This window comes from Strix aluco, chromosome 12 (assembly GCF_031877795.1).
Source record: "Strix aluco isolate bStrAlu1 chromosome 12, bStrAlu1.hap1, whole genome shotgun sequence".
Lineage (NCBI taxonomy): Eukaryota > Metazoa > Chordata > Aves > Strigiformes > Strigidae > Strix > Strix aluco.
Genome location: NC_133942.1, coordinates 20,122,810 through 20,262,902, shown reverse-complemented (window position 1 = coordinate 20,262,902; position 140,093 = coordinate 20,122,810). Strand labels below are relative to the sequence as shown.

Here is a 140,093-nt window from a genome sequence, read left to right as displayed (position 1 = left end):
GTACCCCTTTTCTCTTTATCAACAGTGTGTGCTCAGAGGTACAGTCTTTTTAACAGCCTGCCTTTGTATTTCTCTGACATGTCATCATTAGACAATGAAGCTCCCAAGCTAGGTCCAAACCATTCTACCTGCCACCAAAGCCACCAAGCACTCCCCGGGTAAACTTCACATGTGGGGCTCGCAGACTTTCCCACCTGCTGGGGGACTGGCATTGCAACTCAATTTTCTGCATGTTATAAATCTGTCATCTGGGGCAAGAGTGGAAATCTGTCTGTTTGTCACCTCCGAGCTGAATACCAGCGAAAGCAACTACCTCCTCCCATTTGTAACTTCACAGCTTCTTGCAAAACGCTCACCTGGATATGTGTTTTCACAACTTGATAGACACTTTACGCTGCCTGCACCAGCCTGCCAGCGCCCTGCTTCCTCCCTACTCACACTCTTGCTAACATACACAAGTAGCCAGTTTGCAATTATGTATTTCTTAAAACTGTCAAGCCATTTGGTTCTCTACCTTTCTGTCTTTACTCTCTCATCCCAGTGAGGATATCCTAGGTACAGTTTCTTCAAATTTTTTGGTTTCTGCCAAGCCATTCCTAGTGTACCTCTCCCATCAGAAGAGGTTTTAACTTCAATTCAGGTTTCTAAACACTGTGAATCTAGTAAAACCTTGGTGCAGCCTGATTTTCAAAGGTGCTAAGTGCTGACAAGTTCAGAAAGTTCAGTGGAAGCACTGCACACCCCCAAATCTCACATTACTTTTATTTAGCACTGACAAGGAGCCTTGGTTTGGGGACTCCAATCCATACCCAAGCAGTAAGGCAGTGACACTAAAGCATCCCAACCAGAGGATCCAACCACAGGAGCTCTCCTAGACCTGGTTTAGTTCAGTCTGGGACCCTGTGCTCCCACACCCAGGCCTGGGAGGTGGTGGTCAACTGTAAAGCAGTGAGAGGACAGGGAGGTAACAGAGGCTTTAAGACAAGGGTGACCAGGAGAGAGCTGAGCCTGCTGAGGTGGGAATTTGGCCAATTTGCTCAACTGATGCTCAGCTATAAGAGTGGGAATTGAAAAGGCAGGTTGCAAAATCAGATGTAGACCTTGATGAAAGGTAGACTGACTAGGAGTTGGAATAATTTCCTCTTCACCCCTTGGCTGTTCACAAACAGCTTTCTGGTGTGAGCACACTTTAGGTGTGAAAGGTACCTTTGGGCTTCAGCCTGAGCATGGAAATAGGTGCTCCCTTGTGCCAGAGCATCAGAAATGTTGCTAGTGGAGCATGAAACAAATTCAAGCTGTGAAGAATAGGATGTATTACCCCATAAGGATAATATATTAAGGGCCTTGAAATCTTGTTTCCTGGGTCAGGGATGTAAAAACCTGGTGCCAAGGCTTTTAGTGTCACATTAAGCTCCTCTGTCTCTTGTCAAGCCTCGTAACAGCCTGTGATGGAGACAGGTGCCCTTTGGCAAGTCACCCAGGGAGCTGCCACATCCCAGGTGCCAAGCACTTGGCCATGTACCGTCTCAGCTGCTATGTCCATGTTCATTCATTATCTCTCAAACCAGGACCAGAATAGACCTGGACATGGCACATAAACGCAAAGCTCCAAAATAAGCACAGGAAAGCCTTTTAAACAGGGTACAGGGTCATGAATCAGTCAAAAGCAGCAAAACGAATGAAAGCACCCACAGCAAGAGCAGCAGCACAGGGCCTCCTTGGATGGCCTCAATTCCACCAACGTCCTCATGCCTTACCTTCACTACCACCAGCTACACGCCCCCTCCAAACCACCCCCAAACTGACTTTGGTCTCCAGAGACATGGAGCTAACCAGACACAGGGACAGGATCTAACTTATCTTCAGCAAGAGCGTCTCTGACCGAAGGAGCCACTTAACATTTCATCTTTAATGATTTTGTTATATTAACACTGGGAGGGTCGCTTTGACTCAGCTTCCTAAGATTTGACATTTGCTGCTCTAATAGCACAACTATATCCCAGCATGGACTTGTACAGCATCATATTGCACGGCCGGTCGATGGGGTCCGACTCTCCTTGCACACAGATGAGCTCCAGGCTTACCACAAATCAATGTCTTCTTGCCCTGCACCAAGAACAATGAACTGAGCTCTCATCTTACCATTAACCCGCTATCTCAGACTCTGGAGGGGAAGACCAGGAATATTATGATTGCAACCTCCATCCCAAGTAGTGCTTTCTGCTGCACAAAGGGAATATACTGTTCTATTTTCTGGTGTCTGTAGGAATCAAGCCTCCATAAGACCTCTCCCCTGTGCTCCTCCAGACCAGGGGAACCTGCATACTCTTTCATGCAGCTTGCTTCCCCACAGAAAAGCCAGAATGCACTTTCCCTCCTCAGCACCTCCCAAATCAGCACTGGGGCAGGGGGGGGTCCCCTCATCTCCTGACTACCCTATAAATTCACCATCCACAGGAATTCATGAAATTAGTACTGCTCCCCCATTGCACTGGCTGCTTTCCCCCATGGCACCTTCAGCCCAAACCCTGCCCCACTGCGCGGGCTAAGAGCAGCACACATCGGGGCAGATAGATCCCGGCACAGGATTCAAGAGAAAGTCCCACCGCTCGACTTCCCTGAGCAGCTGGCAAGGTGTCTTGCACAAGCCTGAATCGTGACCACTGGCAGACAGACCATGTTATCTTCCTCTGTTATTTCCTCCTTCATTTCCTTCCCTGTTCTTTGTGCCTCTGACATTTGCTCTCCCCATTTCCCAATATCCACAGCAGGTGCAGCTAATACACAGATGCGGTTCCTGGAGTCATCATTTCCCCTCTCCCTTTGATTTGCCAGCCGAGAGGGAAACAGCATCCTTGTTTTGCTTCCCCCCACGGTGACTAACGGGCCACCCTATAATACCATTACGGCGACGACAGACAGAGCGAGTGATCCTCGCATAAATTCCCCCAGAAAGAGCCAGCTACTTCAGCGCAGGAGAACATTAATATAGAGCCTGTGATATGCTGTTTTACTATTAACTTGAGCTCATAAATCTTTCAGCCTGTCTTCACAACGCCAGATACTATAAAACAAGGCAGGCAACGCATGCCTCGCATGAAACATGTAACGCATCGAGATGGAATTCAGTTTTTGTTTCCTCCCATACTCACAAATCCATTTCTCTGTCAAAACATTAAGAAATTTCTGACAAATGAATGGGCACCTCGAGCCCCGTCTGGCTTCCATCGCGCACACACACGAGAGCCGGCACTCAGGGAAATAATGCCCGTTTCCACACACCTTATTCCTCCTCCCCCTGCTTTTGGCTGCCCGTTAGAAAGAGAACTAAAAAGCGCACTTTGGAGCCCTGCCCGAGCAATGGCAATCGCTTCTCTCCACCCTTCATTGAAGAGAAAAGTCTTCCCGAACAGCCCGACACAGGCAGCCTCCTCTGGACAGTTCCCTCGGCTGTGTGGGACCGGGGTGGGCTCCAGTCCCCGAGGCAGGTAGGAGATGTGTGTTGGCTCCCTGACTGGCTGGGGTGATTTTTATTCACTCCTCCAGAGCCGAGGGGGACGAAAGCCTGCAGCCTGGGAGCTCTCTGGGCTTGTGCACCGGCTCTCGCCAGCGGCTCACTGCTGAGCGACTGGGAGCCTCCCGGGCATCCCACCGCTAACCTCACCCCGGGGGTTTGGTGGGGACTAGCACTGGAAGAAGTTGCTATTTTCTGGCTCTATCTTGTGTGAACAAGCCTTGGAAACCCATGCTTTACAAACCCGGCTCCTTAACAGAAGCAGGCTCTGCTGTAAAACGACTCTGCACAACACTTCAGCTCCCCCCCATCTCCCGAATTCAGCAGTTTTTAAAGGCTCCTAGTGCACGGGGAACTCGTGGATAAAGGCAGCGTACCCTCACGGCTGTGTCAGGGCTCGAGTCGAACAAGGTTTGTCATTGATTTTTCTTGCACAATAACATTAGGCTGATTATTTGCATTGTTCAGTTATGCAATTGAGGTTAAGGTATCTATACGATCTGGAAAAGTGCAAAAAATCATTCTAAAACCGTGCAATAAATTACTTGAATTATTACTGCATCATATCCTCTTGGTTATTCTTTGCCAACTATTGGCCCATACGAACACACACAAATACCGTCCTCTCAAAACGTTATTAGAGCACATCCAAGTCACATTTTTCCTGAAAATTTTTGCACAAGGAGACACCACTGCAAGCACTGACAGATAGACACAAAAAGGTCTAATCGAGGTAAATGTAAGCAATTTATTCCATCTGTGGGAAACCTGGATTTTTGCATGGCAAACCTATAACCACCCCACTGCCACCCCGGACCTGACTCTGCACAGACCGGCTTCCTCGCCCTGGTGGGTCCTGCTTCCCTGGTCCCCATCCCTGGCACCCCCCATCCCTCCAGGCTCCCCACTTGGGGTTTGGGGGTCCCGGGGCCCACCTGGGGGTCACCCGCTTGCTCCCCTCCAGCTGCCCACGGGCAGATCCAGCTGTGTGGGACTAAAGTGGAGCTGCCAAAGTCACAGATGGAGTTTCAAGGTTTTTAAGTCCCCCCTTTCCCGGGGAGCCTGACAAAGAGGTGGGAACCCGGGGCGTCCGGCGAGGACCGCAGGGGCTGGGGGGGTCTCTTACCGGCACTTACCCCACCTGCCCCCAAGCCGGCGGGGGAGGGGGGAGCCGGTGCTGTGGTCCCCAGAGCATCCCTGGGGACTGGGGAGCGGAGGGCGCTTGTCCTCGGCGCCCCTTTCTGCCAGCCCCCCCCTTTACACCTCCGTGCCCCCCTCCCCGCACCTGAGGCTCACCTGGGGGCTCCACCTGGCTCTTGCCCGGGGAGTGCGGCCGTCACGGCTGGCTCTGCCGCTGCAGCAGCCGCTTCCCAGCGAGGAGGAGGAGGAGGAAGAGCCCGAGCCTGAAGCCCCAGCAGGATGCCATAGCGCCGGGCTGCGCTGACAAAGGCGGCAGCAGGTTGGCATGGGAGGGGAGGGGAGGGGAGGAGGGAGGGGGCTGCACAGGCCGAGCCTCCCTGCGCCGCCCCCCCGGCCGCGGCTGCGGGAGGGGGCTGCCCCGGCCGGCCCAGGCGCTGCGGCAGCGGGCGGCCGCCGGCACTCGCCAGCCCGCAGGGCCGGTGCGCGGCGGGGAGCGGGGAAGCCGCGCTTCGCCTGTTTCACATTGTTATTGCCGTTATTTATATTATTAGCTCGCGAGCTGCGGGGGTCGGGGGGAGCCGGCCCGAGGCGGGGTCCCGGCGGCCCCCAGCCCCGGAGCCCCCCCGGCTCCAGGCGGTGCTTGGGGCGGGGAGCAGCGCCCGGCTCCCGCCGCACTGTCAGCCCCGCTCTTTCCCCCCTCCCGCACCCCAAATCCGGGCAGAGGGTGGGTGACAGCGCGACCACAGCCCGCTGCGAAGGCGTGCAGGGGAGGGGGATGCTCAGCGTGAAAGGGAACCTCTTCCCCCTTGGGGACACGGCACCCCACCCCTGCATCCCACTGCCCTCGGGGTGCAAAGGCCACTGAGGCACAGGCCTTGTGCCGCACGGCTGCCTGCAGCACTTGACCTTCTGTTAGGCCAGCGGTCCCCTGCCCCGCCTTAGGCAGGTCGTGGTCCCTGTGGGAATGGGGTCTGGTGGCATGGGACACCACCGCAAGGTGCTGGGACCCCCACCTCGGGCGTGCTGCAATGCGCGTGCAGCCCCCGGGCACGCTCGCTGCCAGTCCCGGCAGGCAAAGAGCATCCCTCATGTCAGCATTGCTTCTCTCCTTGCTGATGGCCGGCTTGCCACGTCACCCAGAAAAGATTGCAGAGAGTTTTTAATAGAGGTGTTGCTGGGTGAATAAAGCAGTAAGATGTCAAAGGCTTGACTTTTCATCTCATTAGTACTGTTTGGGAAGTGGACTATCAGCTTTTCTTTCCTAGATGAATCAATTCAACGAGCTATAGGCACAAACATGTCCTGGCCACCAGACCACTATGGACAAACTGGCATAAAACTGTTTTACTTCCTCTGACAACCTTGGGAACAGACCTCTCTGCTTTCCTGGGAGAAACAAGGGATCAGGACAGGGATTTTGTCTGAAAACCACTGATGTACAAGTCCTTCCACTGACTTTGAAGAATATTGTATATGATTTAGTGTATATATCATACCTGTAAAGACACTTAACGCACATAGCAGCTAATACAAGAAAAGATAAACATACATCTTTGCAAATGGAAGAAAAACATGTTTATACTACACTTATTCTTACCACTACTTCACAGCACTGAAAGAGGCAGTGTCCTTGGGCCCCATTTTCCATGCTTTTGTCAGATTGTTTTACACTATAAGTAGTCATTTACTTGCAAATTACATGGCTGGATGATTTCAGCCCTATACCACTTCCTATAGAGCATGCTTTCAGGCCATCAGAACGGGCAGAAAACCTCTCTGTACCCTTCAGATTTGCAAACACCAGAGAATAAGTAGGAAACATTTCTTACCGCTAGTCCAGGTCTAGCTGATCTTATTCGGGTTTGTCCAGGTTCTGATAGGTTTCCAAAGTTGGCTCCCATAGTGAGAGCTGGTTCAGCTAGAAATTAAGGAGCATAATAAAAATAATAATGAGATCGATAATGCATTCCCTGATTATGAGAGGGGATGTCTGATCAACGATCCCCTGATTGACGGGAAGTCTCCAACCACATAATCCTGAACTCCTCCTGGGAGAAAAAGGGACCATGCATCTGAACTGTCAGCCAGTGTGTCAGCCAGTGCTCCCTTGGCATGCAGTCCTAGTGTGTGCTTGCTGGCCTGAGTTGTAACTGTGATAGGAAACTGCCTCCTGCAAAAGCCTGGTGAGAATTTGCAGTGACTTAAAAGCTCAAGGCTTTGGTGGAAGGGATGCTTTTCAACGTGCATCCTTTGCTCCCCCGTTGCATGCAGCATATTTCGTGCAGAGCGTTGTTCCCTCAGACCCAAAACTCTCAAATCAAGGGCAACTGGGAGAAGCCATGCCCCAAAGCCAGGCTGCAGTCAGAGGAAAGTTTGGTGAATTTGTCTTTTGCCTTCCTTGCTTCGCCCTCAGCATGCAGAAATCACATTTAACTGATGGCAAGGGTTTCATTAGCTTTTTGTGGGCTGTGACTAGTAGCATATAATTAGGAATCACCTGCAAAAATTGGTTTGAAACAGTTAAACACAGTGCAGATTCATAAACACAAGACGATTTTACAAAAAGACACTGGGTGGTGTGTCCCAGGCTGAAGGCAATGCTCAAGAAGGGGGATGGTGAAATACTGCCGTGGGCAGCAGGGATGGCCCCCCTTGGGCCAGGGAAAACCCCTGTGAGGAGCTTGGCGTGCTGCAGGTCTGCAGTGACCTCCCCTCTTCCCTTGTTTTCCCATCTGGGCTCCAGTTCTCCCCAGCTCCCCAGGCCAGGTTTGATAGCAGCTTCAGTGGGAATTTGTTAGAAGGGAGAGCACCAGATCAGCTCTCCCTGTCCCCATTCTCCATCTAATTTTAGCACCATCATCTCCTGTTTTCCCTCTCTACTTTTCCTTGACATCTCTGCTTTGTTCTCCACTCTTCTTTTCCCTTTCATCTCTTTCCTTCAGTGGCTGGCACATTTACCTTGTCTGACTCCCCCAGAGCCTCCACCTTTCCCCTAGGCCTCCCCTTCCAAATTAAGCAGGTGACCCATTGGATGTAGAAGTCCCCTCAAGCCAGGGGTGTCCAGGACTGTGCACACCCACCTTTTCCAGCTTGTCTGGCATCACAGTGCTGCAGAAACAGTGCCCAGCTCCCCACAGAGGCCACAGTCTCTTCCCTTTGTAGCATAGCCCTAATATAAAGATATTCCAGCTCAATTTGCTTGCCAGGGCCAGAGCATGTTCATCATTCATACTTGATTCTAATCCCAGCTACACAAAAATGAACACGTTGCTACTGTCTTGTCCTCTCTCACAGCAGCAACAGTGCTTTTTGTTTGTGCACAGGATTAACTCTACAGGGCTGGAAACACGGAAGCTGATGGATGCTGAAGGAGAAGATCATGTTGAGGGTAAGGTCTGGGAAAGAAAAACTGACTTTCATCACTGCAACACTGACTAGCTATTTCTCTGAAACTTTCTGTCTCCCTCTCCCACAGGGAGGCAGGTTTTTTCCACTCGTGCCTTGTCACCACACTCTCTTGCAAAATTTTCTTACAGTTGCAACCCCTCTAGAGCAATGTGCATCCAATGAACTGATATAAACTGCAGCAAGCCTGGGCTCAGGGCTCTCGCTTTGCCTTATCTCATGCACTGTGGCTGTAGCACCACACAGCTGATACGTGCTCTACCTTGCGAAGACTCATACGAGTGATTAACTTAAACCAATCTGCTTATCCTGTTGACAGCAAAGGGTCTGGCCAAGGGCTTATTTTAAAGCACTAAAAAGTCTTTATGCAGCAAGCCTTTTCTTCACCTTCCTTATTGCAACCTCTGGGCAACTTTGTGCCATGAGAAAAACAAGACCTCAACATACCAAAAGCCCTTCAACAAACTTGGTGTTATAGCTGCTCTCAGGAGCCCCCGAATCATTTCCTGATGAATCTCTTACTGGGAGGTAAAAGAAAACAAATTTCATTTTAACTGGGTCATGACCATACCTAGAATCTTCTTCAGCACAGACATTTCTTAAGCAGCTAGCAGCAGTCAAATGGTATTGAAATGTAGAAAAAACAGTCCTTCACAAATATAGCTTATAGTACAGAGACTGGTTTACATTTGCCAGTGTGCCAATAGCAAATCCTTAGTCTCTCCTGGGTTTGCTTTTAAGAGAAGGAGAAAGCATATCCCTATGCTGGGGGCACAAGTAGTTACACTCCAGTTAGACAAGACTCTCTGAGGCTGTTGTGATCCCTGGAGTGTTTAACCCGTATTTGGGAGAGCAAGGTAACTTCGGGTGGAATGGCCAGACAACCCAGGGTACTGCTTTCTCCCCCTCTCTGTCACAGTCTGGGTGAAACATTGGATTCTCTTCTAGGTTAAAGACAAATACCAAAACTTTCTTCATTGTTAAATAGCACTTAGCAATATGTAGCCTGCAGCTTACTATTTTTATCAAGTACTCCATATTTGCACTTCCTCTGAAATCTCAGTAGGGTATCAATATTGCTGAAGTTGGCTTCTGCGGCCAGCATGCATGCAGGCTATGCCTGGAAAGATGTATTTTTGAGTTGGCAGTGGTTATCAGCAAGTGATTGATAATGGGCAAACTTCTTGTTCAGCTAAACAGGTTTTGGCACAGGATCACTTGAAATATAACAACAACCAAAAAAATCAGTCTGTTGAATAGCATCCACCCATACCAGATGTGCTGACTGGAGAATATGCCAAATTCTTCAAAGCAGTACACTTGACAGCAGTCCTAGGCAGAAGTGATTTTTTTCCCCCAATATATTTGCAAACAAAGAGAAAAGTAACCATGGAGTGGGATGGATAAGATAAAATATTTTTGTGAGTATTGATCTAATTTTTTTAATGAGTTTCCCATCTTTCCAGTGGGTGTGGGAACAACTGGCTTTTGCTGGCACAAATGCCTATAAGAAATAAACCCCCATATCGCATGTTCAAGCATTTGTAGAATGGACTTTTAAGACCAAGTACAGAAACACCAGTGATTGAAGTGGTCACAGGCTAATCCGTCTGAGAGAAGAGACTTGATATTTAAGCTTGTTTAACCATCTGAAGTAGACCCAGAACAATTCAATTATTTATATTCTCAACCAATATTTTTATAAATGAACCTTCACTTGAGCTTTCCAGTTTGGGTTTTTCTGAATGCATTGTTAACCACGAGCAAAAGGGGCAAGATTCAGACACTTCTCAGGTAGCAGCACAGACAAGCTCCCTTTTTGGAGTGAACATGCACAAAAGCACAGGTGCGACTGATTTTAGGTCAAAAGCAGGGAAGAAAAAGAAAAAAATCAAGGGCTGCTTTTCAACTGCAGCCCCTAGGAGGGAGCAAGCATCTTGCAGAGTGCTGGAAGGCTGCGCAGATGGAGTCAGTGCGGCTCACGTTTATCTGCGCTCAGCCGTTGCTCCGGCTGTTTAGGCACCAGTTCCTCTTGATCTGACAGGTGAAGGCAGCAGCAAGCGTGACAGGTAACCACCTGTCTACTTTGCAAGATTTCCTTGACCACAGCTCAACAACAGGCTGTGTAGGATCTTGGGTCAGGGCTGGAGACATATTTTGTTCCATGTGAGCTCTTGGGAAGGTGTTACCTTCCATACCGAGTTCCAGAGAGGAGAAGGTATTTCCAAGCTGTGCAAAGTACGTGCTGATTTCTTGCATGTTCAGGTGAATTTTCTATGCAATCTGTCTCTCTGTTGGTTACTGGCTCATCCCCAAGGCTTGCCCACCAAGGTTTTCCAAAGGAAAATCAAAATAACCTTCCCATGAGAGTTAAAACCTGAAGGAAGATATCTCACCTCCAGTGATGCTCTGAGATGGAGGGAGGCACAGCCCTGCCTCCCTGCTGTCTTTAGCCCTTGCATCAATTCCACAACCGTGACCTGACCAAACGCCCACTGAAGCCAGAAGAGACCTTCCAGTCGTATCGATTGCACTCACTGGCACTTAGGTAATACGTTAAACAGTCTTCAAATTTCTTGTGGTCACCAAGGAATTCACAAATGCCTTAGCTTTTACCGCCCTGAGTAATTATTTATTGGGATGGCCTTTTTATAGAATCCCCTTAAAATGTCCATACAGATTTTAAGGCCAGCAGAGACTATTAGCTCATCAGTCTGCAGAATAACGTAGCCCATAGCATTTCACTCAATAATCACTGTGTTTAGCTCAGCAGTTAGCATTTGATTAAAAAAGTATCTTCCAGAAAAGCCTGCAGTCTCCACTGAAGACATCAAGGAATGAAGAATCCTTCAGTGGTTTGTTTGGTGCTTGATCCCTTCTTGGGTTTAAAAGTGAAACATATTTACTGCAAAATATCCCCAATGCCTTTGAACACCTCTAGACACAGCTGGGGAGCACCAACATCTAATGCCCCTGTTCACGCTCAGCATCTTCTCAGGTTTGCATCCCCTACAGTATTGACACCATGTGCCTTACAGAGCAATACCTGGCACTGTTCTACAGGATGGAGCTATTCATCCTAATTTCAGCCTTGCAGTCTGGAAAATGAAGGAAGAGCCTTTGCAAATCATTGTTGAGTGACAGGGCAAGTTCTCATTTCTGCCAGGTGGGCCCAAGGAAAGCAACCATCACTGTAATGGAGAGGTTTAATTCTGACTTTTTTCCCAGCCAATCAGAAGTTGCACGTTTTTGCCTTTTGCTCTCTCAATATTGCTTTCTTGCTCGTTCTAAGCTCTAGTTTCCCTTCTCTTCTGTCAGTTTTGCTCCAGAAAACAGTATCTCATTGTGGCAGCAGTCCTAGGTCCAGCTTGTTCATGTCTGATGGTGGGCAGGAATGCACCTCCGCTTAACCTTGGGCTTCATTGGCCCTGCTTTTATTTACATCCATTTCCTGGATCTTCACCATGGGAATAAGGATCACATATCAACCAGATGCTCCAAGGCTTTCACAGATTAAGCAACGTGTTCTGGCTGAGCCCATGCAAAGTGGAGAGTCAAAAGGGAAGTCAACTGCTGTGCAGGGGCCAAGGTCAGCTTCCCTGGGAGGGGACCTTCTCCTGACCTCCCACATACCAGGCCTGTGCGGGGGGATTTATGGAAGAACTAAAGGAGCTCTTTCACATGTTTTGTTCCAAATCTCTAAGTTGTTTGCTGCTCCTAGTATCCTTTCCTCTGAGCTGCATTTGTCTGCCTTAAAATCCTTTGAAGGGATGTATGGTTTTGTGCTCCAAGAGTGGAGAGTAGGTCAGAACACCTCTTTGGATAAGTCATTTCTTGCTGGCTTCTTTAGGCCACATTGTACCTCGATCTGGTACAAAATTTGCTGGCTACGATTCAAAGATCTAGACAACAGCACACATCAGGTTTTGTCTTTAGGCTTGGCTGGGGTTAAATCACTCACTTCATTTGAAATAGCCAGCAAAAAGCCTATTGATCTCAGCACCCAGAGATTTCTCCAGTAGCTGGTAAGGCTGGAGCAGGCAGTGTGACACCACCTGACTGCCATTAGAGAATAAGGGAACAGTGTCCAGATATTTCCATTCTCTTGTATTCCTTCCCTCTGTGTCACAGCCCTGTTATGGGTCACTGGATCATTCACGAGGTACTGCATGATATAATAAGATGCATCATAACAAGATGTCTTTATTAGCCAGAAAGTCATGCTTCCCCATGCTGGGAAAAATAGCAGATGAAAGACAGATGACCCATGTGGATCACAATAATTTAAATTACATTATGAAGACAGTGAACTGCTTGTGACACATCCTGTACGAGGCTCTTTAACCACAACAAATAGATTGAAACCTTTCTAGCATTTAATCTTTTCTCCCTTTGACCATGGGCAGGTCGTAGAGAAAAATAATCTCTCTTCCTTCTATATCTCTATTGAATTTAATTAGGTTTGCAAGGTTCACTCCCTGAATGAGTTATTCTAAGTCCTTACACTTTCCCTGTGATATCTGGGGGATTATACACATGTTGCAGCCTAGCTCTTCCATAATTGCTTTATCAATGGGGACCATGTAGAACTACATTTTACATGGCAGTTTTGACACAATTTGTTTAGCACATGGGAAAGATATAATATTTAAAGGGATTGCTTTTCTGTTCTGTACCAGGAAAGACCCACAAGGTGTGTTGTATCTGACCTGCTTGTGCACATAAAATCCAGGAGGACTCAGGAAAGTCTCATAAGGAGATACAGAGAGAACTCCAAGGACCAGCATCCCAGGAAAGACACAGCACCGCAGCACATGTCTCGTGCCAAGAAGCTGCATCTATTTGCAGCTGGGCTGGAGCGGAGCAGGATTGTTCAGAGCAAGAAGATATTAAGAACCAGTCAAGCACAACTCACGATGCCAACTTCTGGGCAATAAGTTTCAAGGTCAGGGCTGTACATGCTATGTGGAGCAAAAGGCTACACCTCTCAGGCAGTGCTGCCACACACTCTGTTTTCAGCTCCCAGCTGAAGCTGGGAAGGACGGAGATGCAACTACTGTCTCCCACCTCTCTGCGTAGGAAGGGAACAGGGTCACGCTGCTCTCCCCTCTCACCCCATCTAAGCTGCCCTTGAGTTGTTTTTTGAGATGGCTTCTCCCATTGTCACCATTGAACGTTTGCATATAGCCCAGCCAGAACTTGCCCCTGAATTTGCAAGACAAGATTCTAAAATATCTTCACTGCATTTAATACTTATGCAGAGCCAGAAAAGATGGTGTGGGAGACCTTATTCTTTCAGCATCAATACTGTAAACTTCATCGCCACCAAGTATCACCAAAGGTCAAGAGCTAAAAAGGATTTTTAAAGTCTCTTATAGACAATGATACTATCTAGACTTGGACTGATAAGCATCAGAAAGATAGATGAATTTTGGGAAGTACCCAAAGACAGACAGGGAGGCAGAAATGTACAAAAGAAGTGATGAATTTAATTTCTGCCAGTAACTGGTTGGTCTGGTTTTGCTCTTCCATGGCTTACTCTGACTTCACTTTGGAGACACTACTATGGGTTTTTTTCTTAGATGAAAATTAGCCATGACAATGCATTTCTGCAGGGCTCCCTAAAATGTCTGCTGCTGGCCCTCCTGCTGACAAGGTCTTGCATTGGAGGGCTCCTTTTGATCCAAACTGTTACGGCAGGGCCCCTGCTTCTGTGCTCCAGCACTGCATGCCTGACTCTGCATTGAAGGATAAGAAGGTAATTGATCCCACAGAGGAAAAGAAAGAGCCTGAGGCGAGAGAGGCACACACAAACTGGAAGAATGCAACATTTATGCTTTTACCTAAATCAATAGTAACTACGAGAAGCTGCTGTAGCTGCAGGCTCTTAGTTAGACTGTGGGTGAGTCTCAGATCTGGAGAGGGGTTTGGCAATTCTTGTGTGCAAGAAAGTACTGATACAAGGAAATGATCACCTGCTTTGCAACTTAGTTACTTATAGCAACTTATAATGATTTCTGAATATTGCTTAATAATCCTGCTTGCCCTGACTGTTCTGGGGAAGTTTACCAAGGACTATTGTGTTCATCAAAACAAAGCAGTTTTCTGTAGAAACTTACCAAGAATTACTATGTTCGGCAAAAATAAGAGACATGTCCTTGGAAAGCAGATGTGTTCTATCAAGTTTATGGATAGATAGCCATATATGGGCGGTAGAAATTAATAGACTGGTGCTTTTAGATAAGATAGAGGTGGTAAACCAGTGGGAACCACTCTTGTTATTCAAGAAATTGGCTAAGAGAATCTGCACATGCTCCGAGGAAAAGTACAAGGTGAGAAAGACTGTGAGCCTTCCTCCAAAAGACCCTGAAGACGACCACCAGGAGGCAACGCGCAGGTGCAAAGATATAAACTGCTGACACCAGCCTTTCGAACTAACCCAGCCTTACTTATGCATATGGATATTTGTATTATGTAATCCAATTAATATGTATATCCACACTCTATAAGTTTTTGGTAAAATGTGCGGTGGGTGTGCAAGCTTTGTGGAGAAATCGCCTTGCACCCCGGCGCCGGAGTAAACATACCTGCTGTATAACTCTCCCCGAGTTGTAGAGTCTGTTTCCGTGAATCAGTACTGGCAAACTGTGCAGGAAAGGAGTGAGGTGGAGAAAACCAAAGCCACCAGGAATTAGCTGCACTTGCAAATAGGAACAAGGGGTAGTGGGCAGTCTTCTTGCTCCAAGGACATGCCATTTTGGAGGTGTCAATACATAGGCTGAGACCCTGAGCTCATTTCACATAAGACAGTAAAGAGGTGTTTTTCAGGACAAGCTTTCCTCATCTAGGCTGCATTTGAAGAGGCAGATCAGACACCCATCAGTTCCCCGAGCACCCTGTCCACCTAGAGATCATTTCTTTTGGCTCCAGTGGCAAGTAGCAATATGTGAATTTATCATGGTCAGATAAACACTAATAAAATGTCCCAGATTAGAGCAGTAGTGATTTTTCTGTCAAACCCAAACTGAATAAAACATAAACAGCAAAATTTCATTTTCTGCTCTGGAGCTGGAAGGACCAAGGTGTAGAAACACAACAAGAACAAACAACAAGAATTCTTTGCAAATAGCTGCCTCACTTTTAATTGCATTTCCATCTAACTTCACTTTCAGTGTGGCTTGTGGAGGTAACAGCTATTGATCTACAAGTATTTTGACCAGGACAGGTGCTGCAGAAACAGCAGAAATCTCATCAGGTCGTTGTCAACTAATCTGGCCACTCAGTAAGGGAGCAAACAATTAACACCAAGCACTAGCTGCTGGGCTCATCATTATCCAGCAAGTATAAGGTCCTCTGAGGACTTGAATTCACATTTGGGTCCAGCTCATAATATAAAAGCCACACCTGAGTAATGTGTGCCTGCAGAGCTGATTTCACAGAGTACAGAAATACAGGCACCGGAGCTGCAAACATGTTTTCCATTGACTGGAGCGCACAACGTCTTATTTATCACGAGTCAATTGATGGCTAAACTCACCCAGCAAACTCATAAAAGCATTAGTTTGTATTTGTTGATCACATTCAGAGACGTTATACATCAAAAAGGTCAATGCTTCCCAACTAATTCAATTATAACACAGCCATCTATCATACTAGTTCAGTTAATACCATGTTAACTTGCAGTTTTTGGAGAATGATAAAAGTTGGAGTGTCCATACAGGATATTCCACTTTAATGACAAACATCTTTGTGATAACACAGCTCATTGCAAACCTTTCTGCAGCTGTTCTTTGCCAAATGCTTTGTATAATATCTGAACTACTAGGTTTTGCAGATGACAGGGTGGTTAAATGCATTGAGAGACAGTGCTGCAGTCTGAAGCCATGTTACCTATACAGAACTTGAAAAATGAGAGTCTCCAAGGATGTTTTATTTGCCTGCATTTGTTATTAAAGGCATTGTGACTCAGATTCATTTGTTGATCTTTTTTCAATAGATTTCATCAAAGAAAGAACCAGCGCCCTCCCTGCACTGGTTTGGAAATCTGGATGTAAGATAGCTACAAGGCAAGGATTTATTTAATAAATCTGTGCAATCAGATAGAATAAGAAAATATTATATTCCAATTTTTTTTGGAAGTGTAGACAAGCAATCTGGACAACTACAGGCTCTTTAGTCTGATTTCACAAGCAAGCGAGGCTTTTTAATACACATTGAAGGAAAGGGCTCTAGAAGCAAATGGTGGCAAGAGAAAATGCACCAAGATAAATCACACCCAGCTATGCCATTATCTTTCTCTGATAAAAATCCTCATTTTTTAAAGCAGCACATATAACCTATCTGGTCTTCAACAGAACAGCTGACATGGAAAATGAACTTCATTGGAAATTATTTGGATTAATTCACAACTGCTAGCCAGTTCCCCATCCACCCTGTAGGAGAGATGCTGACATACTTTTTCAAAAGGAGGATGAGCAGGCTGGGTGGCGGTTACTAGAGGAATTCCTCCAGGATTGGGACCCAGTTGGATTACTGTTCTCATTAATTACCCCTGAACAGAGCAGAAAGGCACTAATGCCTTCAGTGGCATTACACAGAAAGCGGGGAAGCATTCACAGAGAAAACCTGAATATTGCACAGAAAGAGAGGCAGAGGAATGGGTCTAACACAAACACAAAGAAATTTATGATTCTGTACTTAAGGACCAGCAACAATATCTGTGAGCACCTGGAAGATTATTGGTTGGGAGCAAGGGGAAAAGAGAAGTGTTAGTCTAGCACGGGATGTTTATGGCTGTTTGACATGCTGTGGTCGTGGAAAAGCAAAGGTAACGTGATGAGTAGCTCTGCACACAGGTACTGCAGAGGGGTGTTGACACGTTTACAGGGCACAGACCAGGATGAGCAGCACTGGAAAGGACGAGGCACAACCTCGGTGGGAATATGCTGCCCCGTGTGGTCTCCTATGCTCAGCAATGTCCGATTCAGGGCAAGAAGACACTGGGATGAGCTGGTGTTGTAAGAGGAGACTGTACAAGCTGCATCATTTAGCCTTGCAAAACGAGGCTTGAGAGGGGCTGTGATTATTTTCTATAAATACATCAAGGGGGTAAACACAAGGGAGAGAGAAGAGCTATTTAATCTGAGGAAGAATATTGGCACAAGAACAAATAGATGTAAATTGATGAAGAATAAATTTAGACTAAAAAAAAATTCTTCAGATAAATTAATTTTTGAAATAGCCACATAGACAGGGAGAATAAACTTCCCCTCTCTCCCCCCCACCTTGCTCAGCTACTTGAGCAGGTTTGTATGGCACACTGGAGTGGGATGACAGCATGCTGCTCTCAAGCCATCCTCCCAGGTCTAGGCTCTCATGCCAAGCAGACACAAGACCTGCTAATTGGCATCTCTGATATCTCCAAGCCTCCATTCAACTCATACCACCTGCAAAGTTTCCAAGAGTTTCATACTTTCTTTTTTTAAATGGGGAGGTTTTCCCCAGGGCTGTGGTTTCCTGGTGATGGGCCAGTGGTCAGGAGGACCGTGGAACATCCTGCCCCCTATGCTGGCACCTGTGTGGCCGTGCAGAGAAGTAGCACAGATGCAACCAGAACCACACGTGCTGCAGACAAGAAGACACGCCTGATTCCATCAGATCAGCCACCAGGTGCCTGTTTGTTCTTCAGGCTGATGGAAAAGCGAGGCTGATGGCAGGGAAAATGGAGCACCTCCCTGGCAGAGCCTGCAGCTGGGCTGCTTTAAAGCAATCAAAGCTTCAGCCTTGGTAAGTGGGCAATGCATTTCTCCCTTGTTTCAGTTCTGAGAAAGACTGGAAGTCTAGATGCTGTGTGAAAGGAGTGCCAGGAGGAGGTGAGAAGGACAAGAATCACAGTAACAAGGTTGACACCACGAGGTAAAGGCCCCAGTGCTCCCAGAGCTTGGTGGGGCTTGGCAGATCCTGTGCTAGGGCAGAGGATGCTCAGGCCAGCTCAGTCATGCTGCCCACAGCCTTGCTATGGGACCACAGAGGGGACATGTGGCCCCGTGTTGACTCTTGCTGGGACCCCAGAGAAAACCAATGGACCAACAGAGCCACCTCCTCTGCCTGCATCCTGCTCTAGCGAGGTTACCAAGAGACCTGTTGACATCCATACAGATACCCAGGTCCCCTCCATCACTGCAGGACCAACCTGCTCATTACTGCCCTGTGCCTCGGCTGACAGAGGTGGGTACCCAAAGGCAGCAAGGCTTAGCAAAAGGGTTCATGCAAAGAAGAGCTCAGAATTATGGGATGTTTAATATGAATGGGGATCAGAGACTGTAATGCTGGACTCAGTCCTTATGCTAGTGATAGAGCAGGCTTTTAAATCATGAAAAAATCATTATCCATACTTGTACAGTAACGTTATTAAGAGACTCACAAAATACCATGCCTAATCATAGCTAATGTACCATAATACTAACAGAAACTGAGGCACAGAAAGTCAATCTCACAACTCGTCAGTACTTCGATCATCCTTTCTCAGTTGAATTATGCTTTAGTCTTGCAAGAGGCCTAAAAATCACTGCTGTCAAGGTCAGAGAGGAGATCAGCACCAACACCAGGAATGTTTTTTCCCAGCTCTTTAATGCCTTGCTCAAGCCGTGGGTGTGACCTCCCTCCCCACCGAGAGGCACAGCAGCCCAGGAAGTAATTTTGTCACACTGAAGCTTTCAGTGCAGCGCATTCATGCTCACTGGTTGGATAGTCTTTCTCCATCAGGCAACATATTTTAACATCTTCTCCGAGCAGTTTTTTCTCAGGGCAAATACATCATTTCCTCGAGTATTTTTACATTATCACAGCAGAGCTGATCTGATGACACACAACTAATGTGGGACTTTGCTTTTACATTTTGTTGCAGTCTGCAATGAAATTAGATGGAGAGCTCCTGAGACACATTTTAAGTCCTTTCATATCACACTGGAAGGTGCCAACTGATCTAGCAACGAACGAGTCAAATTCAGAAGTAGAGACTTAAGTGTATACTGGTATTTCAATGAGTGAGGCAATAGCACCATAATTCTCATTACTCTTGCTTTGAGTCATGCATGAGAACTCTCCCGCAGACCCAAATGAGCTCGTATATCCCTCAAGAGCAAATAGGAAACGCAGTCCTCTCCTCTGGACATCAACTACCAAATTGAGTGTTGCTTCTTACTGTTCAGATCATAGTGTGGGCTGATATTATCACTTTAGCCATTAAGTTTATTGTTTTTATTTATACCAGCTGGAGTCACTCTTTTTAACAGAGATTATCACTGTTCTTTATAAATCTTATCACAAGGATAAATCAAGAGTAACATATATTTTTTGCTAGTCTATGAATCCATAATTGGCATTTACTCTCTGACAGTTTATGCAGATGAGGATCTTTCTCAATACATTTCTACACACGCAAAAAAACCTCCATACGCTTCTCTAGAAAACCCAATGAATTTTAAATTGAAATCTTCCAGATTTTCTGTGCATGAGGGCTGATTTTATTTGCACATTGAACAAACTCCTGGAAGAGAAACACATTCATTTTAATACCTACTGCTGGATCTTAAAATGTGTTTTCTTCTATATAAAGAAAACCTTCAGAAAAAAAAATTAATAGAGTATTTGCTCAAAAGCTCTTCTGGCTCTGGGAACTTTCTCTCTGAAACGTGACATACCTAGTGCAGCTGGGCACCTCTTACAGTCTTTGGGGGCTTGCAGCTGCAGCCGTTGAAGGACATGGGGTACAGGGAGTCCCAGGACCTCAGGGCCCACATACCCCGCCCATTTCCAAGCACTAACTCAGAAACCCCAACTGGTGCACGGCTCAGTGATGGCTCCAGCTGCTGCAGTGGTCACCAAGACTCAGGCAAAATGGCAGCAAAAGCAGCCTCACACACCCAAGACCTTGCTTTTATTCTGGCGGACTGTAAATCTTTCTAATGTGCTAGCACTTTAGGAGAAGAAAAACATAAAGGACCTTATTTTAATCTGAATCCATAGCAGAGAAAACAAGGTTTCATGAGTGCAATACTGTTTGGGGGAATATTGCAGCTTCTTCCTCTGCCCCTAGTGTGATATAAAGGTTCTATTAAAAGGGAAAATATGAGTTTCTTAGGGAAAAAAAAATATGCCCTTTTAAAATGAATACATGTCAGTCCAAACTGATGGCTTAAATTAAATATTAAAGATTTTTCAAAAAAACCCAAACAAAACCCTGAACTAGAGTTTGATTTATATAGTACTGTCCCTTCAGAGAGGATTTGTGGAAGCAAGAACTCATTCTGTGTTGTCCTTTGTAAAAGAAAAAGAATTAAATCAATTTTTATAAAGCAAGATTATTTTAAGAGTCAAGTTATCAGGAACACTGGCTGTATCTGGGACACATGTTTTTCTCTCCCTCATCCTTCACTCATAAGGCAGTGACTCCAGAAAAGACTGAAAAGGAGCCCAGAGCCCGTCCAAAACTAGGTTATTACCGCTTTTCTTAATGTGATTAAGTTTGTCCTTACTGCAGTCTCACCCATTTTCAGCTAGCCTGAGCAGCAGAAGCACAGCTCTGTTCCCCAGACCCATGTTCACTGCAGTCAGCAGCACCCCTGGACCCATCGGGTGGTCTTTCATCCCCTCATTCAACTGCTCTCCTCGTGCCGGTAGGACACACCATTGGGCCCATGGGCACCCAGCATCCCAAAATCACCATTTTGCCCAGGGGGACCCTGTTGTGTACGGAAATGGCAGTGGCAGCACTTTTTAACAAAGCCAAAACAATTATTTCTCCAGCAAACCCTGGACTTCTGAACATGTAATTACAGGGTGATGTTTAATAAAGGTTATGATCTTTGCGCCCCATTTCCAAAAACACCACAGTCATGGACAATTCTTACTGGACTTTGGGTTCCTTAATCTCCCAGGCTCTTCTGGAAGGGATATTCACACCATCTAGCACTGTTACACAGGCTTTTGCAAAACATCCCCATCTTTCAGGAGCATGTACTAGGTCACATCCCCAGAGACAGTGAATGTTATGCACAGCCAGTGTTTTACATCTTACAGGTGGCCTGGCACCAAGTCTTCAGCTGCCCAAAGCAACCCAGAGCCACTGGATCTGATGGACCAACTACAGACCTAAACTAGGTGAGGAGGTGACCCAGGTGTCTGGAAGAAGAGTGAGGGGAGCTGGTGTAGGGCTGCAAAAGGCAGCATAGGGTGTGGGAGAGGTTAAAAAATGTGGCTTGCTCCTCATGGTGGACACAAGCTGCCCACAGTGGTGAAGGAGTTAATCAAACAGCAGCTCCCATGTGGGCCTGTCTCACAAAGGCTGTCTTTCACAGCTAGAAAAAATGAGAAAACAGCTGCAAAAGAGAGAGAAAGATGCTGTATGGAAGCAGCATTAAAGAACTCCTCTGGGTTTGCAATAAGTCACTGGAGCAAGTTTGTTCTTAAATGTGTCTGAAATGCCTCCAAAGAGAAACATGTTAGTTTGGAGAAGAATGTTTTTATACAGAGCATAAAAGAGATTAGTTGCCAATAGAAGAGCACAGCAGAAGAAAATACTGGAAAACAACCGGAGACTGTATTAGTGGTTATCACGCAAGTCAGCAATCAATGTTAGAGTCTTGTTAATGATGCCATGCATTAATTTAAACATATTAAAAACTCAAATGGACTAAGGAAACTACGTAAGCATAATGAAAACAGTTCATTCACCTGTCCCCTGCCAATTTAGAGAATGAGTTTTCTCTCCTCCCGTCCTGCATCTGCAGCCACTTGTACAAGTGACATGTGAGTTTGCGTTAGGATTTCAAACATCTGGAGAACCCAGAAAAATGTTCAGATCAAGTTGGATTTGGCTCCTGCAAACAACAAATGCAAAACATGTTACATGTGGCACACTTACAGCAGGACAGAGACAGAGCAAGGGAACTGCTGGGACCTTTGGTAAAGCAACCAGTACAAAACTTGTTCTGGCTTTCCACCAGAAAGCACCCAATGCCCGTGCTTTCTCTGAGCTCAGAGAGAGGCTGAAAGGCTGTCCTTGATTGTTACTGTCTTCTCCATGTTTACTTTCTCCCAGAAAATGCTAAAATACTTATCCAACTGCTGTTTTTCAACGCTGTCTATGCCAAAGGGACTGGAACTATTTTACATCTCTCTTTTGGAAGACTGTTTTTTCTGGAAAAAAAAAAAAAAAGAAAACTGAGGACGTGGATAACTAGGTAAACTTCAACTTGAAGTTATCTGAAGTGCTGTTAGGCAAAAGAAAGGGATTTTATTAAAGCAGACATGTTCCTCTTGCCATAGATTACTATATGCCTTCCTGAATGCTCACAGATGCGGATGCTAAGGCTATGGGAAGTTTATTAAGGATCCAGCCTGATCCATGCTACTCAGTGTTGGGCAAAATAGCCCTTAAAAACAAACAAAAACCCCCATCAAAACAAAACTACACTCAAAAACCTTAAGTCTTCTTGGGCAAACCAGCACAAAGCTTCATCCAGCTCTACGTCAGCTAATGAACAAAAGCGTTTAAATCTTAGAGAAAACCCATCAGCCTCAAGTCACAGACTTTGAGAGACAAAACCCACTGGTTTTTAAAGGTTAATTTCTAGGCACACTGGAAGATGCTTTATGTGCATGGCTCGGTTGGCTCCATTATTAATTTAGCAAGTTACAAGACTGTTGGTACATTCTCACCATGCTCTGCAACTGGGACATTAAGCTGTGGGAATTTTCCTCTCGCCACTGGCATTTCATTATCTACTTCTGTTGATTATTCAAACTGCATTAGATGTCAAGACCTGCTAGATTCAAAGACCTCACTAAAATGAAGGCAGTTATATCCATCACAGACAATGCCAAGGAAATGAGTACAAAAGCTACACCATCGCTCAGGACAACAAGTGAGTAGTATGATGTAAAATATATTCATGCCATGCTTTATTTAAAAGTCTCTTGAAGTGTTATAATAACTTAGATTTAATAGGGGGAGGTGGGGAGGAGGGGGAAATCCATCCAGTTTCAAGATCATAGTCTACAGACAGAGTTCAGTGAATTGCCCTCTTTTTTGGCCCTCACATATATAATTCATAACTAGCTCACCTCTGCAGTACACACTCCTACCCTGTAAAGTGGGAGGCATTTATGCAGCAGAGGAACAAGCTAAGAAATTACAGTTCCACCTCCTCCTCTAAAGAGACAACTTGGTGCAAGAGTAGGTCCAGTCCACAACCACTGTAGCAGCTTCAAATATCCTCTACAGACAAATAATGGCTGAACCTAAAGATAAAGCAGCCCCGTGGCTGCTCCAGCCTGTGCCCACCCAGCCTCTCCCCAGCCCAGTCTGCAGCTCCAAGGGAGCCTCGTCCTCTCCTGCACCCAGAGACCCCACGAGCAGCACCTCAGGGCCCCATGCCCTGCTGAGGCTCCCTCCTGGTGGACGCATGCACAGGGAGACTCTCCAAGGCAGAGATATTTGATCCCATGCTCTTGCTCAGGCACAAACAATGGAAAAGAGCACGCACAGCCAGAAAATTGAATTTGCTTTTGTTTAACAAAAAAAAAAAAAAAAGTGGATATTGCCTAATTATTCTCTCAGCTAACCATTTTAACCTCATTTTCTCCTACTAAGTGAATATCTTATGTGATTTCTGTGCTAAAAGCAGCTGAATGTCAGAGACATTGATCTTGGCTCCAGCCTTTGTTTTTATAGGGTTTGGATCTACTCTGTTTTGGCACCACATTATTGGTTTCTATTAGTGTCAAAGTGCCACTTTCTGTTTTGTTTTTGCTTGCTCACAGAGCTCAGTCCTTTGGAGGGCAAGTGCCAGCCTAAGCACACTGGGCAGCTAAACTGCAACGGGAGGAGACACTCCTCGTGTCCCCAGAGCATCCTCCTGGTGCTTCCAGGGGACATGGAGGTACCAACAGGATGGGAAAATTATTTCCACATTAATTCACTGCCTCACTTCTGTACTGAAATGACTATGGACATCACTGCCATCCGGTGCCCATCCACCAGCACGGTGGGACCAAACAATGCTGGTGGTGAAGCAGCAGGAATTACAGCCCAACCCTCCTGGCTTGTAACCACAATTTCCGTTTGAAAGATGACAGCTCTGTCAAATGAGAGAGGGAAAAGCCTTTGCTCTGAACAAGCCCCAGGCTCATTAAATTATTTTTTTTGTAATAACCTCCTTCTGCATTCAGAGGATTCTCATCCTTTTTTTTCCTGTTACCTTCTCCCAAAATACTGGACACTGTCTCCAGCTCACTGCACATTCTCTAGAAAACAAGTAGAAACCATTTTTCCCCCCTTCTATGATGACACACTGTATAAAGGTGCATTAATCACAGAGCTCATGTTCATTTATTCATGCCATTATAGACAAGAAATATTCTTTGGTTTTGAAGGTTTCTTTCTTTAACAAATGAAGGTTGAGGTGCCAAAAGAGAAAAAGAAAGAAGAAAACAGAAGTAAAAAAGGTACATCAAAATATTAAACATGGGAGAATATCGAGCCAATACACTCATGGATTTCTTGCCAAATAACTTGAAAGACTTTCACAACTGAAACCAGGACAGAATAAAAGGACTGAAAATACTAAATGAACATGCTGAACAATTAAAAACAAAACAAAAGGTGAACAGAAATGCTGACTGAAGAAACGTAGTTGTGATCCCAAGGCATTCCCACTATCCATGAGAGCCCAAGCACTTCTCAAGGCTGGAGTTACCCTTCCCTTGTCCAGCAGCACGAGGACAGGGGTCCTCTTTGGGTCACAGGCACTGACTGACATGGCCAGATCCTCTTCTCTGTCCCCAGCACTGTGACAGAGTGGGCAGACAGAGAAGGAGGCAGGAGTGAACTCAAATAACTTTTTCCCTACCCCCAAGACCATAGGACACTACGGGAAGGAAAAAAGTCACCTACTCCCAGCTTCCGAGAGGAGGGCCTTGATGGGCTCTATATCTGGGCAGTGCATCCCTGACAGGGAAACCATAGACCTCCCATCTGTCCCTTGCTGCTCTGACACCAGACGGGAACGTGTGCCACTTCCTTCTAAGAAAGGTCAGCCAGGGAAGGCCAACCCAAAATGTGCGATGCCTCAGAGAGAAGATAGCGCCCCAAGAACACAGAGCTCATCTGAAGTTGAGCAGAAGTAAAGAGGATTGCTGGTACCTGCCCATATGAAGGACAAGCAGGGATTTTAACAGCTCACAGACAAAACCTGGTACCAGCATTTCTTGTAGCCTCCTGGCAGAGCAACTCCCCTTGGCCCAGGCCAGCTGACGCAGAGGGAGATGGATTTAATCAAGATCTGGGTCTGGGAGAGCAAAACACCCTCACCCACAAGTCGCCAAGCAACAGTTAATTCACAGCCTTTCCAACCACAGAGCCAGGTGCAAAGCACTGTCCTTCTGGGAAATATTTTGGGGAATTCCTGTTCCCCAGCCATCAGCTCTCCTCACTACCAAGAAGGATGTTTTTACAGTTATTTATCCTTCTCACTGTGGAAGACAACACAGACTGACCCTCTTTTGCCATCTTTTGGACAAGGCTGTCTACACAGCTGTGTCAGCCCAGGAGCAGAGGTGTCCTATCAGCCAGGTGTCCTGGCACTGTTTGAACAAGGAGAAGAACCTGATTTTCCATTGCATGTTGGTATTAAATTTCACCATTAACAAAACCAGAGGACACTACTCTATCAGCATTTCACATCCAGATGCAAACTATAACCCCCAGGAGCCAGGCTCTGGAGGAACAGCATCTTCTGCAGATGTCTTAAAGCAGGGAAAGGGACAAGCATGGTGCTAGCTGGGAATTAAAACAAGCAAATGTAGATCAGTTCAGTTTCAGGGCTCAGGGGACAGTCAGCAACCCCTTCCCAAGGAGCAAACGAGGATGAGAAGTATGAAAGCAGAGAGGTGTGAATGGAGTCAGCACTAGGTCCAGACCATCTCCCAGAGAAGCCTACCCTTTTGCCAGCTCAGCCAGCTTTGAAGATGAGTCAACACCAAGTTTCAACTCAAGAGCACCAAAGACAAGTAACAGATGTGGGTTTGGGAGCAAACAGCCAAGAAGGTGCAATGAAACACAAGAGCTTCTTGTTGTCCATACTAAGAGCCTAACACGGCAGAGCGGTCTGTGAACATCTCCTGCAGGAAGAAGTTATCCACAGGAACGGTGATCGCTCTCAAAACCTAATTAAGCCTTGCCAACATCAAAATGTCAGTGCGAAATAAAGGTGTCTGATCCAAATTTGTCAAGTGCCTCCCAGCATTTCCATAACAGTGTGATTTTTGACAGAACCGCAATGCATGAAGTCAAGATTCATCTACAAACTGCAGATGATAAAGACGTGATTAAGGGAATAAGAATCATTCTTAGAGATGGTGATCTTAATCAATTAGTTTCCATTCCTTGAATGCTTGCCAATGTAAAGACTGTTCTACAGGCCATTTGCAAGTGACCAAGGAAGCCTAAGTTGCCAGTAATTTCCTGTAACAGCCAGAAAACACAGTAACCGATAAAGCAGAAGGTGAATGCAAGTTATTAAGTCTTCCAAAACTCCTTGTTCAAATTCCAAGTTGGCCATTATTTTGTAGTTAATCTTTTGTCCATTTGTGGTGATGAGGGAGGCAGATGTTTAATTAGTTTTAACAAAAAATTCCATTAAAAATTGTCTTGCTTCTGCTGAACTAGATTTATAACCTGTGTAGACAGAGACAATTGAAAAGCCAGAGAAAAATATTCTGTGGGGAATCCAAGAAAATCTGATCTCAGAACATTTTCTCCTGCACTCAGGGACCTTCAAGGTCTGTAGACTCAGATAGAAAAAACACGTGCATTTCTCAGCTGTCACCATCACTTATTCACTTAACAAAAGAAAAAGAAAAGCCTAATTACTCATGGGTCCCTTTTTAATTTGCAGTGTTAGTGATGTTGAAGAAAAAAAAAAAAAAGGAAAGAAAGAAAAATACACTGATGAATTACCACTGCACTTACAGCAGTAAAAAGATAGTGGTGTTTCCAGGCAGGTAGGTCCAGAGGGGAGTGCTCAGGAAGCATTACAACCCACAGAGTTATTCCAGTCTAGCGCTAACATCCCTTCAGTTTGCGACGCTCTGCAGTTTTGGTTTGCATGTTTTTAAGTAGTATTTTGCTCATGGACTTTTTTCAATGTTATTTGGCCGAAACAATCTCACCAAGGCAATTTGTACACCCACCCTCCTCATGTACAACTTCCCCAGCATCCTCAATTCAGCAGATCCAGCAAGCAGAGATTTTTTTTTTTTTGCTGTACAAAAAAATTCTGAACTAGACTAGGTTCACCTTCTTTTTTTAAACAAAAATGTGTCCCTTCATCATAATCCCTCCAGCTGTAATAGGAAAACCCTCCACGTGCAGACAAACTGTTATTAACAGAGAGCTACAAGCAATTTCAAGCTACTGTTTTGCAATCATATATTTTACTATTATTCTGTTAAGCACAGAAAGACCTACAGTCCTGGTTATTTTGGCTCTTCAACGCTCCGGGTGCCCCACACGTACTGCTGTGACTGAGAACAAACCCATCCCCAGAAGGCTGCTAACATGATTTTCCACTTGTAATTTTCTTTCCTCTTCTCCTAATTAACACTGCTATGAAAATCAATGCTCTCCCTTAGCCTAAAAAATTTTAACATATGCAATAACATCAACAAACCCCACAATTAATTATTTGCAAATATAAATAAAAACGTTTGGGGGGGCACTGTACAGTCACATCAATGTAAATTTAGCTTAGATATAAAGCAGATAGAGAGCTGAAAAGACTTGCTCTTGACCACAGAAAAAAAAGCCTGTAAGCACAATGATTCTTTGGTCCCTTTCAGGCTGCATTCTCATGTTTTCCCATAAGAAGGGAAAAAAAAGAGAAAAAAAAAATTGCAAACACATTTCTTTCAGAGCAGATTTCAACCTTATACAAAATTGAAGTTTTTGTCTTTAAATAACACTACCCTCTTGGCCACAGCGAGCAGCAAACTACATTAGCCAAGACCATTTTTTAAACTGCTGTTAAGAAAAACAGGTTTTTCTAGTAAACACAATCCTGTGTCTAGACTGGGCCTGAGAAGCATCCACTAAAACCATCCAAAGAGAAAGATATAGCAACAGCAGAGCTTTCCCTCATGCAGGAGAAGGTCTTACCTAGAGCTAAATTCTCTCCCCAGGCTCAGCCCCAGTCCTTTCCCAGCTGGTTCAGATGCATCTGACAGGAGATTTTTGCCCCTTGCTCAGTTGGAGTCAGGCCTCTGAAGAGTTATTGCAATGCCTGGCACCTTGGTCAATAATTGCATTGTTAGAGGTTGCATCCTATGTGTCCACAGCCAGGCCCCAGTGCCCCCCTGGTCCTCACTAACAAACCTCACCCTAGCACCGAGAGGCAGCCTGCAAAGATCCATGCCTGATGAGGAATAAGAGCTGTGAGTTAATATACCCAGGAGCAAACCCCAGCAGAGAGGGTCACTGCGAGAAGACATCACGAAGCTCTTTGCGCTTCCATCAGGGCCAGGTTTCCCCTGTCCCTCAGAAAAGGGTGAGCACAGAGGTGGGCTGTAGCCCCAGGGCTCAGCTCCTGCCTCTGGATCCACCCTGCTGTGGCTGGGCTGACCATTCCCTGCTCAGAAACATCCAGATGGTTTAGATTATCCTCCTCCCTTTCTAAAATGTGTCTTGTACGTGTGCCCAGGGCAGGAGCAATTTAGATAGCATAAATAGAAATAAATGATAACTATAAAGCAAAGAGCAGCAGTGTGGAAGGAACGGCATCTCCCAGAGTGTGTTAAGAAACACGGAACAAGCTGCGCTGAATATCCGATCAGGAAGGATGGCTTTTTTCTTCCTCTTCTTCTCCCTGGTGAAACCCCAAGGCGTTTCTTGCTCAGCTCTGAGGCACAGTGCCAGTGCCTCTTTTAACAGAAACTTGTTTTCTGGCCAAGCGTGGGGACTGGGAAACTCTGGTTAATCCTGCTCTCAATATTCCAGTGGGTGCTGGGTTTTTCTAAACTTCTTTACCTCCCATGACAGCAACCTACAGAAAGCCCTGGCAGGAGGACTCTGTTTTCCCCTCCCTTTCCCCAATTACAGTCATCCCTCCCTCCTTCCCAGCTCAGACACAGGTGCCCTTCCCCAAGCACATCCCATTTACCAGCCTTCCTCAGGGACAGTTCCATTCTCTTACTCTTCTGAACTTATCACTCCCACATGGCATCTCCTGCTTCATCATTCAAGTAACCGTTTGTAGGAAGGAGTATGAAACACTGCGTGTCTGGTATGGGGGCCTAAGGAACCTGCTGAGAACTATTCATCAGAAGAAAGAATGTATTTTACTACACTGTGTCACTTATCCATTTGATCTAATCAGTGGAAATGGGTGGAGAGTGCTGCTTGCAGAGGTTTGAAATGCCCTGCATGGGCTAATAAGGCAGGACATCAGCATACGAGGGAGAAACTCAGTGCAAGATGTAGTGATACTACTGTCACAGTCGACCTGGGAATTTCCTGCGTCTCAAGCATGACTTTTCAAGGGGCAGGTGGATTCCCAGAGCGGTGCTTTTCCCCGCTTGAAGCAGGGCTAAAGTCCCTGAGCACAGAGAGGGGAAGCGAAGAAAAACCCCAGGGATGTTGAAAGCAGCATGTTCAAGGCAGAGATAGAGTTAATGAAAAGTTCAGCTGGTTGAGGGAAGGTGAGAAACAACCAAGGAATATGTATGATAATACAAAGATGCTGAGCAAGCACCTTCAGGATCTAGACAACTCTGGCAAGATCCAGACGACTTTGGCAGGATCTGAAGTCAGCCCTAGGGTAGTAGAAACACTGCTGCCCAAACAAACCAGAGCAAGCATCGAGGTGCTGTTGGGTGTATATAACAGATGGCAAAAAAGGCACAGGGCTCATTGTGGCAGCAGGCAGGTTCAAAGCAAATCCCTAAATACTGGAAAATTATACCAGGGAAGAGTTGCTATATGCCCTGCTTCTCTTGTACTCCTCTCTGCACAACCTCCACAGGCCACCATCTCGGACTGAGGTCTCTTCAGTACGGCATCCAGCATGCACTGCTTCTGCACAGTAGTAATGGGATAAAAAATAAATATAACTGGGTATGGTCCCAAAACTAAATGAACATTTAACTTCAATTTGCACTCAAAAAGGTGGATTTTGAGCTCTGGGACACAAATAGGATGACTAATATGAATGAGTTAATAGAAATGGAAATCACCCCCATCTGAAGCAGAAGTAAAACCCAGAGCTTAACACACTCAAGTTAGGGGCACTGGGTAACTCCTGAGGATAATGATAATTAAAAAAAATAAATCTATCAAGGCATAAATGGCAGTGTGTGTTGGGGAACAGCAAATGTAAAACTGTGTTTAAGAGAAGCCCATTAATCTGACTGCAATAGTGTGCAAGATTTCCTGAACAAGTTATGAAGGGAACAATAATTAAAAGATACTGTGGTTAATGGAAAACAGTATAAAACGTAGCACAGGTTTACAAAGGAAAGCTCATGCCAGACTGAATCTTTCTATAAAAAGATAACTGGTTTTCAATGGGGGAGATGTGGTAGGTCTAAGCAATTTGGACATCTGTAAGGAACTTGGTAATAAATCTCAATGGGAAACTGCTAGTTGGAACTAGAAAAAAGAGGGTGCTACAAGATTTAGCAGCAGGTGAGGAACTCACCAAGGAGGTTACCAGGATACACACAGAGGGGATACTGGTACTGGAGGAGGCTTGGCTCTCCTGGGCTGAGCTCGAGGTCAGCCTCGTCTGGCACTTCCAGTGCCAGTGCTGGCTCAGGCAGGACAACTGCAAACTCTGATGGCAACCTGGGCAGGAGAGACCAGCTCCAACAAGGCTGGGCTTCACTGCACAGGGGGTCCAGAGTGACCTCCACGACCGGATTAATAAAACAGGATTTAAAAAAAAAATCTCTAAATTCACAGTCATGCATATAGTCATTAATAAGCATCTGTGATCGGACATGAGAACTCAATAGTTGGAAAGGGAAGATATCTCAGAGTAGACATGAGACATCACATGACAGGTAGGCATTAAAAGGATAAATTCAGTCCTAAAATATACCAAGTTAGGAATTTCTGCTAGAAGTTACCCAAAGCCTTTGTGTAATGTCACAGAAGAGAGCAGCAAGGTGTCCATTAAGGATGTGTGTACAGTTTCATCACCCGCATTTTGCAAAGTTTGAATGCCCCCCATCACTTGGACATGCAAGATGTCCTTTCCAGCCATGGCTATAAAACTACCACCTTGAGGTCAGTAATACTGTTCAAAAAAACAGTACCAAAAACCACCAATCAAAAATACCCTCAGCTTGTGTTTAGCTGAAAGCAAGCAGCCAACAGATCCTTCCTGGTGACATGCGCAAGTCCCAGCCCAGCATTCACCAGCCGATAGCTGCATCCCACCTGGCACAGACTGATTGCCAACAAAACATTTTCTCCATGTTATGTTCTTGCCCTCCCATCTTTTATCTTAAACTAACCTTAAAAATTAAAGCCACTGCTGGGATTCTATGGTTGATGAAACTCAATTCTCACATCTCGGGTACTTAATAAACCTGCATGCAGAATGAGCTTATTTCAGGGAATGTAAAAATTTATTGTCCTTTGAAGTAGACAAGGACAAGGGTGTAAATGTCCTTAGTTTTAGAAAAGTTCTGTGGAAATTTTGACATAAGACATCCAGTTCCTGATGCTCCCCAAGCCTGCAGTTCCCTCCACAGCAGCAGAACAGCTTTGTTTCTTCACATGGTTTCAGTCCATCCTCCATCTCTTCTCTGCAAGTTCAGTCACATCACTGCAAAGGACAAGATGTGAAGTTTGCTTCATGCTGACAAAGAGGAGATCCAAATACTCCGTCCCCAGGTTTGACCTATGGATACTGCTGGGGCACCCAAGATGGACATCAAGCATGTGGCAAACCATCTGCCCCATGAGGACCAACAGCACCAGCCCCCACCACAGCTGGACCCACTTCAGTGATGTTTTGCAGCATTTAAGGCTGTTCTCCATAACTGGGAGGGAATGCCTTGAAATATGCTATGAGTGTAGTTTAGAAAAAGACACTCATTGGCAAAGAAAGGACGTGGACCATTCTCCTGCCATCAGACAGGGAAACTTAGTGTTTATTTATGACTATTGATCAATACCATGCTGGCACCAGTCAAACCCAACAGCAATCTACTGTGGAAAAGCCCAACACACTTCACTGGGCCATGGCGGGCAATTCCATTACCAAACAGGAACGACACTGGTCTGGACCATATCTGGCTATGTTGCTGCTTGGGACACATTTCTACAAAGGCACCTTCTCCTTGCCTTGCAGAAGCACGCTCTCACCCTGAGTTTTCCCCAGGCACAGTGGCTCAGTGGCTCTTCAGCTCCACAGTCACAAGCCTGTGCCTAGAAAGGACAATTTTCCCTATATTAGCAAAGTGGCAGATACTTGCAGCAGCATGAAAGTGACCGTATGGCTATTAAAGAAATAAGATCAGGAAAGGCTGCACACACTGAGTAGTATTAAACTGCTATAAAATTCAAATCGGGCTGCATTACGTTGCACAAACTTTCCTCCAAACCTACCCCAAGTAAGGTTATTAAATAGAAGTGACTCAAGTGCTGTAGAGGAAAAACAATATGAAAATTCCCGAGAAAGCCAATGCATAATTTTCCAATCTCAAGGCTGTAATGTGGCAGTGCTAGGAAGGTTTCCTATTTTGGAAACATCAGGAAAGCACATTCTGTCTCCATCCCAGCATGCTCTAATCAAAAGCATCCCAGTCTCAGGTTCAGCAGCAATTTGCAGGAACAGCCAGCAGCATCCAAGCGATCAGAGAGATTGCAGAAGAGACGAGTCCCGCACCAAGCAGCCTTAGCTGGGTCTCCTACCCTCCTGAAACACACATCTTTGTGCTTTAATATCTCCGTCCACCACTGCACGGACCAAACTGCAACAACACAGACAAGATGCGAGCAGTATGGCCAAACCAGGCTTTCCAGCTCACTCAGGGATGCTAAAGATAATTTGGTTTAATTGCACTTTCTGTGGTGTGTCTTGCAGCCTCTGGATACAGTGAAGAAAGCAGGGAAGAGGCTGGGAGCAGGGTGGGAAGGTGCTCAACCAGTCTGGAAAGCACCTGTAAAGAGCTACTGCACTTAAAATTAGAAGTTGGTTTGCCAACAGGAGAGAGAAGAAGGTCCAGTCCTGATGTAATTTATGGTTTAACTGTTTTAAAGAGGCTCAGCTATGCACAAACTCACGACTCTGCCCTCCCTGAAACCAGAGATTCAGACATTGTGAAAAGGAAATCAATGTCGATGAGCCAGAGCTCACTTTTCCTTACAGAAATAATGAATAAACAGCTGCTCCTTACAAAGGGCAATAGAAAACTTTACAACACCATCCACAATTTGAATCTTAACAAGTTTAAAATATATGAATACCACAAACATTTGATCTTTTATGAGAGGGGGAAGATTATTAATTTACTGCTGAATAATACTTTGGGTTTTCACCTCCTGTGATGAATATCTCAGAGCAAATCAAATCAGTTCGCATTACTACATGTATATCATCAGATCATACAGAGGTGCCATTCAGAAGGTAACTGAATAAAGTTTTTAATCTTAGATGACATTCAAACATAAGTAAACAGTTTTCTCACTATTAAGAAATACCACTCTTACTTAACAGGCAGCAGATACAATGACAGCTTTTAAAGAGATGCAGTATTAAGCTGAACAAAATGACAGAGCTGACAGTATCTCTTCAGTGTCTTTAGGAAAAAAAGTTTGCTTGCAAATGTTTAAGTCACTGTCTCAGAAACTCTCTGGGAAAGTTCAGCTATACATGGAGATGACCAGAAATTTATAGAAGACAATGAAGTTTTATTTGCAGAAAGATAAGACAACACAAAAAATTATACCGTTCATAAACCAATATCTTGCTATTTCTCTTAATTATTCTCTTACTACTAGGTTTCGGGGAGAATGTGAGCATCTTTTCCGAAGAGTTGATATTTAACTGAAATGATAATTATGGGAAAAGGCAATACAGAACCTTGGTAATCTGTATTTTTTTATTTCTGCCCATCCCTATAAAGGGACACCTTGAAATATTTCCATTGAAAAGCTGTGATAGCTTTCACCAAAAGCCTTCTTTTACAGAGATGAAAGGAGTGCTTTGTTTCTGACACATGGGCAGCTTGCTCAGCTGCTCCCTGGTCTCCCAGATGCCCTCTCCAGTGCTCACTCCAGCTGGACCCTCACAGCCCTGCAGAGAGCACACAGCCAGAAGCCTCAGTGAAGCTTATAGGATCACTAACAAAACATCTGCAACTAAAACTCCATTTTTTTTTCATACCCTGCCTGTAACCAGCGATTTGCTGCTCACAGGCCCCATGCCTACCACACAGGGGGAGGACAGGCTGCAGTGCTGGTGCAGGGAGAGGATGCTCATGCTGCTGAGACACAGGGCAACACAGCCCTGGCACCTCCCAGGGCTCAGCCACCTCAGACCCACAGCAACCACCACAAGAGCAGCACCAAAAAAAGCCTGCCTAAGGCTGGGGGGTTTTTTTCCCCCCTCTGGCTCTTGGGTGAGCCCCCCAAGGACACAGCCCTCACTTCCCCTGTGCCTGTCCTCCTGCTGAGCAGCACTGGGGAAGCTGGGGCAGCTCAGGTGTGGGTGTTCGATGCTGCCTCTACTTATCATCTTTTTAGGCACATGTGCCCTTCCTAAGATTTAAGGAAATCAATATCCTCTGGTCATGAGTATAAACGAGGCACAAGGCTTTGAGGAAGAAGCACTATATTTTATTGGAACAGTGATATAGTTAGAAAAAAGAAAAAGCAAAATAGGAAGGAACATACTTGCCCGGAAGCCTTCCTCACTGATTCTTTTACCTTAATACAGATATTGCAAACCTCCTTCTCTAGACATAGGAACATTTAAAGAGTTTGCAGAATTTGCTGAACACTGTGAAACTTGCTCTGTCTCGACACAACAGCTCCCACAGTATAACCGTCCCGCAATAACATCCACCTTAAAAGAGACGTTGCTGTCAAAAACCAGCATGCCTGCTAAATCAGATGGTATTGCAGATACTGCAAAATTCCCCCAAGACAAAGACAAAATGCAATAGCCCACAGACAACTGACGGCCTCCAGTTTAGTGCCAAGTTCACCCAAGGCAAGATCCAGAGGGATTTCTTCAGACATCTCAGCTCCTGGCGTCAGAAAACCAGCCTCCCCCTCACCGCCTGATCTACACATCAAAATATACCCTGTCCTGCTGCCCAGCGCCAGGCTCAGTCCTGCTTAACCTGCATGGTGCCCACTACGTCCCCATGTGTTTGGGAACCTCCTGCAGTCAGAATTACTCTCTGTTGAGAATGGTTAACAATCCAATTAGCTCAAAATGAGCTAGTTTTAAGGTGCAAGGCAAGAAGATATTTAAGTCAGGAGGAATCCTCTTTAATTAACTTTGGTGGAAAATAAGTTTGTCAGATCAGGTATGGATATGTTTGTTTTGGTTCACTAGATTTCTTAATAAACACATTAGCTGTAACGTACTATGCTGAGCTTAATTGCACAGCTATAGCAAAATTCAATAAAGAACATAGTTAACAATTGCTAAGCTGCAGTTGCTCCTGTTATTGCTCCTAGAGTTATTACAGATGGTAGCGGTCATCTGGTTCCCCTGGAGTCTGAGCAGAGCAGGGACTGCATCAACTGCCCTGCAAAAGAGGCAGAAAAGGGGAGAGACTAATATACACTTAAATAACTGTGTAGCAGGGTTTCATAAATTTCAATTTCTGTTAACACTGCTTCCCATGGAGAACAAACAGCTTCAGCTGGCATGGTCCATGCTTCTCCCACCCAGGAGCTGTTCTGTTCCCTTGCTGAGAGCTGCGCTCACTGTGAACTTAGCTGCAGAGATGCTCCAAGCACCAAGGACCAGTCCTGCTAAGCCCTTCAGCAACACACCAGGGTGGAGGATCATGGCATCGGTCACTCTTATAGGGCTCACTCATGGACCAGGGGGCAGTAATGAATCATTTTACTCTGCAAGTCAGTATGTGACTTTAATGATTTCTGTTCATGAGCTGGAAACTCTTGTAGGAAGAGCAGAGCAAAAGAAAGAGGTAGCACCAACACCTCCCTACTGCCTTGGGGCATGCCATCACTGCTGTAAGGATTTTGAGGGTTTACCCAGTTTCCCCTATATGAAGGGCACAGCCAAGCAAAATGCACACTTTGTTGTTCAGTAGTAGCACTGTTGGAGCCTCAGACAGTTGTTTGGATATTACTTGCCCACGTGCTGCACAGGACTTGACTGATGAGGAACACTCCTTTTGCAGCAAGAAAAATCAATGCCTCCGCATGCATGATCTTCCTCCGGCAAGAGAGGAAAGCCAGACTGGGACCGTTGGAGAGTCATCCCAGCAAGGTGCTAGTGCAGAGTGACTGACGATGCAGGAGCATGGCAAGGACAGAATGGGTGAGACCCTGTGATCCCCTGTACCAAGAGCAGCACAGAGCAGCCCTGCACACACTGGATTTTGCTGGAGGAGGAGACATGTCCCACCCCAGGGAGCCCTCCAGGTACAATCCCTCCACATCCCAACCAGTGCAAGTCCCACACTCGATACAGGCTGACCCAGCCCAGGCAAGGAGCAGCAGTAACAGAGACATGAATAATTCTGGTTTTGTTTGACATAGCTTCAAATTTCTATTCCTCCTGATAAGCTGAGCAGCAGCAGTTGATCCCTATACATATATATATACAGAACACACATTCATGTGATTGATGAGATGGACATCATCCTTCTCTATCCATATCCCTCAGTCAGCACACAAATTAACCTCAGTCAATCAATCATCATGCTATCAGCACCTATCACCATATATTAGCTCCAGTGATAAGATGAAGTTTAGATATAGGCCTCTAACCTCTGGCTGGTGCAAATGAGTTTACATAGCCCATACTTTCGCAATCCCATGAGAAGCAATAATACCTGCTACCTCCAGTTTAATGATGAGCACAGACTGCATATCCATACTTTTACGGATACCCTGGAGAAAGGTGAAGGGAAAATGCACTCCATAAGCATACTGATGAGTTACATAGAAGTGCTCCCAGTACCTATTAGACCCTCTAATATGATGTAGTCTATTAAGGGGAATGCAGACTGGATGAATTACTGTACTCCATTCATTTTATGAGCGGTAGACAGAGAGGCTGTGGACAGAAGGAAGTTCTCTGACTAAAATTTATTCAGACAGAAGACAGTGCACAGGGGTTTTGCTGCTGTTCTGCCCATCAATTCCTCAAGAGGAGAAAAGTGATCCTTGCTTAGCTGTGCCTGTGGAGAAGAATTACTGCCACACTGGGGGCAAGGGTTGAGTGCATTTTCTCCACAAAATAGACTCTGAGAGCTGTTCATTCGCTTTTGCCTCTTCCCAAAAGCCAATCATGTCCCAAGCCATCCATTGCACATACCCTCAAAATGGTGTCATTTGTTCCACTCCTTGGTAAAGTCCATTTTGGCCTAGAACAGCAGCAATTTAGCAAAGCAAAATAAATTCAACTTCTTTTGGTACATGAAGCATATTAATCATGGAAAAGATCTGTAGTTTTCCTCCCTCTGCTTGGAACTGCAGCCTGTACTTGGCCTCAGGTGGTTCAAAGCATTTATGTTTGGAAATACTGGTTGTCTAGAAGTCAATTGTGCATTGCCATTCAAGGGAAAGGGCAAAAATTCTCCCAAAAGATTCTGCAGGCATCTGGTGCCTGGCTGACCATGCACCTCTCCAGACCACACAGTCATCTGAGGAGGCATCACCAGTGACTCAGCTATTGTTTCCCCACTATTCGGGGAATATTCTCTATTCAAAGGTAGTAACAAACAGCAGAAAGAAATAACCTGTTCCAGTTACGTCACAGCAGAAAGCCTGGAGAGCATCAATTAAGGTCAAGGGAAAGATTTAGGAGGACTAAGAGCACAGGAGCAGTCAGCAGCAAAATATTGCCAATTAACATAAAAAGTGCACAAGATGTTCATTCTATTTAAGCTAGTTAAATATTGAGATTAAATGTTATGAACTATTAAATAAAATTAAAGCCAAAATTAACTGCCATGCATGCTATGCCTTATAATGGCTTTATTATCGGTGCTCACTGAGGAGCACCACCCCACACACACCACCGATGCTGCTCCCTCCTGGGGTCTGCCTGCAGTTAGTTCCCATGCATCGGGCTCCTAGCAAAGCTGGTGGGCAAGTGCTCAGCACTTGATATTCGGGACCCCAGTCTTGTCCGTCAGCACTAGAAACAGCTGGCAGTGCATAATAACCAGCAACCATTGCCTGAACATTTCAAGTGACAGCGCTCTTTTCAGAGCAGCTTTAAAATCCCCCCCTACCACATGTTTGCTAATTAGTCACTCCTAAAAATACATCGTTTGCCCTGGAGACCAAGAGGATTAAGTCACAGGGTATTTTTTACAGAAAACATGATATTTTTCTAGGAAGAAAATTTGGTAAATATATGGAAATGAACAAGTGCTCCAAAAAGGTTCTCTAATTTTAAGTGAAGACTGTTCTGCATCACCAGCTGTTTATATGCACTGATTGAAGGCTTAATTGACAAGGGATAATTGCTTATTCTTCCTAATATATGGTGAATTACATTTTTCTGACTCAGCACATGGTGCTGATGAGAAGCCTGGCAAAACATTTGTGACAGTCATTTTTGGAGAGCAGGAGCCACACATGCTTTTCAACAGAAGCAGGTAACTTGTGTGCTTTGAGTGCATCTGCCTCACCCTGAGCACTGGAGAGCCATGCTGAGTCTTGACGAAAGTCCATGACACCACCCATGAGGGCTGGGTCTCCATGGTAGTATGAAATAGCTCAGCTAATAGCGGTACAGAGGTACCAGCAAATCATCTCTGGTGCAAAATCTGCAATCAAGGAAGCACAGACATGTTCTGAGTGTACAATAGGACCAGAGTTCAAAACTGAGAGGGTTTAAATACTAAGAGTATTCACTAGTCAGGTGAATGTAAGATATACTTAAGACTACAAGCATTTAATAATGCTGATAAAAATTAGCAAAGGCTTATAAGTGCTTTGCAGAAAATACAGCCCAAGGAATGAGTGGGAAGAGGATTTAAACCCCTGTAATATTTGAAAGTAAAATATGTTTGTCCTTAGAATGCTTCACAGCTCTTTAAACTGGGAAAAGGTTTTTCAGAAAAGGTTTTATGGATTTGAGAAATGCATTTGGAAATCTTTCCAAAAGTCTTGGAGATTAAGTTGGAAGAAGTTATTGGGTGCCCGCAAGTCCAACTAACTCCCCAGGCTCAGCCAAGAGCAGCAAAATGCCTCCTCAGTTTAGCATTACTTTGCAGGGTGGTACAAGGTCTTGTCAGTGTTGACAGAGAGGTCCTGTACAAGACAAGATGACACAATTTTTCCTTGGTCAAATACTGATTTTGGTGCTCAAGCAAATGCTTCAGGCAAGTGAGGCAGACCTTGGTAGCACTTATGGATGTTCTCACAACCCACCCCAGACCTACTGACTTCAAAGGTTTTGGATGAGGCTATCGCACTGCAGGAATATCTCCAGCTCTATCTTATCAGAGTATGAGGCTATCGCACTCCAGGAGTATCTCCAGCTCTATCTTATCAGAGAACGAGGCTATCGCACTCCAGGAGTATCTCCAGCTCTATCCTATCAGATGAGAAGCTGCTTTGAAATCTAAGGCAATGATATTCCAAGGCTCTTCATTTTCTGCATGTTCGCCCTGTTTCAGCAGAAAGATATTTAACCTAATCCTTTTTAACTTTGGCTACAGAGAATAATTGGCCAAGAGTGGCAGATAAGCAGTTAGAAGTCTCCACTTCCTTTTTCAATTATGGCTTTCTTGAAAATAACCTATATCACATTTAATGAACTTAAAATAATTGATGTTTATTCAGTAAGTTTCACTGGAATTAATTTGTTTTATATCCAAACACTTCTGATAGGTTGAAATATAGTATCTTTTAAAATTCAAATCCACTGTTGAAGGTGTAATCTAGTATTTCCTTCAGATTAATACCAACATTAGTGAAGACATTTCTTGAGCAACTTTACTGTTCCAAAGAGCTCTTAAAGGATGGAAAATAAGTTACATATGCAGAGGTTCAGGGTTCATCTTCCCTTGTGGGACACCCAAAGGAGTGCACATGGGTTCAGATTTACCTCCCTGCCTTGTGATGGGGCAGGGCTCACTGCATGGCCACAGACTGACCAAATCAAGGTCTTTTTGCTAAATATTCCTCCAGTGTGTGCATCCCGTATGATCACTGGTTGGGTTGCACTTCACAGCTGGATGGTTCTTGGCCACAGCCTGTGCCCTGATTTACACAGGCACTTGAACGCATCCTGGTGCTCAACTCTTAAGAAATATCCTTTGCACAGACCTCTTTGGGAGTTAGTGGCAGCATACAGCAAAGGGCAAGGGCAATCTGTCAGCTAGTGTGAAGCTTTGCCCTGGCATAACTTCCCCAAGTCAAAGCTGGACAGGGAGGAATAAAGGTCGGACATGATGAACTAGATCAGATCTTAAGATAGAGCAATATTGTCCTAGCAAGTGCCACTGAAGAGTCTCAGTAAAAGGCAGAGAAGCACTAACAAGATGCAGATTAATAGTCACTTTGGCTTATCTGTTCTTACCTAAGGGAAGGAAGAGTCTGTAACAGCAGGGAAAGCGGTCCCAAGCAGCAGCAGCTTTAGGAAGCCCTCTAAAGCCCCACATCCTCCGGCCTCCTCACCCATACTTCAGCAGTGTGTTTGCCTGGGTGGAGAGGTGGAATACACCCACTTCATCACCCCAAGAACAGGCCCTTATTCTGTGCCAGTGATTAGACATGCAATGTTAAAGGCTTTGCAATGCCTCATGGGAATACAACACGCGTAAAACATCACCTTTACAGGTTTCTGCTGTTTAAGTCAAGGAGACGAGAAGGGAACGGGGGGAAGCTGTGAGGCTGGATCGTGTCTTCAAGGCATTTTAGGGCTCCAGCAGTGATGCCAAATTAACACAAACAGCCAGTGCCAAGAGCACTCCCAAAGCATTAGGTGCAGATTACTCTGCAAAATACAGACATCAGCTTACTGTCTCCATGCAGTGTGTTTTCCAGAGGCTCTGCTGCATCTCACCAAGTAGAGTTGTTTTCTTAACCTACTGCTGTAGGCTATGGGTTTAAAAGCAATAACAAAAGAAGAGGAAAAATGAGGATAACCCAAAGAAAATAAACCTGCACTTGCTCTCAAGGAAACTGCTGGCTCATTCATCAGCCAAGAATTAAATGGCAATGGCTGCTCAGCTTGGGTTTGCTGTACTTCCCCATGAAGTGAGACCCTTTTAGCCTGAATTTGCTTGCTCTGCATGTTAGAGGGAGTTATTGATGTATAGTTGACAGAGAGCAAGTCTTTTGAGATCCATTGAGCACTCCTGCCTCATGGAGGCTCTGCAAGAGGCTGTGTTCTTCACAAGACATGGGTGTGATTGCAAGACAGTGCCTCTCCCTCAAGTACAGTTCAGGACCAGCAAGGACACAGCCAGGTCCCTGCACACACGTGCTGGCCTCCATCTGCACCAAGTCCATAGTGCAAGGTGTGTTTCCCCAAACTCCAGCCTTGAGGTGGGACCTCTGCGCACATCACGGTCTGTGATTATTGCTGTCATATAAGGGAGCTCAGAGCCCAACCCTTGGAGCAGTGTCAACACCAGTGTGGTTCTCTCAGCTTGAGCTCACTTATCCTTGAAGGTACAAGTGAGAGCTGCAAGATGAGGCACCTGCATGCTGTACAGAGCACACCAGCCCATTGAAGTGAGGTGTCTCTGCAGTCAGCTACTGTATGAAAACAGACTTCTCTGTCAGGCATTTACTTTGATCCTACCAGTCTAAGTTCAGTGAATCCTGCTATCTGTCAGGGAAAGTACAAGGGGGACAGGAGATATCAGGGAAAATAGAAAAATCAAAGATGCTTCCTCTGCACTTCAGAGTACAAGAATTATTGAGGTACGTCCGTAACCTCGAGAGCTCTCCAAGTGATACTCAGAAAAATGAGTTATGATGCACACTTAAGCCAAAGAAATTACCCACGGCTGTTGAACAAGCTCTTGTAGCTCAGAAGATGAGACACCATTAAAGCATTGCTGAGCAGGTTTCCACCTCCCCCATTGCGATGTCTCTTCATGCTGCAGTTAATGGGTCACAAGGATGGAGGCTCACATCTGGGGTGGTCAAGGTGCTTGTTATCAACCTGTGAGATGGGAACACATGGGACAGGTGTTTGGGGGACAACTGTGCCAACTGGCCTCAAATTTTTCTCATTTTAGACCTTACTGATACAAGTTAATTTCTGCAGTGAACTGACAATAGCTGGCAGCTGAGGGACTAGGGGACTGGACAGCCTTGTCCAGGCTGAATACATGCTGCAAGAGTATCAGGTGAGCTATTAGGTGATAGGGAGCAGGAGGGTTAAAAGGCCACTACTCCAAGGCAGACAGGTTTGACATTACAATAGAGTACCTCTAATTAGGACCCGAAGGCTGGGGATGAGGGACAGCCAGCCTAAGACCCAGCACAAGAGACAGCTCTGGTCAAACTGTTCTGGTTTACGGGGGCTGCTGGTCTTACCCAGAGTCCCTGGGAACATGCAGAGCAAAAGACTCAAAAGAAAGATGAGAAAATGAGTCAGGAAAGTAAGTGTGCTAGAGATGCAGACCATGTAATTACAAGCACAGACACCTAGCTGGCTTAAAGACACAGGTGATCGAGCTTAAGTTCATTAAAGGTCTAACACAAGACAGCCGATGACCTCAAGTGTCAGAACTAAGTCAAAAGTAGGAAATTAACTCTTCTGGTTCAACACCAGTTTGTTTTGCATATCAGGATCCCAACAGAGCAGCTTGGGCACAGCTGGGAATGGGAAGTGAGTAAGAAGATTTTCCTGAAAACTCCTCTGGAAAGGCCAACACAGGGAGACCAGGGAAAACCAGGAGATAGCCAAGGCAGTCACAAATCTCTCTTAGCTTTGCAGCAACTGGGAGATGCCTCTCTCCACGCAGCAGCTCTGATTTATTATGGCAGCTTTGCACAGTGCTGCACCCTCCCTGAAGATGAGTCTTCCTCTCATCTCCCACAATCGTTGTCCACAAGCTTACTGGCATGCCTTAGCTGGGGCAGCAAGGTCTCTGCTCTCCTTTGCAACAGCTGAGTCATCAATTCTTTAGATACACCACTGATTTCCACCTTGGAAAAATTCAACTCATTTAAACCTGAGGTAGCTTTTCCTTTGTTCTCCCAGGTTAAGTTTCTTCACTATTCCAGACTCTTCAAGCAACACTGGGATTAATAAAAGAGGGAAAGGAAGGAACAACATATTAAGGTTTAAAGGCAATTTATATAGCTGGAAACTTAGGAAGATGGTGGAGATCCAAAAAACATAACTTCATTCCTCTAGGACAATGGCTTTTGGATATTCACATTGTACCTACTTTTTGGTCACCAAAACCATTTAAGAGCAAAGGGAACCCTTGTTAAAGGCATCCCTTGCTCTGTGAAAACAGGAGACACTCTGCCTCCTGCCATGTCACACTGCCTTGTGCCACCAGCTCCACATTCAGACAGAAAATAGTTTTTTTGGCCCTAAACTTACAGCATCCAAGAGGCCATTAACTTTGTGCTGGCCAACCCTACCTGATGTGTTAACAGGAACAGTGATGGACAGGACCTTAAAAGGGGCAGAAAGAAATGGTTCAGAGAGGCACTAAGCTCCAGAAACACACTGGGCTTCTTGTACCTTCTTCACACTACATAAATGGGAAAAATCTAAACCAAAACATAGCCTACAGAGATTGCAGCAGCATGCTTTGCACCAACATGCATTCAGTTTGTGTTGCCATCTCGCTCATACGAGTCCCTACACAGAGAGACCTTTCAATCCCAGCCACCACCACCTAAAGAGAAGACACATTGCAAGAAGGTGGAGAAAAAGCCACTTTTCTAGATTGTAACAAAGCTGTTGGCAAAGACAAAGGGAGAATCTGAGCCTCCTACTTGCAGAAGATACTGAAAGAACAGCAAGCTGTGCCCAGCAACAAGGTCACTGAGGGCACCAGCTGCTTTGCAGAGCTGGACACAGAGCCATGTATTGCCATTCCATCTTGGTAGCAGCTCGTATCCCAGAGCCTGCTGGGAGCCACCCTGGTGGCACAGGTGCTGCCTCACAGCAGCATAGGGACACACATAGTGCTCTGGAAGAGAACAAGCTGCCTCAGACAAACAAGAGAACTTGAATTCCTGCCCAGCAAATCATCCTCTTGAAAAGGAACTTTCAGATCAGCGTTTATTAATTCTGGAGTGTGATTTTGTTTCCAAGAAACTTTGTCGGCTGCAACAATATAAAAAAAAATTGCTGGTTTGGCAAAGTTTCTGATTGAGAATTCAAGTGACAGCATGAGTGTTTTGCTGATAACAAAATCATATACGTTTTTGTTTTATAGCCACTGCTATTTGCTGCTGAATTATTTATGGGATGTGCAAAAAAAAAACCTCTATACACTCAGCAGAGCTCAAACTTCTTTCCCCTGGACAGGTCTTTTCCCAATCAGAAGTTCTGTCTGGACAGAGTACAGATGTTACCTCCTAGAGGTCCAAACTGACACTTCTTCTGCACACACATGGGCCAACTCACCCCTTCTGCTTGGGACCAGGACTGCCAAGAGACATTAGACAGAGCAGGTAGGAGCTGCACAGGGCATGTACTCATCTACGTCCATGAAATCCTGTTAGCTGGGGTGTAACAGCCTCAGCAGACTGAAGTTGAGGAGGCAGAGAACCTTGCAAAGGGACATCAACTAACAGGGCTGCTGCTGCTTTGAAGCCCCCAGACTCCCCCCAGCTCCTCACAGAGCCTCAAGCCCAGCCACTGCAGCTCTAGCCAGAGCCCTCCAGCCACAGCATTACTTTATCCAGCATACAGCAAAACCTGCACCAAACACATCTCACCTGGGAAACCGATCCGAAATTTAGTGTAGCCAGAGGAACACACAGTTGTCCTGTTCCTATGCACAAGACACATAAAAGCCCACTTAACAGCTCTGTTTCACTGCTATATTTTAATTTAAATCCAGTCAGCATTAGTCCAAATAGATGCTCTCATACAAGCTGTTTCCAGGCAGCCTGGCTTATGAATGTTGTTTTATCTGACTTGAAAGTTGTTGGGGTTTTTTTTAAACACCTCTTGCAGTTAAGACTGGAAGCATAAGGCAATTTCCAGCTCTGGGTCTTGCGTGGCTCAGTTTGCCTAAAAGATCTTTGGACAATGCTGCAGACTACTTGATTGTTGCTAGATCTCACATTGCCACCTCTGAAAAACAGTGTGTTGACAGACACCGATGACTGTAGGTCAGAGCAAACAGCTGGCAAATGGCTACTAGTGTTTCTGTGGAGGAAGCAAGACTATCAAGCCTGGAGTATTTATCAGACTGCAGGAGAGCTGACTTGCCTGCTAAACAGGCGAGGTGGTTTTTTTTCCTCCATTCAGATGAGGAGGGAGTAGGAATCTCATACGGCTGTTTGCTGGAAAGGAACAGCTTTCCAGTCTAGCGATAGCAGCCCTGCCTGAATTACCACTGTCCTGACAGCCAGGATATATTGCTTTACTACTTTTTTTGAGAACAAAATTCATGGATTTGTAGCTACAGCCCCTACCATTAATCATCTAGGTCCAGAGATTTGAGTTTTGTGCATCTCCAGCAAAGCCCTTTGATATGCAAAAGATGTCTTAAACCCAGGTGATGGCTCTGACACAGAGGTTCAAGAGTACAAATCAGGAACATGTGTTTCCACTTAGACAAAGGACCACAATGAGTGGGGGCCACTGTGAAGGGCCTGGACACCGTCTTTAATACTTGCCTTCCTTAAGGACACACACATGCTGGAGATTTAGAAGTCTCCAACTTAGTTGAGAATTACAGCCTATGCGCACCAGATCAGGATACCCTGCTGAACTGTTCAGGTCCATGTTTGCCAGGTAAAGTCATCCCAGGTACATGCAGACAGGGCACTGCTCAAACACTGAGATGTACCTGCCATCATTACTGAACACAGCTGGTTTCCTTCATTTCACAGTTAAGCTCATCAATCCATAGAGAGGCTATTACTGTTATTGATGTGCCTCAGACCCCAGGAGTCCTCAGACTCCCAACCCCAAGAGCTTTAAAGTCATGAATTAAACCCTAAGAGTCATTATTAAAAGAGCTTCAACCATTGCATTATTTTCATCTGCCGTCTGTTTAAATGCTTTAGGCTATACTTAGCTCAAGGTTTGTCTCCACGAGAGCTAGAAACGTACTTGCTCTTAATGAAAAAAAAGTCTGATTGTCCTGGAGCTATGTAATGATTTGAATTGAAGTTTTCATTATTGTGATACTTGCAGTATAGGCAAAATGCTACAGTGCTTCCAGCTTGCCCTTGAAAACATCTTGCTCAAGGTGGGGAAGGACGAAAATCCAGGATCTGGACAGAGCCCATCTCACATTATTTTTTCCCACATACCTGTGGAAGACAGAAGTGAGACCACGCCACAGTTCACATCAAGACAGTGATTTTCTTAGGTATTTTCCTGCACTCCTCATCTTTGTTTTTAAATCACACAAGAGGAACTTGGTTTACCTTAACTTTTCCACTTGGATTCATTTTCAAGCCACCAAAAGGGAATTGGAAAGTAGCCCACAGCTTCAGTTTCCTAATCTGCTCTGATGGATCCACCCCACTCCTCACAGAAAGCAGCCTTCATTCACCTGCTTTCACCAAGAGCCACATTTATGGTAATAAATATGGAAAAGAGAATGTTTGCCCTCTACAATAAGGCTTTTTAAATTTTGCATTTTCCTCTTTACTGAACTCCCATTTCCCCCAAGTCCTAAAGAGGAACAAAGCTCCTACTTCTAATTCATGCAGTAGAAAGTTTGTGGTTACAAATTAGGACCCAGTGCTCCTTGAAATAAGTGAAAAAATGGCACTAAGATCAGACTTGGCCTTGCAAGGGGAAGGAAAAAATCTTCTTTAAGAATAGCCTTCATTTTTACATTCAGCAGGAATTCAAGAAAAATCCAGTATGTTTTTCAAGCTAGGCAGCGCTTCAGTTTATTTTCTGCTTTATAAAATAATCCTATTGGAAACATCTCTGTGCATACATTCAGTAACTCTATTTCAACAGAAGAGGAAGCCCTACCCAATACTGTAGATATCTTTAACAAATATTGAAAGGATTGCTCTGCAAATACTGCAGCCCTGCACAGCTCTGGAATCAAGAACAGCAGCCAGAAGGTGGATGCATCATCCCCATACATAAAGTACCCCACTCCTGCCACAATACCCTTGCTATGCAGTAGTCCCCTCTATGGGTATCAGCTTAGTCAATAGCAATATAAAGCATATTTATAGCAAGATATCCACAACAGAAAATTGTGCAGTGTGAATGTGTGAATTCCGCTGGTAAGACAATTGCTCCATTAAAGAATGAGACCATTCAGTGAAGTCAGTGGAAAGGGTCTTTATTTGTAAAAGAGTCCATGAAAATAGCTATGCCTTGTACCGTGCTCTGAGCAACTCTATCTCACATGTGCACAGACTTGGACATCTGTGGGTCTTCACACACCATTGACGAGGACCAGGCACTTTGCACAACCCCCATTGCATTTTTGGGTGGCTAGATGCCAACGTGAAAAACAAAAGTAATAAGTTTCTCTTAAGACCTTGAATAAACCCCAAGTTAAAACAATTTGCAGATTCCAAACACACCTGTCCTGGCTGAATCAATTAGTATTTCCTGCTGATGATACCAAGGTCTCCTTTCTGGAGAGCACTGAATGCTCTAAAGCAGCTGTATCGCTCACTCACAAGGGCACTAACAATTCCTTTAATAAGTAATTTTTAAACCACCTACCACACTCAGCCATTAATGTCTTCAGTGCTCATCTGCTGCTTTACTAAGACCCTTCGTTAAAGCACAACGTGATTGACTGGAAGCTCTCTAGGGTGAGCCAATTTCCACAGAATATGGCTTTAACAAATTCTATGTAGCCAACTGGAAAATTAAGAACTGTCTCTTTTTCTCTGGGATTTATTAAGGTTGAAGTGGTCTTTATAAGTGTCTTCTCAACATGCTGGTGTTATATAATCAATTGAAGATAAATTAAGGGTTTGATCAGATTTTCTTTCACAGGATTTGACCTGATGATTAGAGACAATTCCCTGTGTGTTACTTCATCCAGTGCAAGAAAAACAACTGTAGCTGAGCGGCCAATTTTGGGTGCTTGAGGCATCACTCAGTACTACTGTTGGCTAAGAATGACTGTCCAACTTATTGTTTTTCATTTGACTTCACAGGAAAACTGTCATAGTTATTATTTAAATAGCTTTAAATGCTTGAAGTGCAGAGGGCAGACAGGACCATGCAAACCCAAGCAGCTCCACACAGCTCCCTAAGGTCATGACAACACCTCCTCTAAAGCCTTCCTGACAAGAGACAGAAGTGCCTTTGATTTTTCTTCTTAAAAAGACAGCCTTCACACATTCAAATTCCCATGTCAGGTAACTGGCCATTTCCTAACCCAGGTATAGAAAAGGCTGGAAAGCCCACACCAGCCTTCCCTCCAGACACCTGCAGGGTCTGTAGAAATACCCCTACAAGGACAGAAAAAGCATCACCATGGAGGCATCTTCCCAGCAGCCAGGCACTAACCTTAACACAGCTGCTTTGATTTGCTATCGAGGCATCAGAATTGCTGGGCAACATTGACAAATTTTGGCCTGATATCCTCCGCCCTCTCAGTTACAAGAGATGTTTCTCAGACACACGGTACTGATGTCTGCAAGGCTCCCACATGTCTGCAGACATTCTGCAACAACCATGTATTCATTTTAGGGAAATTACCAAAACAGGGACAGGAAAAAATAGTTTCTACCTGAGTGTAACAGATAGCCCCTGGGAAGATGACAACCTTTGTATATTTGTTGATAGAACAAGCTGATGATATGACTGGGCCTCAGAAGAAGCTAATGAGTTTCTGCAATTATTACAAGTCTGCTCAGGAGAAGCTGGAGATAAGTGTCATTGCTCAGGCAGCGGTAGGGGATCTGAAAACAGGACAAACCCAGACATCCCAATCCAAGAAAGATCTAATTCAGACTAAAACAGGTACAAAGAACCATAGATGTTTAATCTCACAAAAGAAGATTCAAAATTTTGGTTTTCAAAGGAGAGACCATGGGTACAATTACAGTTTTTGAAGAGATCAGGGAGATTACCAGCATCAGACCCTGCCTCTTTTCACACCAAGAGCAGAGCGCTGGAGTGATCCCTGTCTCCACCAACAATGTGTAAGACAAAGATGCAGTTTTGGCACAAGAGGAATTTTGCATATAATTTCCAGCACAAACTCATTGGTTAGTTAAGTGTCTAAGCATTAGATGAGGGCAAGTCTGGAAAAACTTTCCCATAAGAGAAGAGGGAGCCACAGACATCCCTTATTAAAGGGCATCTTATCATGTAGAGAGGGTGACATTGTGGCACAGCCAGTAGCAGCCTGGCCTGGACTTCATTTGCTCTTACTTCAACAGCAATGTCTATATCAGCATCATCTTATCTTTTCATTGATGACCATCTTTCCCCTGGGAGCCTGTCCGAGCACATCCCAGCAGCAGCTCTTGCTCGCAAGTTCCCTGAACAGGACTGAGATTCTTCCTTGAGTCAAGACACTCAGCTAAACTTTCAGCTACTTTCCTTTTTCCCTGACCCCACACAGCAGATTGAGTGGATACCAAAAGCCCCAGTAGCACCTGCAAAGTCGTTCATATTTTTCAGTCTCCTCATCACCAAATATTTCCATGAAGCAACTGCAAGTTTTTCAGAAGGGGGGGGTCAGCAAGTTTAACATATCGAAAAATTAAAAATTTAGAGGCAGGATAAAACTAATTGAATCTTACGTTAAATTATACAACTGCAGGAATGCCAGTGCAATTTTATCATTCATACTCAGTCTAATAAAACCCTCAGGCCTTTAATTTATCTCCACTCCAGTACCATCCTGCGTCATGAAAAGGTTTCGCCATAGAGCAGAGGTCAGGCTCGCTGCAGAGCACCACAAGCTGTAAATACAGCCAACCAGCTTCAGCCGCATCCCCTGTGGGACTGACATCAGGATGCTCTTTTCTAAGGATAAATCAGAGAGAAGCGCAGTACCTGAAAGCTCATTTGCTTTCACGCTCTGTACAACTGCTTTGCTGTTGAAAGCAGGCACAAAACCACACAAAGCGAGGACGGGCAAGTCTCAGCTGGGTTTGTCCATTCAGCAGTGTCACCAACACACAGCAATAACTCAGGGCTTGTGCAGTTGCTGCTCTTCAACAGGACAGGAGGAACAGCTTTCCTTTTTCCAACACTCTGGTCCATCCCCTCACTCCTCTCTGCATGGCATCCATTCCAGCTGCAGTGACACCTCCCTGCAGCTCCCTCATTACCATCTCAATTTTCCTCCTCAGCACACCCCAGGCTCTGGGCACACAACCCATACGTGTTGCCTGCACCCGCAGGGCAGCACCACCACCCTAGCCACCTCAAACGAGCCCATGACCATAATTCAGCAGCTCCACCACCACCACTTGTGCTCAGAGGGATCCCAACATCATTAACAGTGTTGCTATTTTACAGGATCTCCACTTTCTTCTTAAAATGCTCTGAATACAGTGTAGTTCAGCTAATCACACCCCTTCACCAGACCTCCCATCCAGATTTTGGGGGGAGCAGGAGGTGGCACCACAGCAGAGGACAGTAGGCAACACAAGTCACGGAAGAGAAATTTTTGCCCATAAGATGTTTCAGCTACCATTATCCTCAAAAGCTAAAACTTTATAAGGCCCTGGAGACAGACACCTTTAATTTCCCATGCACCAGAGCAGATGGTGGTGGGTAATGCAGAGGGAAATAGGAGCCCTCAGATCTCACTGAACCTGTCTGGAGCACAATGACATTGCCATGACATAGCTCTTACTGCCCTGTTTAAATCCAAGTTGTTATGAATCTCATGCATTTTCTGGCTCAGTAGCAAGCACAGCATAAAGGCAAGTCAAACTTTGAGATAGTCAGGACTAATACATTCATTTCACCTTTTGGTAACCTGCATTTAGAGGACCTCCTGTAGTCCACAGACAACTACTCAAGCACTGCAAGGTGTCTAAGCCAGGGAAGCTGGGATCCTCAGGATTTATCCAGCTTCCTCAGCCCAGTCCCAAATTACCTGTAAAAAGGCAGGGCTGTGTACCAAGCAGCTGCACACCTGACCCCAGGAGACCAAAAAGCTAGTGCTAGAGTTTGCATAACCTGCAAGACATGCTGTACTTCAGTCCCCAGACCTGTAGGGATATGTGACAGATATTTTGTGCATCTTCTGGACTAGAGATTCATTGCACGGTTACCTGAGCTCAGCATCCCAGCTGATCCATGTTAGCCCCATGTCCCTGTACTCCTTTGAAGCCCTGTTTTGAGTTGATTGTCCCGAGATGGGAATTCACCATGTTCTGGAAGATCCATGTGCCTCCACCTGCCTGAGATATGGGTGGATTTTTTCACTCATCAAGTTGCTCAGTGAAACTTTTCTACTCCATATCTATTTTCCAGCAGGATTCACAGGACCTTGCACTTTGAAGGAGCATGGATCCCTGCCAGTCACTCACCCCTCTCGAACCTCACGCTCAGCCTGTGCACCATCAGTCACCCCAAACTGGGCAGGGTATAATTTCCACAAAACATTTTAAGAAAATTTCAGCTATAAAAACCCAACAAGAAAATTAACAGCTGACCAAACTGTGGCAAAACTGACATGTTACATGATTTGAGGAATTATTTAATTTCCCTTACTGATACAAGCTTTGCATTCGTAAACAGCTCAGTGCCTCACCAGTCTCCTGCCAGACTGAATCATTTTAGCTGGAAGATGAGAAGCAGCAAAGGTTCAAGGTTGCCACAACAGCAACGAGGCTTTAGGTCTGGAAATACTATAGACAAGTAAGCAAAATATCTCTCAGCCTCAGGACATTTGAGATTCAATTTCATCTAATAAAGCCGGGCACGTGCGATCCACCGCAGCGCTCGGCAACATCATGGGCAGAGCGAGGCACACACAGATGCCTGCTGGAGGCAGTACCTACTCAGCAGGATGGGGTCTGTGCAAGCTCTGCAGTGGCCCCAGCCCAAAATGGCACAGGAGCACAGGGCTTTAGCGCCCACGGGATGGAGGGACCCACCAGGCACCAAAGGGTACACTGGGGAGACGAGTACTTTCTTTGCTGCAAAGATGCCCTTTAGGTAATTCTTACCTTAGAAGTTTTAACCTATCTGAGGATGAAAAGGACCATCAGAGCATCTCCCCCAGACTGAGAAAGGCAATGCAACTACACTACCTTGCTGCCTCTACAGGGAGATCACAGACAGCAACTGGTAGAGCTGAACTAAGTAGGTACATATGGTCAGGGACCACCTTCAAAACATAACGGTTTTAATTATTTTTGTTCCTCTGCCAGACATATGGCATTTTACCTTTGGTTTAAATGCCATCAGCTTCTATTCCCCTATTGTTCCTACCCAAAACTTGTTCTCCTTCTCCCCCCTTTAATATTTTAATCTGCAATGGAACTAGATTTTTCAAAGGAAAAGTTTGCATTCACACAAATACATCCATGTCATAAGATGAATGATTATACAGCTAAAGCAGTGATGTTTTCAGGATTAATCTTACCTAAATATTTCATTTCTTCGTTTTGAATTATGAACCTCTTTTTACATAAATACTGATAGAGTTTATAGATCATTCCTGAAAGCAAACTTTGATTAAAAAACCTAGAAAACCACTTGGGGAAGAGGACTTCAGTCTTATCTAAAAGACAGTATTTGCTATCTACTGAAGAACCCATGGCAAGATGACAGATAGGTCACTTATTTTCAATAGTGATTTTATTTTGTCTAAGAGGACTATCATAAGTCTTGCACTATTGCAATTGTTGGATTAATATAATGAAACATTTATTTGAGTATAAAACCATGAGGCATTGTCAGGGACTACCTGACATTTGCTGTTCTGCAAGGATTCGGCGTCACATGCACCTCCTGTATTGTGGAATTCACCGAGAGCTGTCGATACACATTTCCCTCAAAAAATCAGAAAGCATAAGAAGCCCTGTAGCAGACAAGAAGCAAGACTGATGAGCTGCAATCAGTATAAATTAGCACCTGTAAAGGACAAATCCAATACACAAGGAAAGAGAAACTATCCATTATGACTATCAGAAAAAATCCAGGTGCAACACAAGCTTGAGGAAGTCACAAGACTGTTATTTACAGCAAGACCTGTTCAGCAACCGGAGCTTTGCAAAAAACCAAGACACTTCTAATATCTACTTAGATGCCATGAAGATGGGTGTACACCATCACAGCTAGGCAAACCCAGCTCCCTTGTGCACCAAGCTAGCTTTAATCTACATTTACAGACTCTCTTCCTGGCAGAATCACACATCCACAAAGAGTGGATATGACCAGCAGCAGCACCTACACCAGCTGCTAAGGGCAGCAGCACAGCTCTAGCACCACACAGACAGCAGATGTTGTAAGGGTGAAACAGGGGCAGGCAGCTCCAGAGCACAACACCCAGTGCCTTCCATAAAGTGAGCAATGGGGTCCCCCCACCGGAGCTGCAGCACCCACCACTGCAGTGGTCTCCTGTGGGGCCAGCAGCTCTACCACAGCCAGGCAAGGTGTCTCCCTGTTGGTGAAAGTTTTTTGAAATATGGTGGAGGTAGCAAATCTTTTGCCTCATTCCTCCTTGCAGAACCTGTCTCTCCAGCCACCTGCCAGTCAGGGTCTCATCCTTCTCAGCTGTTAGTTAACATCTAAGGACTCCTGGAAAACCCCCAGATCATACAAGCTTTTGAGAAGCAGCCTGGGAGACTCTGAAGGCAAACCCCTTCCTCCAGTATGGGACACTTGTGATCTAGCTTTTCCTGAAGCCTCTGGTTTAGGATTCTCACTAATCTCCCCTCCTGGTGCTGTGTTGTCTGTGTGCTGGCCCTTAGCATCCCAGATACTTTCCATCTGCAGTGGTCCTCCAGCCACCAGGCAGGACTGTCCACACCCCCATTTCTCAGAGCTGACTCCTACCTGCTCTGAAGACCACCTTGTCAGACACTGCAGTGACCTGGGATAGCTCCAGAACCTGGTGACTTGCTTTAATAATCCATTGAATATGAAAGAGCCTCTCCCACATGCTACTGGGTGTATCTGGTCCCCAGGTCCTGTCCATGCTGCTTGCACCAAAGACAGATGCTCAACCCCAAGCTGGACACCAGCTCAGAGGTTGTTGGAGGGCTAGCTGGAAAGAAAAAAAGTATTCTATCTTCCAGGGGAGCAGTTCTGCAGGAGGTTTCTGTCTGTTGTGCTGGTCCAGCAAGGTCTATTTTTCTCCTATGGGTTGCTGTGTGGCCAGGACAGAGACCCAGACTGGACTAGAAATGCTCTAACAGACCACACAGATGAGAAAAGGAGATTGGTGTCAAGGACAATCACAGCCCAGGGTCACCACCAGGCATCCCAGCAGGTGACATAAGCCACCTAAGTTACGAATTTCATTTAGATCTCCATGTTCGCACTAAAATCTGGCTAGCAATCTCATCCAACAGCACTTCCTTAACTAGGAGCTAAGTACCATTAATTACCAGCAGGTCTGAGGATATCTCCTTTCTCTACTACCCCAGTTTCTCAGGCCCTTTGATAAATACCAAGTTTCCTCCTGCAGGGGGAAGGATCATACCTGCGAAGTGTTGATAGTCTAAAGACACTTTCAAAATAGCTTGTACCAGCTGATAAATTTATCCTACATCTTGGCACTTTAAAAACAGCAGCTCCAAACATTTTTTCCCTGACCAATTTATCAAGATTTATATCAGATTTGGGTTCTCTATTCCAGCTTGACTTGCCCAATTTTTCAGCATTCTGTAATCAAACCCCAAGAGGCCCATGACTCCTGCGCACGACATCATCTGCTTTCGAGATGCTCCTGTGTTACGAAATGAAGAAGTAACTGTCAGGCAATAAGCAGGAAGAGAATATTTCATGAATACAAAAGAAATAATTAAAACTCAGCAATTTATTTGGGAACATGTATGTGCTTTTGTTGGTAGGAGAATGTCATTTCCAGCTTTTTTAATCTCTGGATGTGCTGATGTATTGTGACACTTTGTGCTTTTCGGTGCTGTGCATTTCCATCCATTTTGTTCCCTCAAGTAGGGCAAACTTTCCAATGGATTGTCACCATTTAGTAATTACAAATATAAATGTCACCGCTGTCAAATAATATAACGCACCTCACGCATCAGGACACAAGCTGTTTAAAATCAAACTATTATAGTAAAGCCACCACTGTGTGAATACGCCTTGATTAAATTCATAGACATTAATCATTTTTTATTAAAACTGAATTTTGTCAAGGCAGCAATGAACTTTCCAGAAGATATAGGAGCGAAATGATGTTTCCAGAAGGCACTGTTCCTCCAGGCATTGCTTTAGCACTGGCAAACAGTTCGAGTACATAATGTATAGCTGCAAGAAGCATTTTATAGAAGTGACTTCCATACAACAGTTCAATACTGCAAGAGCCCTGAGAGCCACAACTCTCAACATATGGCTACTGCTCACCTGAGCACAAGCAGAGCCAGCAGCGTTGTCTGCATAAGCACAGCCCTTGAAAGCCGAGGCCGGGGTCCATGGTAATTGGTTTTACCACACTGTCAATCCCACCCCCAGGAAGAGGTTTCCCTGCCAGCCTGCTCAATGCCAAGACAGTTTCTATTTTCCACACTGTCAGTCTCAAATCCTATCAGATTTCAGGCTGTAGGAGATAGATTATCTTGGCAGCATTATGACAGATGCACTGCTGAGGATGTCCAGTTACTCAAAGAGAAAAGGGTAAATTTTTTCCCCTATGCCTTTCTATCCATGTCAGACTCATCTGCCATCCACTGTTGCGTTCATCTTCGTCACGCCTGGGAACTGCAACTCTACCAAAGGGTCTGCGGCACGCATTAATTAAGCAGAAACATGGTTTGATGGAAGGATTTAGCTTCTTTATCTTTCTAAAGAAGGGATATCCTGGGAAAACAAGCTATGATCCCCTATATATTAAAGAAGTTATTCTGCATTGGGATCAATTTGCAGTCACGGAGTGGAGCAGCCACTTGGCATGATGATAGATTGCTGTATCAGTCATACCTGTGAACCTTATTTACAGAAGCACCACAAAAATATTTGAGCTGGCAGCCGTTCCATTTTGGGAGCAAATATAGCTAAAAATGTTTTCTGTAAATTCTGCAGAATTTACAACTTTTTTTAAAGAGTGTGCAAAACATGTCTCTCTCCTCACAGTCCTTCAGCTCCTGCCTACCTTTTTCAATAAAGAGAAGGGTCTTAAAACCATTAAGTATTTGCTAAAATACAGACAACGATGTTGATGTCATTCTTCAGTCTACTTATGAGAGTCCAATTCTGAGACCAAGAGCAGATGTAAGAGAAGAGAAATTTCATTTGGATACAGAGTCTGCTCAGCCTGAGCTTGCTGCACATCCAGCCAAGTCAGAGGCTGTGTTCCAGATTCACACCATTGGAGCTGGATTACACTGTCACTGAATCAGCCTACACATAAAACACTGGTTTTCACAGGTGGAAGTGAGCCTTGCCTGGTCTGGGCTTAGCAGAGACACTGGTGCCAGCCCTGGGGACAGCAGAAAATCCCTGAGGACATGGCAGAGCTGCAACAGCTATTCAGGGTCAAACCAGACCCAGGGGTCAAATTTCTCACCCTTCCCCTCCACTTCAAACCCAAGGAGAGCTCAGACCCCCCACATGAATTGGGCAGAGCCACAGGGACACCCCTGCTGATCCTTCCATCACCCAGGTACAGCTGCACAGCAAAAGCAGTCTGAGGAACTGATTTGGGCTAAAAATAGGGGCAACTCTTTGCAAATAGTCTCTTAAATTTAGGTTCAGAAGATGCAACAAAATTCTACCTGAATGAGGCTGGTCTGCTGGGAGTGAGATGCCTCCTGGCAGGGAGCACCCACCATGGCACACTCAGCTCCTCCTAGGAGATGGGGGATTTCCTCCCTGCTGCCCTTGTGCACATCAGCATCGCACGCCACAGAGCCTGTGGTCTCCACCAACAGCGGGGTCCTCGCACAAGCCACCCCCTACCAGCCTCTCCAGACAGACAGAAAGCATTGCAAGGCAGCTCATCTGGCCTGCCTCAAGGGTACCCAGTAGCTTTATCATACACTCTTAGCCAACAGCAAAAGCCCTTAGATTTTGGAGTTTACTATTTTTTATAAGCTTTCCTAATGAGCTGAAGCATGCATCCATACATTCCACAATAGCCATCTTTCTGCAGCCAAAGAGAAGCAGACAGGTGAAACACAAAGAAGGCAGAATTTATTTTAAGTGTAACAGCCAGAGTCCACAACCTAGCCCCTCCCTGCCCCAAGCCAAGCACATTAACCAGCTCTGCAGCTCAGTCTCCTCTTCCTGATATAAATGCGTATCAGGAGATAAATTATTCCAGGACACAGACCACATTACCACCTACCAACAGCATCAGCGCTACACTCTAGCCCTGCAAAATCTCTCCTGGGTGCACATTACAAACTCAGGTCAAAGTTTGACTTTCCTAGCACCAAGTGGAGCAGCTCTACTGAAAGCTGCTTCAACTGCAACAGCTTGCACCAGTACAGCCACCTCTCATCAAATGAACCACCACTCCCTTAAAGACCAGAGAACTTCACATTCAGATAGGGTTGCTTTCTGGTTTGCCCAAGTACAAGCCCTCTCCTGCTCCTCAGCACCCTAAAACAAGAGATTGAGCCCCAGATTGAAGTAGCTGTTTCAAGCAAAAGCAAAACCAGAGCAGTCACGACTCCAACCTACCATCTAGGCTCCCAAGCAGCTCCCCTTGCTTACAGCCACCCCTTTCCTCTGCAAAGGCTCTTCATCCTGCAAGCCTCCAACCTAGGTTACTCAGCAATCACCATCCCACTGAGCTGGGCAAGAGCATTTTGTAAACTCATGGCCCTTAATGATTTTCAGGTGGTCTGGATTCAATGCACCAAAAAAAGTTGATCTTCTCCACCTGAAAGCTTACCTCAGTCACCTGGATTACCCAGGGAGAAAATGTGACTTTCATGACAAATCATTTGTGTTCCTTCATGGGAAAGAGAGGAGAGGTCAACCTAGAGGAAAAGGCTGATAAGAGTGTCCAAATGGAAACACCTTTTGTGTTTTGTTTTTGGTTTTTTTCTTTCCGGACAAAGAAACAAACTTTTCTATATGGTAGAAATATAAAAATATTAGGGGCAGATTCAGCAGCAAAGCACACATCTTCCGCTAAAAAAAAAAAATACATGTGTACAGATGTAATAAAAACATCTGCGTCTTGCTCTGCACTTCAGCTCCAGTGTGTCACTGAGGCATATCTGCTAATGCCACCAACAACAAACCAGCACTGCTGCTCTATCTGCAGAGCCAGGTCAGCGATGGCAGAACAACCTGGAGCCTACTCTGCCTCATAAATCACTGGCAAAATTGTCCTGTGCAGAAAGCCCTGGCTGCAGCCAGTGTGGGGGAGGCAGAAAGAGCAGAGCGTGGCGTTGCCACATGGCTACAGTGGCCAGCAGGGCTGGTTAGCAGCCACCACATGCCAGAATGTGATCTTGAACCACACCCTTCACTTTTCAGTACCTGTTTTTAACATGCAGGGTTAAATTTGTTTGTGTTAGTTTCAGAAGAGAGAACAGGTCCTTAGTAGTCTCCAACACTACATATCTGTCAGCGCTTGCTGCTGGGGTGCGATGAGGCATCCCCTACTCTTATCCATGCGTTATAAATGAAAGTCAGAGTACCAGCTGTGCTTTACAATCAAAGGGAACCTTCTTGAGGAGCATTGCAGAAACAATGCTCTGCAAAACATGGTTTTGTTCTGCATGTGCAAAACTTGAGCTCAGTAAGATCAAACTGGCATGACTTTGCAGGACTGGAGCCCCAAAACCCCCGCGTGTGGCCAGCTCAGGGCAGCTGCAGGGGCTGAGAGCAGCGTGCCCACTACAGCATCCCCGAGAGGCTCTGACTTACACCTGGGTGGACGCGCACCCGCATTCTCCCTCCCACAGCAATCCAGAGAGCTCAGCATCCTCCTCATCTCCATAACCCCTGCACAAGAGCAGAAGGAGTGAGCACTGCATCCTGTTTCTGTGCAGCTGGGAGAAGCAGTCACCCTACTGGGAGGGCTCCAGGAGGTAAAAAAGTAGTTTTGCCAAAGCGATGGCTGTATGCAGTGCTTTAGTGATAACACAGCCACAGAACTGAGCTCCCGTCTCCACAAACATCATCCTTCTCATCTGAATCTGAAAATCTTCAAAAAACCCTTTCATACACCTCAATTATTTTAACCACTTAGCCATCACATTCCAGTATTGATTTGAATAGATACCAATTATTCAAGACAATTGCCTATTAAAATTCATTTTCGGTGAAAGGTCAAACCTGCAAATTGAAACCAGATGCGGTACATTATGCCTATCAGTATTGTGATCTGCACACAAGTTCATTATTATGTCTCTGCAGAAGTAATTTCTCTTGTCAAATTTTGCCCTGTATGCTAGTGTCACTATTACAAGATCTATGATTTAAGAGGGCTTCTTACTACTAGTAACAGAAAGTTTTAAATACTGCAGACTCAAATAAAGATATGTAAAAAGGCACCAGGGCTTACCTACCTATAGCACGCTGCTCCTGATCTTCAGAGAGAAAGCAAAAGGAATTAAGTTTGCAGCTGGATGTGCATTTTATGCAGTTACAGACGATCTGAGGAGCTTTAAGACTCCCTATAGAGAATAACAGTGATAAGTGGTACTCTCCTCCGAAGCTGCCAGCAACATCCTGGTTGCACACACAGGACTGCATCACTTGTAAAGTGCAGTGACTTCTGGGCAGCTGTTAATCCATTTGAAGCCCATCAAGAGGAAAAGTCCACAGGAATGGCCTCTCCGGGTCACCTTGAAACTTCTGTCGACTCCTGATGAAAGGCAGCAGAAGTACAGCAAACCTCAAAGTAGCCTCACAGAATTCACACCGCTCTCTCCCTTTGCAGCCACAGCTGGGAAATCCCACCTTGATTTGCTTTGGGTTGCCCTGGGGTAGCATCTGATTTTAGAAAAATAAAGGCCATATACTTGTGGGTTGCTCTGCCACTGCTTGCATGTGTCTTCCCGCAATACACCTGCTGCCTCTTTCACCTTTTGGCTTATACGGTAAAGGTGACATTGGCATGTAGGGGGAAATACGGCATTTTCTCCCAGAGTCTCAGAAGTGTTTTGTTTCCTTTGAGATTGACCCTGTAACTGTCCCAAGAGAAAAATTAATTTTCTTCTCAACTAGAAATCATTTGAAAGGAAGCCAGCAGTTCCAGTGGGAAAACACTGGCATTCCCCCTGGGAAAACTGGAAACAAGCCAAAATTGGAATTTTCATTTTAAAATGCCAACTTGAAACAGCACATTTGTATTTCTGCCTTCCAACAGCAGGCAAAGTTTTCCTATTCAGATGTTTTTAAAAAGATTGTGTTTTGGTGGAAGGAGGGGGTGTTTGTTACTTCTGATAGGAAAATCTGATCTCTAACCATCTCTGAACATCTGAAAGTGTTGTGAGCTCTCTGCAACACAGCCTACATTTTAATTTCAGGGTGCTACAAGTTGCACAGATCAAGTCAACGAATTTTAAGGATCTTATGAGTAGTTCAGTTCATTATGTGTCTCCCAGCCCAGAGCATCACTTCACTTGCACGTTGCACCAACACAGACCAAGGCTGTACTTTAATTACAGCTACTACCATAGCTCTTCCAAGATTTCCTAATAGCTCTTTAAGACAGTCACTGGGGTAAAGTGGAACAGAAAAGCCAAGAGAAAGGAGCTGCTGTCGGTGCTAAGCATAGTAGGCAGTTCAGCAAGCACCCACAGATGAATGATCTTTTCTTCCTAAAAGTTAAACCTTTTCTTTCTAAAGTTCTCATTACTTTCTTGTAAAAATATTTCTTTTCAGTGGAGCGCTAAAAAATCTTTCCAATTTCCTTATATTGTACTTGCTGAAGAAAAGAGCCTGCCAGTCCCCAGCAGGTCACCTCAGAAGTGAGTGGGAGCCCGTGGGTGTTGCAGGGAGGGTGGGTGGGTGGGTGTGACCCTTAGAGCTCCATCCCCGAGTGAGTTCTTTGTCCTCTTATCGGTCACAATCAATTGCATTTTTGTCTGCTGTTGAGCACAGTTAGGTTTTCTTACGGCATTTGCAACAACAGTGGAATGGCTAAATTTACTGGCTCTCAGCAAAGATAAAAAGGAGGGGGGTGGTTGTCACTGGCTGCTTTTACCTCAGTTTTGTGTCTTAAAATAAAGTGACCCTCCCAAATATCTGCTGCTGGATTTAACTCTTGTGTCTCCAAGCCCATGTTCCCAGTCCCACAGAGGGGCTGGACTTTGCTGCCTCGATGACAGCAGACAAGGGGCCCTACGAGACCTCTCTAAGCAGCTCTGCTTCCAGGTCCCCCACGTTTGCACGGGCTGAGGAACGATCCCAAGGGGGCAGGAAGGAAGAAAGGGAACAGCAGGACCAGGAAGACAATTTTGACAGCTGGCTGAAGCCATGCTCTGATTACAGAAGAGATCTGGGGATGGGGGAGAGCTCTGCCTGGGGCTCCCATCCACAGCTTGCTGTTAGGCATCAGAAACACACCTCCCTGGGAAGATGGATGAGAAACTCCATCCAGCTCTATAACTGGATCTACGTACATAACCAGGAAAGTACACTCACTGCAAAACATTTGTTTGTTTCCTTGCATCCACCCTTCCAGTTAAAACTGAGATAAATGTCACTGAAATTAGAGGAAAACTTTTATTTTTCAACTAACGTTCAGAGCAAGAAGAGTAGCCAGCCTCCAGCTGACTTGTCCAGGAAGGTCTGGGGTAGCGGGACTTGCATAAAGCAAAGGACATGCTATTTCTTATTCTCCCAACATCTCCTTTGAAATTAAGTCCAGGGGAGAACATACTTTATTTTACAGAAGAGTTGGTATTGTAAGGGGAATTCTTAGAAAGGCGCAGGTGAAGGGGCTGCACCCAGAGCAGAAGTCTCTCTGCTGCACATCTTGTGGGAAATGGGAAGGCGACTCCTGAAACTGAGATCGTTGTGCAAGCAGCCACAGAAAAGGGGGTTGAGGATAGGGAAAGCCATCAGTAAGAGAGAGTCCTGTTTGAAGGGATGCAGTGTTGGTCCTGCTTCTGGTTGGGTTGGGCTTATCTCGTCTCTCTTAAAGTTATTTGAAAACAGTTCTGTGGACACAGCCTCTAGAAAAGATCACTGGAGGGGATCAAGTTGCTCTCTCAGTGCCTGTCATATTTCCAGTTCAGCTGCGGAGGCGGTTGGTCTAAAGGCAGATCAGGGCCTCTCTTGCAGTGGGTTTTGTGATACAGGCATGTCCCTGCTGGGAAGAGAGTAGCATGGCCAGGCCAGCAATGTTAGCAGATGGTGAGGTTCTTCCATCTCAGCACAAGCTGCAGGGCCACCTCAGGAGGAGGGGAGGCTTGACACCTGCTCTTCGAGTCTCACATGGCTACGAGCAAGCAAAGGGATGATCCAGGAGCAGAAGACACACTACCCAGGGCACTGCCTCCCCAGCTGTGGCCTCTGGACGCCATGGCAAGAGGTCTGCAGGACCATAGTTTTTGAAGGTCCCCACTGGGGATTGAAACTGCTCCACTTGGCCAACAGAAACTATAGGAAGGGCTAGTGCCTTGGAGCTATGTAACCCAACCCAGGGGTTAAATCCCAAATTCCAACATCCTCTCTCTACCTCTCTTCCTTCCTTCCTTAAAACAAGGATGAGATAAATAAGAACGCAGCCCTGGGCAGGACTTCACAGTCCATGGCAGGCAAGTACTGCCTCTCTGAATTCAATTTGCAAAGGGGAAGCATCTCAGAACAACTTCCAAATGACCAGCATCAAGGAGTCACAACAACTTGGCTGAGCTCATCCCAGTGACAGTGTGAGACGGTCCCTGGGTAGGGTACGCAGCTGATGCAAAACCAATGCTACACTTGATCTTAGCTGAAAGGCCATTAAAAAGAAATCAGAAGCGACTGGCTAAAAGCAATTTATGGGGTTACAAAATGATGTATTACATGCACCATGGCTCCAGGTTTGCAGTAATTTAGGCTGGTATTGATTGAGGAGAGACTGGGGCATATTCCACCACCTTTTTAATTTCAGTCTGATTTGGCCACTGCTTGCAGGTCAGCAGGCAATTTGATGAGACAAAAACAAACCAAGCATTAGAGCAGCCTAAATCACCCGCTTTTAGAAGTACCTTGTAAATAACTTTTAAGGCTGAATGAGGAGAACAAAATGAAAGAACTGGCTATTAAGGAAATCGAGACTGAAGTTTCAGGCTGAGAAAAAATGGTTTCATGGCACAGTTAAGAAGGAGTATCACTCACACATACCATCATTGCCTGCCTTTATTTTCCCAAACAAATATGCTGCCTTTTTCCTCATATTATGGTGCTAATTCTGATTCAATGTGAACTGATTAGATACCAAAATAAAGCCAAAGTACATACGGTTTCTCACAAATGCTTCTAATCATATCATTGCAGCAATGGGATGGATAACTTGGTGGGATTCCAGATCATTCAAACCATGTAATGGTGTAGGATTGTCTCTACACTCCAAGGGAAGGGACGGGCTGTAAATCTGAGTGTAAATCTCCTATAAGGGTAAATACGGGATGATTTTTCTCCTGGAGGTAGTGGTTCCAGTACTAAGTGTACTGGCACATGGGAGGTGTTAGCGAATAGTGGAAACCCATCAGTACCTCAGGTGTGGAAATTGCCCATCGACTGACATCAGGGAAGAAAACTTACCACATACCAGGTGATATTCAGGAGATGAAGCACAGGTGGAGGAAGTGGGAGGAAAAGGTCATTTAATTCTTCATTATGTCCCTTTGATTCTGGGGATAAAGTGGTCCCCTTCTCACAAAGCTGTATTAACATGCATGAAATCCCAGTCCCTTTCCCCTCTCCCTGCTAGAAATCTGCCCCACATGTTACCTGTAACTTCTCAAACACGTCCACTGTCTCACAGGGCGGGAGGGTGGAGGAGGGACATGATAAAGTGGAATCACTTCAAACCAATGAGTGTATCTGACTGCAAACTGCCTTCAGTGTCAGCTACAGCCTGAGCTCACCTCTGCTACGTTTGCATATTGGTCACGTGTAGGCCATAGGCAAAGGTCTAAGTAAAAAAGATCAGTTATGTAGTTTATACCAGCTATCAGGTGCTGGATATAAACGGGTTTTCCAAGTTTAATGTGACTATCAAAAGCTTCAACTCTGGTGTACACAGGGAAAGAGAGACACAGAAATCTCTGATTGGACTAATTAGCACTTTCCTGCAAGAAGGCTCCTCTGATCTCTAATTGCATGTTCATTTCAGTCTTTTAATATCACACTTGTGAGGCTCTTTTCTACTTTCTGCAGGTAAAGGGAGACATGAGCTTGTATTCTGTCACATGTGTTGGTAGAGCAACAGATGTGATGTCCAGGTTTGCTGAAGATCATGAGGGAGCAGTAAAATTCTCTGCATTTACTCTAGACCAAGCAATTGCTGAGGACCCAATTCTTTATTTCTGGCTAGCAGAGCGTTTGATCAAACAGCATCCCAGGCAAGATGAAATCCCACAGTTTTGGCTCATAATAAAATCAAACTGAATGAAATGAGGGAGGATAACATCTCCTTCTAAGGGCCTGTGGAAAGGGTAACCTGCTCCCAAATACACACATGTGTTGGGAAGGCCAGCCTAGCTGAGCTCTGATGGACTCTCACAGCTAGCACAGAAACTGCAGGGCTCAGCTGAGAGTGAACCTGATTCCACCCTTCTAATAATTAGTTGTACAATCAAATGAAACCACCTGAGCATCTTGTTCCTTTGCTTCAACTCCAGAAGTCAAAGACCTCAAAAGTTATTGGCAGTTTTAATTAAAACTAGCTTTGAAATACAGAGCAACCTATAATGGTTATGGCTCATTCTAGATAATACTGTAATAACCCTCTCTCATATTAAATATAGCAGCAATATTGTTCACCAGAGATGAGGACATTAGCACAAATAATCAGCCTCACTGTCATGGGGAGGGCACTGAAGCCAAGAGGGGGTCTAAAATAATTGCATAAAAGGTATTTGCTCCTGAAAAAGAGATATCCAGCAGCTCTCTGCCCTCTTCAGCATCCTTCCCAGAAGGCCCCTGAGTCTCCAGCAGATTTAGTTCAAACCTCCCTTTCTCTCTCACCAATGTGCTGCCAGTGGGAGGCAATTTCCAGGTTCCTGCCTCTGCCTGAGCACTGGCTGCATCGTCTCTGCTGGACAATCTCATTCCCATGAGCCATTTGTCACCGGCACAGAGCTTTAGCAGGGAAGGCTGCAGGCAGAACAATTGCAGATGTGTCCAGAATTTCAGCTCTGCTCAGCTTTTCTCATTCAAGGCCCTTGGCTCTGCCCAAGGGGTTGCAGCAAATGCAGGACTCAGCTCACAGTTTACTCAGAACCTGAGTTTTGAGTAGGCTGATAAATATAATCATTGCTTTGCTGCATTTCAGAGCTGGGGTAGCCATGCTGCTCCAGCAGAAGGGCTTTGGTTGGAAGCCCATGAGGCTCTGATTTGGCCTGGAGATGCAGAGGGCCACCGCGGATTATCAGACCCTTGCTCTGAAGCAGTGAAGCCCAATGACTCTGCAAATGTACCCCTGATGTAATGCCTGAGGGATATATAGAGGGTACTTCTATAATACCCACTTTCTGCTCGCTTATAAATCTGCAGTGTGGCTGCAAGTAACTGAAGTTCCCTCTTGTTGATTTAAATAAGAAATGTTTTTTCCCTGGTGTAAATCCACTGAAGTCAACACATCCACATGAGGAGTGAATTTAACCCAGGGAAGTTCACTGCCTGGTCTCAGGTGGACATTAAAACTGTCCAAGTCAAATGGCCCTTGCAGCATTAGCCCAGTGCAATTTTATGGGGCAATAGAAAATTTAGTTGTCTCCTCACATGAATGACAGCCAAATCTTCAGTGCATCTTCTAGGCAAATATCATCTGTTCATCTGAAAAACCTTAAGAGACTCCAATTTGATTTGAAGGAGGCCTTTTGGGGACAATGAAAACAGTCCATTTGAAGGAACTCTAGTTGAGTATCATGAGGTAAAGGCATCCAAGATCACTCATTTCTTCTGAAAACCATACCTCTATTCTTTCCCAAAACACTGAGCATGTGCATGGAGCTCACTGAAACAAGTTTTTGCTCAAAAGACTATTTCCGTGAAAAGGATTGTGTTTTTTTAAACTAATGAAACAAAATATGGCAATATTTCTCCTTTGAGAAAAATAAAAAAATAAAACCTACTTCCTTTTTATTCCTTCTTCACCCTGTGCCTCTAATCAGATAATAAAGACAAATGAAAAAATACAGGGTCTGTACTCAAAATTTGAAAATATCTTCACAGGATTTTTTTTTCAAACTTATAGGGGAAATGCTTAGCTTTCTGACAGATGATACGTACCTTACTTATAGAACTATAAGCTCCTGCTAACTTGAAATCCCTCACATGTGAAATGCACTTCAGTGGCCATTCTGTTAAAGAACAGTTCATACTTGGGAAAACATTGCTGCTGGGATGCTACGTGAGTCCGCAGCTTATAGCTGGAAGATGCATTTAATTTCTCTAAAGAGGCTTTAGGAATTCATAACAGTACTTGATCTACCTTTGGGGGAGGGAATATGTCTTTTTTGTGCTGCAACAGCTGAAAGCATTAATTGGTTGATCTTTTTGCCAACAATTCATTATATTTCATTATGTGCCTTTTATGTGTCTGTTCTGTTGCCCCAGTGCCTTACTAAATATTTCCTAGCTGCAAGATGGCATCTTTGAAAGAAAGAGAGGGGATCTAGCAGTTGCTCTGTTCCCAAAGAATGAAAGCAAAGTCAAAATTAAATGGGAAAACAACTGTCACCACAATGATAATCAAACTGCAGACTATATTAACATTTTTCCTCTGGAAGCTCTGGAATGAGGCAAAAAGATGCATGTCTGTCAACAAAATAATTATGTTATAATGAGACTGCCCTAATGTGTTCAGTAAGAGAAACTGTTGTTAAGACTGGATTAAATGGAAGTGCACAAGCAGAACAGGTAGCCTAAATAACAGTTAGGCTCTATGTTTTCTTCCCCAATTGGGAATGTGGTCATAGTGAGATGCAAGTGTGAAATCCAGATCTGGATTTCAGGTCTTCCCCCAGGAGGTGGAGAATATACAGAAGGCGGCTTTGGATTCAGATTCATTTTGTAAAGGAAATGTGTAAGTCTCTATCTGTTCACTCTGGTTCCAACAAGTAAATAACCTCAGCCTCTCTGATCCCCGAGGAATGATGATTTACAACACTGGTAATGTGCACTGAAGAAAAATACAACTTATTCCTGAAAACCACTGATTAAAGTGATCATAGCAAAGCCAAATAACTCAGGGCTTCCTCCTTTTATCACTCATAACTCCTTTACCCCTTGTTACTCCACTCAGCAGCACTGGCTCCGATTTAATCTGCAGGAAAGGTGCTTGTCCACAACACTGATCAACACAATTCAGCCTTTGCAAACATTTACCAGTGCCAAGAGACCTTCTGGTAATGTTTTTAGAACAAATATTTTTAAGAAAATTAATTGCTAAAATATGAACTTCCACAGAGACAGCACCAGGAAAAAAAAAAAAAAAAAGAGATGACAAAACCATAGTACCCACTGCCTACTCACTGTAAAGTAGCACTGTGGAGGGTAAGAGCTATTGAAGCGGGAGGGAAGTACAACCCGGCAGATCTGTTCAGTCCTGTCTCATCCACCATCACTGCTGCAGTCTCTGCCAGGAGTCTGTCATGGGGGAGATCCATAAAGGGCAAAAGCTACTAGTAATGGAATTCAGCATTCAATTCCCATTTGGGTAATTGCAAATTTCTTTCCTGGTCTGTCTCTCCATTCCTGTTGCCTCTCTGCATTGCCCTAGGAATTGGGTGAAACGCTTTTCTCATTTTTCTCCACCACACTAGGAATATGTTACAGCCTTCATGGAGAGCAAGGACCCAAGCGCAGAATGTATGGGGAAGGCTTCAGGAAACCAAACCATTTCACTTCTAGAAATTGAGAATCATGGGAAATTTGGGCTAGAAAGAATCCAAGAGTTCCCTCTATACGAGTGAATCTTCCTGGCCAGGGCAAGGTCTATACAACATCATTCCTGGCAGATGTTTGAGAAGGCTTCCATTGATGGATGCTGCATGACTCCCACAAAAACTACACTAATGCTGCTTCCATGCCCAGCACAAATTTCCCCTCGTACCTAACCTGAACCCACTACTTTGCTCCACCAACGACACTGACAACTTCTTAGTCTCCCTACGTCTGCTTTGCATATATACATGGCTTGCAAGTCCCTCCACACAGACCACACCTCTTGCTGGTGTGCTCTTCCATCACCCAGAGATCCAGCAAGCTCCAGTGACTGGAAACTGGAATGTGACTTCTTCAGATTAGAAACACGGTGCAAATCCAAACAGCACAGGTAGTTTAAAAACTGGGGCGATTTACCACAGGCTGTGCTGACATCTATGATGGGCAGTTTAAAATTAGGATACCGGATGTTTTTAAATTATCACTGTGTTTCAGAAAGGAATTAATTCAGAAACATCCTCTACTTAGTGTTTACCCTGCATTATCGTGCTATATTATCCTATAATTGGTTGTTAGGTCAGGATTGCAACCTGGCAGGTTCCTCTTCCTTGCCTAATTAGTGTTTCTTCCTCATTGCTCAGTGCAGGACTTGTTTTTTTCCCCCCTACAGATCTCCATCTCCTGTGCACACGCCCTCACAACACAAACTTCTTCCCTCTCCCCGCCAACAAAGATCCAGCCCTTCACATGCAGAAGAGCCGTGGTTTGCTCAAGCAGGCTGACACAAAGTTTCTAACAAAACAAGCTGTTCAGTCTGATGAGCTTGAGGCAGTGGAAGTGTTTCACACTTGGCAGCCCAGGCCAATTTGCCATTCAGATATTGTACATTTCCCTCCTGCCTAATCGGCAGCCCTGCAGTGACATGAGTCATTCGCCTTCCCCTCCTCTTCAAGCATGGACTTTCCTGGGGCCGAGCCAACACTGGCACTGCACAGAGGTGTGCCACGTGAAGACTTGGCTCTTGCCATGACAAATCCTCCCCTACTGCACGACCCGTCTGCTGTGCTACAGCCTGGCCCCGGTACTTGACTTACGTAGGGTGCGAGTTCTTCACGGCACAAGCCCTGCCTGTCTTCAGCTGCGTAAAGTGCCTGTAAATCCATGAGGCCATGGCCAAAACACACCATCACCCTAGTCATCATGCAAATTTCTTATCTCTCTAGCACCCTCGACTAGAGGCAGCCAACTTCCTCCTGTATTTTGGCCGCGGAAACATGGCTCATTTCTCATCCCAGCCAATGGTCTTGTTCTTGCAAAATCAGGTATGAAGGCCAGCAGAACCTGGCTCCCCGTGGCCTGTGCGAGACCACACGTGAATAATGCACCAGGTCCTAGACAGAGCAGTACCAGAAACACTGGACAACAACAAACTGGAACAGAAAGGGAGACAAACTGGAAGGGGTTTGCAGAAAACCCAGATGAAACCAGGCTGAGATGTCTGGCACAATGCTTTGGGGAAGATTAAAAGATTTAATCTGCATAGCTTGGCTGAACAGCACAACTCAACAGCTATAGCCCGTACTCAAAGGAAGACGATAAACTGTACCCTGGTACAGGGAACTGGCATTAGAGGTAATGGGGTGACATAGTTTGGACAACAAGAGTTTTTTGAGCAATTAGAAATGGGATACGGTATCTGGTTCACCTATATCTAGACACAAATTTGTAGAGCAGGGGAAGAAGCTTGGCCTTGTGCTGCCCCTACTTCCAGAGCAAACAGAGCAAGCTCTTGGTGGGACTGCCCTGCCCTGGCACCACTGCATGTCCCACAGTGTCTTCCAGGGGCATTATTTGCCCCAGACAGGACACAGAGGTCTTTGCAGATTCCTCCTTAAGATGGCTTCAGGTTGTATGTGGTGAGGCACTACAGGATATTGTTGTGAGTTGTTGCATTAAAGCTGGCAACACGGGTGCAAGGAGCACAACTCACAGTGCACACAATGCTTCAGCTCTCCTGAGGACCACACTCCTCCCAACAGCACAGACATGGCTTACCCAAACAGCCCAAACCTTTGCTGGCCCTCAGGAGTGGGGAAATCTTATCAGATCAGCCTCTGATTTCCTCTGCTTCCACAGCACAAGCACGTATGCAAAGAAGTAAGATGACATTTGGCTTCTTGCAGAGAGCAGCAGATGATTTAGTGAGATTAAAGCACAGCCTCCTCTCCCACAGAAACCATCTCCGCATGGAGGGCAGTAACCGGGTGCTGCTGGAACGACGCTTCTCGAGCGCCTCTCTGTGGATCTGAGCTTCTCTTCCTCCCTCTCGCAAGCTTCCCAGTCCACCAACCGACTTTTTAATTTTATTTTACTTTTTTAAAATACAGAGCCAAATTGCTCCTATTATACCCAGGTAGCACCTCTGAGTTCACTGAACTTGGCAGTGAGCTAGGAGTTGGCCCAGCCAGAAGTCTTACAGTTTCATCTTTTGATGGTGATATTTATGATACCTCTTAAGGCCTTTCTATAGTTTCCAGCAGCAGAATAGCTCAAATTGTTCAGGCCTACAGCTGCCTAGGGCTCACAGAGTGACTGGGAATGGAAGAATAGCTGGCAAGGGCATCATCTCTGGAATAAGCAACCAGGTGCCTCTGGTCCTCTCCAGAACGTGTTGTGGAACTCAGCACACAGCTCCATCACCAAAGCACATGTCAACACACTGATCATACCAATTTTTCTGTATCCCTTCGAAGAAGCAGGAAACAAATGGTCCCCTGCTGAAGTCATGAGTAAAAACAAAGGCTCTTCATCAGCCTCCTGCAGCTGCTTGTTGTTTTCCTTTCTCTGTGGAGCCTGCCAGCTCTTGGTTATCTTGGCCAAGCATGATTAGAGTTTTAGAGCAAATTCAAACTGCAAACAAACAAGCACATCTTGAGATGAATACATACAAACTGGTGGATGCACAGTACATCTAAGTGTTTAGCAGATCCTATCCTGCCTCTTCTGATGCTAGGCAAGCTCTGCTCCTCCTGGATGGAAAGCAGATGGGGTAGGATTAAGGGCACAGATTCCAAAGCCCTTTACATTTGCACAAACAGCAAGAACTAGACCCAGTGCTGTTCCAGGGGCCACATATTAGTTGTGCTGGCTCTCTGCAGCACGGGAAGCAATGTAGGGATAGGAATTCCTGCCCTGAGTAACCCCTGTGCCCGGTTATGGCAGAAGGTCCATTGTTTCTTAAAGTACCATAGAAACAAAATAAGTGTTACTGCCACCACAGCAAGAACAAAGGATCAAGGATTGTTCCTTGTTCACTTCAGCGCTGAACCAGGTGGCTCAGTTTAAACAAGCATTGAAGGTGGTTTGAGCTAACCTGCTTGACTTTCCACTGAAGCAGATGGCAAGTGCTCACACAACCCAGTATCAATACCCGTAACCATCAGATGAGCTGTGAACCTGTAATCTGTGGCAGATGGAAAATAACAGAACAAAAGGCTTTACTATGGCCCTCAAAGCCCTGCACAAAGGTAAGCAAATAGGAAGGTTTAATTCAAATAACTTGTCTTTCTCCAGAGCAAAACCAGGCATCTGAGACTGAAACAAGTGGAATGCTCCTACCTCCACAACAGACTGGGTGACTTTCCTTCCAGAGGATAAACTGAGACCTCTCATCAAAACTCAATCCAAAACAAGACAACTTACTCTGAAAATTTGAAATGGGATCTTGGCATAGGAGTGTCTACTAGCTCAGTTTGTGCTGAATCCCTGGCACCCTGCATTGATGCTTTGCTGAACCTCTGTGGGAGTCACTAGAGGGAGACCTGGAAAAAATACAGCTCACCCATGCACACAGATTGGAGTGGTTGCTGGCAGATTTGTCAGATTCTTTGTGGGTTAGGCAGTCATCCTGGAAGCACGATCAGCTGTAAAAAGACTGAGGCTTTCTCATGGGTTTTATGCTTGAGAAAGAATATGTTTGCTATGCTTGAGAATGGATATTTTGGGTCACCTCCCCTAAAGCAGGTTCCAGAGGACCCCTGACTGCCTGAAGAGTAACAAAGATGCCAGTGAAAAGTGCAGGTAGGCTGTCAGCCCGCAACCAGATGCTGCCAGTCTCCCACAGGACTACAGACCTGAAAATACTGACAAGTGAAAGACTTGGGAGCCTGCATACTTTTTTGCCCCATCTGTCAAGCATACAAGGCAAGCTACTAACTTAATACACTTCTGGAGTAAGAAACAAATACATGGATGCTTGGCCTTGCATTGTCCCTGAGAGTTCCTTGTCCTGTGTTGCCTGTAGGACAGATGCTCCAGCTTTTTTATGGCCTTTGACCAACACGCTGGCCATGTTCCTGGCCTGTCTTTGGCTCAGCACAGCCCTGACTTCTTTGAACCCTCCAGCTTCTGCCCTGCTTGTCAGTGACATCAATTCTTGGTTCTAACACCAGTTCTAGCCTGACCTTAACCCAGAGAACTTGTCTGCACATTTCCAGGCAGCAATTCCTAAGCAGTCTTATCCCAAACCTGCCTGCTTTGAAGTCAAAATAAACAACTAGACTGAGGAACAGCCTAGGTCAGGCCTGACACGCTCAGCAGCATCACTGCTGCTTGGCACTGCCATGCTCTGGGGGATGCCACCTTCATGGCTGATTTGCTGCCTGGTTTGAAAAGACCAGGTCTCTTGCTCAGCACAAGGATGGTGCTGCCCACCCATCTGGGTCAGAGCAGAAGATGAGACACATTGGTGAGCCCCAGCCACAGAAGGACAGAACATCAGAGTCTGATAAAATGCCAGTCCTATGAAAAGCAAGACAGTTTTACTGGAGAAAAGGCTTTATTAAGGAAGGACATTGTATCATACCATATTGCTCTGATGCTCCAGGTCTCAGGGAAGACTCAGAGATCCAGCACAAATACTTCTGAACCACAGACGTGTTGGGCCTGCCACCTTGAAGAGAGGTCTCTCCTACCTCCAGACTCTTCCATCAGTAATGTTGGTCTCTGATGAGGAGGTGCTGAACCCTGCTGGAACAGGCTGAGGGTTGGATAAGGAGAGAGGCAGGGCACAGATCCTTGTGGCTGAGCAGTGGTAGGCAAGCAGCTATTTTGGATGACAAATTGCCCCAGGCTGGAAAGCAGCAGGACAGATTTGAATAGAGTTGCTGTCAAAATATCAGTGCTGGATCATGGGTCTGCAGGACTGTGGTAGTGCAGAGCCTGGCCCTCAGGATGCAAGGCTGACTACGGCTTCTTCTGCCCCTTCACTTTCTCTCTCTCCTTGTCCATGGCAGCTGCTTGTGCCTGCAGCCGACTCCAGTACTCAGGCAACTGGTCCTTGAGTCCCAGCAGGCTCTGCTGCCTAACGAGGATAGAAAAGGGTGGTTAAAGCAGTTCCTGTCATTTCCCCACTGCTTAGCCTAGTTCCCCCAAGCGTCCCTGGGGCTCACTACAAATTAAGCAGTTCAGACTTTTTGTGACCAAAAGACCTCAGTGATTCCCTCATGCCACTCAGCACTCAAATTTTCTGCTCTTGACAGCAATGACCTCCATACTTCTCTTTGCCTGTTAGCCTCTGTAGACACAGGTCTCACTGCAGTTGTATTTGCTCTGCTCTGCCTTCACCTTCCAGGGAGGAAGATATCCCTGGAGGTGATGTCTCTCCAGTTTTTCTGGTATAAGGTAGACAAGAGTCTCCTCTCCAGCTTTATGAGAAGGAGGAACAGAACTGGTGGGACAGAACTTTTCTGCACTTAACTAGACAGACAACACCACAGGATTGACCCTGGAGACAAGGAATTAGGGAAGGCTACGAGGTGATATGTGCTGTAAGGTCACACCTGCACCCAACTGTTCCATTTCAAATTGGGGAATTAAGGCCCAGTGAAAAGAACAAACAGAATATCATTGATACTGATCTGGCTCCAGGTTCCCAAAAGAAGTAATTCAAGGAAAAGGTCATCCAAAAAGAGATGTCACATTGCCATCTAGTGACGGCATGATCTCAATGCATCAGCTAAACTCTACTGCAACCTCGGCCTGAAGGTGCCGGGGACCTTCTCAAACCGGGAAACCTCCAACACAAATCTACATAAACATCAAGTGAACCTAGGAATGGAGGGGAGGAACAAGGTACAAAGAGATCCCAGCTCTGCCCGGCTATGGGGTCAAAAGGAAGATGCAGACATTTAAATGAGGATCATATTTCCTGACAAGCTTGCGCAATCTGTGTTGCACAGAAGCACATTAGAACTAGCAAGCCCTCTCTACCTGGAATGACAAGCCTGCACCAGGCATCCTGAATTACAGCTGTTAAGTTGTTCTAGGAAGGACAGAAGGGAGAGGAGGGAGGGTTCTGGGTGACTGTCAGGAATACAGCTACCTGAACATCAACCTTACGCAGCCGTAAATCTGTCACAGCACACAGAAGAACCCAGAAGCTCCAGGGTGAGACCTCACGTGGACCTGAGCAACACCACAGCTTACAATAATGCAAGTGCACTTACCTATCAGGCAGAAGGAGAACCTTACCTATCACGTAAGAAAATGTTACATCTCTCAATCCACGGCAGGTTCTGCAAGGATTTGGGAGGCAAATCTGGTTCCTTTGGGAAAGCCTCCTCCAGTGGGTAGGAGCTGAATTCAAAAAGGAAGATGGTGCTGTGACTGGCTCTGCTTTCTGTCAACACATCTGCCTGCTGCTGCTTATCTCCTAGACAGAAACAAGAACAGTGAGCTATTGCATCAGAGTCATCCAATAAGAACTATCAAGGATCAGTGCACAGCTGAATGCATCCAGTGACCATGTATCTAAGACCACTTCAGCATGCTACTCACCTCGAAGAAGTAAGCACCAATTCACACTATCCACTGTGAATACTGGCTGCCAGGGGCATGCTACAGCATGAGAAGGTGGAGTACTGAAGCAGTAAACAATCTGCGATGTGGCAGTGTTCATCAGGGACACTGTGCCATCCCAGGAGAAGACCAGGGCCTGAAACAGCAAGTTGACACTTAGAAATAGACGTAAAAGAAGTGAAAAGCACTTCCTGGAAAGGACATGGACATTCAGGACTTCACATCCCCAACTATGAAGCTGTTTTCTTTGCCTGCCCAGTAGTCATAGGGCCACAGCAGACCAATAACAGGCTGTGCAGGGAACTTGGACTGGAATTGCTGCAGGCTGGGATTGGAAAAGGGCAGCAGGGCAGGTTAGAAATGAACTAGATCCAGCCTTCTGCATGGCTGGCTCTGGGGAGCAGCTTTTAGTCCTTTTCTCCCCGTGCCTGAAAACTTTCTGAGGCCACTTGAAAGGTCTGACTGGACTTGTGCTTGTAACTTCTCCTCATCATGATGCCCTCTCATATTTGACCCTGATGCCTGAAACTTCATGGCTGAACCTTCTCATCTTTGCAGTTGGACTCGTCCATGTGCAGAGGGCCTCCAGCTCCTCCCACCTCAGTGGTCAATTAGAGGACATGGGTGCAAGGGGATACTGAGTAAGATCATGGAAGATAAATCTTTTGAGAGTGACCAGCTACATATAGACCTGTAAGTGGTGGAGGAAGTCCCCATGCTAAAAATAGTTGGAGGCTAGCAAAGGCTGTGAGGGCAGTACCATATCTGATTGCCATGTTCTTTATCTTCTAGGCACCCAGTTACTGGAAACCGGATCCTAGGCCAGATGGACTTGTGTTCTCACCCAGTTCTTAAGAGAGATGGCAGTAATACTCACTGCACTGGGGAACGCCAGGACAGGCACCACCGTGCTGACAGCAAGATTTGGATCTTCAGGCCTGTAAAACAGACTCAGGCTTATGCCACTGTTTCATTTACCTGGCATGTACTTACTGAGAGACTGTGATAATGACAATGGCAGTTTGTGGCACATGGGCTGGCATAAAGTTCCAGCCAAGCCCCTTCCCTATGGAGAAAAAGCTTGCCTCCTCCTGAGCAGGAACCCTGAGGCCCATCTCTGTGCAAACCTGCCTAGGAACTACGTTAGAGATACAAATCCCCTGCCTGCCATGGAGGCATGAAACCATAACCTTCAGAAGAGCAACTTCCCCAAAGCTGACCCTTCTTCTCAAACCAAGGGAATAAATGAACATAAAGTTGATAGAAAGATGGCAAGAAATGCTTATTCTGATTTCTAGGGGGAAGTTATTCGGGCAAGGGCAGAAGACAGAAGAAAAAATTCCCATGGGTACCTGGCAGAGACCCATCTAGTTGAACGTCAACCTTGGAGCAGTGCTACAAGCACTTGTGTTCTGGTGCATAGAAGAACCCAGAAACATCCCTAATTCTGGCATAACCATTGGATTTTAGTACTGGAACTGACTCCTAGCAAAACCACACTTGCTCCTGACAGCAGCCTAGCAGAGCTATCTGTGTAAAAGCAGTAGAAAGTTCTCTGCTCCACAGAAATCTGGGGCTCCCTGCTGGACCTCACCACTATACCACATGGTTTCCTGGGCTGGAGTGAGGTCTCCCAGAGTCTACCTCACCTGTCTGCCAGGAGTGTGATGCTGGACTTCCCAGCCCTGGGTGCTTTCACCAGATAGAAAGAGCTGTCTGTACACAGCACTAGAAGCTGCACGATGGGACAGGCAGGATCTGTACCAGGACAAAGTGTCTCATCACTGGTAGCTGCAGAACTCCGCAGGAAGTGGATGCTACGGATGAGACGTTCCTCTAGAATGGCAGTCACAGACAGTGGGTACCCTGGGGAAGCAGGGGGGGGAAAAAAAAAGATACAATAGCAGTTCAGGAAGAAAAAGGAACTTTATCCAAGGAAATCTTAGCTTGGACTGTGGCCTGCTCAGGGGCAGCAGCCACCAGAACAATCCTGATGGCAGAAGAGATTCTTCTGCCAGGAGAATCTCTGCATCATGGCAGGGTGACACTAGCACTGATGGCTAGCCTGGACTGTGATACCACAACAGCCTCAGAGATGACCTGAGGGTGCAGCGGCAAAGCAGTGACTGTCACTATCTCACAGCCGGAGGGCAAGATGGTCATCAGTCCTCACTGCAGCAGCTCACAGCTCCTGCATTGCCGTGGATGGGAATGGCTCTGCAAGGCTGGGGCAGTCACACTGCACTGGCAACTTCTAGCCAAGCATCCAATCAACAAGTAAGTCCAATCTGTTTTCAGATTTGCTTGTAAACTCACTGCCAGTCCCTTGTTCACTCCAAGCCAGAGCCTCAGACTCCTAGGAAGGGAGCAATTTATCCACAGTGATCCCAATACACAGTCCCAAAGGGCAAGCTCACCTAGGTGTTTATCCCAAATAGTTATTGTTGCATCTTCACATGCCAGCGCGAGGTATCTGGAGCAGGAACTGACAGCCGAGCATGCAATTGGAGCTGCACATGGCCACACAACATCAGGTTTCAGATCAGAGTCTAAACAGAAGGATATGAAGAGAGACAACTGTAAGAAAGTGCAAAGCATTCCTTCTCATGAAGCTAGCATCCAGTTTCCCAGTAAAACATGCACCATTTTGCAGCCTCCTACCAGAGTGGCTTCACTAAAAATACTGCCAGCCTGTGCAACATGAAGCCCCATATTTCAAATGCCAGCCTGACCCACAAGATATAAAGCATCTCTCCTCCCCATTCCTCTTTTCCCTGTATCATGATCTGGCTGAAAGTCTGGCCACTGATTTCTCCCACTCCCCACAGAGTGCTCTGCTAGAGAAAGCAAGACTTTCTTACCCACTTTCTCCTTGAGTGGATGGTTAAGTAAGTACAAGCAGAGATTGTGGCTTCCATCCCAGTGCACACTGATGCCAGCTGGAACATCTGGTACAGAGAAGGGGACAACAAAAGGGAGGAGACGGGGAACAAAGAAAGGGACAATCCAGGACACCAAAATACCATTAGAAATCTCTCATTAGAACTCTCATGGTTTCCCTGACAGAACTTGTAAAAACTCTGGTCACACAGAAACTAAACCAGAACAAACTCTCCCTTTGTTTATTTTTATCTTGCCTAGGTACCCCCTCATCTTTTTGGGTGGTTGGGGAGGGTTTAACTATGGAGCTAAGTTTATTTGACTCCATGCCAGTAACTGACTTGTAAGTCTTAGGGCTGACATTTTTATCCAGGCTTATGTACTTGGAGATGGAATGTATATAGTGAACCCAAGCCAGAGCCACTAAGCTCTAATTGGAGTTCAATGTCATGCAATGACATGCTTCATCAGTTAACAGCTTTTTGCCCATTTGGATACCTGGCTGTACTTTCATTTCAGGTCCCACCTGTAGGATCCGGCTAGGCAGGAGAAAATGAAAAGTAGCATGTCTGAAAAAAAGGAATAAATATATGTAAAAGAAAGGCTTTGATAGGCAGCACTGCAACAAGACCTGGAATGGCTCTAGCCCCCTGCCCTGAAGCCTTGGGGTGAAGGAGGCAAAGCTCAGACAGCGGCTTCTATCTACCCTTGAAAAGTGCCCTGGTTGGTGCTCCCACTCACCTGGGGATGTCCTCCTTGCTCTCTCTCTCACCCTCAGCCTCCAGATACTCCCGATAAGTGCTGCGGAATATTGCTTCCTGCTGCTCCCACTGGGAGTCCTTGATTAGGTGATTGTACCCCAGGCCAAGCATGCTGCCATCATTCACTTTCTTCAAGGCATCCAAAGGGCTTTTAAAACTACTGCCTGCCTTGGGAACACAAAGGGAAAATGCAGTCCTGGAGGAGCAGACACCATGGAGCAGACACTATGGAGTGCTGAGGTACTTTGACCATTGGCATTGTCTTGAAGAGGGACACACTGCCTCTTCTGTGGGACTTTGCATATTATTAGCCCATTTTCCAGGATTTGAAGGCAGGGACGAAGGCAGAGTCATCTGAGGACCCAGCTCACCTTGCCTTTCTGTGACATTCTCCCTGACAGTGTGCCAGCATAAGGTCTGCCCCCTCCTCATCCTCAGAATTTTCCTATGAATCCAGGACTCAGAGTGAAGAACTAGGGAAGCTGTCAGGTTGCTAGGGTCTAGGAAACAACTTCCTACCTCTCCAGTGACAATGAAGCTGGGGGTATATGACACCCACTTCGAGACACACCGAAGTAGTTTGTGCTAACAAAGGTGACACGTGAGATGGTCACTTAAGAAGCAACTCCCGTGACAGGATTACAAAGACAGGTCAGAAAGGGACCAGGGAGCAAGTTACTGAAACTTTGTGACCTGTTCTGTAGCCATAAGGGCCATGATGCCTTTACCACCCGAAGGAGGCTGCAGGTTGCAAGCACAGAATCAGTCCTGACCTGTAATGGGTTTTGGTGGCTTCACTTTCAACAGCAGCACTGGGAGACTCAGCTCTGCATCATCTTTGTTTGCAGACACAGGAGACTCCTGCAACAGAATAATGTCAACCTCAGAGCTGTGTTGTGCCCTGCACTGCTAAATTTTCACCTGTTCATGGGAATCAAATGCCTCCTAAAAGATGTGCATGCAAAGCTTGTCTGACACTGCCTAGGAGATACTGGTTTCAGGCTCATTCTTCAGGTCAAAACACAGAAGCTTGAGGGAGGTCACTACTTTCTCAACATTACAAAGGACGTCATGCCCAGACACCTCCTGTCTTTGTGCCCTAAATAACCTCCACTTCTGATCTTACTAATCTCTCCGAATTACTCTTATTGCAGCACAGGTCTGGATGGGGCACAGCAAGGCTCAGAAAAAAGAAACAAAAACAACAACAAAAAAAAAGAAGCAGGACTAAAGGTTGCAGAGTGTTGCTGAATACAAGAACCAGATTTTATTTCAGGGAGCCCAGGACTGCTTGGCTAGGAATAGAAAATCCTAAAGGGGACCAGCACTGGTGTGTTCCCACCACCACCCCACCTCACACACATTGACACTAGGCTAATCAGAAAAGGTCTGGCTAAATATTCAACCATGTCTGAGAAGGAAGAGGCAGGAATTTGGGTAGTTTACATGGAATCAGCAAAGAGGGAATGTCTGTGTGTTTGCTTTTGGCTTGGCTAAATTAAAGGGGATGTTTGCCCTGAAGACAGCGCTGAGAAGCACCTCTCTCTTAATTGGCCAGGAAAGTCTTTGCTGAAGGAAGAGGGAAAAGTTCTGAGTCAGGTATCACAGGGAGTTAGCTGGTGGTGCTGGGCAGGCGGTGCCTGTGAGTTGAGAGGTGAAATCTAGTAGGGTGAAAGCGATGCAGGAGAGGGTTAAGCTCTGACTCAGAATTTAAAATTCCCCATAACAGCTCAGGACATTCATTGAGGCCAGTTACCATCTCTGAAGAACCATCTTCATGCAGTTCCATGCCAAAGAACCAGAGGTGACAGTGGTTAGTGCAAACAGGCAGAGACCCTGCCCTGCTTGGGCAGGTTCAGCCGTGACCCCACCAGGCTTCTCCTGTAGATAGCCTAAAACACGAACCCTGGTTCAGGACCAGACTCCCAAATGGAGGTTATCAGGCCCGAGTGCCACTCCTTCACCTTCCCCCAGTAACAGAAGGGGGAAGCCCTGTGGGAATAGCCTTGCATAGGGCCTCCTCAGATGGGGCAATGCTTCTGGGAAAAGAGCTGCCAATTTCAGGGAGGGGCAGCAGGAATGCTAGCCCTGGGACCAAGGGAACCTCATTGGAAAGCCTGTCTTGAGAGAATAAACATGTCCCAATAACAAAAAGGCCTTGTGAAATCGGGGATGGGCAGCTGTAGCAACTGTAGAGACATATACCTCATCCCCCTGGGCCGACAGACTTGTTCAGCCTGTATCTTGCTGTCACTGTCTGCAGGAGCAAGGCTTGGGGAAAGACCTGTAGGCAAAAGGGTATAAGAAAAAATAGCACAGTGGGAAATGGAACTGTTTTGTACCACAGATGTCCGGCTTGATCTCCTCTCCCTGCAAGCCAGCCCTGCTGCAGCTCCTGGGTTCTTTTCCATCTCCTTCAGCCAAGAATCCTTAGGCAATCGGTAGATCTCCAGCCAAGCTTCTGTGCTATCTGCATTGGGAAACCATGTTGAGCAATTGGAAATGAGGAGAAAAGGTTTTTCAGGCAAGCAGCCTCTGTTATCTGATCTTAAAACAAGATTTGGATATTTTTTGAAATATAAAATCCCTGCTGAACTCCATGCCGACCTCCTCTCTTACCACTTAAGGCTTCCCATGCTTGACTCAGGCTGGCATCTCAGCCTCCAGCTCAAGTCCTCAAGGTCCAACATCCACCAAACAAATTCCATGAAGCAACTCAGTCAAAGAATTTGACCTGTAGCCTCTTAGGTAAAGTAGAAAGTGAGATGTGGTCTCACACTGGTTCTCTGTGGATGCTGCGTATCTCATTCTCAGCATACATCCAGGCAGATTCCACCAAACAGGGGTTCAGAAAACCTGCTAGCAGCAAACGGGTTGACAAAGGCAGCTGCTATGTAGCAAAAAAATGTTGTAGCAAGGAGTTTGTTGTGGTGTTTTTAGAGACTGTCTCTATGGTGTCTGGCTTATGTCTGCAGAGAAAATTCTTCTAGGTGTACATATTTCTAGTGTAACAGTGAGCCATAGTGAGCCAGAGAAAGAACTAAGTTTGATACTTCTGGAGAAGAGCTAGAAACCTGCTTTCACAGAGCCTTCTGGGAGCTGGGAACTGCACTGACCAGCCCCAGACAGCTCACTTTTGGGATCAGTCCTGATCCACACCAGGCCTTTTGGAGAGGACAGAGAGTGGCAGGAGCTGCTCTCTAAGCTGGAGGAGGGACTGAAAGGATTAGGTGCAGGATCCCTGTGAACCCAGAACATTTTGAGCATTTTGAAAGCATTGCTGCTGGCCCCTCTGCTAGAGCACAACAGCCGTTACCCAACAGCAGCCTGTTCCTGCGCTTGCCTTGCAGCAGGACTCCTGCGTAATCAGCTCCTGGGGACAGCACCAGCTCCACACAAGTACTTCGCTTGCTGATATCCTCCTGCCAAAGGAAAACAGGCTGGCATCAAAGCAAGATCACCGATTCAGAGAGCTCCGTGGTCTTACACAGTTCTCAACAGGGTGAAGGCCAGACAGATTGTTGGAAGAACAGAAATAAATATTGGGCAGCACTCTTGGAGTGCTGCTGCCCATGACAGAAAATCCTGAGGGCAATTAGTACTCCTCATGATAGATTAGTTACCAGCATTTTCCCACTGTCTACAGAATTAACTCAGTACTTACCACTTCATTTAGGATTTTCATGAGTAGGAAGCTTTCCTTGTGAAAGCAGAAGAGCCAGACCAGGCCTGGAATAGAAATACAAAATTAACATTAGGAGAAGGAGAAAAGTGAACAGATGGTAGCCATGCTCCTGGGAGATGGCTGTTACAACAGGTACAGGAGAGTCAACAGGACTACATTTTTCTTGGGCTCAGGGAAGAATATCCCACTGCTTCCAGGACTAAACTTTTCCTGGCTTCCTTATGTCAGCACCAGCAAACACTCAAGTGTACATAGAGATGGATAAACCAGTTTGAAAAGCATTCCCACCGGCATTGATAGGTTTCAGATAAATCAACAAACTAACCTATTTACTACAGAGCTATGCAATTACAGGTGCCGAAACAAAGCACAGGCAGGAGGTCATACCTAGCAATGGTTCTTTCTGCCTGGTCCAAGGTGTTCCTAAAATTTACTGCACTTCACTCTCAGCTCTGCACCTGCCCCATCTGCTCCAGAGGACACCAAACCCACACCCTCTACTAATCACAAGGCCCTAGAACCATTCTGTCACCCTACAACCTGTTATCTAACGCCCTCTCTGCAGAGCTTTCTAGGAAACCTGCCAACCATTCCAACATTCCTCCTGATTTAGCACTCCTCCATAATGCAGCTGCCAACTCTTCAGCTCCAGAGCACAGCCATCCCCAGCTACATCCAGGAAATCCATGTCACACTAACCCATTTCATCCACAGCAAGCAGGACGTGGCACTCATTCCCTAAATCCGAAGCATGGATGGCACAAATCTCTGTCTTGACTGCATCCCAAGCACAGACCTCCTTACAGTCAGACACCTTGAAGGCAGCCAGACCCACGGACAGACCGACAAAGACGTATTTTCCAGACACCACAAGGCAATTGGCTCTTCCAGTTACCTACCAAGAAAGGGAAAAGATGAGTGTACCCCAACACTTCCCCAGTAGAGAACACATCAGCCATACTAGTGATATACTCCTAGCCTGTCATCAACAGAAAATGCTGATTTATTCTACAAGGAACAAAATTTGCATGAGTGTTCATCAGAAGAGCAGGGGAGGAGCTGTCATCTCTGTCACAGAGATTGTTCTGTGTTGGAAATGAAAAAGTTTGCTCGCACCTTTCCCCTCCCGATACCCAGAAGGAGCTTTAAAGGCCAAGAACTCAGCAGCACTCAGCCATCCCACTGCTAACACAGAGCTGTGGTGAGATGCTGAGCTCCTCTGGGCAATTGCAGAACACCAGTGTACGGCAGAGTATCCTCCAGGATATTTCCATGTAAGGATGGGGAAGGCAGCGCTGCCCTTCTGCTCACAACATTCCCATTAAGGTACTCACCATAACACAGAGCTGAGTTTGCCCATTTATATGCTACTGACTAATTACTTTCTCCTCAGCAAACAAGGGTGGAGCCAGCCTGAGAAACAAGGTAAATTTAGGGCTGTTTAATATCTGCTGCTCTCTTTTCAGAGAGGTGTGATAGATGGGTGGGAAGCAGAACCTGTCAGACAAGCTTAGAAGCTGCAGCCTTTTGAAGTGAGTCAGTGAGGTGGTGGATTCTGAGGAAGGTGATGAACAGAAAAAATGTAAAATCAACTGAATGGATATTCTCTAGAAAAACTGCTATGGTGATTAAGGCTATCTCTGCTGTGGGGGACTCTGTACCTGAAATTCAGCTGTAGGAATGCATTTTGCAGGCTGGACCTTTAGTTTTTGTGCTTCTTGGAGCATCTCCTTTCTTTCAATGATTTCCATAGCATTCTCAAAAACCAGCATCACCAGTTTGTTGATCATCCTGAAGGGCTGAGGCAACACATCACGCTTTCGATCGGGATCCTGCAGGAAGAAATCTTCCTCGTCTTCCTTTAGCCAGTCCTTTTCAGATGGTGGAGGAATCTCCAGGGGATGTTTCCAGATATACGCAGCCATGGTTCTGCCCTTCCAGATGCAAAACACACCACAGATGCAGGAATCACAGTAGATGCAGAACGAAGAATCGTGCAGTATCTACTTTCATGAGGTAATGGGGAAAAAGAAAAAGATGATTAATGAAGTCTAGGAGGGAAGGGGTGTTCCTTTCAGTACAAGTAGCCAGAGCAACCCTGTTCTATATAGCTCATTTCTACTTGCTGCATCGCCTCTGTTACTCAGGGGTTTTGTCCTGCTCTGGGAATATCAACCAGACAGGCATCTGTTGGTTACCTACAGAAAAGTTTGTATAAGAATTATGACGAGGCATTCAAAAATATTAGCTTGTTCTTCACTAAAGACTTATAAAACCCCAACAAATAATTAGGAAAGCGGGTGATTTCACTGGAAGTTAGAGACTTCTCTTCCAAGCCACCGGGTCTTTCTGAGCTTCCCCCTCTGCGGCGGGGCCGGGGCCGGGGCCGCTCACGTCCAAGACGGGCTCACGGCGGCCCCACCTCCGCCGCCGTCACCCCACAGAGCGGCCTAACCTCGGGCCGGGCCTGGCAGAGCCGAGCCGAACAGAACCGAGCCGGGCCGGGCCGGGCCGGGCCGCTGCCCTCCAGCCTCCCCGAGCGGAACGGCCGCAACCGCTGCCGGCGGTTACCGGGCAGCCGCGGCCGAGGGGAGCCTTTAGCGGGGACACCCGCCCCGCCGTTGACAGTTGCCGTGGCAACGGCGCGGCGCGGCGCGGCCCGGCCGGGAACGCGTCCCGGCGCGGAGGGTTCCGCCGGCGGGGCGGGGCCCGGGCGGGGCGGCCGCGGCCCCCGCACACCTCCCGCCGCCGCCGCCGCCGGTCTCGCCGCCACCGCCATGGAGGGCTTCGTGGACTTCACCAACCGCTGCCAGGGCCGCGACCAGCTCTTCCGGTGAGTGCGGAGCCGGCGGCGGGGCCAGGCGGCCTCTTCGTGCCGGGCGGAGGCCCCTCGGTGCCGGCCCCTCAGGGACCCCCCCGCTGCCCCTCTGGGTGCTGGGGCCCTCGGCGGGCCCCTCCCGCCGCCCCCAGCCGCTGTAGGGCCCCCAACCTCGGGCGGGAGAGCCGCCTGGCCGCCCCGGGCGGGCCCCGGCCCCTCTCCTGCCCTGCTGATCCCTCGCTGCTCACCGCTTCGCCGCTCCTCGGCCGCCCGCCCTGCGCTTGTGCCCCTTCCCCTGGATATAACTCGCCCTGGCACTGCGAGAGGGGTGACCTGAAGCTCGGAAATAAACGCTGCCCTGCTGCTGCCGTTCCTGTGAATTGTCCTGTTTCACCTGTGTACCGTTTTCCTCATTTTTTCCATTCCAGAGCCACTCAGTACACATGCATGTTGCTTAGCTATTTAATAGAGCATAAGGCTGGTAAAGAGAAGCTGGTAATGAAACTCAAGCAGTTGGAATCTAACATGAGCTCTGGCCGGAAAAGTAAGTACCTGGTGTCTAGAGGGATAAGTCCTTCTTCACTTGCTCCTTCCAGCAAAACAGCTCCTGGCCTTGCATTTTCTGTAGTTGACTTACCTTGAGCCATAAAACCTCTTTTAGTACATTCACAAAATTGTCAATAGTCCTTACCCTGCCTTGGCTTGCCAGGCTAGATAGGGCCAAATAGACATTTATTACTTCCTCGGCCTCCTTTCTGATCAGGGAATCTGAATTATCACTGGCACAACTAGAGAAATAAGTTAACAGTCAGCTGTAGCAGCAGAGATCAAGTTGTCATCTCAGGTCAAGGACAGACCACAGAGTCACGATGCAAGGCTGGCTTACTGTGCTCTCGTTAGTCCTTACAGCCAATGGGTTGAGACAGCCTAACGTTAAAGATCATCATCCCAATAAAAACACCTCTGAAGGACCATCCTTCAATAGGACTTTTTATATCCTAGTTTGCATATTAATTTTCTTTAGCATTTATACTCTAATAAATCATATACTCTCCATACTTTTCTCATAGTCTAACCATTTACATCACTTCATGCTGTGTCACAGTTGCATCCACTATGGTTACCCGGTTGTGGTGATTGTATTGCTTGCTTTTGGGTTGAACTTACACCTACTTATCAATTACTCAATCCTGGAACAACTTCAATATATGAGGCAAACATTCTAATTTAATGTGTTACTATGGATTTGTTTTATTATTCCAGTTAGCTCCAGAGTATGGTAACTTCAAGCAGAGAGGCCAGCTGGTTTATCAGCATAGCCTTAATTCTCTTGCTTCTGCTAAAAAAATTGCTAATAGACATCAGGCCTAAATTCAGGACTCTTGCAGTTCCACTAAGATTGGGTACTGCCAACATCTGTTACTGTGACAATGCAGCAGGTTATGAAAAGTATTTTGCATAATACTGTATTAACATTCATGGGGCAAAACCTAAACTGTGCAGCAGATGAAATCAGGCTTGCCATATATTATTAGCTTGAAATGGAGTACACTGTTCCTGTTTGCAGGGAACTACATGTACCTCTGACAAACTCGTGGCTGAGGAGGGACTTGGGGTCTCGGTGTACTCAGCACGTGAATCACCAACTTTTACAGAAAGGTTAGGAAAGTTGTAGCTCATGGTTGCTACAGGGTAGTGCAGTAACATCTCCTGTCCAGAATTATCTGAAATCCCATGAAGCGTACAGCTGAAGATGGAGACTCTGTTTGTGTCCCTTTTTTGCTGACACTGACGTTCAGAGCAGTTGGTGATACTGGTCCAGAGGGCACCCAGGTGCTGAGAATGGAGCAGCAGGAGAAGGCTGCAAGTCCTGACTATTGACAAAATCTGTGTCTATGTCCTGGGCTGTTGCAGGACAGAACTGAGATGCTTACACCCTTTCCTTGCTAATACTAGCTTCTCACGCTATGCAAAGAAAATGCTTAAGCATACAAATGCCCAAAGCCCGCTAAGTTTAATAAAAGTACGCGTGGACAGTGAGATGTCAAGTTGTCCTGCATAGGGCTGTGTCTCTGCGGTAAAGGCCAGGCCATGCTAACCTTTGTGGGGTTTTTTGCAGTGTTCAGACTGGGCAACATGGTACACGCCTTGGTAGCAGCCAGGAGGACTACACAGCTGCCAGATGTGGTTCCTCGCTTCTGCCTTACAGCCTCCAACCTGACCCGTGCCCTCTACTTCATCTGCGATGCAGTCCTGTGGTTGAAGAGCTCTGGGCTCCAACCTGACATCGATAAGTTGAAGTGGCGGAACAGGGCTACCAAGTGTTACTACCTTTCACTCCTGATAAATCTAGCCAGGGACTGGTATGAGATCTCCTGGAGGCTGGAACAAGCTATACAGGAAGAAAAGACAAAGGAGAATTCCTCCTGGGACAAACACAGTCAGAAACTACACCATGTGAAATGTGATGGTTTGCACAGTTTTCTCCTCCTGCTGTTTCAGATCCTGAAAAGAAATCCTCCTTTGCTGCTGGACTTGGTGAAGAATCTCTGTGATCTCTCAGGTCCTTTGGATACGCTAGGCATCTACAAGACCAACCCAGGAGTGATTGGTTTCTGTGGCATCCTCTCCTCCCTGGTGGGGATCTTCACATTAGCAAACCCATGTCTGAAGCTGAAACAGTAACACAAAAGGAGCTGCATAGTATACAGTGAGCCAACAGCTTTGATCCTCTGATAGGTTTTTATCCTCCATATGGCACTTTCGAAATGAACATGTCTCACAGTAACCTCAAGATTAATTTTGTCCTTAAATAAGTGAATTCTACCCTTTTTCCTTCCCTGTGTCTTTGCAGGTGAGTTTGGTGCCATGACACACTCCCTGATGGAGTCGACATGGGAGAAGACAGAGTAATATTTCACAAACAGAAACATGACTGGGAACATGGCTGCTAGACAAGGAAATATTGGTGTTCCTATATTTTAATACAGGGCTGTGAAACAGCTGCATAGACAACTGTAATGGGTATACAGCTCATAACTAATCGTGTCTACACTGGAAGGCTGGAATTCACCAATCAAATGTTCCTACAGATTTTCCGTAGTGGGCTCAGGCAAGTTAGGAGCTGCGGTTTAAATGGCCTGATGTCAGGCGTGAGCATTCTGATGAGTTTGGGTTGGTGGATCCTGTTATCTGTAGGCAGTGGTGTGAATGCAGTGTGATGGTAGCTGAAGAGTGGTGTGATCTGACCTTCTGATGATCTCTGTAATGCGTACCGGTGACGCTGCATCTGTAGTCTAGTAAGTGCCAATTCGTGTCCCAGGAAATCAGCACTTTCTTCTTTTCCTTTGATAATGTGAGCCAAGGACTACTGGCCACCAACTCTGACTTCTCCAGCAGGCCATGGCTGAGGGTTTTGGTGAAGGATGGCATGTGGGAGAAGCTTGTTTGAGTGCTGATGATGCTGTGATTTGTAGGGAACTGGGTTTCCAAAGCTGTGAATCTGAAATCACTCACAAGCACTACATTTCCCATTACATGCATACCTTAACTCCCAAACCCCTGTGATTCCAAGTGCAAGAACTTTCCATTAATCATACTGTGATAAGGAGCTTGTGTTGCTGTTTTAATTTTACATGAAAAATTCCAGTTTAATAAGGAGCTTTGCAACATGCAGTTAAGGAGAGAAGCCTGGCTCAGAGCTCATTGAGTCAGAAAAACTGCAAGGGTGTGTTTCTAGTTGTGTAAGCTCCCGGAGGGAAGGGAATGGAGTTAGTCGTGATAATATCAGAATCCCCTGTTCTAAGTAATCTAAGTAATAAGAAAATCTTATTACTGGATTTGGGCATTCATGGTTTAGATTTTCCTGTCTGGTCCTCCCTATTCTCTCCTGTCATGACCATAAGCTTTCTTGTGTGTTTCCTCGCTGGTTGAATGGGTTCTACCATTTGAAAATGCCTTACATTTGCCCTGCAACTGCATTATTGTTCATCACTTACCTCGCTGGGAATGATTGCCCAGCAGTGTAATCTAGGTTAAAGGAGAAATGCTGTGTCCAGCTGTTTAACATGGCATGCAGTCTTTGTTGTTCCTGACTTTGCAGAGTACCAGTTCTGACACCATCTGAGAAGAATTTGCACATTATATAGGAGATAAAATTATCATTTTTCTTCGTCAGAGTTAGGCCTGTGTGTTCTGCTACTTTCTGGTGCAAGGACTACTTGTTTAATCTGTCAGGAGGAACAGAGACTATTCTAAGATACAGATATGAACAGAGACTACTCCGGACCAAGGTACTCTCTTATTATTTCTGACGCTGTCTGAAAACAGAAATTAAAAGGTGCTGGTCTCCTTTATTAAAAAGTAAAGACTGGAACTGAGTAGGCACGGTAAGGCAGTGTCCCAGTTTACCTTAAGTCATTGTGGTCAAGCTTGGAATTACTTCCAGTTTGAATCTGAAGTGTTAGCCTGCCAATGAAGTGTTTGAAAAAAGGTTGCTGGGCAGGATAATTAAGTGTGCTTGAAGACCAAATGTGGCCTGCAGCAGTTCTTCTTTTTAATATGGAAATGAATACTATTAAAAGAACTGGCAGTTCAGACCATAATGAAGCATTACATATGGGATATGTTGTCTTCAAGGGCTACCTTTCTCTCTTAACAATGGAATTTTTTTTTGTTTCTTTACTCCATTAGCCTTTGAGCTCCTGGCAATGTGGAGCCCAACCCTCCCTTGGTCAGATTTGATCATTATCCCAGTGTGTAGCAACCCCTGTAAGGAAAGAAGAGGAGTCTTGATGATCTGGCAGCAGAGGTTTGGCCACCTTCTGTCTAGAGAATTTCATCTTCTTGCAAAAAAATGCGATTTGAATTCCTCTTAGGGGAGCTCTTGGATAGAAAATACTTCTTTCACTCATTTGCGAACTGATTTCTCTTTTCCTCTCGTACTTCACAGGTAAAGGGAAATAGATTAATATAGTGATGTAGCCCCTAGCCAGCTACACCTCCCTGTGCCCTGCGGAGGGAAAAGGGTGGTTTTTTCCCTTGTGCCAGGCAAACACTGTGCAAAGCCACGAGCCGGGCTTTGATGTTTCTCCTGTAGGGATTGACGTGGATTAGCAAGTAATGTGGGAGATGGGGCAATGAATTTTCAGCCTGTCTCAGCCTTACCTGTCCCATTCTGAATGATGTGAGTTGGAACATACAGGAGTAACTCTCTTTCCTGGGTGTTAAGCACTAATACTTGCCTTCCGCTCCCCAGCTGGAGGCTAGCAATTTAAGATACCTTAACATAATGTGACTGAAGCCATAGAATCATGATCGTACAGAGAAAAATTTTTAGTGCCTTTTTTTATATCTGTTTCTAATACAGCAGTTGGAATAAGGACAGCTGTTTAAACACAAACAATAAACTGAGATGAGAGTGACACTGTGTCCATGTGTGTAACTTAGAAGGTGCTGTAAAGAGATGCTGAAGGAGGGAATCCTCCCTCCCATCTCTGAATTTTACAAAGGCACGATACTGTTAAAAAGACATTGCCTATAGTTGCGCTTCGGTTATAGAGCTGTCCTTTTGCACTAGCAAGGAGGCAGCTAGATTCATCAGACTAATTTACAATCCCCATTTCAGCTGCAAACACATGAAAAAGTAACTATGTGGGTAGCAGGTAAAACTACATACGTGAAATGCCCTGAAACAAAGGGATATTTTGAGAATTGCCATCAGTTGCCCTTGGGTACCAGCGGCGGGAGCTGGAGCCTTCTGCCCAGCATGGGCACAGCTAGAGTGAAAAGAACGGGTGCACCTGCATTTTAGTGTCTTATAAACGGCCTTTCATTTGGATGGGTCTTAGTGTCATAGAGCAAATCACTGCAGCTGTTTAACAACAAATGCCTGTTTGGGGCAGGGAGTGAAGGGTAACATCTCCAGCTGAGACAGGGAGGGATGGAGCCAGGATAACTATTAAAACTGAGTTTATTGTTAGTTCCTATCCCCTGCAGTAAGAGCCTTGTGAACTTGGAAGCTCTAAAATGTCAGTTCCTGAACAATGTATAAAGCATTGCATTCAGCAGTGTTTCAGCAAGAGTTTCCTTCTGAATTACTGGTCTCGTACACATTTTGCAATGGAAACAGTTAACAGGAGAGTTGCCTATGTGAGATGTGCAAAATAATCTATTTACTTACAGACAAGGCCTTCCTAATGTTAATACTGTGCTTGGCATGGTATTTCAAGAAATATGTGAGCCATTCAGGATTCCCAGGTGAGCAGCAAGAACAATCAAAGGTCTAAAAGTCAACATCTCCAGGGAGGAACCAAATGAACTGGTTCTGTAGAGGAAAGGTGACTGGAGGAGGGTGTGAGAAGTCTTCAAGTGTCTAAAAGGTTGTCTGCCAAGAGGAAGTCAATAAATTGCTCTCTAAATACAGGAGGTAATACATTTATATTGCAGCAAAGGAGAATTAAATCACACTTTTTCTGAACTGTAAGTAAAATAAAAGACTAAATGGGTTGCCCAGGAAGGCAGTCCTTAAAAAGAAACTGGACAGACATCTGCCAGTAGTGGTTTAGGAGGTAATGATCCTGCCATAGGGCATGGAAATGAATTAGTTACCTCTTCAGCCCCCTCCCAGACCTAAGTGTAAAGATGCCTTATAGGTCTTTGGGGGTCTGGCTCATCCCCTCACCGTGGTCTACTAATGGGTATGGAGCAGACTGCAGAGACAAGGGTGTGAAACTGCTTCCCTGCACCCAGCTGATCCTGTGAGTTCTAAATATTGCCTGCAGAAACGCAGAAAATATTTCTGGTGTGGGGTGAATCCATGGGGGGGGTGGCATTGGTGCCCTTGCACTGCAGAGCCCGGGGCTGGCACAGCCTTTGTCCCGAAGGAAGGGGAGGGGATGAGCGAAGGTGTTAGTAGCGCAAAGGCTGTGTTGTCTGTTGATCCGGACGCCAGCCAAGGCAGAGAGAAGGTTGGCATGCCCCCTGCACTTTTAGCAAGGCCAGCGGGGCTGGAAAAATCTCAGTGCCAAGAGAGCAAACTTTTGAGCAGGCTGCTGCCCTTTGTCCCGCTGTCTGGAGAGCAGCGACTCACCCCGCCACCGAGCTGGAGGCAGCCCAGCACATTCATATGCCTCTACACCCAGCTAGCAGGGCAGGCCTGCGAGCTTTCCAGAGCCCTGCACTGGAAGCAAACTCCAAGCTCTTTGGGAGGAAAGGGGGTATTTTCCTCCCACGTGTGGCTTTCCCATGTTCCTGGGAAGTCTCCCACCCCCTTGTACGAGCAGAGCAGGCAGGAGCAGGGAGCCACAAAGCCATGTTGGTTGCACGCCTCTGTGTCCTGCACGGGGGTGCTGGGCAGCTGCAGGTGTTTGAGGACTTGGCTCTGTTGCTTGGGCCTCCACGGATGCTGAGCCACGTGCCAAGGGTCTCCCCGGCTCGTGCCGGGCAGTCCAGGACACGCAGCAACCTTGTGTCAGCAGCCTGCCTGCATCGCTCACCTGCACTCACCCCCTTGGTTATTGCTTTGTCCTCTTTCCACCATGTCCTCGTCTCATCAGTGTGGCTCACCCTTTATCTCCGTAGTCTATAACCAAAACCTATCATAGCTCCATACAGGTGGTGTCTTCTTTCTTTTCAATCCATACCACAAACGGATTTTTTAATTGTGATGTGAATCTGCAGAGTGCCTCCTGCACAGAGAGGCAGGTTGGCCACAGAAGAGCAGCAGTAGTGAGAGCGCTGCCAGCAGGTCAAGGGGAGCAGTTGTTCCTCTCTGTGAGGCCACATTTGGGGAATCGTGTGCTATTTTGGCCCCACCAGCACAGAAGAGATCTTGACTAGAGTCCAGCAGAGGATCATTGAGAAGGTAAGACATTTACGGGCATGGAGCACCTGCTGTACCAGCACAGACTGGAGCACAAACTCTGCTCAGAGGGGCACAGAACAAGGATAAGAAATGGCAGGCATCAAACTGCAACAGAGAAAATTTCAGCTGGATGTAAGGGAAAAATAGTTTACTGTGACTATGGTTAGCACAGGAACTGGGTCCCAGAGAGATGGGAATCTTATCCTTGGAGATTTTCAAGACTGAACAAGACCTTGAGCAGCCTGATCGAGCTTTGAGGGTAGCCCTACTTTGAGCAAGAGTTGGATGAGGGGACCTCCAGAGCTCACTTCCAACCTGATTTTTCCTCCATTTCTGTCTACTCCAAATGCCTAGAGCTTTCCTAATGCAGTTTCTGCTCTGACCCTCAGCTAAAAGCCTCCTCACCAAAACCCTCCATGAATTCTCTTAGAAACTGCAGACTTTCTAAGCCAGATTGGTTTATGCAGACTGTGTCCCCCTTGTCTGACTTCTGCTCCTTATGCTTCGTAAACTTTCCTGGGGAGAAATGATGTTCTTTGTGTGCGCTGTGTTTCCCAACAGGATAGGATCCTGGTCCACCACAGGTCATGACAGGGGCTACAGAAATGCAGGAAGGTTTTAATCTCTTAGGAAACCCTGCCCAACTGTTCACCTTCTCCCTGGCTGCTCATGATCTGTGGCTTTTGAGGTGGCAAGGTCCAAGGGCAGCTTCTTTTCATCTTCTCTTGATGGAGTGGCATTAAACCCCAGCACATCCCAGCTGTGCCGCAGCTTCTGGGCTCTGCAGGAAGACAAAGGAGGGGATTTTCTGCCGTCATCTGTTCCAAATTACGGTGGCTTCAGGGAGCTCTTTGGCCAGTTTCCACCGCAACCCGCCAGCTCCCAAACCCGCGCAACTGGGAGGTGGGGCCTCGTGGTGGTAGTGGCCAGGGCACAGTGCATCACTCTCAGAGGACCCAGGCGAAGGGACAGCGCATCCACCACCCTCTGCTCCTGCTCTGCCAGGACAGGCTGCCCCTCGGTGAGTAGCCTGTCCCCACCAGCTGCTCTGGGGACAGCTTCAGCGGGTCCAGGGGGTTGAGAGCAGGGATCACTCCCTCTCCCTAAATCTCCTGAATTTCATCTGCTGCTGAAAACAGGGTGTCCATACCAGGGGGGGAGCTGGAGGTGTGTTTTTAGGTGTCTCCCAGCCAGAAGCAGTGGAGATGGGTGTTTTGTGGTGCTTTTGCCCCCCACATCGAGCTGAGGCTGCACAGGGACAAGCGCTGGCATTGTGAGCGGGAGGGCTGTGGGGCAGATGTGTGGGAGGGGGATGCTGACCACGGCGGGGCAGCTCGCTGCATCCCTACCCACAGCTCCTCGCTCTGTTCCTGTCCTGCCTTCTTACCCCTTCTCAGCCTGCATCTCTCAGCTTGGCCCTCATGCAATATCCTGGTTGCTCTGAGTTTGCTTTACAGTTCTGCCAGTGCCCTTTATCCTGCCTTGTACTGTATCTCTTCTAAACTAGATGCCTCTCAACTAAATTTTTCCGTTTTTGGGTGTTAAGACACACTAGCAGGGGAGGGCTGTGTGGAGTCATTGGTTTTACAGCTTAACTGGTAAAAAAGTCAAGTGTTAGGCAGTGCCTCATCCATTATGCCCATGGGAGGTGTGTGTCTCAGCCCAGCTCCTGGCCCTGCCGTGCTGGGGGGGTGCAGGAGTGAGTGGGGAGAGCCTGAGCCCAGCCCTGCCTTCGCAGCGGGGTCTGCGGCTCCCAACTTTGCTTTGCAGGTGGATGCACCACAATGACAGCGAAGAAGAATCAGACTCTGCAGAATGGAAGTGCCAAGGTGGGTGCGGGAAGAGGGAGAGAGGGGTGGGAAGAGGTGTGTCAAGGGTGCCTGGTAGCACGTACTGACTCTGCCAGATGAATATGAGTCACATTTCACGCTGTCCCACATGTCCCCCTGTTATCTTTATGATGGATCTTTGCCTGCAATAATATAGGAAAAAGGATCATCATCAAAGGAAAAGGACAAAACCTTTTGCTTGTTTGAAATTAAATAGTTCAGAATCAAGAAAGTTAACCCCGAGCTGATGCAAGCCCTCAGTGATACCTGCCAGCAGTGCCTGTCCTTCATCTCTGTCCCCACTGTGAACCCAAACCTCCAGCAGTCGTGCTGCTGTGGATGCAGCGCTGCTCTGAACAGCTGGACCCCCTGGGATTGTCGAACTATGGGATTTGTGAGAGGGCTGACTCCATGTCAAGCCAAAATTAGCACAATATAGTATAAAACAATGTAGTTTTTCTCAAACCTGCAGACTCACAGCCCAGTTGCAAGTGGGACATGAAGCCAAACTTGGCCTCTTGCCCGCTGGTGACCAGGGGAAAGCTCAGCTTTTTCTTCTGCTCTGTCCCATGCAACCCAGAGAGCTCTTGCCTCATGGCTGCTGTGATGAGTCAATGTTCACCCCAGTCCTCCCTTGAGGCTGCAGTGTCTCTCTTGGTTGTCTCATCTCACCATGTGGGTGACAGCAGAAGCTGCACATTTATCCTGCTCACCCAGCTTTGAGGGACTTACCTCCAGCCATGCTCTGGCACTGGCAGCACACACAGGTGTTGGCTGTGCTGGTTTATACTGGCATCCCACATCACCCGTGCTAGCAGAGTGTGGGGACATGGTGCCTTGCTGCCTTGGAGAGCTCTGGTGCTCTCTTCTTACAGCAGTGGCTCCTACCAAATGTCCTCCCTGTGTGCCCTCAGGGACAGACCTGTTCCTCTCCCCTTCTCTTTTCAGGGTCTGTATCCCTCACTTGTCACAGTGGTGACAAGACAGGCAGGACAGAGGTGCCACATAGGCATTGGTCTTTGCTGGTCCAAGGACAGGAGCAAGGGCTGGGTCAGATGGAAGAAACAGCAGAGCAGAGTGGAGAATCAGAGGGCGTAGCTGGGGAGTCAGGCTTGGGAGATGAAGGGTCTGGGGACCATCACCCTTCTGACAGCGCCTGTGGTGTCCCTGCTCCTTCAGCAGCAGCGGCCAGCCTGCTTGTCCATGGCCATGCCGTACACACTCCAGTAGCTGGGAGACTCTCGATGGGGTTCAAGAAATGCCCTCCTCCTGCAGCGTGAGCTGAGGTCCTCTGTGGTCACTGCAACACACTGAAACCCACTGGTGTGTAGACCATGGGGCATTCCTCAGGGAAGGGCTGTTAGCTAACTGATGCTCATCCCGTATGCAGGAGAACGTGCTGCAGAGGGTTCTGCAGCTGCCGGTGGTGAGCTCGACCTGTGAAAGCCTCCAGCGGACATACGCCAGCACCAAGGAGGCCCACCCGCTCATGGCCTCGGTGTGTGAGGTCTACGAGCGAGGCGTGCAGGGTGCCAGTGCCTTGGCCATGTGGAGCGTGGAGCCCGTGGTGCGCAGGCTGGAGCCTCAGTGTGAGTCCATCTGCTGGTGGGGACACAGCAGCGGGGAGCCCACCAGAGCCTCCCTTGGTGGGACAGTGCTGGCACTAGCACGTGTCTAGCACAGGCTGGGAGCTTTTCTTACCAACCCACTCCATGCTTTTGCCCAAGGCAGTCGCTGTGGCTAACAACCTGGCTTGCCGGGGCTTGGACCACCTAGAGGAGAAGATCCCTGCCCTCCAGTACCCCGTCGACAAGGTAAGTCACAGGCAGGACAGTCTGGGACCCCCCGGCCCCTCTGTAGAGCCCACAGCACATCTCCTCTGGTCTTGTTTCTGGATGGTGATGGGCTGCTGGGGGGGGAAACAAGACAGCACCTCCAAGCAACAGCTCCTCCAGGGGCTCCTGCAGCCCAGGGGATGGTTGTAGCGCTCCCAAATATAGGTCAACAGTGTCCTGTGTCCCATCCCTGCCAGCTACCTCCAGCCCAGGCTGGAGAAAGCTGTTATACCCTTCTTGGGGCTGCCTACCAGCATGGCCATGGGTAGGATCTCCAAGCACACTGGCAGGGTTGTTCTCCATCTCTCTGCCTGCAGCTTGCATCTGAACTGAAGGGCACCATCTCCTCCCCACTCCAAAGTGCCAAAAGCACCATTGGCAACTCCATGGATAAGATCATGGAACTGGCAGCGGAGGGCTACGAGGCCACCAAGAGCACAGTGGAAACAACGGCAAGGTACACGAGGAGGAACTCGGTGAGCCAGATGGCAGCCGCAGGGGTCGACACAGCCCTGGGAGGGCTGGAGAAGCTGATGGAGTACCTGCTGCCAGAGGAGGACGAAGAAGCAGGTAGCCTGATGTCCAGATCCCCTCTGAGGGTATCTGGTGAGGGCTGGTTGTATGTGGGGTGGCACCTCACTTGTGGGGTGCACGTGGCAGGAGAAAGCCCCTGGATTTTGGTGTAGGGCTGCCTAGGAGGGTTGTCCCACCAGGAGGTAAACCCCCCACCACTCTTCTGCCTGTGCTCTTCTGCCTTTAGATCAGAAGTCCAAAGAGACACGTGGGTCAGCAGCAAAGGTCTCTCAGCAGCAGCCCAGCGCTCCCAGCACTTCCAGTGCTACCAGTGCTCCCAGCACCCTGGGCCGGATCAGCGCCTTGGTTAGCACCGTCTCCCACCGTGCTTATCAGCAAACCAGCCAAAGCCTCCACCGTGCCAAAGCCAAAGGGCAGGAGCTGGCCACCTGGATCCCCATCCTGGTGAGTGCCAAAACCCACCTGTCAGGCTCCTGCTGCCCCATTCCCTCTTTTGGGCTGATTCTGCTTTTGGATGAGACATTTCAGGCTTCTTGGAGCACATCCAAGAGCAGAGTGGTGGGTGCTGCTCTTTCCCCCACTCAGCAGGATGACCTGGGGCCAGCAGTTCCCACATGTTCACACACAACCTTGTATCATGTCAGTGGGACAAGTTATTTTTAGCCAGCTCCCAATGTATATTGTTGATTTATGGCCTTGCCATAACATCCTTCCTAAAGCAAAAAGCCCCTGCAGAGGCCCAGAAAGGATGGGGAGAAGGAAACGCCTCTCCTCTCCCACCCAGCACTGCAGTGGGAATCCCTTCCCTGGCCTGTGCCAAAATCCCGGAGCTCCCAACTGCCCTTTGGATTTCTTCCCATGTGCATAAATGAACCCCTCTGCTCCCTGCTCACCCCAGGGCCCCTGTGAGATCCTCAGGCTAAGCAGGATGGGGTGGATGGGACCTGCCAGCTCCCTCCAAGTGGTGGCTTTTCACTCCTCTTCCAGGGCAGCCTGGCCAAGCTGAGTGCACCTGAGGCGCCACGGGTCCACGGTGATGGGCAGAGCACCACGGCCGGCTGGCTGAGCCGGCGGCAGAGCAAGGTGCCGGAGCAGAAGCAGGAGAAGGCGGGGAAGAAAGACAGCAACCACACCAAGGAGGTATGGAGAAAAGGGGGACATTGAGCCAGGGGTGCCCCAAAGCATCCTCCTGCCCATGGACCTCACCATCATGGGGGGGATGTTCCCCCCATACCCTTGGAGAGCAGCCCTACATCCCTGCTGAACCCTCAGCTGCAGCTTGGAGGAGGTGAGGGGGGTTGGCAGGGGGGCAGTCCCAGCAGCCCCCTTCCCTGACTCCCCAAAGCTGGGGGCTGTGGGCAGCCTCTGCGTCAGGCAGGGTCATCCAGGCTTGTGTATTCAAAACTCCTTTGCTGTTGTGGGGTGTCAGCACCGAGCTGCTATCAAGCCCCTGAACACCCCCGAACAATCCCCACCATGGTCCCAGCAGCAAGGGGTGGTGTGAACTGCCAGGGCTGGGAACAGTCCCCAGCGGTGGCTCTGCTGGGACACGGGGACGGGAAGCGGCAGGTCAGGGTCACTGCCCTTCGCCTCTGCCTGCGGAAGCGCGGCCCGGGGCAGAGGGTCCCTGGGGAACTGGGAGTGGGGGGGAGCCTGGAGGGGGACAGGGAATGACCCTGCTTCAAGGGGCCACAGTGGCTTTTGCAAAGCAGCAAGCCGAAAGCACTCACGCTTTGAGCTGCGGAGGGGATGGGGAGCTCAGGGCCACCTCTGTCCCACCCAGAGGGGCCGGCGGGGCCGGGGCCAGCGGCTGAGCTGGTTTCTCTTGGCAGGCGGGGGACGACCCCGGGCTGGTGGGCAGCGTGGCTCACAACCTGCAAACTGCCTGCGCCTCTGGCATCTCCAGTGTGAAGAAGGTCCCAGCCGTGGCCTGGGATGCGGCGGAGGGGTTGATTCTCTTCACTCCCCGCAGGCTGTCAAAGGCCATGGAGACGGTGGATGCTCTTGGGGGGACCCTTGTCAGTGCCCCCAAGCATCTGCTGGGCACCCTGTACAGCTACGTGCCGGTGAGTTTGTCCCCAGCTAGGTCCCATCCATCTCCAGCAAACCCCATTTTGGCCAATCTCCTCCCGTGAGCACCCCATAGCTCTGGGCAGTGCCAGGAGGTTACCAGAGCAGGGAGATGGTCAGGACACTTCAGACCACCCTCCTCCTGAGCATCCCCCAAGCCGTCACAGCGAGTCCCCCCCCCAGAGTCAGCAGATCAACCAGTGGTGGCACCTTCACACGGTTCATGCCCAAGCCAGGGTGAGACCACAGATTCCTGGAAAGGTGAAAGTTCAGGCTGAGGCCATGTCCCCTCTCCTTTCCCCCACCCCACTGCTCCCCTCGGGCCATCTCTCCACTGCAGCTGCCTGGGGGCTGCAGCCGCTCACTCCCCTCTGCTGGAGACCCCTCTGGGGACAAATTGGCTTGTCCTAAGGTCCCCCTAGTTTTGGGGAGGCGGTGTAGCACAGGGAGAGCAGGGCTGGCAGCAGGTACAGTCTGGCCAGATGCTCACCCCATCTCTCAGCTCCGCAGGCAGTCAGTGAAGGAAGAGGAGGCAGCCAGGGCCAGCAAGCCCAGCCCAGAGACAGAGCAACAAGAGGAGGATGCCAAGCCTGCCACTCCCTCCACTGAGGAGAAATCCCAGCTGAGGAACGACTGGCGGCTGTACCGTGGCCATCACCCCCTTTCCTTTCTGGGGCTCGAGGACCCCCTCTTCCTGCGGCACAACCTCTACCGCAGCCCTGCCTTCGAGCCCGAGTGCCCCCTCCCACGGAAATCCACCTTTGCCCCTTACAACAGGCGGGTGAGCGAGGGCTCCTACCGCTTCAGCCCCGAGGCCATGTACAGCCGGGCTTACTACAGCAACCTCTACGGTCCTACCTTCAAGAAGGACTGAGCCAGTGGGGAGAACAAGCACATCCCAGCCCCCTCTCTAATCCCCCCACAGCACGCTTTGCCCGGGCCCCTGCCAGCCACTCACATGCACCCACGTACCAGGACAGGAGCTCAAAATGGTAAACATGTCATGGGATATCTTCTGGAGTGCATCAGGGCCAGGATGGGGAATAAAGGCAGCCGAAAGCCCTGTTGGTGGAAGGAGGTGGGACCAGAGGGGACCAGAAAGGCAAAGAAGATGCGAAAAGAACAACGAGACCAGAAAAGAGAAAAAGGGACCAGCCAGGCCTTGCACTGGGCTGCCCTGGTCCCCACTGAGCAGATAGCATGGACTTAGATGGGCTACACATTGAGAACAGCTCTGAGACAGAGCAGCGAAGACAGCAAAGCCATCAGACATCACCATAGCAAGCCTGGTTCCCCATCCTTCCTCCCTCCATCCCCCGTTGCAGGGCCCATCCCAGGCCACAGATTGCTCCTCCATGGAGGAGCTGAAGGTTCCCCACTGACCAGCAGGACTCATGAGTTGGAAAGCCCTGGGCACCCACCCCCGGCTGATGGTGGGATAGATGGTGGGGTCAGGAAGATCGGTGAGAACAGGTGGAGCTCCTGGAGCCCCTCTCTCCCACAGGACTGCCTGGCTTCCCGCAACACCCTGTCATATCCACTGCAATAATAAACCTTCCCAACCTGCCACTCTCCCCGTCTGCTCAGCTGCTTTATGAGAGCGAGCCACCAAAACGAGGGAGCAGAGTGGGGCGAGACACCCAGCCCAGGGCCGAGGGAGGGGGTATGGGAAACTCATCCCTGAATTGCTGCCGCAGGGCTCATGCCCAGCACAGTACGTGTCTCCTCCCATGCCCCAAGTACAAATGCACAGCCCAAAGGAGCTGGGGGCTTCCTGCCAAAGATGATTTATTGCATTTCCAGAAGAACACAGCAGAGAAATCACTGTCTGTACCGCACACACAAACTCTCTTCCAACACACTGCTTTCCCAGGCGCACAAGGGGAAGGGTTTGGGGAGAGGCAGGGAAAAACCTCCCGGCAGCAGAAGCGTTCAGCGATGAGCCCGCAATCCCCTTCCCCACCTCCTTTCCTCCCCGGGGACACGCAGCCTTGCGGAAGGAGCAGCTTGGAAAGGCACACAGTGCAATCCTGGGAATGAGCCACGCGCCTGGTTTTTCCCAGGCAGAGCCCATATGCCTCTTGCACAAGGGAAAAGGCTGCAATTGCTGAAAGGCTGTGGGAGAGAGGACCACGAGCAGGATGGTTCAAAAGTAAGGCGGGTGGGATGGGAGGCATCAGCCCTCACCGAGGTCCTCTGGGGTTGGCTGGTGCCACAGGCTCTGGACACTCTGATTCGGTGATGCACACATGGGAACTGCCAGTGGCTCCCTGGAGGAGAAGTCCCCACCTTGCCAGCTCATGGGTGCTCCAGGGTTACCCAAGAGGACCCTGATGAGCATTAAACAGGAATAAGGATCCAGGGTTTGAGCAGGGGGACAGGGAGCCGGGCAGATGTGCAGAAGCAGCATCTCCTCCCTGCCCACCAACAGCCCAGGCAGCTCCGGCCGAAGGAGCTGGGGATGATGCTGCTTGGAGGAGTGGCAAAATCACCTGGTGGTTTCCAGTGTTGGAGGATGGAGAGAGAAAGCAGGAGGCAGCTAAAAAGGTGGTACAGCAAAGGGTAGAGACTCTGCCCCATCACAGAGTCAAGAGGAAGGCACTACAGTCCTCGGCTATGCTGGCTGGGTACGGTAGGACACCCAGACCCCAACATGAGGAGAACAGTGAGGAGAAGAACACAGGCCATCTCCACGGGCACCAAGGGAGGAGGCTTAATCCAGCCGGACAGCACAGAGAGAAGCCACACCCACACCGTAGCTCAGAGGGAGTCTGTTCGCTTACGGGCAAACACAGCTGACATGGTCTTGACGATGCCACGGATCCCCGTACCCTTTTTCAGTGCTAGTTTGTGGTCAGGGATGCGCTCAGCCAGTCCATGGAAGACCATGAGGGCCCCGTGATAAGCCTCGGCTACAGAGACCTCGTAGAATCCACAGTCTAAAGAGAGGGCCAGGAGCCGACCCTCCTCGCTGGACACCTCCCGTTGGTGGTGCAGGTCCCGTTTGTTGCCCACAATGACGATGGGCACCTTCTCCTGGCTCTGTCCCTCCTTGGCTGCCTTGATGAACTGGATTTTGAGGGGCAGGATGTTGAAGCTGGCACGGTCGCAGATGCTGTAGACCAGGACAAAGCTGTCTGCCCACTGGATTCGCTTCTCCTCCGAGGAGCCCTCCTCTGCCTGCTCCTGGGGAAAGGGAAAAGGAAAGGTTGTTTTATGCAGCTCCCTCCCTCCGCACCAGCCTGCTAGCACAGGGTGCAGCAACCCTGAGCCCGTCGGGACAGGGACAGCTAGCAAGTAGCAAAAGGGCAGAAAGAGAAGCACTGAGGAAGGCAGAGCAGCACCCGGCAGACCTCACCAGGGGGACACGATCCAGGCTTCAACATCACAGTCCTCACCTTATCACCCAGCTGGCAAGCACTGCAGGCTGTAGGTGATAACAGCGTGGTGGCCTCAGAGCAGGACTGCCACTTAGTTAGCACAGTCCTGTGCTCTGTCGGGGCTGGTAATATTCGTGCTTCAGCTCTAACACCCCTGACTATTGCCACCCTGCCAGCAATGCTGCTGCCCTCTGCTCTGCAGGCCAGAAGGGTTCGGTTGGCTACAGACCATTGGACAGGAGAGCTTTGCTCAGCTGGAGCTCCCAGCCTGTGGTTCCCCACTGGTGGCTTTTAGTAGAGGTTTTTTTGTCCCTGGGGTGAAAACAGGTGACAGGAGCAGAGCCCTCTCACCTGGGAATTGGGGACGTCCCAGATGTGGAAGAGAATCTCTCGGCCATCCACGGTCAAGTTGTGGCTGTAGATGAATTCTGCCAAAAAAAAAATCATTATCTTCATGGACCCAGGAGACAGCTCCTTCAACCCAGGTCTCCTCCTGGGGACAAGCCTGTCACGTCCACCCTGGGAGACTGTGCTCCACACGGCAAGGTCCAGGGGCTCTTTTCATACAGCAACAAGCACATGGAGCACGGTGCCCTTCCAGCTGTGAGTGCCCCAGCCTGCCTCCACCTCAGCGTTCAGTCCGGGCACGCTGGTGCCACCAGCTGCCACCCAGGACCTTTTGCACCCCAGAGAAGCATTTCTGGAGCAAAGAGATGGGTCACTGAACAAATACAACCATCGAGCCCCCCAGGAGCAGACAAAAGGCTCTGGAGAAAAGCAGGAGAGGATGGGAAGCAATGAAATCCCATGGGCTGAAGTAGGCTCGCCTCCTGACCCCAGTCCCTAACGGGAACTCACCCATGTCTCCATACTCCCCAATAAAGCGCCGGGTCAGGAAACGCACAGTCAGAGCTGCAGAGGCAAGGATAAGAATCAGAATAACCCTAAACCTGAAGGATTTTCCTTTTTAAATCCAGAGCAGAGTCAGGCACCATCCCCCTGTAAACTCCCACCAGCAGGAACAACCTCTGGCTTTCTCCCAGCCACCAGCAGGTCTGTGAGAGGAGCAGAGGCACAGTGTGAACCAGAGCATCAGCAAACTCCAGCTCAGCGGAAAATACCTTCCCCGGTTGCTCGCCCGCTGCCTACAAGGTTGTGCTCAGCTTCCCCAACTCAAATCACAGCCGCACCCAAAAGCTCAGCCCCATCTCACCAGCTTGCTCCACAGGGCTGCTCTCCACAGCTTGTTCTCCAAATGCTGCTGCCGTTTTCAGCCTTTTTTGGGGGGCAGAAATGGGTCTCCCTGCCTGGGAACTCCCTGCTCCCAGCTCACCATGGGTTCTTACCTGATTTCCCCACATTGTCCGCTCCCATAACGAGGACGTTTGCTTCCATCTTCAGGGCAGCGGGGCCAGGCACCTCCATGAGGGCAGGGTGGTCAGGGGTGAAGCTGGCGCTGCGGCGCAGCGGGAGCCGGAGCCCCATGCCGAGCGTGGCCGTGCCTCGCCGGCGGTCCCAGCGCCGTGTGCGACTCCTCTCCACGCAGCCGAGGAGCCAGCGCTTCCCACGGCACCCAGGGGACCCGTGAGGGCCATACCCCTCCCCGCAGCCGCAGGGGCGGTGCAGCGGGAACTGCAGGCGGCCAGATGAAAAGCTTTGTTATTGCTCAGATCGTCCCAAACATACATCAGTGCCCAGAGCTGGCCCTGCCAGCCCCCAGCGCGGCAGGCGGCTGGGAAGCACCAGCTGTCTGAACCAGCAGCTCCTCAAAGCACACCCCAGGAGGCTGCCCACACCTGCACCTCAAGCACGTTGTCCCTTGGCAGGGCCACGTAGCCCCTTGGCCCTTCCCCACGGCGATTATGGGAATGCCTCAGAGGAGTAGTGGAGTGTCTCATGAGTGACAAAGCGTCGTTTCACAAGTGGTGGAGCATCTCACAAGTGGTGGAGCATCTCACAAGTGGTGGAGCATTGTCTTGCAAGCGATGGAGCATTTCAGGAGAGATGGAGTCTCTTGAGAGTGATGGAGCATCTCACGAGTGGTGGAGTGTTGTTTTGCAAGTGGTGGAGCATCTCAGAAGTGGTTAGAGCACCTCACAAGTGGTGGAGCACCTCACAAGTGGTGGAGCATTGTCTCACAAGTGATGGAGCATTGTCTCACAAGTGATGGAGCACCTCAGGAGAGATGGAGTCTCTTGTGAGTGATGGAGCATCTCACAAGTGGTGCAGCATTGTCTCACGAGTGGTGGAGCATCTCAAGAGTGATGAAGTGTTGTCTCAGAAGTGATGGAGCATCTCATGAGTGGCAGAGTGTTGTTTCACAAGTGGTGGAGCATCTCAGAAGTGGTTGGAGCACCTCACAAGCGGTGGAGCACTGTCTCACGAGTGGTGGAGCATCTCAAGAGTGATGAAGTGTTGTTTCACAACTGATGGAGCATCTCACAAGTGACGGAGCATCTCAGGAGAGATGGAGTCTCCTGTGAGCAGCGGAGCGTCGCACGAGCGATGGAGCGTCTCGGGACCCCCCGACCTGCCGCGCAGCCCCCCGAGCCCCCCTCCCCACGCCACCCCAGCCCAGCCCGGCCCCCCGCCCGCTCCCTCTCTCCGGGGCTGTTGCCTTTCAGCCCGAGGGCCGAGCACCGACACCCCGCTCCCCGCTCCCCCCCCGCGCCAGCCGCGGCGCCGGGCGGAGCCGCCTGACGCCATCTCGGCGCGCCGGGGCGGGCCGGGCCCCTCCCGCTGCCCGCGGCGGCCCCGCCATGGCGGCGGCGGAGGGGGCGGCGGTGCGGGTGGCGGTGCGGGTGCGGCCGCTGCTGCCCCGGGAGGCGCTGCGGGGGCACCGGCCCTGCCTGCGGGGCGACGCCGCCACCGGGGAGGTGGCGCTGGGCCGCCGCCGCCGCTTCCGCTTCGCCGCCGTGCTGCCCGAGGCGGCGGGGCAGGCGGCCGTGTACCGGGCCTGCGTCCAGCCGCTGCTGCGGGCCTTCTTCCGCGGCTTCAACGCCACCGTCTTCGCCTACGGGCAGACCGGCTCCGGCAAGACCTACACCATCGGCGAGGCCAGCGTCGGTGAGTCGCGGCGTGCGCGGCAGCGCCGTGCCCGGCACCCGGCCAGCACCGGCGGCTCTCGCCGGCCTCCGCTGTGCCCGCCGGTGCGGCACCGCCACCTCCCGCCCTCCCTCCCCGGCCACCGCCGCGGCCATCCCTCCCAGCCCACCACCCTCACCCGTGCCGCCATCCCCACCCGTCTGTCAGCTTTGCTCTCTCCACCCAAACCCACAAACACCAGCTCCATCACTTCCAACACCACCATCTCCATCACATCCAACATCTCCATCACCTCCAGCACCACCATCTCCATCACCTCCAGCACCACCATCTCCATCACCTCCAGCACCACCATCTCCATCACCTCCAGCACCACCATCTCCATCACCTCCAGCACCACCATCTCCATCACCTCCAGCACCACCATCTCCATCACCTCCAGCACCACCATCTCCATCACATCCAACATCACCATCTCCATCACTTCCAACACCACCAGCTCCATCACTTCCAGCATCACCATCCCAACCAATCCTTCCACCCAACCCCCCCCCTTGACCCTACCAGCACCCCTCGCCCAACCCCACCAACCCAACCACCGTCCATCCCCATCCTGCCCACCCCAACAGCCTTTCCTCCCCTCCACCCACACTGCTGTAACCACCCCCACCATGGACAACACCTTCTCTGAGATCACAGTGTGTAGATTTTCTCCTCTACCACTGCAGGACAAGGGAGAGGACCATGTCTGGTCTGGAGGTGGTGGTGATCTTTCTAAAGCACCGCTACCTTCAGCTGGCTTGGATCTATATCAGCTTTGCCCTGAAATAAGCCCTAAGGACAGGGAGGTTTGGAAGGGTTAATCCTGTTAGTTTGTTTATGTGAAGGGGGAAAGAGGAAACCTTTCTCTCCTATAAGTGCTGGTTTTATGGTATTATGATATGTTGCAGAGAATGCACTGTGAATGTTTCAGTCATGTTTAGTTAATTGCATAGTTAGTAAACACTAAATTGTTTCCATACCTTCAATCTACCTCTGTTTGCAGTTTCCCAGTTCAGGCTATGGTTGTACCACATTTGAGTATGGCCCTTTTACACAGCTGTGGAAACAAAATCAAAACCATTTAAAGTACAGACAGCAGAGTGCTGTGGCCAGATACAAGCAGGCTGCAAGCACAAAAAAAACCCTTTCTTGGAGCTGGAAAAGGTTGTGGAGTTTTGCTGGCTTCAAAGGACAGTATACAGGAGCTGCAGGCGTGGTGTTTGCTACCTGCTGAAACGCTAATGTGCCTTTTCCTTCTTGAGGAAGGACTGGAAACAAGAAGCAACATTGCTGGAATCCAGCACAGCAGTGTGACAGGATTTGCCCCAAGGTCCTGTGGCTTAAAAGCACTCAGAGGGGTGTTTAATCCGGGCTTGAGGGCTGAGCTGTGGGAGGGCTGTGAGGCTGCTCCTTTCCAGCTGACCTGTGTGCTGCAGGCAGGCTCCTGGCCAGTACAGGCTCCCTGGGCATTCGCTGCCCATGACCACATGCATCTTTCTGCCAGCTTCCATCAATGAAGACGAGCAGGGCATCATCCCACGAGCCATGGCCGAAACCTTCAGGCTCATCGACGAGAATGACCTGATCGACTACACGGTCCGAGTGTCCTACCTGGAGGTGTACAAGGAGGAGTTTCGGGACTTGCTGCAGGTGGATACAGCCAGCAAAGACATCCAGATCCGGGAGGATGACAAGGGGAACATTGGTATGTGTGGCTGCGCACAGGCTCCCTTTTCTCCCCATGCCCAAGGCCAGGGTTGGGTTATCTATCCCTGAATGCAGAGCCAGGTCTTCTCCCTCCATCCTGGCATCGCTCTCCTGCAGCAGATTGCTGTGCTTAGTCCTGTTCGGTGTGGAAAGCTGGTCTGTGCGTGGCACGGTACGGGCAGGGTGACGGCACCAGGCTGTGCAGAGCAGGTGTGTCCTCGGGCAGCCTGTCCCTCCCAACCACAGCTCTGTTTGCTGTTGCAGTGCTCTGCGGTGTGAAGGAGTCAGAGGTGGAAGGGCTGGACGAGGTGCTGAGCCTGCTGGAGATGGGGAACACAGCCAAGCACACGGGAGCTACCCACGTCAACAGGCAGTCGAGCCGCTCGCACACCATCTTCACAGTGACCATGGAACAGCGGCGCGGGGCCGGCCGCCTCCCCCTGCACCGCCACCCCCCTTCTGTCCCCGCCTCGGGCCAGGTCCTGGTTTCCAAGTTTCACTTTGTGGACCTGGCGGGCTCAGAGCGAATTGTGAAGACGGGAAACACGGGCGAGAGGCTGAAGGAGAGTATCCAGATCAACAGTGGCCTCCTGGCCTTGGGCAACGTCATTAGTGCCTTGGGAGACCCGCGGAGGAAGAGCAGCCACATCCCCTACAGGGACTCCAAAATCACCAGGTACAGCTGGGACTGGGACCCCCATTTGTCAGGGGCTCTTGGCCCAGCAGGAGGGAGGTGATGCCTCTCCCTGCCTTTCCCATGCCTGGCCTGCCAGGTTTGGTGGCAGAGTCCCCAGGCTAGCTGAGAGGAGCTTGCAGGGCCAGTTGTTCCTTCTGCTCTCACACCAGGGCTCTCAGACCAACCGCTTGATGGTACGGGGCCAGCTGACCTGCTGTGCCTCACAGCAGTTTACAGGTCTACCCTCTGTGCAGGTTTTCACGTAGGGAAGTTTGAGGAGCAATGAGGCCAGGATAGAAATAACGGACTAGCTCATTGCAGTGCTGCAGAAGATGAGGCTTGCATAAGTCATGCTGCTGAAGCTGAGATGGGGTGTCACCATGGGTTATCCTGACCATCCTGCCTGGCAGTGAATAAAAAATGGTTCCAGTAGGCTTGTTTGATGGTCTGCAGTTAGTTTTTACCTCGAGCAGGTGGCCTTTGCAATGTCCAACAGGCTCCTGTGCAGCACGAGCCTAGCAATGATGACAGAGTTGGGGAGCTCCCAGCCTCAGGAATTATTCGCATGAAAACTTGCCACAGTGCAAACTGTTATTCCTCTGCTTAATGATTCTGCTCACTTCACTTGTGTTGAACCTGCCACTGAGCAAAAATATTGTTTTCCTTGGGCTTAACCTCTGAAAAGGTTTGGAAACCCACTGGTTCCTGCATGATTTTGTATTTCAGCTATTTTAATCACTATGCTCTTCCCTAGGATCCTGAAAGACTCTCTGGGGGGGAATGCCCAGACCGTGATGATAGCCTGTGTCAGCCCATCTTCTTCCGACTTCGATGAGAGCCTCAACACACTGAATTATGCCAGCCGGGCTCAAAACATCCAGAACAAAGCCGTGGTGAACTGCCGCAAGGAGACCGAGCACGTCGAAGAGCTTCACCTGCAGATAAAGAACCTGCAGAAGGCACTGGAACAGCGGCACCGCTCCGAGACCCGTATCATCAACCGCTCGGCCACCGCCAAACGATGCGCGCCGGACCCCACGGCTCGGCTGCTGGCAGAGTGTGCACATTACCGGACCTGCACCGACGCTGCGTACCGGCTGCTGATGGAGCTGCAGGAGGACAGTAACCTGACAGTGGAGCAGATCCTGCGGGTTAAGGAATGGTTGTGTGCAGTAGAGAGTGAGAGGAGCGAGCTGACCTCAGCTGGGCTGGATAGCGGCATCGAGAGCACCTCCGCGGAAGACCAGAGCCCCGAGGCACAAGGCTCAAAGCTGGCAAAAGCCCAGGTAACGGTTGGGGTGGTTTAGCTCTGAGGTGGGGTTCATCTGATGGCCGCTGAGTACAGCAGCCTCAGCACGGCATGATGAAGGGGTCAGGAGAGGGAAGGGAGAAGCAATGCAGCCAAGGGGCTGTAGGGAGGCAGAATGATGTGGTCCTCAGAGCAGGCAGGGAGAGGTTGGATTCAGCTGTGGCCAAGAGATCTATTCTGCAGGAAAAATCTGGGTCTGCAGAGCTGCTGTGTCCTTGCAGAATCCAGCATGGGAAGGGAAGGACAAAGGTATGTGCTGATGCTGCCTCTCTTACATTTTGGGCAGCAGGTGAACACTGAGAAGACGTGTGAGTCCAACAAAGACGAGCAGGTGGCCAAACTGCAGAGACAAGTAGAGCGTCTGGAGGAGGAGAACCGTGATTTCCTGGCTGCCCTGGAGGATGCCATGGAGCAGTATAAGCTGCAGGTACTTCTGGGCTGTGCTTTCTTTATAGGGACCTGCCCCACTCCTCCCCTTCCTCCCCAGGAGAGCGCAGCCCAGCTTTCGGGTTCCTCTGCTGCAGGTCTGGGATCCACATGTACATAACCACGTTTTTCTCATTGCTTCCTAGAGCGACAAGCTGCAGGAACAGCAGGATAAGATCTCAGAGCTGCACGTGCGCTTGGAGATGGCAATGCCAAACCTGTGTGTGCCAGGACTGCTGGAAAACCTCCACCTGGTGACTGCCAGCCAGAGACCTCACACGGCCCCACTGGATGCTGCCCCGACCCATGGCCTCCGTGGGGTTTCCCCAGGGCTCCTTCCCACTGAGCAGAGTGGAAGAGCCCTTTGCAGGAAGGTGAGGGCACAAGTCTGTGCCATTGAGGAACCGCTGCCTTTTCGCTTGGGTGCCCTCCACTGTAGGAGCTCCTTTTGCCCTGCTGTTGAACATAAATCTTGTCAGAGGCATAATCCAGAGGACTGTGCTCAGTGTTCACATCCAAAGAGTTTCACAACTCTGGCAAAAACAGCCCAGCTTCAAAACTGAGGCTTTTACTTTGATGTTACGGGCATGTCCCAGATTTGCTCAGCACCTGAGCCCCAGAAGGCAGGAGGGCAGGCAGCTGGGTCTAGCAACACACCAGTTCTGAAAATACACTCAACTCTTGTTGCTCTTCTTTGTGTCTAGCAGTGATGCCCAGCTGAGAGCTGCTTTTTCTAACACTGGCCCTCACACAGCATGTTTCCTCTCTTTCCGATTCTCTACCCAGCAGCTCGACAGCAACCCCTCCTTCCAGGAGGAGGACCTGGCAGGCTGGCACCTGAACCATGCACAGTGCCTGACCAGCAATCCAGAGATCACAGATGCGGCACTGAGGAGGGAGCTCAGCCAGGATTCGGAGAAGCCATCAGAGGTGTCCTCGGGAGAGGAGGAGGAGGGGGAACAGAAACGGTCCTTGTCCCAGCGCCGGTGAGTTGAGGCTGTCCCAGCACTGTGCAGTGCCCTGGCAGTTGTGTGACCTGGCTGTCCCACCTCTGCAGCTCAGCTCTCACGTAGGATGTAGAAGCAAATGCTGCCTCTGGGGTCAGTGATTTTGCTGAGACAGCTGCCTGCTTGCTGGGGAGCTAATTACCATCTTTCCTGAGCACAGCTAGTTTCTATCTCTTTCTGAAGCCTGTGGATCATGAGGGAACTGTTCCCTTACTGGGAACAGCTCTAGCAGTGCCCAGACCCAACTGATGAATTTGCTGTTCCTTCTAGAAACGGGATCCAAAGCTGGACCAAGAAAGAGATTTGCAAGTTGAGCGAGGAGCTGAGCGGAGGCAGTGCCCACTTGATTCAGGAGGAGCAGCTGGAGGTGTCAAAAGGCAAGTAGCAACCGTAGATTGTTGGACAGTCTTCCTCGGGCTGGCGGTGCTTCGCTGGGTGTTGTTGATGTCCCACCTGGATGAGCCTAGATGACAAAAATGGAGATGACAGTCTAGCTGCTTTTGTTAAGGAGAAACTAGAACTGCTGGGGTCCATCAAGCACTGCATGCTTTGGTGGAAGCTGTGGGTGACTCTGGGCAATGCTGTGCCAGATCTTAGGTACAGATCGGAGATCAGATTGTCCTTCTGTCACCCAGCTGCAAAGGCCTTCCTTACCTGGGAACCTGTTGCAGAAGTCTGTAGGAGGCGGGAGCCGCTGCTTGGTCCCTGGGAGCGTCTGCCAGGGAAGGACTCCGAGTGGAGGCTGGTGCAAGCACAGCAGAAGATCCGAGAGCTGGCAATCAACATCCGCATGAAGGAGGAGCTGATCACGGAGCTCATTAAGACAGGTGCAGAGCTGCTGGTGGGAATATGCACCCATTCCCCATGAAATCCCCTCCTAGTCATGATGCTTGGTCTCTACTCCCATGCTCACCTTCCCTCCCTGTGTTGCTAGTGCTCAGTCCCTTCTCCTATAAGCAGCAGAGCCCTGTTTCTCCATCCCTCTGGCTGACTGAGACCCTTCCCATTGGTTTCTCCCTTCCCTGGAGTAGCTGAGGGAAAGGAAGCATTCAGTCTCTATAGCCAGAAATACTTGGGGAGAGAGAGGAAAGGTCAATCCCTCAGCTGTGAGGGAAGGGAGCGTGGAGGTCACAGCAGAGGGGGTGTGTTACAGGCAAGGACGCCCAGGCTCTGAACAGGCAGTACTGCCAGAAGATCAGCGAGCTGGAGCAAGAGGCAGAGCAAGTGCGGGCAGAGCTGAGCGACAGCCAGAAGCAGCTCCAGGAGCTGGAGGCCAAGGAGCCGTGGGACCCTGGGGAGAAGTGCAAGCTGCAGGAGTACCGCACACGCGTGGCGGCCGCGCAGAGCAAGGCACGGGTGAGTGGGAAGGGCTCTGCTCCCTCGGGGGGGTGGGCAGGGGTGGAGTTGGGGGCATCTCCGCAAAGGGCACGGGGAAGACGCAGAGCCCAAGGGCAGCTTTCATCCTCCGGCAGGTTCTGTGCAAGAAGAAGCAGGCGACGGAGAGGCTGGTGTCACTCTCGGCCCAGAGCGAGAAGCGGGTACAGGAGCTGGAGAGGAACATCCAGCTGATGCGGCGGCAGCAGGGCCAGCTGCAGCGCCGGCTGCGGGAGGAGAGCGAGCAGAAACGGCGGCTGGAGACGGAGGTGAATAAGCGGCAGCACCGAGTCAAGGTAGGAGCAGGCAGGAGCAGCTGTGCTACTGCGGGGTGCGCGAGGGTGACAATGGGTGCGCTCTGCAAGCTGCTGGGCAGGCCAGGGTGGCTCTGACGGGGCCTGTGATTGTCTTGGAGAGCATGGAGATGGAGAGAGATTTTTAAGAGTATCCAAAGAGCTAGCAGAGAACATAACCTGTCCCTCAGCCCCTGGCTGTAGGGTAAACAGCTTCCACCCCCTCAATGCTCACGGCTGCTCTTTCCCACACAGGAATTGGAATTGAAGCACGAGCAGCACCAGAAAATCCTGCGCATCAAAACAGAGGAAATTGCGGCTTTCCAGAGGAAGCGGCGGAGCGGCAGCAACGGCTCTGTGATCAGCCTGGAGCAGCAGCAGGTACAGGCAGAGCAAGCCTGCCGCTTCTTTCCTGTTCGAAGGGGACTGCTTGGCAGACTGCAGGCTGACAGGGGAGATCTGGAAAGAGGGACCTCAGCTCGAGATGGGACATAGCCCATCCTGCCCTTGAGGAGGACAGTCCATAATGTCACTTGCATCTAGTAGCAGAGGACTTAGATCTTGTCTTAGCCCCAGGACCAAGATCCCTTCTAAATACTAGCATTGGTAAAGAAGCTGTGAAATCTTGTCTGTTAGCAGAAGGGTGATAGGTGACCCCCAAGGACTCCTCAGCAGCTGGGGATTGAGCTTAGCTCTGCCCCTTGGAGGAGCTGGAAGGATAAAACTAGGGAAGTCTGAGCTACAGGGGTTAGCAGAGATGGAATTGAGACTCTCAACCCCCCTGCCCTTCAGTCCAGCAGTCCTGGGCGTTGCTACTGCTGTCCGTACGCACATGCCCTTTGCCTCTCCTTCCATCAGAAAATTGAGGAACAGAAGAAGTGGCTGGACATGGAGATGGATAAAGTTCTCGAGCAGCGCCGGGCCCTGGATGAGCTGGAAGATGAGCTGAGGAAGCGGGAAGCTATTGTGGCCAAAAAGGAAGCCCTGCTGCAGGAGAAGAATGGTCTGGAGAGCAAACGACTGCGCTCCAGCCAGGTAGGACAGGACTGTGACACCTCAACCTCTTGCTTGATTTCCAGCAGAGGTGGGATGCTAAAGACCTGGGTGCCATCCTGGGTCTGGCAAAGGGCTGCGGGGTGAAGTGGATAGGAAATCTGCCTCTACAGAAGAGCCTGCTTATGCTGTGCCTCTGAGCTAGTTGGTTTGATAGCCCTTGGCTTATGTGTGCGTGTGGGGTCACTTGACCTACGGAGGAAGTAGAAAGGGGCTGAGGGCCTGACTTGCCTTTAGAGCAGATCCCCTTGAGCATCTTCTGCTGCAGGCCCTGACAGACGACATAGTGCGTGTGTCCAGCCGCCTGGAGCACCTGGAAAAGGAGCTGACAGAGAAGAACGGGCAGCTGCGCCATGGCAGCGCCCACGACCAGCAGCAGATCCGCCAGGAGATCAACAACCTGCGCCAGGAGAAGGACCAGCTGCTCAAACAGAGGTTGGAGCTCGACAACAAGCTGCGCCAGGGCACCCTGCTGTCACCAGAGGTACCTCTTTCTTGGGCTGGGCTGCTCTGCCTGCAGGAGCATGAGGTAGTAAGAGAGAAGTAAAGACCTGAGCATGGGGTTGTTAGCAGGTGCTCCTCCACGTCTCCAAACTGTGGGTATCCCAACTTCTTGCCAGCAATATTGAGATGACAAGGGAGGTTAAGGCAGGGTGAGACAGAGTGAACCCTTTGCTCCCTAGTAACTGCAGCTCTGCCCTGGCAGGAAGAGCGGATCTTGTTCCAGCTGGACGAAGCAATCGAGGCTCTGGATGCAGCCATTGAGTACAAGAACGAGTCCATCACATGCAGGCAACGAGTCCTGCGGGCCTCAGCCAGCCTGCTGTCCCAGTGTGAGATGAACCTCATGGCCAAGCTCAGCTACCTCTCCTCCTCTGAGACCCGAGCTCTGCTCTGCAAGTACTTTGACAAGGTGCGAGACAACTGCCCTCTATGCTGGTGGGAACTGTGGTATCTGACCAAACTCTCATTTTCCTCAGCCTCAAGCCTTCTGCCTGCCTCCTGCTGTGCTTTTGCTCTGTAAAATAAGGCCACAAAACCACAGCACCATGATCCCCACCTGTCCCAACACCTGGGAGAGAGGCTGAACTAGTCATAGGATGCATGGATCCCTGTGGTGGCTCTGCCACGTCAGTGCAGCCACACATTGCTCTTCCCTATGCGAGGCAGCTGTGACATCCCAAAACTACTAACCTTTGTACACTGTACCAAAAAACTAACTTGATCAGGCTTGGTGGTGCAGGAAAGCTTCCGGGCTCTGAAGGAGCTGAGAAGTTTCTTGCTCTTGGGCCCTGGCCAGGTGGTGACGCTGCGAGAGGATCAGCACAGGCAGCACATTGCCTTCTCGGAGCTGGAGATGCAGCTGGAGGAGCAGCAGCAGCTGGTGTACTGGCTGGAGGCAGCTGTGGAGCGCCAGCGCCTGGAGATGGACCGTCAGCTCACCCTGCAGCAGAAGGAGCACGAGCAGAACATGCAGTTACTGCTCCAGCAGAGCCGTGGTAACCACCCAGCTCCTGAAACAGCCAGCAGTGGCACTGCTTTTGTCTTTCACAGGGCTCGCAGCTTGAAACGGCTTTGTTTTTTCTTGCAGAGCACATGGATGAGGGGCTGGCCAGCAGCAAGCTGCAGTACGAGGCAAGGATTCAGGTGCTGGAAAAGGAGCTGAGCCGTTACATGTGGGCAAATCAGGAGCTGAACCAGAGGCTGAGTAACATGAACCTCCATCCCGGACAGACCAAAGGTGAGAGGAAACCCAGGCTGGGGCTTTGCTGTTCCTACCAAGTTAAAAGGAGGGGAGTTTAAATTCCTTTCCCTGGCAGCGAGAGCTTGGAGCAGAGTCAGGAGCAGTGTGGGTGCAGGTCATTGCTGGCCTCGAGCAAGTGCTCTACAGGCCTGATTTTGATAAGGGAAGTAGTGATCCTGATACTCATCTCACGGTACTGCCAATCTTTCTGAGCAGGGATGGAGAGAGGCCTTCACGGGGCTGGGGACAGAGCTCCCCCAGCACTCGGGACCTGCGAGGAATCCAGCCTTGGGGAACAGCCCCTGCCTCTGGCTGTCGCTGAAGAAAGCCATCGGGTGAGGGATGAGAGCAGGGACCTGGTGCACGCCCCTTTGCCATCGACGTGGAGGCGTTCGTCCCTGCCCAGCGACAGCCCCGGGGACCTTCGGCAGAGGGATGCAGAGCACTTGCTGAGAGCGGGGCAGCCTCACGAGGTGCACCCGCCACGGAGCCTTGCTCCTGCCTCCAAGCCCCGCCGGGAGCTGCGCAGAGCCAGCCTGAACACGACCCCAGTGCCTTACCACCCAGCAATGATCGACGTCAGGAAAAACCCACTCTAGATGTAGGCTTAACACTTACCTGGCACAGGGCAGGGAGGAGCAGATATTGCTGACATGAGCTTAAGAGCCTTCCTGCCCCTCAAGCCAGCCTGGCTACAAACCTGTTACATTTCAGAGGCCTGAGGAAGAAAAAGACGTGATTTTTCATCATAAGGCAAGTAAGCATGTAAGGTGTGAGACCACCAGCCAATGTTCCCCACATTGCTGCCAGTCCAGACAGTGCTGACTGGACACCTTTCCTCCTGCACCCTCAGCAGGTTAAACACTGGGAATTGGGAGATAAATACCTTCCACCCTGGCCTCGTAACACTATAAACTTGTTTACAGTTTGGAAACCTCTGTTGTGGGGCTTACTTGGCCCTAGCAGCCTCAGAGGGAGATGCTCTGCACTCCCGCAGAACTTGTACATAGATTTTTGTAGTAACTTTGTTTTTTTACATTTCTACTGTAACTTTTCTAATAAAGCAGAGTGAGTTTTATGAAGTAGTCACTTGTCAGAGGCTCCAGTCATCACTTTAGGTATGTAGGGTAAGGAGTTCTATTTAAATCTCACTGCATGGGAACTCAGCTGCTGTCACAGTTTTGCCTTAATGTACCTCCTTGGTAAGTGCTTAGTCAGAGCTGATGGGCTTCCTACATTGAGTTGCTGCAGGACAAGCAACTCCAGACAGCAGCAGAATTATCTGAAGCATCCAGGATAAAAGCAACCCTGGTTCAGTACCATTTTCTGCTCCAACCTATAAGCTGCTTTAAGCAGCATTTTCTTACTCTTAGGAAAACTTCCAGTCTGGATGTAAAAGGGAGATCAAATACAATCCTGCAACTTCTTAAGCTATCCACCTTAGGAAGGGGGACATAAGTTTAACTGGCAGAACAAGAAATTAAAGCCTAGGTACCTGCTTGAAGAAGGGCAATGGGGGAAAACAGCAGCTTGGCTATCTAGCTCGAAAAAGCAAGCCACTGCTTCCACCTGAAACCACGAGGGGCACAGCCACCACAACTACTCTTTGAGGACTAACATACACCAAGTTGAAAGTCAGCATCTGAAGTAGGAACCACCTGATCTTCCTCCCACATAACTGATCTTGTCTCTAGGGGTGTGGCTTTGAGGGGGGACATTACTGAGGGCTCTGGGTCTGGCTGAGCTGCACAAGATTTAAGTCCGGAGCCTTTATTTTTTGCTGTTGAAAACAAAGATTTCAGCAGAGAAAAGAAGAATCCATCCTTCTCAGAAGTAAGGAGTAGTCTTGTAGCTCCATGCTTGTGTATCAACGCCGATCCTTGAAGCAGGTGCACCTCTCCCACAAGCAAAATAATCACACTGTTCCTCCTTTCTTGGCAGAGGGAAACAGCTTTTCCTGCAACAAATAATGTTTCTAGGAAACAAATTCCATTCAATACCATCTAGCCCCTTAAAGCCATGTAGCAAACTTCTGCCTTGCCACGCCTGGTTTTAGGATGACCTCTCACTCTCTTTATAGCCCTCTGCTTCTTGTGCGTTCACTAGACACAACGGGGTGACTTCCCTGACACCCAGCCGTGGACAAAGAAACTGCTATTCTAAAGGAAGAACTCAGCCCTTCCAAGATAATCATAGAATGGTTTGGGTTGGAAGGGACCTTAAAAGACCATCTAGTTCCAACCCCCTGCCATGGGCAAGGGCACCTTCCACCAGACCAGGTTGCCCAAACCCCGTCCAACCTGGCCTTGAGCACTGCCAGGGAGGGGGCAGCCACAGCTTCTCTGGGCAACCTGTTCCAGGGCTTCACCACCCTCACAGGAAAGAATTTCTTCCTTATATCTGATCTAAATCTACCCTCTCTCAGTTTAAAACCATTACTCCTCATCCTATCCCTACACTCCCTGACAGAGTCCCTCCCCATCTTTCCTGTAGCCCCTTTAAGTACTGGAAGGCCGCTATAAGGTCTCCCCAGAGCCTTCTCCAGGCTGAACACCCCCAACTCTCTCAGCCTGTCCTCACAGGGGAGGTGCTCCAGTCCCTGATCATCTTCATGGCCGCCTCTGGACTCAGTCGAGCAGGTCCGTGTCCTTCTGCTGGGAGCCCCAGAGCTGGACACAGCACTGCAGGTGGGATCTCACAAGAGTGGAGTAGAGGGAGAGAATCCCCTCCCTCGACCTGCTGGCCACACTGCTCTTGATGCAGCCCAGAATATGGTTGGTTTTCTGGGCTGTGAGCACACATTGCTGCCTCACAGTCAGTTTTGAATCCACCAACACCCCCAAGTCCTTCTCCTCAGGGCTGCTCTCAATCCACTCCTCGCCCAGCCTGTATTTGTGCTTGGGATTGCCCCGACCCATGTGCAGGACCTTGCACTTGCCCTTGTTGAATTTCATGAGGTTTGCCCGGGCCCACCTCTCCAGCCTGTCCAGGTCCCTCTGCATGGCACATCCCTTCCCTCCACACAGCTCGGTGTCGTTGGCAAACTTGCTGAGGGCGCACTCAATCCCACTGTCCATGTCTCCAACAAAGATGTTAAACAGCACCAGTCCCAACACCAACCCCTGAGGAACACCATTTGTCACTGGTGTCCACTTGGCCATCGAGCTGTGGACCACAACTCTCTAAATGTGACCATCCAGCCAATTCCTTATCCACCGAGTGGTCCCTCCATCAAATCCATGTGTCTCCAGTTTAGAGACAAGGATGTTGTGTAGAACAGTGTCAAAAGCTTTGCACAAGTCCAAATAGATGATGTCAGTTGCTCTTCCCTCATCCACAAACACTGCAACACTGTTGTAGAAGGCCACCAAACTCATCAGGCATGATTTGCCCTTAGTGAAGCCATGCTGGCTGTCAACAATCACCTTCTTATTTTCTATGTGCCCCAGCAGTTTCCAGGAGGATCCACTCCACGATCTTGCTGGGCACAGAGGTGAGACTGACTGGCCTGTAGTTCCCTGGGTCATCTTTTTCTCCCTTTTTAAAAATGGGGGTTATGTTTCCCCTTTTCCAGTCAGTGGGACTGCCAAAACTTCTCAAATATGACGGATAGTGGCTTAGCCACTTCACCCACCAGTTCCCTCAGGACCCGTGGATGCATTGCATCAGGTCCGATGCACTTGTGCACCTTCAGGTTCCTTGGATGGTCTCGAACCTGATCTTCTCCTACAGTGGGCAGTTCATTCTCCCAGTCTCTGCCTTTGCCTTCTGCACCTTGGGCAGTGTGGCAGGGCACTTGCTGGTGAAGACTGAGACAAAAAAAGTCATTGAGTACCTCAGCCTTCTCCATATCCTGGGTAACCAGGTCTCCCACTTCCTTCTGGAGAGGGCTCACATTTTCCCTAGTCTCTCTTTTATCATCGACATACCTATAGAAGCTTTTCTTGTTGCCCTTGATGTCCCTGCCCAGATTTAATTCTATCAGGGCTTTCACCTTCCTAACCTGATCCCTGGCTGCTCAGAAATTTCTCTGTATTTCTCCCAGGCTGCCTGTCCTTGCTTCCACCCTCTGTGACTTCCTTTTTGTGTCTGAGTTTGTCCAGGAGCTCCTTGTTCATCCAGGCGGGCCTCCTGGTGTTCTTACCTGGCTTAATCTTTGTTGGGATGCATCGCTCCTGAGCTTGGAGGAGGTGATCCTTGAATATTAATTGGCATTTAATATCCTTAAATATGAATTGAAACATAACCAGCTTTCTCTTCCCTCCAGGTCTTTATCCCAAGCAGATTCCCAAAGAGGCCAAAGTCTGCTCTCCTGAAATCCAGGGTAGCGAGCTTGCTGTGCGCCCTCCTTGCTGCCCTAAGGATTTGGAACTCCACCAATTCAGTCACTGCAGCGAAGGCTGCCCTTGAGCTTCACGCTCCCTCTCAGCCCTTCCCTGTTGGTGAGAACAAGGCCCAGCACAGCACCTCTCCTCGTTGGCTCCTCTATCACTTGAGGAAGGAAATTATCATCAGCATGTTCCAGGGAACCTCCTGGATTGCTTATCCCCTGCTGTGTTGCCCCTCCAAGGGATATCAGGGTGGTTGCAGTCCCCCATGAGGACCAGGACTTGTGAGCGTGAGGCTGCTCCTCTGTCTGGTCAGGTGGCCTGTAGCAGACCCCCACTATAACATCTCCAGTCCCAGTCCCACCTTTAATCCTGACCCGTAAGCTCTTGGTCAGCTCCTCATCCATCCTCAGGCAGAGCTCTGTGCCCTCCAGCAGGTCATTGGCTCAGTCTCCCCTGCCTGTCCTTCCTAAAGGGCCTGTGTCCTTCCATTCCAAGGCTCCAGTCCTAGGAGCCATCCCCCCACATCTCCATGATGCCACTAAGATCATAGCCCAGCCCTACAGGCATGTGCATACCTCTAGCTCCTTCTGTTTATTCCCCATGCAGAGAGGCATTTAAGCTGGGCCCATCTGAGCTGATTTACTGGGTGGAATTCCTTTGTGCTGCTCTTCAGGTGCTCTCCTGCTGCCCTGTGACCCCTCTCCAGGCTCTGGGCAGCTATTGCTGGTAAATGGCAGCAAGCTGGTAAAAGGGGGATGGATTGAAGTTTCCATCCCCCAGCAACTTCATAATAATGCACAATTTTAGCCCCTTGTAGGCTGTCTCGGGCACCGAATCACAGCTCCTGCTGTCTTCAAGGGCTTGGAATGCAAGCACGTGTCTCACAGGCAACGAAGTCACTATTTAATCAGTTGGGTAGAGAGTAGTCTTTGAACTGTCCTCTCCAGTTACCCAGCAAGTTTCACATCTCAAGGAAGTTTCCCCAGGCAGTTGTCTCTGCAAGTCTGCAGAAAAGGACAATGAAGTTACTCCACCTGTACTCTTTTGTCATTTGTCAAGTATTTCTGAGTAATTTACTCATTAATCCATCAGAGTGAATCTGCTTGTTATTTTCCCACAAAGCTGTGGCAAACTGGATGCAAGTAACAGAGGGATCCAGTTAGTATCAGGACAAGATACACAGCAGGCACACACACCTGCAGCATCCTTCTTCCCACAGCCCCAATCCCTCGCCCTTCACTTGGGCTAAAAACAGATTTCTGATTGACACAATGAAAATTCACATTAGTTTATTTTACAAGAAACCTGTAGAAAAGTGACAATTTTCCCTCTTCACCTAACAGAACTGAACTTCTACTGCAGAACTCAGCTACCACATGCAGAAGTGCCAGAAAGACTGGGCTAGGCTTTGAATGGATGGAGAGATGCTGCAAGTGAGGTTAAAAAAACCTCTTTTACTCCTTATTTCCACCATCATATGCTTGAATTCAGTCTCCAGCACAAGAGAGCTCCAGTCCAACACCAAATATAAGGTCCTTGTTAAAAAGCACGTTGTACAGCTGGGATATAACACAAAGCTTCCCATACTGTTCTGGCTCCACACTTCAGCTGAGCAGCTTTTTCCGTGAGTAAGTCCTGCTAAGGGGATGCCTCCTGGAAGTCATGGCATGGAATGGAGACAGCTCCTGGTTGGCAGGAATTTGGAAGGCATCAGATTCCTCTTCTACAAAACAGAAAGAATTAAAGCCACAGTTTGCCAAAGTTTACCGGTGACTCCAAGAAGCCAAATACCAACTGGAAACAACATGAACAGTAAGCTGCCCTTCCTGCTAAGCTACTCTTTCTTCATTGCTACATTCCCTCCCTTCCAAACTTCCCAGTTCACACCAAGTTTCTTGGAAGCATGCGAGATGGAGACACTGAATACAGAAATGGCAGCTAGAGCCACAGGCTTTCTGCACAACTCCCTAGCACAGGACGCTTTTGTTGCTCTTCAGTCGCAAGCAAGCAGAGAGCGCCCTCATCTGCTGGAGCCCAGCCTTTCCTTACAGAACAGGTTGTTACCTTGAACACACTTTCTCCGAGACGGCGGTGTCTGTCCCTGGCACAGCAGTGGAGACTGGGTCAGTGCTAGAAGGCCGCTAGCGGAGAGCACGCTCGTCACTGGCGGAGTTGAGCCTGAAGAAGCACAGTGAGATGCTGCAGCAAACTGGTAACTCAAGTGCTTTCAGCTAAGTCTCATGCACAGCCTCTATTCTGCCTCGAAACCTCCAGCAGTACAAGTGATACTTGGGAGTTTACCTGAAACAATATCTAGGCTGGCCCAGTGGGTTTCTGGCATTGCAAAAGGTAAACGATAGTCTGGAACTAGCTTTTAGCACATTTAATTTTCTCAGGTGGTTTACTAGAAAAGCGTTTCACTCGTATTAAACAGTTACTCTTCAATTAACTGGTGTTCTGGAAGAAAAACTGCTACAACTGTGATGATCTGTAAATACAGAAACAAGGTCTGTAGGTACAGAAAGTCTCTTACAGGACCAGCTTAAGGTTAATACTGTTATTATTTCATGTCCTGAATATGGACTTCTGTTGCTTTAAAGTTTGCCCATTTTTCTCAGTGATACCTGTTGAATGGGTAAGGCACTGCCTTTGTATACAAACCTTGCTTTGCAAGAGCAAACACACTGAAGCTTAATGCTTCAGGGCATGCAATGACTATAGAACATCTGCATAGTGCCCTGTAACATGTAATTTATAGAACAATATGGGATTAAGTATTTGAAATTCACAAGGCCTTGCCTACAGAGCTGAGAGCACCTGCTTCACCAAGCTCAGCTGAACCACCTGTACCCACAGCAAAAGCAAAGAGCTAGTTTAAACTTAAATACCTACCAATACAACATTACTGCTAGCAAGGGAATCATTTCTGATACCCACTTTCAACAGGCCCACTGCCATGGGCACACAGAAGAACTGGAGCACCAATAAATACCAACATCCACAGGACTTACCCTGCCAAGGCTCCAGTCTATAGTGAAGCAGCCAAGCTTTAAAGACAGTTGGCTTCAGTGCTGGATGCTGAGCAGCAGCAGCTAGCAGCACCAACACAAACCCAAGTAAGTCGCCAGTTGGATGAAACTGAAATCCTCCCTCCCCATGTTCTCAACCTTTCAATTCTTCCAGCCTCCTGCTCTTTCATTTCTCTGATCTCTCTCCTGTTATTAATACTCCATTGATGAGCACATCAGTCAGTTTGCCTCTCCATATAATTAACTTCCATGTCATTGGCAATCCACTCTCCCCCTCCACCTCATTCTCCCACAGATAGTCAGACTGAAATCATGTTCTTGTCTACCCCACATTTTTAGCCATCTCTGTGTTTCAATGGAGGGCCACTCGTGCCACTTAATTACCTGACAAAAGGAAGACATCGTCATCCCCTACACAACTGTGCTGCTCAGGACTTACAAGCGCACATGATCGTGGTTTCTCAGGAAGTACAGAGTCCGTCCTTGATTTGCTTCTGCTGCCCTCATCTGTGGAACAGCCAGTGAGATCCAGGTTGCACCTATCAGTGCAAGATCTCTTAGCATCACAATTCTCCTCCTTTTCTGGCGATAGATATGTAAAGACCCGCTTCCGAGATTTCAAGCCAAAAGTTCCCAGGGCAGAGTCCTCATCAGCCCTAGGTTCAGAGTCACTAGGAGATGCCTGATCCTGGAGCCTGTAAACCCCTTCCAGTTCAAATTCTCCGAGACTGTTTGTTACTTTGCTGCTGCAGTGCTCCAAGATCTTCATCTCTCCTTCTCTGCCTGTTGACATTCTCTTCTGTTCATCAGCACTCTTCTCGCTTTGACCACAGCTAGCATTAGCAGTGCTGCCTGCTGCTCTCTTTCTCCGAGGCCAATCATTGATAGCATCAGGGGTTGTCTTCCCCTTCTGCTTTGGAGAAGGTGTCCGTGGAACTCCTGCTTCTAAGGGGGATGGGGAGGTGGTGTTAGAGGCACAGCTTGTTGGGGTGTACGACTGGCATATGTAGGTCTGTCCTCCACTTTTCCCAGGTGTACTGTGGAAAGAGCGAAAGCAGGACGGTGAAACACAGGCAGCTGCCAGTTTTCCCGGGTGCTTGCTACACCAGGTCATAGCAAGATCACCAAAGGGGCTTTCTCCTCCCTTGGGTTTGCTGGCACTTGCTTCAGGTTGAACTTCCAGCGATGAGCAAGAGCCAATTTTCTTAATGCGAAGTTTGGGCAGGCCTGAAGCTTGCATTTCAAGCTCAACTTCGTAAGTCGGTGAGCTAGCAGAAGGCAGTTTGCAACGACTTTTAGGAGTAGAGAACTTGGCTAGAAGTTGAGGATCTCCCATCCGCGCTGCAGCCTCCCGCTGCCTCCTGTCTGCAGTGCAGCGTAAAGAATAGGCAGATGTCGGCATAGGAGGTGAAGTATTCAGGGCAAATTTGGAGTGTCTCTTAAGACTTGGAGCCTTTGGCCCCATATATTCCTCTCTCAGCAGGGTTCTTGGTTCCAAGTCACCACTAACTGCTTGAGAACCACTTAGGAAGGACTCACAGGTGTTTGCACTGGAGTTCCCCTCCTTAACCAATTTCTCACACTCTACCTCATCATTCTGTGCACATGCCTGCCCTCCAGCAGAAGGCTTTGGAGACAGATGCTTTTCCAAGTTTTCTGAGTCCTCTCTTAGAGAAGACTTTTGAGATGCTACCACCATCTGTTTATTTTCCTCCCATATTGGGGTATCTTCAGTAACTTGGGACTGACAAAGGTGAAGGCTTTCTCCAGAAGAGTTACCACCACTATCATGATGATTGTCCTTATTTTCAGGTGTTGCAGACGCAAGTGCAAGGTTCTCTCCTCCAGAGTTTGGTTCACATTTGGCCTGTTTGGACGTGTGAAGCAGGGACCCCAGTGAAGTGCCAGTAATACCTGGAGATTTTTGAAAAGATGGTTCCCAGTCAGACTCCCTAGCCTGCAAACGGGAAGGAGAGCAGATTGCCACAGTGTTCGTGGAACTTTCATGGAGAGGAGAACTGAAGGGAGGCTCGAGCTGCAGTATTTCTGCACTCAGTGGGCTGGCACATGATTTTGAACCTGGATCTTCAGGTTTCCTGGGAGTACTTTCAGTTGCTTGAGATAATGGATCTGACTGCACCTGAATTTCCTTTGGTAGGATTTGCCTCCGAGTACCAACTGGAGATGCTAATTTTGAGAGGTATCGCAAGGAACGTCTTGGAGTTTGCAGTTCTGCAAAATATCTTTCCTGGACAGCAGAGGGGGAAGAAGCAGCTGGAGTTGAATCTGTCAGAGGTAATAATGAGGCACTGAGCACTGCGAACCCTTCATGTTCTGGTCTTTGTAAGGCAGCCTCTTTGCAAGGAGGGGAGAGTCTTTCTGCTGGAGAACAGTCCTCAGAAGTTACTTGCAGTAAGTGAACCCTCTTACTTTCAGTTAACGCAGACGGTGACTTGATCTTTTGTACAGGATGAGAAAAGTACTTTCCCAAACACCTAGCTGCAGTCTGCTTAGCAGCTGGACTTTTGCCAGGAGTCTTCTCCAGCTTCTGAGGTGTCCTGTGGAGAATGCGAGGTGATCTCCTTGGTAGCTTACTGGCAGAATTCAGTGGCTTCTGGACAAATTTATGGGGTGTTTTTCTAGGAGTCTACAGAGGAAAAAAAAATATTAAAGAATCATGCTCCTTCTATTCCAGCAGTATTATCTACCCCTCTTGATATTTACTTCTCAAGATTTAACACACAAAAAACATTTGATTAGACTTAAACTCTAAATTTAGAATGTGTAGGTCTCACTAAACACAAACAGAAAAAGGGGATTGGAAGAAAGAGAGGGAAGTGCTTCTACCTGACAGGCAGTCAGCTCCTCTAAGTGTAAAGAATCTTTTCTTGTTCTCCTCCTTCCAGGTGAAGGCTTCACTGCAGGACTACATGTGTCAATGACTGCACCAAAGAAAAACCTCTTGGGAGTCTGGACAGTGGGGCGCTCTGAAAGCTGCTTAATGCCTATAAAGTGGAACAGTACAATTGAACTAACACCAAGTAACCTGCCACTAACAATTGCCTCAATCACTTCAGATATATGGACAAGTACTGTACAAAGCCTATAGCCCTGGCATGTTCTTTTCTAGCTAAATGTTAAAGCTTCACCAGAATTATTGTTATTTTCCAATATGAAACTAATATCCATCTGTAGAAAGAGTGCTCTAGCAGAGAAAAAGTACAAAATAGCTCAGCCTCTTATTCTATTTATAGCTTGTAGTTTAAGAAAGTTCTGGTTCACGACTAAGGATTCTAGTAAGTACAATATAAAGAACTAAATGTCATCATTTATAGCTGATAATCCTACTGAGAAAGCCAGCAAAGAAGATCCCATCAGTCATTGCTTTATGCTACCACAGAGTAGACTGAAAGTAAGCTTTAGGATTTCTATCCCATATTTTACAGGGATTTCACTGCATTTAAAGAATGCAGACTGACAATCAGTGGTATTCTGTTAGATGGGCCTGACTGGTTTCTTAAGTTGGCACTGTATTCATCATAGAAATAGCTGCCTTACCATCCTCCAAATTCAGGTTCCCAATTCAAAAATAATTACTGTGGATGAATTTCTTTCTACAGAAGATATTACATGATAGCTCTTAGCTTCTTACAGTCTCTTGTAGAGCCAAATCAAACTCAGAGCTATCCATGTCAGCTTTTCAGATCACCAATATCAGCCTGCTCAAATCCCATTCAGTACCTTCTAGATCCTGCTGTGTAGAGCTCTCCTCTTCTTGTCCCTGATGGGCTTGCTGTGAATTTTGTGAGCTGGGCTGTGTAGTGGAATAGAAAACACCAGAGCAAGTCCTACTCAAAGACAGCTGTTTGATGCGTGGGCTTCTTCTCAAACCTGCCTCTGAAAAAGTAAGAATATTGGGGATTGAGCCTTCTTTCTCCCTCATCAATGGGGGCATCTTCAGGAGCAGTCTAACTGGAAAGAACACACTAAGAAGAAACTTCCATACAGCTAACTATCTCATGTAGGGAGGCAAGCATGCGAAGAATAAAGTTTCAACTTTCTTGGGGATTTAGAATATTAATGCATACAAATCTCCTTCCAAATCACGATGCCCCTTCCTCTAAGTCATGATTACTCTCATCCCTCTCTAGTAATTACATAGAAAAGAGTGCTAGAAAAGCCATGTTCAAGTTACATTCAGGTTAAATGATTCGTTAATTCTCCAGTCTCTTTTTACTAGTGATTTCATCTTCCTACTTGCCCAACTATGCTGTTTTCTTCCTTCCTGGGGAGGAGAAACAGCAGTAGCCAACAGAGACATTCCACAGAGCCAGGTGGCTATCTGTTACAGTAGAAATCAAGAGCAGTATTAGGGTCACAGCACATGTTGAAGTTACATTTAAAAAAACCCTACATGTGCTGGTTTGACAGTAATTATAGCATCTCAGAATCTTGTTCACCCTCAAAGTCCTTCATGTATTTTCATTTAAAATAGTTACTATCTACCTCTCTTAACTTCTACTGTACAGGGTTGTCAAAGCAGTGAGCAGCAAGTGGTTCTATCAGAGGAGGCTGTGCGCCACCAACAGAACAGTACAATACTTTTGTACTGACTATTCATGAATTACCTAAATTGAAGCATGCTCATCTTACAAGCTACAACACAGCAAAACCACCTTTAATCAAAAATCAGTGCGTACCATTTATAGCCTTGTCGGGAGATTCTTCTACAACACCCGTGTCACAACCAGGATCAGAAGACCTTGAGAAATAGCAGACATTTTGGACTTAGCACACTTCACATTTACAAAACCAGAACTTACCACATAGACTGAAAAGCAGTACTCTATTCTACAACAAAATACTGCTTTGTGGGCTACTCTAAGTGAGCAATTTATAACCACTTTGCCTTCTACTAACATAGGATTGAGTGTGGGTAACTGTCTAGCTACATAGGTAACAGTTCTACATGGAAGTAAATGCTAAATTTCAGCCTGGAATCCACAAAATACAGCACAGGCCTCTTCAGAAGCCCTCAAAACAGCAACTGAACCTAAACAGAAGTTAGCTGCGGGAATTAAAGCACCCTGATTTATATGATGAAGTATTTCTCCCCACTCAGGCAATGCAACTTTGCCTCCACTGGTTCTCTTACTGCCTTCAGTGAAGAAGACACTTTGACCACAAGAAGATACCCGATTCTTGTGCTTACAGCCATTAATTAGAAATCTAATACTTACTGAAGAAATTCAGAAAGAGCTTACTCACCGGCCTTTGATCTGCTTATGTAGTAGTCTCCTGGAGACCTGCTTATGTAGTGGTGTTTCTGCAACTCTCTTGGTCAGTAACTTGTGATGATCTAAAAATCAAGCAAGAGCTATAGCATCACACAATTATAAAGCAGTTCGGACAAAAAAAAAAAAATAAGAGTTTTGTATAGGCTTCAGTTTAAGAATGACAGCCAACATAGAATCATTGTGCATCAGTTTCCCAGCACCCATAAACTATCATCATTTAAGAGTCCAGTGTCTACACTTCCTTCCCACACCCTCAATATTAGTAGTACTGACTTTGTCTCAGTCATAATTAACCTGAGATAACTTCCATTCTTCATCTTTTATTCACAGATCCTTTTTTAACCAAGCATTTTTAACATTAGTTTTCTTTATGAGATGTAGAGATCAGTAAACAATAGGTTTCAGTTTCAATACTATCCTATTCACCCTCCAAACACCACAGCAACGATCTAAAATATTTTCTCCTTCATTAAAAACATATCATTAATTTTCATAAAACTGAGGACACAAGAATAGGAATTTTAGCAAAAGCTCTTCAACAGCAATCCTACACCTGCAAGCCATGGCCTACCTTTAGTGCCTTCATCAGTGCATTTGTATCTTAAGCCTTCCACGGCAGATACTGATTGGCTTCTAGGCATCTTCTTCACAGACCTTTTCGATGGTGAAAGTATCTCTTCATTGAAGAGGTTCCTCCTTACCTTTGTAACCTCTGTGAGGCAAGACAAAGCAAGAAATGGTCAGATGAAAAGGAAAAAAGGGGAAAAGAGAAAGAAAAAAGTCACAGGAAGATAATTTTGTCAGGCCACTAGAGATGGGAACATCACATACAAGCATAGAAAAACAACTTTTTAGAGGCCCCAAAGCATTGAAAAGTTGTTTTTCTGCTATTGGAACATGTCTTCCTCTAGATCCATTCTGGACTTCTCTTATAAATTTGTGTTATTTGCATTACTCCAGCAATAAGCTACAAGCAGATGCCATAGCAGAAAGGGAGGCCAGTCTATGTCCTAGACTGAGCAACGTTAAGTGAGCTACAGAATCTCAGCTGAAGCACATGTTGGTTCAGGGAAAGCATACGGGATTTAATTTTATTACGTATTTTGCAGAGAGATATCCTGTTTCCAGATATAGGAGTTCATTCTTGTCCTCCCTTCCTTTTCAGGACAGAGAAGATGGAAATAAGTGCAAGATTCAAAGAAGAATGGAAAGGTTTTCTTTTCAGGATATATGATTTAAGTTTTCTGCATGTAAGCACACACAGCATACAGTGATTATTTTTTCCTCACTTTTTGAAGAATTCAGCAAAACTTCCTTCAGATTTCCAGCATGCTTCAGCATAATTTCATCATTGCTCACCAAAATTTACAGGGAGAACATGTGCTGAAGACGCACCTTTCCATGGAAAAGCTAGAAGTCAATATACCTTGCACTGCTTCTTTCTGCAACGAAGGCATCTGTTGGGACTTCTCAGTGGCAAGGTAAGAACGCAAGTTCTCCTGAAACAAAAAAATAAAAATTAGCCTCACCTGCAGCTTAATGTTATGTTTAACCATTATGAATATTAACTGTAAGATCTGAATCACACATTACTTCAATTTCTCCTTCAAAACAATTTTGATCTCTGCCCAGCTGATACAGGCATACTTACTAAGTGAATATAGAGCACGAGTTTTGCACTCAAGTGTCACTTCACAACACTGCTGCACCCCTGCAGAACCCACCCATGCACAATCCTTTCGGAAGAGTTTTACCTTTCTGATGGGATTCTTGGCTATCTTGGGAATCTCAATTTGACGCAAGTTCTGTGGTGCTTCTGTCATGCTCCTGTGTCTGGCTAATGCATTATTCCTTTAGAAAGTATATAAAGGTTAAGTTAAAATAAGATCAGAAGTATAGTTATCAAACTAATGGGTTTGACTCTAGAGATAGGAAGTCTCTACCTAAATTCAGATTGCAAATTGCATTGGTACCTCACAACACAAAGATAATTTGCAATATAGCCAAAATGTACACAGGATCCTCAACATAAAGGTCTACAGTAAATCGCAGTTTTAACTAACAATATAGGGTCAACTACTGCATAGTAGAACATCCTCTGCCTCTCACAGATGTTCGTGAACTCTACTTGTGCATAAGATACACATACAGAATCAGGATTACACTTTCATATAGTCAACAATGGCAAGTTCAAGTTCAAGGGAGCCTTAATATTTCTCTCAGGCTTGCAGAGCTATCAGCAGGTGTCAGCTTACCCCAACCAGCTATTCAGACACAGAAACAAAGATGACTGAGCTGTAGTTCAGATATAAACTCCTCAGCCACAGCCCAGGCTGCAACAAGCTGCCTCCTATTTGGAACTATTACCTTCTCTTTTTGGCAGATCTGGTGCGCAGCTCCTCCAGCTGATCACTTTCACTGCGTAGGCGGACAGTGCTAGGAGTTAAGGCAGATGATAGAGACAGTGGAAGGTCTGGGGATTTGCTATCCAGAGTCACAGAGTCATCACTGAAGAAATCTGAAGGCAGAACAGATGCCAGTTTCGGGGGTATTTGTGTACCAAGACCGTAGTAAATATCTCCAAGGGTCTTCGGTATAGAATTTATATACCTAGAGCAGAGAGAACCCACATCAAATACAAACTCCCACAAAACAGTTGGCGTTTCGATCACAAGGTTTGAACTAAATCTTTGTTCTTAAATGTCAACTAAAAAAACCAACTGAAGATCAACTCTTTTTTCATTAGTTTACTTATCAGCTACTTCTTCTTTAATCAAAATAAGCATAACAAAGAGAACATTGTCTAAACTTCTGAAAATTACAAAGATGCAGTAAATCAAAGCTGTAGATTGCTTTTTACTCAAAGAAGATATGCAACCAAAACAACAGTCCCCAGTAACACTTAAGTTATGCTAAAGAACTTACAATTCTAGTATTTCCTCTAGAAACTTTGTAAGATACCCTGGGTCTTCAGTCAGACATAAAATGCGCAGCATATCTGTCACCTGGAAAGAAAGTCAGGTGGGAAAAGGGATTAAGTTGTGACAGCTGCAACACCAGATTTTTTTTTAGCAAGAAATATGAAGTGTTACAGTAAAATCAAGGGAAAACTACAGGTTCCAGGTCTGCATTTCTAGTGCCATAAAAAACCACAACCTGATCTATAATTTACTCACCTCTTCTAACAGCTGTTCCATTTTGTCAGTGTTGCTTTGCAGTGAAGGGCACTGAAGACATAACTCAAGGCGCAAAAATACCTGAAGTCGGCACCTAAGAAAACAAGTAATCATTCACTGCCTTTTTTCTGGTGGAATCATATTTACTGCAAAAGGTATGCTCAAAAAAGCAATGGGAGGGGAAGTGGCTCCATTTGACAGCATAATTTGGTTAGCATTTCATTTTGGTGGCAGGGGAGATGCCTCATTTCAGGTATAGGCTGCAATGCTTATCACACAGCATATGTATATTTGCTTTTATTGAAGTGTTTTCACGGCAACCAGAGGTTCTCCTTGGATTATTTACCCCATGTATATATTTCTCCACTTGTACAAAAAATCCACCATTAAAAATTGCTAACCAACTCCACAGTATCTCAGAAGTTGAAGTAAATAGAGTGTCTCTTACTCTCCAACTTTGGTCTCCTTCTGTAATCCATGCTGTTGTCTGAGCATTTTGCTGGTCTTCAGGAGATGGTTTCTGACTCTTTCCACACAGGCCACCTGCAGAGACACATAATTACAGCAAAAACTTCAAGTCTGCTCCCTGTCTTCAGGACAGGTTTTTATCCCCTCCGCTCTTGACCCATTCTTTTAGGAATGGCTATTTTTTTCTTCTCCTTCAAGGAGAAGAATTCTCTTTTTCTTTCAGTAGCAAAGTCACGATGACATGAGACTTTGTAGAACTCACAGCTTGAAATCACAGAGAAGGTCACCAGCTTGCAGCTTCAGGCCTTCTTCAGTAACTATGAATTTGCCTTTCACAGTATTTTTTTCAATGACCCAAGTTTACCAGTTTTGGTTTCAGTGAGTTACTTTAAGTCTATAGATAGTGTTAAACATTGTAAGAAATAGCCTGAACTATTTCTCTTTCCTGGAGAAGTAGTAGGCCTAGGTTTGCCACGTAAAGCAAAACCAGAAGATGCACGGTTTTTTAAAATACAGTTTGCAAGAATGTATTTTTTAAAACACTGGCTCTGAGTAAGTGAAATTAGAATTGAGAATGAGGTCAATGTAAAGGAGAGACATCTGTTGCAGTCTTTACCAAAGGTCTAAACTGATAACTGAACTGGATTTTCCTACATTCTTTACAACTACCTACAGTTTTTCACTACTAGTCAGCACAGATAGTAGCTAGTGGTTGTGGTTTTGACTCTTGCATAAAACTTCAGGTAAGATGAAGGAAAGGTAGCCTGAAATAGTAAAAAGCTTTAAATTTCCAGATCAGTAACGATCGTTCCCACATGCTCTTACCTACCTCTTTCTCTTTGGCATCTTGTACTTTCAAGAACCTTTTAATGGCCATAATCATATTCTGGGCACACACAGATGAAAGAACTCCCTCAGCAACAGCCTTCTGGTAGCTTGCAATTAAATGAGACTGCAGTGCCTCCTCAGTTTTGAAGTCTGCAAGGAAAATGGTCTAAGTTAACTAAATGTCAGTTTACCACACTTTACTGATAAAACATTCATTCCAGCTGAAGAAGGGAACAGAAGGGATCATCAAAAGATTTTCTCCAGCAAAGACGCATCCAGACCACAGAACACTAACAGAAGCAGTCCCAGGTCCAGACCCATGCAAATGATAAACTCAGTTCCAAGTAGACCAGCAAGCTTTCAGGTTACTGTAGCAGTCAAGAAATTCCCTTTACTTCTGCATAATTAGTAAATAGGGTGCTTCCCTCTACTTCTTTTGGTTAAAGAAAAAAAGGTAGTTCCTTATCAGTTTTTGCAGATGGAGACAAGGCAGGAAACTAACCCCAAGGAGTAGTTGTAACAGTAGGTTGTAAACATTTATAGAAACTAACTTGGAGAAGGGTGGGGAAAAAAAAACAACCACAACCACTCCGTGCCAAGCTTTAGATAACCCAAACACTGATCTGCTCCCTAGCACCCAGTACTCCCTTACGATCCTTCCCTTTCCCTTCCATAAAAATCCATATGACCTCCTACAAATATCAGGACTGATAACACACACCTATTGATATTTTAAGTGCTTTTTCCTTTTCTTCCACCTTTTCATCCAATCTTTTTCCTGAAAGCTTCTGTGGAACCTTCTCATTCACTGTTGGCGGCACACCATCAGGTTGAAACTTCTGAGCTTTTACATTCAGTCTTGCTACGTTGAGCATCTGCAGGGATCTGGACATGGTCTTCATCTTCTGCCTGACTGGAGTCCGGGGAACCCCACCTGCAATGCCACAAAAAGGGAGTTCTACCATCAGACACACTGGGGCAGGAACTCCACCCAAGGTAGAGCATAATACTGAGTTCTGTGTTACTGTCAAGTGATATTAGTAACCTTCTAGTGGAAAACATGGCCCAAAAGGTTTGTATTTCTCCATGAAAGAGCTCCATAGCAGGCAGCTACTTCTCCAAGTAAAAAGCAAGAGAAAACTGTTGCTCTGCTTAAGTTATATAGGTATAATCAGAAGTTACATATATAGGAAGCAATCTTATGTCACAGAAATAGAAATAGCTGACAGAGCAAGACTTAGAGATACATCAGGTCAGGGTATACGCAGCTGTGATTAGTGTTCTGAAATGCAAGGATTAAACTCTTTTCTAGAAAAAAAGTGGTTTATTTCTCCAAATTAGAACAAAGTTGAGAGGTTGCAATATTTACTAGTAGTTGGAGCAGTCCCCATTTCAACAGCTAATGAAACTGCAGAGCTCAGCATACTGCTTTTTAACAGTTTTGTCAGTCACTGCACAGCCTTGAATTAGAGCCATTTGAGTTGTACTAAAGGACAATCTTAATATTAATATGTAAATTAAGCTGCTCTAAAAAAAAAAATCTAAAAGCATGCCACTACTCTGGAGAGTGCAGATCTCTAGGATTCATGCATTAAAAGACTTGCTGAGAAGTCTTTATCATCTTTAATTGATAATAATATAATCCCAAAGCATACATACGTCTTTTTTTGTTATTTCCTTGTCCAGCTGCAGCAGATGTTTCACTGAATTTTCTCTGGTACAGCTCACAGAGACTTTCTGAGAGTTCCACTTGAGATTGGTCTGCATCATCCTTCCCATTAGCACAAGGAACCTGCAGGAGCCTACATAAAAGAGCCATTCAATACAGTTATCAAAAGAGATGGGAGTGGGAGGCATATCCCTTGTTCCCAGTGGATTCTGGGTGCCAGTCCACAGCAATATAGTGCAAGTAACACATGCTAGTACTCTTCCAATGCCTGCTCCCCAAAATTATTGCTTAAAAGATACAAAAAACCCAAACCACCCTCTTAAAAGGGTCACACCAAGTTAGAAACAAGGATAACAAGAGTTGCCTGACGTACAATGGATATGCCACTGACCCTTGCCACAAAACTACATGAGCAATTTCGCGTTAAGCTATCCTGCATTAGGCTTTTTTTTATGTTTAGTCAGCAAACTCTTTGAAGAAAGCAGGCTTATTCATTTCTACTAAATACTAACTGTGATAACACAACCACTATCTTCAGTATCTTGCAGTGGACCTTATGGCACCATAAGAGCTGAAGTCTGACATTTCCCCAAGTAGATTAGGTCATTTTAAGTCACCTATATCACTCCTGAAACTGTCAAGATCTTAATCCACACAAGCTGCTACCCAAACGTGCTGTTCCCAGTTCCTTTTGTCTATACACCAAGACATAAGGAAGCAACAGCACACAGTAAAATAAGTATAGAAATAAAAGCCCTAAGAGAAGCATTTAATTCTAGAACTCTGAGCAACGCTACAGCCATACTCCCTTAACAGGAAGCAGAAATCCTTGATTATTACTCAAACATGTTTCAGAAAAATACCTGAATGACTCCATCAGATCTGAGCTCGCTCCACAAGCGTTCGATGCAGGATACCATGCTTCAAACACTGAAGGATGCCAGCCCCCTGTATAGGACAGCTCCCGTTGGACCCACTCTGGCATAGGAGGAGTTTCTTCTCCTGTGAGCAGACACACAAAAATTTAGAAGGAAACTAAATGAAGCGGCAGAAGGTCCTCCCAGCCTTCACAGATGCTCTAAAGCAGAGGTTTCCAAACCTCTGCTCCTGGAGGGGCAATTTAATACCCAATACATCAGGCAGGGAGACTCCTAAGATTCACTCTAACACAGAACATGCGAGCTAAAAGCAGCCTCCTTGCAACCACATCCAAAGGCTTTACTGGCCAGGGATGGCCCATGTGACACATTTTAGGAAACCTCATCCTAAAAACTTGTCCCCAAGCACAAGTAGCTGTGCTTTATCTACAAGTTAATAGAAACTAATGCTCCATCAATAAAACAGAAAAGTACACCAGTGCAGATTTCTGCATCACATCACAAGGCCTGAGCCACAGAAGACAAGACAAAATGAACAAGTCCCAAAAATGAGAGACTCCTCATGGAGGAAATAATTAGCTTTAGATTTTTCCACTCCAAATCGATTTAAAGACGATCAAAAGTGGTAAGTTTTGCATTTCCTGACACCTACCCATGCTGGCCAGAGAATCCTCCGCCAATGTGTCAATTTTACCCAACACACTATTTACAATATCTGGGAGGTGAAGAGCATGGTCTTGGGAAGAGTTCTCCACTACAGCTCCTTCAAGGTTGCATCGCTCAACTTCAGTGGTCTTCTCAATACCAAGAACAGTCAGAACTGCAGTACTCTCAGAAAGTGGCGATAAAACAGCAGTGCAGGGGCACCAAGTTCTAGATAGAGATACTTCAGCAACCTTCGTTTAAAAAAAGAGAAAAGTTTACATTATCTAGAAATACAGAGACCTAATGGGGTACAGATACTTTACAAGTTATAGACTTACATGATCTCCTAAAGAATGCTCTGAATTTAGCTCCAAATGAGCAATTTGCGGTGCAACAAATACCACTATTATTGACCTCACAACATAATACAATGTCACCCCCTTTGTCACAGCTCATTTCAGCATAGGTATTAGTTTGAGACAAAGAGAAAGATTTACCATGTGCAGTTCTTCAGTCACTAGACTCCTTAACAGCTGATGAAACAGTGACCTGTTACATTCTGCCTGCTCAGCCCGTGTGCTCTGCACTATCCAGCTCTCCGTGAGAAAGTGGCCAGCCTGCACCAAGCTCCAAGCTGTCAAGCTACCTTTCAGAAAGATATTGACTGGACAATGCAGCTGTCTTTGGCTCATGGCAAGGGGTTCCAGGATTACAGCACAGCTTTCCGGCTCGTTCCCTCCTGTGCAAGGATAAGATAAAGCAAAAGTCCTAAAGAAATTAAAATGGGGTTTTCATCTAGATGAAGAGACTACGCAAAAAAAAGTTCCAAGATTAAACAGGGAACAGCTCTACATAAGTGTATTGCAGAACTGACTTCATCCCCAAGCTCTGAAAAAGGAGCTGAGTGCATGAAGGAACCACTAAAGAGCCAACGTGCACTGCATGTTGCTTTAAAGCTAATCCATTTTCTTTTGAAGAGGCTTTTTATTTGTGTCCTTAGTTTAGCTAAATTGAAGCTGAGACAAAGTGTGTATAAGAACAGGGTATACACCTATATAAGGTGGGACCAGCAAAGAGCTCTTCATGCACCCAGATTTCTGGAAGCACGGAAAACCAAAGAGACTAAATCAGAAATATGTGCTAATAGGTATCATATCAGAGGAATTAGGGCACATGCAGGATCTCTTTTTTTTAAACTTAGGCTTTTCAATATCTGAAGTTACTTCTACATGTACTGTTTGCAAAGGAAACTCATCAAGGACCCTGCATGAGAGATCACAGTGATTACTATGCACACCTATCTTTGCCTTTTTTTTTTTTTCTTACCAGGCATGCTGAGAAACAACATTCCTTCTTGCTGGGGGAATACTGCTTGAAATACAGAAGGCTTCGAGAACAAGCAGTTCAAAGTTGCGTCCAAAGGCAGAAGTGTGGTCCAAGGCACAGTCTGTGGCACTGGGGAACTTGAGTGTCCAAAAAAGCCATGAGCAAGATCTGCCCTGTGGTGACTCAAACATTGCACTAAGGTTTCAGCTGGCAAAATGGTGCCTCCCATCTGACAGATCAGTTCAAACATTGTCCAGTACCCAACATGATCTGGGGATTCGATCAGCTGAAAGTAACAGAGAGGTCTCAAGTTAATGTTGGCAGTCAGATAATCTTCATACAAATAAAGATTGTGTGCTTTTAGAAAAATTGGCATAGAAAATGTATACAAAGCATCTAAACACAGTGCTTTCCAAGTGTTTTTATGGACTTTATTAGCCTTCACAGGAACCCAATAAAGAAAATACTATTCCCACTGAATTAAGAGCTAGCTAGTAATTTCAAGTTGGGGTTTTTGAATCTGGTCTCTAGATACCTGAACTATCAGACTGCTCTAACTCCCACCTAACTCAAAGCACAACCCAAACCCAAAACACTGTACAACTACTCAACTGCAGACATAGCTCAGTCTCCACGTGGATGACTACCATTCCAGTTTTCAGTCTCCTGCTGAACAAGTTTACATAGCAGTAACTGAAAACCCTTCCCTACCACCCAAAGACTACAGCATAAAACTGCTCTTCCTTCTTATACGGGAGAGTAGCATAGAAGATGGCCCGCTAGTACTCACAGGCTGGAAGCTGTGCGGTATAATCTCATTACCTGAGACCACTCGGCAGTGTCCACCCAGAACAACGTGATTTTCTGATTCGCAATCAACTCCTGGACACTCTTGGGCAGGAGTTTCTCTGCCAGCTCCTGAGCCGTGGGCGGCTCACGAGTGGAGGAAAGGGCATCGCTCCCCGACACGAACTGCCGCAGCTCCCTCCGCGAGTGGGGGCAGGGGGAGAAGAGGAAAACAGCGTTTACAAAGCCCTCGGGGGGCGCCTGGCTCTCCGGGGGCTCTCCGGCGGCCAGCCCCGTCCTCCGGCTCCTGCGGAGCGGCTTAGCAGGGGAGGCGATCTCCGGCCGGTCCCACTGGAAGTCGAGGAGCGTCTCCTTGAGGCCGTTGTGGGTGAGGGAGGCGCGGGGCGCCGGCCCGGGCAAGACAGCGGCGGGTCCCCGCACCCCGAACCGCTCCGCCAGCTCCTCCTCGAAACGGGCCCAGGCGCGGGGCCCCGGCGGACGGAAGCCGCCGCCCCGCGAGGCCCTGCCGCGCCCCCCGAGCGAATCGAAGAACCTGAAGGCCCAGCGGAGGCGGGACAGGCCGAAGCGGCAGCCCAGGTGGTTGAGGAGCCGCAGGGCGCCGCGCTGGAGCCGCGCCCGCCGCCCCGGGCTGGCCGTGTCCAGCAGGAACACGACGCTGTGGGAGCACGCCATGGCACCCGCCCTCCCGCCGCCTCGCGACGGCCCAGAGGCCGGCCCCGCCGCGCGCGCGGCCCTCCAGCCCCCTCAGAGCGCGCCCGCCGCCATCGCCCGGTACAACCGCTGGCGCCCTCGCCTCGCGCGCTCTCATTGGCTGCCGGCGAGTGCCCGCCCCCCCGGCTCCTCGCTCCCCATTGGGCCGTGGCGGCGGCAGCCGCGCGTTGCGCCTGCGCAATTCGGCGCCCGCGCTGGCGGCGGGCGTGGGACGGAAGGGAGGAGCGGCGCCGGCGGTTCAAGCGGCGCTCTCCGCTGATTGGCCGGCCGCGGCGTGCGCGCGGGGGAGCGTGGCATTCCATTGGCGGAGCGTCCGTGGCGAACCGGAGGGCGAGGCCAGCGCCCGGAGCGAGCCGATTGGCCGCGCCGCCAATTTAAAATTTAAAGCCGATAGGGCGCGCGTGACGGTGACGTCATTGCTTTCTTCTCTCCCTCATTGGGCGTAAAGGCGGTGACGACACGGTGATGTCACCGCCGTGACCTCACAGGGCGGGCGGGGTCCCTGAGGCGGGAGGCGCAGCCGGGCGAGCCAGGAGAGCGGGCAGGGCGGCGGAGGAGAGCACCCCGAGGGCAGGCAGGGCCGCGGGCAGCCCCGGGGCTGACCCGCAGGAGCTTCCTGCTCCTGCCCCGGCCCGCCCCGCACCCGAGCAGGCTCCCGCTCGCCGCTAGAGGTCAACGCCCCCCCGCAGCCCCCACACCGGCCGGCCGCGGACAGGGCAGCAGGGACAGTCACTTTCCTGCCGGCTGCCCGGAAGGTCCTGCAGACCCAGGGGAGATGGCACCCCAGGGCTTATCCTCCTCCCTGAGCCTCCCCGGAGGAAGCAAGGACAACCCAGGGCCCGTGTGGGTGAAAAGGTGTAGGGACAGGACACCTGGAAAGGGGCTGAGGTCTGGGGAGGTGGAGGACGAAGATCCTGGGTTGTCATCAACCACCTTGCCTCTGGGCATCGTCTCCCTGCAGGCCTTGGAGCACATCTTACTCTGTGGGTGGTAGCAGTCAAGGAGAGTTCCAAGCGTGGATGGATCACGCCGGGTAACAGGGAGGAGGAAGCCCCGCAGACCTGAGCCGCTCAGATACCCACACCACCCTTCTCCGGAGCTTGAATGCCCCAG

General features: G+C 47.8%; 6 protein-coding genes and 1 long non-coding RNA gene across 16 annotated transcripts; 4 read left to right on the top strand and 3 right to left on the bottom strand.

Moving 5' to 3' along the window:
- Positions 1-73,439: 73,439 nt before the first annotated feature.
- On the bottom strand, positions 73,440-85,900 carry WDR93 (WD repeat domain 93). Of its 2 annotated transcripts, none has more exons than XM_074837572.1 (16): positions 85,876-85,900; positions 84,471-84,812; positions 83,509-83,704; positions 82,789-82,853; positions 82,468-82,546; positions 81,467-81,594; positions 79,898-79,985; positions 79,105-79,288; positions 78,862-78,932; positions 78,345-78,431; positions 77,901-78,032; positions 77,133-77,349; positions 76,361-76,421; positions 75,463-75,619; positions 75,157-75,337; positions 73,440-73,987 (listed from the first exon to the last, which is right to left on the bottom strand). In XM_074837572.1, exons 2-16 carry the CDS (start codon positions 84,732-84,734, stop codon positions 73,870-73,872), a joined length of 2,028 nt encoding a protein of 675 aa, XP_074693673.1. In that variant the 5' UTR covers positions 84,735-84,812; positions 85,876-85,900; the 3' UTR covers positions 73,440-73,869. The 2 variants fall into 2 exon arrangements, with proteins under 2 accessions (XP_074693673.1, XP_074693675.1); XM_074837574.1 differs by lacking the exon at positions 85,876-85,900 and adding an exon at positions 85,265-85,392 and having other exon boundaries at positions 84,471-84,815.
- PEX11A (peroxisomal biogenesis factor 11 alpha) lies at positions 85,528-91,050 on the top strand. 2 transcript variants are annotated; one of them, XM_074837581.1, is made up of 4 exons: positions 85,528-85,642; positions 86,056-86,171; positions 87,747-88,337; positions 88,482-91,050. In XM_074837581.1, the coding sequence occupies exons 1-3, from the start codon at positions 85,587-85,589 to the stop codon at positions 88,310-88,312; spliced, it is 738 nt and encodes a 245-aa protein (XP_074693682.1). In that variant the 5' UTR covers positions 85,528-85,586; the 3' UTR covers positions 88,313-88,337; positions 88,482-91,050. The 2 variants fall into 2 exon arrangements, with proteins under 2 accessions (XP_074693682.1, XP_074693681.1); XM_074837580.1 differs by having other exon boundaries at positions 87,747-91,050.
- On the top strand, positions 88,464-101,329 carry PLIN1 (perilipin 1). 5 transcript variants are annotated; one of them, XM_074837579.1, is made up of 9 exons: positions 88,464-88,481; positions 95,262-95,320; positions 96,711-96,909; positions 97,052-97,134; positions 97,473-97,725; positions 97,916-98,133; positions 98,677-98,829; positions 99,522-99,755; positions 100,262-101,329. In XM_074837579.1, the coding sequence occupies exons 2-9, from the start codon at positions 95,276-95,278 to the stop codon at positions 100,631-100,633; spliced, it is 1,557 nt and encodes a 518-aa protein (XP_074693680.1). In that variant the 5' UTR covers positions 88,464-88,481; positions 95,262-95,275; the 3' UTR covers positions 100,634-101,329. The 5 variants fall into 5 exon arrangements, with proteins under 5 accessions (XP_074693680.1, XP_074693676.1, XP_074693677.1 ...); XM_074837575.1 differs by lacking the exon at positions 88,464-88,481 and adding an exon at positions 93,165-93,491 and having other exon boundaries at positions 94,053-95,320; XM_074837576.1 differs by lacking the exon at positions 88,464-88,481 and adding an exon at positions 93,165-94,512.
- Positions 101,330-101,523: 194 nt separating this feature from the next.
- On the bottom strand, positions 101,524-105,675 carry LOC141928629 (ras-related and estrogen-regulated growth inhibitor-like protein). The gene is made up of 4 exons (XM_074837151.1): positions 104,486-105,675; positions 103,998-104,051; positions 103,491-103,567; positions 101,524-102,945 (listed from the first exon to the last, which is right to left on the bottom strand). The coding sequence occupies exons 1-4, from the start codon at positions 104,622-104,624 to the stop codon at positions 102,520-102,522; spliced, it is 696 nt and encodes a 231-aa protein (XP_074693252.1). The 5' UTR covers positions 104,625-105,675; the 3' UTR covers positions 101,524-102,519.
- Positions 105,325-116,900, top strand: KIF7 (kinesin family member 7). The gene is made up of 19 exons (XM_074836941.1): positions 105,325-105,336; positions 105,764-106,205; positions 107,731-107,931; positions 108,198-108,609; positions 109,364-109,895; positions 110,205-110,345; positions 110,491-110,718; positions 111,131-111,330; positions 111,622-111,728; positions 111,987-112,178; positions 112,505-112,707; positions 112,824-113,021; positions 113,274-113,399; positions 113,877-114,053; positions 114,340-114,555; positions 114,778-114,984; positions 115,372-115,570; positions 115,663-115,812; positions 116,032-116,900. Exons 1-19 carry the CDS (start codon positions 105,325-105,327, stop codon positions 116,412-116,414), a joined length of 4,326 nt encoding a protein of 1,441 aa, XP_074693042.1. The 3' UTR covers positions 116,415-116,900.
- A 4,186-nt stretch (positions 116,901-121,086) lies between these two features.
- On the bottom strand, positions 121,087-138,941 carry TICRR (TOPBP1 interacting checkpoint and replication regulator). 4 transcript variants are annotated; one of them, XM_074837128.1, is made up of 23 exons: positions 138,285-138,941; positions 137,463-137,748; positions 136,634-136,875; positions 136,144-136,387; positions 135,477-135,615; positions 134,604-134,746; positions 133,666-133,878; positions 132,946-133,094; positions 132,097-132,191; positions 131,649-131,742; positions 131,398-131,477; positions 130,840-131,082; positions 130,227-130,323; positions 129,899-129,971; positions 129,044-129,184; positions 128,444-128,534; positions 127,876-127,937; positions 126,917-127,072; positions 126,023-126,180; positions 123,560-125,822; positions 122,211-122,324; positions 121,734-121,869; positions 121,087-121,150 (listed from the first exon to the last, which is right to left on the bottom strand). In XM_074837128.1, the coding sequence occupies exons 1-22, from the start codon at positions 138,939-138,941 to the stop codon at positions 121,751-121,753; spliced, it is 5,859 nt and encodes a 1,952-aa protein (XP_074693229.1). In that variant the 3' UTR covers positions 121,087-121,150; positions 121,734-121,750. The 4 variants fall into 4 exon arrangements, 3 of the variants coding, with proteins under 3 accessions (XP_074693229.1, XP_074693228.1, XP_074693230.1); XM_074837127.1 differs by lacking the exon at positions 121,087-121,150 and having other exon boundaries at positions 121,421-121,869; XM_074837129.1 differs by lacking the exon at positions 121,087-121,150 and having other exon boundaries at positions 121,421-121,869; positions 136,634-136,904; positions 138,285-138,462.
- LOC141928621 (uncharacterized) lies at positions 129,853-137,578 on the top strand. The gene is made up of 4 exons (XR_012624810.1): positions 129,853-129,953; positions 131,678-131,803; positions 133,730-133,940; positions 137,466-137,578. It is a non-coding gene; the product is annotated as an uncharacterized LOC141928621 (long non-coding RNA).
- Positions 138,942-140,093: the final 1,152 nt, after the last annotated feature.

Bases quoted from the DNA above. Each gene is read 5' to 3' on its own strand.
- WDR93 (XM_074837572.1), bottom strand. From the start codon at position 84,734: ATGGCTGCGTATATCTGGAAACATCCCCTGGAGATTCCTCCACCATCT. The intron at 81,595-82,467 runs GCAAGCGCAGGA...TTCCCAATGCAG, and splicing joins CGCAGGAGTCCTGCTGCAAG to ATAGCACAGAAGCTTGGCTG. The intron at 77,350-77,900 runs GTGAGCTTGCCC...CTGCTTCCCCAG, and splicing joins TATTTGGGATAAACACCTAG to GGTACCCACTGTCTGTGACT.
- PEX11A (XM_074837581.1), top strand. From the start codon at position 85,587: ATGGAGGGCTTCGTGGACTTCACCAACCGCTGCCAGGGCCGCGACCAG. The intron at 85,643-86,055 runs GTGAGTGCGGAG...TTTCCATTCCAG, and splicing joins GGCCGCGACCAGCTCTTCCG to AGCCACTCAGTACACATGCA. The intron at 86,172-87,746 runs GTAAGTACCTGG...GGTTTTTTGCAG, and splicing joins CATGAGCTCTGGCCGGAAAA to TGTTCAGACTGGGCAACATG.
- PLIN1 (XM_074837579.1), top strand. From the start codon at position 95,276: ATGACAGCGAAGAAGAATCAGACTCTGCAGAATGGAAGTGCCAAG. The intron at 98,830-99,521 runs GTATGGAGAAAA...TTCTCTTGGCAG, and splicing joins ACAGCAACCACACCAAGGAG to GCGGGGGACGACCCCGGGCT. The intron at 99,756-100,261 runs GTGAGTTTGTCC...CCCATCTCTCAG, and splicing joins CCCTGTACAGCTACGTGCCG to CTCCGCAGGCAGTCAGTGAA.
- LOC141928629 (XM_074837151.1), bottom strand. From the start codon at position 104,624: ATGGGGCTCCGGCTCCCGCTGCGCCGCAGCGCCAGCTTCACCCCTGAC. The intron at 104,052-104,485 runs GTAAGAACCCAT...TTGCCTCTGCAG, and splicing joins GGACAATGTGGGGAAATCAG to CTCTGACTGTGCGTTTCCTG. The intron at 103,568-103,997 runs GTGAGTTCCCGT...TTTTTTTGGCAG, and splicing joins TGGGGAGTATGGAGACATGG to AATTCATCTACAGCCACAAC.
- KIF7 (XM_074836941.1), top strand. The intron at 111,331-111,621 runs GTGAGTTGAGGC...TGTTCCTTCTAG, and splicing joins CGGTCCTTGTCCCAGCGCCG to AAACGGGATCCAAAGCTGGA. The intron at 114,556-114,777 runs GTACCTCTTTCT...CTGCCCTGGCAG, and splicing joins GCACCCTGCTGTCACCAGAG to GAAGAGCGGATCTTGTTCCA.
- TICRR (XM_074837128.1), bottom strand. From the start codon at position 138,941: ATGGCGTGCTCCCACAGCGTCGTGTTCCTGCTGGACACGGCCAGCCCG. The intron at 135,616-136,143 runs GTAGGTGTCAGG...GTCTGCTCACAG, and splicing joins GGATTCTCTGGCCAGCATGG to GAGAAGAAACTCCTCCTATG. The intron at 127,938-128,443 runs GTGAGTAAGCTC...CTATTTCTCAAG, and splicing joins CATAAGCAGATCAAAGGCCG to GTCTTCTGATCCTGGTTGTG.